Source organism: Anolis carolinensis, chromosome 1, assembly GCF_035594765.1.
Source record: "Anolis carolinensis isolate JA03-04 chromosome 1, rAnoCar3.1.pri, whole genome shotgun sequence".
Classification (NCBI taxonomy): domain Eukaryota; kingdom Metazoa; phylum Chordata; class Lepidosauria; order Squamata; family Dactyloidae; genus Anolis; species Anolis carolinensis.
This window is the reverse complement of record NC_085841.1, coordinates 11,460,866-11,605,044: the sequence shown is the minus strand read 5'-3', so window position 1 is coordinate 11,605,044 and position 144,179 is coordinate 11,460,866. Positions and strand designations below refer to the sequence as shown.

General features: G+C 39.6%; 2 protein-coding genes across 7 annotated transcripts; one reads left to right on the top strand and one right to left on the bottom strand.

Moving 5' to 3' along the window:
- Positions 1–26,880: 26,880 nt before the first annotated feature.
- Positions 26,881–101,730, top strand: vrk2 (VRK serine/threonine kinase 2). Of its 4 annotated transcripts, XM_062970261.1 has the most exons (14): positions 26,881–27,024; positions 30,726–30,866; positions 36,975–37,030; positions 38,100–38,169; positions 38,495–38,582; positions 39,225–39,333; positions 41,529–41,621; positions 50,191–50,323; positions 68,412–68,532; positions 81,171–81,229; positions 89,451–89,632; positions 99,723–99,878; positions 99,957–100,018; positions 101,326–101,730. In XM_062970261.1, exons 2-14 carry the CDS (start codon positions 30,731–30,733, stop codon positions 101,564–101,566), a joined length of 1,506 nt encoding a protein of 501 aa, XP_062826331.1. In that variant the 5' UTR covers positions 26,881–27,024; positions 30,726–30,730; the 3' UTR covers positions 101,567–101,730. The 4 variants fall into 4 exon arrangements, with proteins under 4 accessions (XP_062826331.1, XP_062826338.1, XP_062826334.1 ...); XM_062970268.1 differs by lacking the exon at positions 99,957–100,018; XM_062970264.1 differs by lacking the exon at positions 30,726–30,866 and having other exon boundaries at positions 26,919–27,024.
- Positions 94,916–138,191, bottom strand: fancl (FA complementation group L). 3 transcript variants are annotated; one of them, XM_062970280.1, is made up of 17 exons: positions 137,921–138,191; positions 130,837–130,895; positions 130,533–130,593; positions 129,291–129,347; positions 125,792–125,889; positions 123,459–123,555; positions 120,028–120,096; positions 110,158–110,308; positions 108,860–108,943; positions 107,687–107,732; positions 107,526–107,607; positions 104,721–104,837; positions 103,821–103,892; positions 103,063–103,127; positions 102,298–102,438; positions 101,412–101,654; positions 94,916–95,246 (listed from the first exon to the last, which is right to left on the bottom strand). In XM_062970280.1, the coding sequence occupies exons 1-15, from the start codon at positions 138,152–138,154 to the stop codon at positions 102,351–102,353; spliced, it is 1,380 nt and encodes a 459-aa protein (XP_062826350.1). In that variant the 5' UTR covers positions 138,155–138,191; the 3' UTR covers positions 94,916–95,246; positions 101,412–101,654; positions 102,298–102,350. The 3 variants fall into 3 exon arrangements, with proteins under 3 accessions (XP_062826350.1, XP_016846215.1, XP_003216192.2); XM_016990726.2 differs by lacking the exon at positions 94,916–95,246 and having other exon boundaries at positions 99,848–101,654; XM_003216144.4 differs by lacking the exons at positions 94,916–95,246; positions 102,298–102,438; positions 103,063–103,127 and having other exon boundaries at positions 99,848–101,654; positions 137,921–138,177.
- Positions 138,192–144,179: the final 5,988 nt, after the last annotated feature.

Sequence of the window (144,179 nt, the reverse complement as noted above, 5' to 3'; positions counted from 1 at the left end):
ATGAGTGGGGCTAAATTATTATTCCTAACATTCTGGAAGCGAAATAGGACTGCCAAAAGGTAGGGTTTAATCACCATCGTCTTCTTAACACACACACCCTTTCCTCCAAAATTGGGGCCGTAGGAGTTGGGAATTGTTGTTTAGTGAGTAAGTTAGAATTTTCTACCAAATTGCTCTAACACACTGTTTAATTGATGACCTCTAGAACAATAGATAGTATAATTAGAACAGGATGGACTCAACACTGGTATTTTCATTAAGACATCCTAGTCTATTTATTTGTAGAAATGCTCTGACTCACTGCCTGCATATTATAATTTATTAGGCTTTATTTTATTTAATAAAAGAACATTCCTAAAATAAAAAAGTGATACAACAGACTATAGGATTATTCTGCCTGAAATGCAGACATTTATATTCTACCATCTAAGGAAATATATTAAAAAGTATTCTTAATGTACTAAAAAGCAAAAATATACTATTCTAGGAGTAAGAACATGATTTATTACTAACCTTAATGAAATATAGACTTATCATAAATGCACGCTATATTATTCTTCTATATCTCTCTGTTAACCAAATGATGACATACTGCTTGGAAATCCTGACTATTAGTATTACTATTATTATTATTATTATTATTATTTTATTTTCCAACTGTCGTACTGGAACAATAATGATTGTTTAGTTTAACTATAACAGTTTTTGGCAGTTCTTTGTTAGAACATTACCAATGTCAGCTGCCTCTAACCTAGCAATTTTATTTGAAGTGTTTAATGCCAGTACTAATGCTTTTTGCTTTTGCTTTTTGGTGTGTTTCTTTGCCAAGTACTTTTGCATTTTTATATCGCCATTTGTTCAGATTTTATTTCTTTTTTTTATATAAATATGGACATTTTAGCTTTGTTTTTGGTTTTTGGGGGTTTTTTCTCTCTCTTTCCCTCTGGGTTTTCCTACTTTCTATACAATCAAATGTTCTCACTCTTTCGATGTTAATTTACTCTATCTTATAAGGTAAAACTTCAATAAAAATATATTTTTTTAAAAAAGAATTTTCTACCAAATTGCTCTAACACTATTTCAGTGTGATTCACTAAAAAGTCTAAGTACCATAGCAAAGAACAAATCCCAGAATTCCTTAGGCTGAGAACATGGTGTCCAACTGCTATAATGCTATACTATTCATGTTATCTAGACTTCAATGAAAGGTGAATGGCCAGGTAGATGAAGATATAGACTACTAGACACTATTACAAATGGTTGCTTCAATTTGTCTGGCAGAGCTGGGCCTTGTTTTGGTAAATTATATGGAGTAGGTTTCTAAAATTTGCAGAGAAGGGAACTGGGGGTTTTTAGTGTTGAGGGAGGCTGTATATCCAATAAGACTTTCCGTAAGGCAGAATATGTGTTAGCACTCATTGCATTTGCAAATATGTGTTTACAAGGCTCTGAAATGAGTGTGAATGCTGAGCACACAAACATAGCACCTTCTTCCTTCACCTTCCATGATGGAGAAGAAATTCTGATCTAAATGATGCTCTGTTTACAAGACAACCAAGCATAAGAATTGAATCAAAATTGTTTGCTGAACCAAGTAAAGAACTGTGTGTACCTTTATTGTGGGACAAAGCCTGGAAAAGTTACTTTTTTGACACTACAACTTCCAGAATACATATCTGCTCAACACAAAATCTTCCTTTGTCATGCAACCAGATTGCAACCTGTCAAAGGAAGTACCTGCTCAACGTGTTTGTAAACTAGCTAATGTATATGCAATATCCAACAAGAATGATCAGGCTTATTCTTGCCGGATGCTTTCTCAGGTAAATAGAAAGCAGTCATCCGACAGCTTATAGAAACAAGACCTCTGGATATTCAGAATCCCCTTTGTAGAGAAGATGGCCAATATCCAAATTCCAACACTCCACTGCTCATCTCCTTGCCAAGTATAAATAATGCATACGATAATACAATAATGCTGCCTTTCTTAAAAAAAGAGAAAAAGAGAGAGAGAGAAGACATCTGGGGACCCACCATCACAGCCTGCGAGTAATGTCCCGAAAAGTGGTTCCAACAGCTTTCCGAAGGCAAACTGCTAGCCCTCCATCAAATATAATACTCGTGTTTGGTACCGAGCTTTCTCCCTGTGCAATAAAAGGAGACTTACTGTAGAGATTTGTTCGAAAGGCTGAATAATTCCGCGCTGGGTACAGCTGTTTGTTTTACTGCACTATGCACTATATACACATTTAAGTACAGAACCGAGAACATATTGCTGGCATTTAAGGTATTATTATAGACACAGTGGTGTAATTATGAGCAGAGGAGCCAAAGGAAGAGAGAGCAGGAGGAGGTATTGCAAGAACTACCTCCCAATGCTGTGAATTAGAGAATACCAAAAGCCCTGCTGGCTTGAAGCAGCGAAATGCCCATTGCAGAGGCAATGAAATTCCACTCCATGAGTGTAACTATGTTCATATAGGCTTGAAAAAAAAAACAGTTTTGCTGCTGCTCTCAATTTTTTTTTTGCTACTTCTTTCTCCTCAGCCATTGTGAGTTGAACCTCTGATGCCAGGCAGATGGGCTTTTGAGTTCTTGTAAGTATTGTGAACACATCAGGAGCAAAGGTTGCTTTATAAGATTTTTTTTTCACATTAGCTTGGCAATTTGAAGTTGGGAAGAGTTACAAAGGAATATTTCTAAAGACTTGGTTGCTGTGAGTTTTCCAGGCTGTATGACCATATTCCAGAAGTAATCTCTCCTGACGTTTCACCCACATCTGTGGCAGGCTTCTTCAGAGATTGTGAGGTCTCACAACCTCTCAACCTCTGAGGATGCCTGCCATAGATGTGGGTGAAACATCAGGAGAGAATGCTTCTGGCACATGGCCATACAGCTCAGAAAACTCACAGCAACCCAGAGATTCTGGCTATGAAAGCCTCTGACAACATATTTCTAAAGAGTCTGGCCTTGCTACAATTCTGCATTTTTTTTCTTAATATCTTACTTCAAAAGGCTAAAATACAATGTTGGAAAAAGTAGCTTTATTACTAAAGCCAGCATCAGTATTACGCCTGGACAACAGTGAAAGACTCGTTCATTTAAGTTTGGCACACAGAACCCTTGTTGTTTCCTACAGCTCACATACCCACAATTGGATATGATTTAGCGCCCTGACCAAATGTTAACAGTTGCCAAGTAAAATGAAATAATCATTTTGTATTAGTGATTTTGGACTCGTCTATATTGTAGAATTAATGCAGTTTGACATCACTTGAATGCTATGGCTCAATGTTATGGAATTGTGTGAGCTGTAGTTTTAGCTTTCTCTGTAAAAGAATGCTAAGGCCTCACCAAACCGCAACTTCCATAGTTCAAGTGGTATCAAACTGAATTAATTCAAAATTGTAGGTGCAGGTTAAGTCTAGTGACTGACTATTCCTTTTCATTAGCTTGCAAGTTTTGGGGCTGGGAACAGACTGGGAGAGTGAATTTCCCTGTAACCAACTTGCTTGCACAGTTCTTGTATTTGTTGGGGTGAGGAGGGAGGGGACAAGATGGATTACATTTGATCATTTTGATTTTTCTCTGTTTGCTTCTGCATTGTATAATGCTTGGGAATCCATCTTCCATTGGCCTCAGCCTGGAGAGAGTGCATCCTACTCAAGGGCTCCCATAGGACCAGCAATGGAGAATTTGGGGCCGGGATAATTTAAATAATTTACAACACCATAAAAAAATCCAGCAGCATACGTGCCGGATGAGGAAGTACTCCATCCAAAAGGACTCGTTGTCACAGTGGATGATGAAGCAGCAACTCCTCCTGTGGCCAGAATCGAGCATGCCCTCACAAAGCCAGAAGCTGGAAATTAAATAGCCTCTGTGTCTGTCTGTGTGTTGTTTGTCTAATGGCACTGAACGTTTGCCATATATTGTACATTGTGATCTGCCCTGAGTCCCCTTCAGGGTGAGAAGGGTGGAATATAAACAATGTAAACAAACAAACAAACAAACAAACAAATTGAGCACCAGCAGGGATAGGCTAATGCACCTGATTTTCATACAAAGTATTGCAATAAAGCAGGCATGAAAATCGTATTTAATATTTGACCATTAGTGTTGTAATAAGAAAACAGTATTTCTCTTTGGATCGACAGGATTTTTGGATATACCCAAATTGAGATGTCTCTTTTTCCAATCTTCTTTAAAGTTATATGTGAAAAATGATGGGTTATAGTTAGGTTTATGACAAACAAACTATTTCTTTATTTTATATGTTGCTTTCCCCCTAGAGTGGAACTCAACATAGTTTCCAAAGAGTGGTTCCCCAAAAGAGGAAAAATATCTTTGTATAATAATAATAATATCATAATAATAATTTTATTTTTATACCCCGCCCCATCTCCCCGAAGGGACTCGGAGCAGCTTACATGGGGCCAAGCCCAGTCCACAATAAAAACAAAGCAATAAAAACAAATAATAACAATAGAAACCAGTCATAAAATCACATTTAAGAACAAAAGGTAAAATCGTGGATAAAATCTAGAAAAAACCTGGGCCAAAGTGCTAGTTTGTCAAAATAACAAACACTGGATATAACACTGGATTGATTGATTCCAACTTCCACTGCCCTAGTCTAGAGGAAGTGCAGAACCATAACAATGTAATTATATTATAGCTCAAAGGGTGGAATTTGATATTATCGGATTCCAACTCCCATGAGTTCTAATCGTAAGGCCAATGGTGTGGGAAACTGGAACTGCCAGTGCCTTGGTTTCAGAAAGAGAGAAGAAGAGGGAGACATGGTTCCACCACAGCTAGGTCTAGAAGCCAATGAAAGGTCCTCCCTCCATCCCAACTGCTACTGCCCTAGTCTCAGACAGAAAAAGGAAAGGCAGGCATAGTTCCATAATGCCTAGGTCTAGAAGCAGCTGACCCTTCCTCCACCCCAACTGCCACTGCCTTGATTTCAAAGAATCAGATGAAGAGGCAGAAACAGCTCCATCATGCCTTGGCCCAAAGGTAGATGAATTGCTCTCCAGTCATCCCAACATCCACTGCCCTAGTTTCAGAAGGGGAAAAGGGAGTCATGGTATTGTCATGCCTGAGTCCAGAAGTAGATTAAAGAAGAAGTTCCATCATGCCTAGGTCCACAATCATAGAATCATAGAATCATAGAATAGTAGAGTTGGAAGAGACCTCATGGGCCATCCAGTCCAACTCCCTGCCAAGTAGCAGGAAATCACCTTCAAAGCACCTCCCACAGGTGGCCATCCAGCCTCTGCCTAAAAGCCTCCAAAGAAGGAGCCTCCACCACAGTCCAGGGCAGAGAGTTCCACTGCTGAACAGTCCCCACAGTGAGGAAGTTCTTCCTAATGTTCAGGTGGAATCTCCTTTCCTGTAGTTTGAAGCCATTGTTCCGCGTCCTAGTCTGCAGGGCAGCAGAAAACAAACTTGCTCCCTCCTCTCTATGACTTCCCTTCACGTATTTGTACATGGCTATCATGTCTCATCTCAGCCTTCTCTTCTGCAGGCTAAACATGCCCAGTTCTTTAAGCCTCTCCTCATAGGGCTTGTTCTCCAGACCTTTGATCATTTTAGTCGCCCTCCTCTGGACGCCTTCCAGCTTGTCAACATCTCCATTCAATTGCGGTGCCCAGAATTGGACACAGTATTCCAGGTGTAGTCTGACCAAGGCAGAAGAGAGGGGTAGCATGACTTCCCTGGATCTAGATGCTATACCCCTATTGATGCAGGCCAGAATCCCATTGGCTTTTTTTGCAGCCGCATCAAATTGTAGGCTCATATTTAACTTGTTGTCCACGAGAATTCCAAGGTCTTTTTCACGTGTACTGCTGTCGATCCAGGCGTCCCCCATTCTGTATCTTTGATTTCCATTTTTCTGCCAAAGTGAAGTATCTTGCATTTGTCCCTGTTGAACTTCATTTTGTTAGTTTCGGCCCATCTCTCTAGTCTGTCAAGATCATTTTGAATTCTACTCCTGTCTTCTGGAGTGTTGGCTATCCCCCCCAATTTGGTGTCATCTGCAAACTTGATGATCGTGCCTTCTAACCCTTTGTCTAAGTCGTTAATAAAGATGTTGACAACTTAGACGAACTTCATCACAAGAAGTTCATCACAGCTCCATCCAGAAGCAGGCCCAGAAGATGAAAGGCCTTCCATCTGTTCCAACTTCCACCACCCTTACCTGAGAGGCAAAGAAAAAGGGGCAGTATCTGCTGGACTTAGTCCTCACCCATACTACCATCCCCTTTTCCTTTGGTGACATGTCTTAATTAGATGGTAGGTCTGAAGTCAAGGAACTCTTTACTTGTAAAGCACTATTTATAGTGAATGTGCAATAAGAATGAGAAGAACAGGTTCTGGAGGTCCATGGTTTCCTCCTCTCTGTTATATTTATTGTCTATTTCCTGAGAGCTGGAGAGAGAACAATGGAAAGGAAAGGAAATATGTGAGAAATCAACTTCTTAACAAGAGAAAACTTTTCCCACATTGATTTGTATGCCATGGAACTACAACATGTTGCAAAGCCTTCTGGGAGGATGAAAGCTCCCTTGAGCTTTCCAAAGCTCTCCCTGTATTTGTTAGGGCTTAGGACTCTTATAGCTGCAATAAGATTCCAAATTAAGTTGTAATGTTCCTTTTTAATAGGATTGTATAAATAACCCAACAAAATATTTAATGAGCGGAGAGGACCATCATAACCCATCATTAATTTAATTACATCTAGTATTTTTTCTTTCCCTTCAATATGCTTGCATTCTGTTCCTGATTTTCTAAAGCATCAACAATTGTCCTCATTACAAGTTTTATAACTGCCCTTTTCTCTTATGGTGAATATTTTGCAGTGATTTCATTTAAGGAGAGATTCTGTTTTTAAAAAGGAAATCCAATTGCAAATTTCTGCACATTTAATGAAAACTGTGTTAAATGGCATCAGCGTATGGTCATGATGGCATATTTAATAGCCATAAGTTAATTAATAATAAGGCGCACACAAGTAAGGAAATGCTGCAGCAATTTGATTTTGCCTGAACCTACTCAGAGGTGCAAGATTCTGACCTCTTTTTACTCTGTTAATTGAATCAAACTACTTTTTCACAGAATCCTACAGTTGGAAGGGCTATCTAATCCAACACCCTGCCATTCAAAAATACAAAATGAAAGTACTCCTCAGAAATGGCTATTGAGTGGGAATCCAGATAGCCCCTTAGAAGTGGGAGCTCCCACTTCTTTAAGAAGGGTGTCCAGATAACGTCCCACAGAAAAGCGAGTGCATTTGGCACAAAAGAGGAAAACACTTCTTTGTGCTGAGATTATTTGTTAGCGGGAAAGAAGCAAGTCTTCTCAAAAGACCCATGTCTTTCCAGCTGTGGGCGCTATGTAGATGGGACTGGACATTGTGCCAAATCAACTTCTGGTGCCCATCTACACATCTGTCTTGGGTTTCTTGGGCTGCTGGAGCCCAAGAAGCCCAATACAGCTCCCACCTCCTCCCAAAACTCCTTTTAAAAGCCTTAAGAACAATAATTCATGCGGAAGCTATTTCCCTTTCTCCGGAGCCCTTCTGACTAGTACCACTGATGCACCGGCAGAATGGCGTGGGGCCAAGAGTGATTTTCCTCCTCACCCCCTCTTGTTGGCACATCATTGGTACAATCTAGAAGAGCTCTGGAGAAGGGAAAATGGCTTTTGCATGAGTTATTTTCCTGTTTTTAAGGCTTTTAAAGGGGTGTTCTTTGGTGTCCTGCTAGAAAGCCTGGCAAGGCATCTGGGCACCTCCCCTCCACCCCCAGAAAAGCACATACTTTCTGGGGTGTGTGCGGACTTCAATGCATGTCCAATTGGGTTTTTAAAACCTGATTGGACTCTCATTAAAGTGCCGCCTCGAACCGCCCTCAGCTTCTGTTTAAAATCCTCCAGAGAAGGAGACCCAACTACATTATAAAGCAGCAGGACTTTCCACTGTCAAATAGCAATTGCCGCCAAGAAGTTTTTTCTAATGTTTAGGTAGAATCTCTTTTCCATTTCTCCGTATGTTAGTCCCTGAGAAAGCATGCTAAATACAAGGGTTATCCAGAAAGTTCATTACATTTTGGAATTTAAAATAAACAAAGTATAGGAGAAAATATTTATCATATTCAGTTGAAAGCCAGACCCAAATACCAGTTCTCACCATAATCTCCATTGAAATCTAGGCAGTTATCATAGCGATAAAAGTGTTTGGAAAGCCTCCCTCCCCCCAAACATTCCCACCTGGCTTGCGTCCTGAACCAGGCTGGCTTCCGTTCTCTCAGCTGCGCATGTGCTGCGCTCAGCTTTCCCCACGATCTTCCTGGATTGCTCTTCTGTTTTGCAAATGCTTGCAAGGAAGGTTTTTTGGGACAGGAAAGGTGTGCTTCTTGCAAAACCTTAGAAGAGCGCCTTCCTTGCAAGCATTTGCAAAACAAAAGAGTGATCCAGGAAGATCATGGGGAAAGCTGAGCGCAGCACATGCGCAGCTGAGGGAACGGAAGCCAGCCTGGTTCAGGACGCAAGCCAGGTGGGAATGTTGGGGGGGGGGGGGGGAAGGCTTTCCAAACACTTTTATTGCTATGATAACTGCCTAGATTTCAATGGGGACTATAGTGAGAACTGGTATTTGGGTCTAGCTTTCAACTGAATATGGTAAATGTTTTCTCCTATACTTTGTTTATTTTTAATTCCAAAATGTAATGAACTTTCTGGATAGCCCTCGTACAAGGTTGGTAAATGAGGAAAAGCATATGCTATAAAAAAACCAGATGTCTCTCACCACTAGAGGGAGCTTCTGTATGGAATACATGCCAAACATGGCCTCGAGTTTGACCCCTGCCATCTTGAAAGTGCTTGGCTAACAAGACTTTTTTGTAGTTCACTTTCTTCTGCTTTTATTTGAAAATGCATAAACGAAAAAGACACTCAGAGCTTTGAAGTCAAGGCACGTCACAGAACGTTAACAATTGTCCACTTGGGGCGAGCGGGAGGGGTGGAATAAGGAGGGAAAAGAAAGCTTTCATCTGTCACCATGTCGGCAAATTACAGCGGAGCACCATCCATATTGAGTACGCATTCTTCTAGACATACTACATTAACTGACTCATTAGCTATTTCCAACCATATGGACTTGGGTTTGGGTGGGTCACTTTGATAATATTCCGAGGTGAGGCTCCTTAATTATTATAATTACATGATCTCAATCATGAGGCCAGACACATGAAATGGTGCCAGAGCCTTCAAAATGGGAGTTGACACACCCCAGACATTGACGGAGATGAGAGGCATGCTCTTTGGATGCCCAAGGCCCCTTGGTACCTGGAGAAGTAATTGCCTGAAAAGTTTCTTTAGAAAAAAGATTCTGGGGGTTAACAACAGAGAAAAAAACACTAGCCAAAGAAACAGAATAGTCATTTTTGCTACATGGATATGATAAACCTTCTCTGCCACTTTTTTTGTGGTGAGGGGAATATAATTCATGTTTCTCTTATTGCATGCTGATGTGCTTTATACAAGGTTGTTATGTCCCCAGCGTAAATTTAGCGATGGTATTTTAAGCATTCGGGGGCTAAAGGGAAGAATGACGATAGGAAGTGCTGAAATGTCAGTGTTAAATACCACAAGGGTGTCACACACTAGGCAACAGTGTGAGAAGTTACAAGTCACTCGCAACCGCTGTTGCAAATGTAGGTGTGAAACGGCAAGGTTTCGGGATAATTGAACCGTTCAGTTTATCGCCAGCTCTAGTTTGAGCCAAGGAGCATATGTGGGTAATGTCTGTGTGCATTTAAAATAGAATAACACATAGAAACATAGTTAATCTAAGCTCTAATATATTCTCCTTGGATACAGTAAAATGAAAATGCCACATCAGGACAGTGTTATAACTCTGTGTATCTTCATTACTACACAGAGCTGGGTGACACACTATGTTGAGTGAAATGACAGTCTAGATCAGGGGTCCCCAATCTAAGGCCCGGGGGCCAGATGCGGCCCATCAAAGCTATTTATCCGGCCCCCATGGCACAAGGGCAGAAGGGGGTTGAACTAAATGACCCAAGGGGTCTCTTCTTCTCTCACAACCCTTATTATTATTATTATTGTTGTTATTATTATTATTATTATTATTATTATTATTATTATTATTATTATTATTATATTGTATGACACAGCAAACAAGATAGATATGCTGGATTCCGTATCACAAAATCACATTATTATTATTATTAACATTGAGGCTGGGTGGCCATCTGTCAGGGGTGCTTTGCTAGTGCTTTTGATGCACAAAGGCAGAAGGGGATTGGACTCAATGGCCCAAAGGGTCTCTTCCAACCATTATTATTATTATTATTATTATTATTATTATTATTATTATTATTATTATTAACATTGAGGCTGGGTGGCCATCTGTCAGGGGTGCTTTGCTTGTGCTTTTGGTGCACAAAGGCAAAAGGGGGTTGGACTTAATGGCCCAAGGGGTCTCTTCCAACCCTCTTTATTATTATTATTATTATTATTATTATTATTATTATTATTAACAATAATAATAATAATAAACATTGAGGCTGAGTGGCCATCTGTCAAGGGTGCTTTGCTTGTCCTTTCGTTGCACAAAGGCAGAAGGGGATCGGACTCAATGGCCCAAAGGGTCTCTTCCAACCCTCTTTTTTATTATTGTTGTTGTTGTTGTTGTTGTTGTTGTTGTGGTTGTGGTTGTTATTATTATTGCTCGGTGGCCAACTATAGTCCGGCCCTCCAACGGTCCGAAGGATCATGAACCGGCCCCCTGTTTAAAAAGTTTGGGGACCCCTGGTCTAGATCATACCTTTGCCATCACTTGAAGTTTCTGGAAAAAAAGAAGACTCCCAGAAGCTTTAGACCTAAAGGCAGGGATAGGGAAGATATGTTTCTCTAAATCTGCGGTGGGCAACTCTCAGAAGCTAAGCCCCCTCCCCAAATAGACTTCCCCCAAGGCCCCTTGAGGTGTGGGAAGCATTTCATGCCCTCTGACATCTCACATAACAAAATTTCAGAGGGCAACGCAAGAATGTGAACAAGCAACATAACAATGTGGTGAAGATGGCAAAAAATATGAAGGAGGTAGAAGGGACAAGCTAGCAGGAGAGACTGCAGTAGATTCCTTTTTCCTGAGCCTACTGGAAAGAGTATAGTTTAACATCTTCCTTTCCCCACACCAAGTGAATTTACTGAGAATGAACTATAGGCTGTCCTCTGTTTTGCAGGGGCCGGAGTTCACTGTCCTCACAAAAGTAGAAAACCTAGGAATATCTCTATCTAAAACCATATTTAACACATATATAGGCAAGTACTTATACTTGTAGGGTCATTGGACTGAGTTCTGTACCTATGTACTCACTCTCTTGCTTGGGTAGGGGTGAAGGAGATGGGATAGGGAAGCGGGAGGGGGAAAGGCAGGTGGGTTTCCAGGCTGAGCAGAGTGTTGCCACAATAACAGCCGCTGCTGCAGTCCCCTTACCCCCACTTACTTGCTCGAGCATACAATGAACTCACATATGCATCCCTCCTTACACGCCTCCATCCCATTCACTTCCCCTCCTAGATACCAGAGAGAATGTATGATACAATGCTGTCCTATTCTAGAAGGCAGTTCAAGGTTGTTCCTAAAATATCCTTTCCCTGAAAGTTCAAATTTCTAGCAAAACAAGACTTTCATGGCTGGGATCACAGGGTTGTTGTATGTCTTTCGGGCTGTGTGGCCATGTTCCAGAAGTATTCTCTCCTGACGTTTCGCCCACATCTATGGCAGGCATCCTCAGAGGTTGTGTGGTATGGATAAACTAAGTAAGGAAAGGAAAGAATATATATCTGTGTAGAGTCCAGGGTGTGGCAAGAGTCCTTTGTCACTGGGAAGCCAGCATTAATGTTTCAGTTAATCACCCTAATTAGCATTGGAAAGGTTTTGTCTCTTGCCTGGGTGCATCCTTTGTTCAGTCATTAGCTGTCCTCTGCCCTCAGAGTGTTGGTTCCCATCTACTGTTTTGATTTTAGAGTTTTTTAATACTGGTAGCCAGATTTTGTTCATTTTCATGGTTTCTTCCTTTCTGTTGAAGTTGTCCACATGCTTGTGGATTTCAATGGCTTCTCTGTGTAGTCTGACATGATAGTTGTTGGAATGGTCCAGCATTTCTGTGTTCTCAAATAATATCCTGTGTCCAGGCTGGTTCATCAAGTGCTCTGCTATGGCTGATTTCTCTGGTTGAATTAGTCTGTAGTGCCTTTCATGTTCTTTGACTCTTGTTTGGGCACTGCGTTTGGTGGTCCCTATGTATACTTGTCCACAGCTGCAGAGGAGAGAGGACAGAGTTAGAGCTTGGATGTAGTCAGTCAGTGAGTCTGAGGTCCTCCCAAGGAAGTCTGTCGGGGCAATCCAAGACAATAATGAAATCAAAACCAAGATCAGATCACACAGAGTACACTAGCCAGAGACACAAAGCAGAGTCTTGCAAGTCTCAGGTTCAATCACTGGGATTTCCAGCAGGCTCAGAAGCTAGCACATCCACCCACTCTACCTCCTTCCTCATACTCCACATCCCATCTTTTCTACCACCCAATGAGTAAATGTGAGACAAAACACATGCATGCACCCTCCCTTCTAGCATTACTCATTCCATTCCCTCCTTTCACTTGCTCTTCTGAAGAAGTGAGTGAGAAAGAAAGGGAATACACACCCAACTGGGCCCAGACACCCCACCCGTGTGAGTCACTCCCAGTGACTAAAGACTGACTAAGCCTGATTTCACTGCACACAGCTCAAGATGGACACTGGTGTTATTGAAGTCCCTATTTAAAATGGCAAATGGCCATAGTGCACTTGTAACTTGAAATACCCCTCAGAGCTCCAGAATTTCCCCAAATCTTTTCCTTTGGTCATATTCTGTCCAAAATGATGACAGAAAGCAATGCAATATCATGTGAAGTCCTGATTTTGTCTGGTATACTGCTGATGGAGATCTGGTTGAGTGCCATAAGGGACGCCATATGGGGACGACGGAGAGGAGAAAATCGGCCTTGAAACCCATCCCCATCACTCACATTATTTATTTATTTCATTGGTTACAGCCATCCTTCCATAAATTGAGAATGTGTCAAGAAACATCTAAGTTAAAGGTAGAGTTTCGTCCCCATGTAAGCCGCTCCGAGTCCCCTTGGGGAGATGGAGGAGGGGTACAAAAATAAAGTTATTATTATTATTATTTGAAACACAACAAGATGGGTCCACAGCAGACACTCTATTATTATTATTATTATTATTATTATTATTATTATTATTATTATTATTATTATTAATCATCATCATCATCATCATCATCATCATCATTATTATTTTATAATAATAATAATAATAATAATAGGTTTTCCCCTGACATTAAGTCTAGTCTTGTCTGACTCTGGTGGGTGGTGCTCATCTCCATTTCTAAGCCGAAGAGCCAGCGTTGTCCATAGACACCTCCAACCACCTCCACGTGGCTGGCATGACTGCATGGAGTGCTGTTACCTTCCCGCTGAAGTGGTACCTATTGATCTACTTGCATGTGCATGTTTTCGAACTGCTAGGTTGGCAGAAGCTGGGGCTAACAGCAGAAGCTCACCCCGCTCCCTGGATTGGAAGTGCCAAGCTTTCGGTCAACAAGTTCAGCCACTCAGCGGTTTAACCCACTGCACCATTGGGGGCTCCAAGAAACATCTAACAAAACAATATATTTTTGACCCCCTACTTAATAGATGGATAAAATAAAGGGTGGATTTAAGGTTGTGAGCCAGATGAAATAGAGCAATGGGGCTTATTTGACCCATATCTGGTTCAAAGACCACTGCACTGGTTCACCATCCTGGAATCTATATATTGTAGAAACTGAGGACACTTGACGCTTGTGGGTTTTTCCGTGAAAATATGAGAGTGGAGGCATAATGTTTTAGTCTGGTCTAAATCCTTTAAGGCAATTCAAATACTTAGATTCATGAATAACAACCAGATTCACCCCCCCCCCAAGCCCCCAGTCCTCTCTGTAGGGAGAGAACATAGCTTTGCTCATGCAGCGGCAGCTCTGCCATCCATTTCGCCGGGACCTTTGAGATCCGCAGCTGACATTAGTGATGACCCAAAAGCCACCATACTTCACTGATGACTACAGATTGTCATAAAGGCATAAGCTGTGCTGGAGGTCAAAACTATTCTTCAACAGCACGCACACACAAAAAGATCAGGCTCTTTAGAGAAGCAAAGAAAAAAGCCTAAGAGTACAAAAATAGCAGAGCTGCGTGCAGGAAGAACACAGACCACCGAGAGCGGGTGATTTTCTCTCTTTTCAGGTAAAAGATGTGTGTCTGGTTCTTCTTGATCTCTCTCTCTCTTTATATAATGAATGATAAAAATTCAGCTGGGCATTTTGTATTGCAGACAGAAAGGGACTTGTAAATGTCAACTTGGCTGGATCAGATCAGTCAGCAATTGGATAGATGCTAGCAAACTCATGGAGTGATACTGACCTAAGCCATTTTGCTGTCTGAGCCAAGAGACAAGATGGTACACACACATACACACACATACCACACATACACATACCCTCAAAAACGTTCATACCCAGATTTTTTTTTTCCATGTCAGGAGCAACCTGAGTTGCTTCTGGCGTGAGAGAATTGGCCATCTGCAAGGACGTTGCCCAGGGGAGGCCCGGATGTTTTTGATGTTTTTACCATCCTTGTGGGAGGCTTTTCTCATGTCCCCGCATGGAGCTGGAGCTGATAGAGGGAGCTCATCCGTGCTCTCCCTGGGTGGGATTCGAACCTGGCAGCCTTCAGGTCAGCCACCCAACCTTCGGTCACAAGGCTTTTATCCCCTAGGCCACCAGAGGCTCCTTTCATACCCAGATGGGAACTGTACTACCAGGTGAATTTCATCTTGAGTTTGGTGGTGGGGAAATAGTGTGGTGCAGTGGTTTGTTTGTTGGATTAAAATTCTGGCGATATGTATGTGTATCTATGCGCCTTCAAATCACCTATTGACTCATGGCAACCTCATGAATTTAATAGGGTAAAGAATACTCAGTGGTGGTTCTGCCAGTTCCTTCCTATGACTGTTATTTTTGGTAGTCTCCCGTCAAAGCACCAACAAGAACAGATGGGATCTGGTGCCATTTCCTAAAAATCCCTCTGACAGACCAGGGTTATCCTATGGAATATCAGTGTGTGACCTTGGGCAACTTATACTCTCAGAAGAAGACAAATCTGTTTAAGAAAACCGAGTCATAAGTTTAACTTATGGTTGCCATAAATCAGAAATGACAAACAGCAATAGCCACAAGACTGGAGAATATTCTCAAGGAAGGAAACTAGTTTCAGTAGTGTAGTAGGTCCCTCACTTACATGAAATTAGGGGCACAAGACTAATGCAAATATGGAAAATGCTTTTTTTTTAAGCTCAAAAGGACACCTCGCTAGGAATCTCTAGATCCTCCAGTGCAACTCTACTGTTAACTTCCACCAGAAGGTGATCAAGGAATTTGACTAGAGGACCTAGAGATCCCTAGAGAGAACATATTAATGAAATACATGAATATTCAGATCCATAAAAGTTAAACCTGCAATTGAAAAGGCTGGTTGTATGTTATGTGAAAGAGCCAGAGATGAGTGGTGGTGGTAGTGGTGGGGGAATCAGGAGAATGACAAGGGAGAGGGAATTGTTCCTGCTGTTGCTCCATTCAGTCCAATGGTAGGGCCAGTCTGATGATAGTTAACATTTAAACTGTGGGACTTCACCACCACATGAAGGAGTGATGGTGCCTAGCTACGTATAACTTCCTTCAATGCAAGGTCACTTGCATTAGATGCCACATCTTCGTATCTCAGTAACTACTGCCACTATGCCACTTCTTCATATCTCAGTGGTTAATCTGCATACTATTCGAATTATTTTAATTGTGCAAAATATAATAATTTACATTGTTAGAAGAATTTACATAATTTACATAATCAGAATTGGAATTATGCTGATCATGCATGATGTGAATCAGGAAAATTCAGCATGTTAATTGTTGCACTTTTTTTTTTTTAATCATGTTTCCACTTTCATGGCATGTTTTATAGAGGCAGCTAATCTCACCAAATCAGTCCAGGGCAATGTATAAAGTGCCGGTTTTGGAAGAGTGGGGCCCAAAGTGAAATCTCTGCTTGTTCATGGAATTTATCATGTGGCTTTGGACTATTGCTGCCTCTCAGCAATCCTGTCTTGGGAGACAAACCAGCAATGAAGGAGGACAGAGCTTTAATGACTCTCCCTATCACACTATGCAATGCATATCCCATTACTGGTCTTTTTCCTCCCCATGATCAACCTGTCTCTTAATACTGATGGGCAAAAACCGAAAATAGCTGCAAATAGATCCACACTTCCATCACCTACCTGATGTAATGGGAGTACAGTATTCCACTTCTGTGCCAGCATGATATCACTCAAGTGACAATAAGATTTTGTTATTCCTGGGGCAGCCATTCTTTAATTTTGAATATTATTTGCTTTTGTATTGTTCAGAATTGTAAATTTGCTTTATTTTTTAGTACAGCATAGCAGAAGTATGGGAGGGCAGGCTTACGAAGTTATATGGAAGTAGGAATGTGGGACCATGGATCAACCAATTGGTACAGTTGCACAAATGCAGAGACGTGTGATAGCAAAGGTGCTCACGCCAGTATGTTGTTGCTGCCAGTGATAGCACAACTGCCATAGATTAACAACTTAGTGTGATAATGTCCAGGAAGTCCTCTTTTCTCTTACATTCAGTCAGTTGGACTGTTTGCTCTATATACTAGAGCTTTCCAAACATTTCATGTTGGTGACAAACATTTTGGACATGCATCATTTTTCAACACAGTAAATCAGTTTTACTATCCAACCAGAGGTTAAACCAACCCTTATAAGGACACGTATATAAGTTGTGATAATGAAATGCATGGGGACACAACATATCTCATGAAAACCTTTCATTTACAGTAGAGTCTCACTTATCCAACATAAATGGGCCAGCAGAACATTGGATAAGTGAATATGTTGGATAATCAGGAGGGATTAAGGAAAAGCCTATTAAACATCAAATTACATTATGATTTTACAAATTAAGCATCAAAACATCGTGTTATACAACAAATTTGACAGGAAAAGTAGTTCAATACGTAGTAATGCTATGTAGTAATTACTGTATTTACGAATTTAGCACCAAGATATCACGATGTTTTGAAAACATTGACTACAAAAATGCATTGGATAATCCAGAATGTTGGATAAGTGAGACTCTACTGTATATATTTAAACATGTATGGTTTATTGCTTATTTCACATAGTCTCAGAGGTTTCTCATTAAGTTTGTGTGATACACCTACACACTGCAGCTGATACACTAACATACCATGACATACAGTTTGGAAAACTCTGCTCTGTACCCTCCTACTCTTTCCCTCACCTCACTTTGCACCCCAGTAATGCAACCCACCCATGCTTCTTGCATGCTAATCCATTCTACTTCCTTTCCTACCTCACATCTCACCTTTGCAATGTCTCTGTTCCTTGCTTCTTAGGATCATAGAATCATAATGTAAGTGACCACAAGGTCCATCTAGTCCAACCACCTTCCATACAGGAACACATAATCAAAGTATTCCCAACAGATAGCCATCCAGTCTTTGCTTGAAAACCTTCAGAGATGGAGAAGCCAACACACTCTCAGGCAGCATAATCCACTATCAAACCACTCTAACATCAACCTTGGGAAATATTCTGGAGAAGATCATTAAGGGGGGGGGGGGGGGCAGTCTGTAATCACTTAGAAAAGAATGCTGTGACAACTAAAAGTCAATATGGATTTCTCAAAGACAAGGCATGCCAGACTAATCTTATTTCTTTGTTTGATAAGAGTTACAAGATTGGTAGATGCAGGGAATGCTGTGGATGTAGCATATCTTGATATCAGTAAGGCCTTCAGTAAGGTTCACCATGACCTTCTTGCAAACAAACTAGTCAAATGTGGGTTAGGCAATGCTACTATTAAGCTTATGTTACTGTAATTGATTAAGTGACCGAACCCAAAGCATGCTCACCAATGGTTCCTCTTCATCCTGGAAAGTAGGGACTAATGGAGTGCAGAAGGGTTCGATCCTGGTCCCAGTTCTGTTCAACATCTTTATTACTGACTCGGATGAAGGTTTAGAAGGCATGTTTATCATGTTTGCAGATGACACCAAATTAGGAGGGATAGCTAATACTCCAGAGGACAGGATTAGAATTCAAAGTGACCATAACAGATTAGAGACCTGGGCCAAAACTCACAAAATGAATTTCAACAAGGACAAGTTTAAGCTACTACACTTAGGTAGGAAAAGCGAAATGCAAAGATACAGAATGGGTGATGGCTGGTTCAACAACAGTCCATGTGAGAAAGATCTTGGTGTCTTTGTGGAATAGTTTAACACGAGCGAACAGTGTGATGCAGCAGCTAAAAAAGCCAATGAGATTTTGGGCTACATCAAAAGGAGTATAGTGTCTAGATCAAGGGAATTCATGGTGCCTCTCTATTCTCCTTTGGTAGACCCCTTTATCTAGAATACCGTGACCAATTCTGGGCACCATGACTTCCCCCACTTGAGACATCATGCTCCTGTTGATGTAGCCTTATTTCTTATACTTTAACTATGTGTTAAATGGCACTGTAGATGGAGTCTCTGATATTGCTTGGCCACAAGTGAAATGATGGCAGACATGCCACTGGCAGATGTTAACATTTATATTCCTTATCAAAGATATCATCCTAAATCCAGTGTGCATGATACCTAGATGACTGAAAGAGTTAAGAGCTGGTGTTATTTGCAGAATGTAACAGGAAAAGAAAGAGAAAGCTGAGAAAGCCAATTTTTTTTGTTTGCTTTGTTGGCTATAAGCAAAACAGAGTTTTAAACCAAATGGGTATTTCCAAGTGAACTGTAGAGCTTGATTTGATAAAAGTTTCTATTTCCTAGTAATTTCTAACTGAGAATTAAGCTTCTTGGAATAAATGTGTGTACGAAGAACCATGCAGGAACAAAATAAAAGAAAAAACATTGGAGTTGTATTTGACACCACTTTGACTGGTATGGTTAGCGCCTATGCTGAGAATGTTTTTACTTGTTTTCCTCGCCCCAAACGCACCTTATAATATAATTCATTATTGCACTGTAGTTTATTTGCCCTCTCATGTTCTCCTTTCTCTAAATTGGTGGTCCTTTATCTCTTCATTACATGTTTTAAATTGGTTTTTATCATCATTGTATTGCATTTGTACTCATGTCTGATTTTACTGTGTTTTACTTATTTGAATATGTTTTTTATCTGTTTTACTATGTTCTATTGTTCTCCAGCCTCGCCCTGTGTTAGCCGCTCTAGTCCCTATGAGGAGATGGTTGTGGGATAGAAAAGTAAAGTTTATTATTATTATTATAATTTTATTATGACACAGCAAACAAGATAGATGTGCTGGATTTCGTATCACAAAATCAAAAGTCGAACACTTCCCAAGTGTCTAGGACTGTGTGATGTATTTTCGGATGATGCGTGCAGATCCCAGTAGGGTGGCCTTTTGCAGTTGGCAGATCGTAATTTTGTCAATGTCTATTGTTTCCAAATGCCAGCTGAGATCTTTTGGCACGGCACCCAATGTGCCCATCACCACCGGGACCACCTGCACTGGTTTCTGCCAGTCTTTGAAGTTCAATCTTGAGGTCCTGATAGTGGCTGAGTTTTTCCTGTTGTTTTTCGTCAATGCGACTGTCACCTGGGATGGCGACATCAATGATCCAAACCTTTTTCTTTTCCACAACTGTGATGTCTGGTGTGTTGTGTTCCAGAACTTTGTCAGTCTGGATTCAGAAGTCCCACAGTATCTTTGCGTGCTCATTTTCCAATACTTTTGCAGGTTTGTGATCCCACCAGTTCTTTGCTGCTGGCAGGTGGTACTTGAGGCATTATTATTATTATTATTATTATTATTATTATTATTATTATTATTTATGCACGCATCATCCAAAAATACATCAGACAGTCCTAAACGCTTGGGAAGTGTTCGACTTGTGATTTTGTGATATGAAATCCAGCATGTCTACCTTGTTTGCTATTATTATTATTATTATTATTATTATTATTATTATTATTATTATTATTGAGTTATCCTTTGATGAAGTATTAGCATTGTTTGACAGAGAAGGCTAAAGACCTAGTCATAGAATCAAAGAATCAGAGTTGGAAGAGACCTTGTGGGCATCCAGTCCAACCCCCTACCAAGAAGCAGGAACATCGCATTCAAAGCACCCCCAGTAGAAGGCCATCCAGCCTCTGCTTAAAAGCCTCCAAAGGAGGAGCCTCCACCACACTCCGGGGCAGAGAGTTCCACTACTGAACAGCTCTCACAGTGAGGAAGTTCTTCCTGATGTTCAGGTAGAATCTCCTTTCCTGTAGTTTGAAGCTATTGTTCTGCATCCTAGTCTCCAGGGCAGCAGAAAACAAGCTTGCTCCCTCCTCCCTATGACTTCCCCTCACATATTTATACATGGCTATCATGTCTCCTCTCAGCCTTCTCTTCTGCAGGCTAAACATGCCCAGCTCTTTAAGCTGCTCTTCATAGGGCTTCTTCTCCAGACCCTTGGCCCTTTTAATCATCTTCCTCTGGACACTTTCTAGCTTGTCAACATCCCCCTTAAACTGCGATGCCCAGAATTTGACACAGTATTCCATATGTGGTCTGACCAAGGCAGAATAGACGGGTAACATGACTTCCCTGGATCTAGACACTAGACTCCTATTATGCAGGTCATAACCCCATTGGCTTTTTTAGCTGCTGCATGACATTGTTGGCTCGTGTTTACCTTGTTGTACATGAGGACTCCAAGATCTTTTTCACATGTACTCTATCAAGCCTGTTCCTTTGTAGAACTACACATCCCAGCATTCCATAGCATTGAGCTGTGACAGTTAAGGTGGAGTGAAACTGCATTAATTACATTGTGTAGAATGTGATTGTGATGCATAATTTATTCTTTTTTCCATAATAATAATATAGTATGGTAGAAAGTAATTAGGAAATGTCTGAGAGATAAGAAAAAGGTGGCAGGAGACTTCCACGAACAAATTATAATGGTAAAAGAAGCAATAATAGAGGAAATATTTCAACTGTGCAGAATGGATATGGAAATCGAGAGGGGAGACATCCAAAGGAAAACAAGTACCGTAATATAGCAAAGGAAAAATATAATGTACTAAAAGAAGTAAGAAGGAAAATGCTACAAAAATGGTACAGGACTCCTGCAAAACTCTCACTTTTTTTTTTTAACCAGGGGTGTGTTTAATCACATGATATGGGAATGTGATAGAGTAGAGGCATACTGGAGAATGATTGGAGAAATTAATAGAATAGAATGTACCAGATATGACGTTTCACTCTGGATGTGGCTTTTAACTTTGGAAATGGCTTTTAACCTTGTTTTACTGTTTTAATGGGGTGCAGTGGGTTAATGGGGCACAGTGGCTCGGGCTGTGGCTCAGGCTGGTGAGCAGCCAGCTGCAACAAATCACTCTGACCAAGAGGTCATGAGTTCGAGGCCAGCTCGGAGCATGCGTTTGTCTCTGTCTTTGTTCTATGTTTGTCTTATATGTGTAATGTGATCCGCCCTGAGTCCCCTTCGGGGTGAGAAGGGCGGAATATAAATACTGTAAATAAATAAATAAATAAACCCTTGTGCTGCTGAACTGCTGACCTGAAGATTGGCAGTTTGAATTCACAGGACAGAGTGTGCTCCTGCTGTTAGCCCTAGCTTCTGCCAACCTAGCAGTTCGAAAATGTGAAAATGTAAGTAGATAAATAGGTACTGCTTCAGCGGGAAAAAGCAAAAACACGCTCCAAGCAGTCATGCCGACCACATGACCAGGAGATGACAGCGCAGGCTCCTTGGCTTGGAAATGGAGAATATTACCTCTCCAGATCCACAGATGAGCATGGCCTCCAGAAGCTGGATTTTAAACACGTTTTATGTTTTATATTTTACTAGCTGTGCCCGGCCACGCGTTGCTGTGGCGAAGTATGGTGGTCTGGGAAATAAAGTATTGAGGAATTGGTGGTAGTTAAGGTCAAGGGTAAAGGTTTTCCCCAGACATTAAGTCCAGTCGTGTCTTACTCTGGAGGTTGGTGCTCATCTCCATTTCTAAGCCGAAGAGCTGGCGTTGTCCGTAGACTCCTCCAAGGTCACGTGGGATGACTACATGGAGCGGCGTTACCTTCCCGCCGGAGCAGTACCTATTGATGCACTCACATTTGCATGTTTTTGAACTTCTGGGTTGGCAGAAGCTGGGGCTAACAGTGGGGGCTCTCTCCGCTCCCCCAATTCAAACCTGTGGCCTTTCGGTCCAGAAGTTCAGCAGCTCAGCGCTTTAACACGCTGCACCATCAGGGGATATTATTTCCTAAAGGTTGTGAATATACAATATTTCTGATTGGGTTTTTTTTGTTTGTTGGAGGCAAGTATGAATGCTGCAAATGATTAGGATGTAATGGCCTTGCAGCTTTAAAGCCTGGCTGTTTCCTCCCTGAGTGAATTTTTTGTTGGGAGGTGTTAGCTGGCCCTGATTGTTTCCTGTCTGGAATTCCCTTGTTTTCAGAGTGGTGTTGTTTGCAATATTTTATGTGCTTCTACTGTCTGTGGCCCTGAGAAAACAGAGGATTTGCCAGACTTTGATGATGGGAATACTTTGTTGGGAGGTGTTAGCTGGCCCTGATTGTTTCCTGTCTGGAATTCCCTTGTTTTCAGAGTGGTGTTGTTTGCGATATTTTATGTGCTTCTACTGTCTGTGGCCCTGAGAAAACAGAGGATTTGCCAGACTTTGATGATGGGAATACTTTGTTGGGAGGTGTTAGCTGGCCCTGATTGTTTCCTGTCTGGAATTCCCCTGTTTATTTACTGTCCTGGTTTTAGAGATTATATTGTTCTGCATTATTCTATCCCAGTAATTATTTCATATTAAAGAAGAATCTCACTTATCCAACATTCGCTTATACAATGTTCTGGATTATCCATCGCAGTCTGCCTTTTCATAATCAATGTTTTTGTAGTCAGTGTTTTAAATTCATTGTGATATTTTAGTGGTAAATTTGTAAATACAGTACAGTAGAGTCTCACTTATCCAACATAAACGGGCCGGCAGAACGTTGGATAAGCGAATATGTTGGATAATGAGGAATTAAGGATAACCCTATTAAACATCAAATTAAGTTATGATTTTACAAATTAAGCACCAAAACATCATGTTAGACAACAAATTTGTCAGAAAAAGTAGTTCAGTACACAGTAATGCTATATAGTAATTACTGTATTTATGAATTTAGCACCAAAATATCACGATATATTGAAAGCATTGACTACAAAAATGCGTTGGATAATCCAGAACGTTGGATAAGTGAGTGTTGGATAAGTGAGACTCTACTGTAAATACTACATAGCATTACTGCACATGGAACTACTTTTTCTGTCAAATGTGTTATATAATATAATGTTTTGGTGCTTAATTTGTATAACGATTACCTAATTTGATGTTTAATTGGCTTTTCCTGAATCCCTTCTTATTATCCAACATATTCACTTATCCTGCCGGCCTGTTTACGTTGGATAAGTGAGACTCTAATTAGGACTTTATTTTTCTTTTCTTTTTGTTGTATCAACCTTGAGGCGTGGATGATGGGTTGTGTTGTCAAATTTTGAGGTTGGGGGGCCTGTACTTTTGTTGTTTTGTGAATTGTCGTGATGCCATCACTCTTTTATATATATAGATACTGTATTTGATTGGTTGTATTTTTGTATGTTGTTGTTTTTGGTGATGTGTCGGCATCGAATTGTTGCCAATTGTACGCCGCCCTGAGTTCCTCCGGGTGAGAAGGGCGGGATAGAAATATTTGAAATAAATAAATAAATAAAAGAAAGGAGAAGCCTTTGCCTTTGTTTGTGTTGTGTGTCTCATTGAATGTAATTGTAGCAAGGCAATTAATGTTTGCCTGTGTCCGCTTTATATACTGTCATCAACTTTGAGTTCTTTCAGGGAGAAGGGTGGAACATAAATAAAGTATATTATGATTATGATGATTATTAATGTGGTTTGTGTAATTGTGTTTTATTGACTTTATGATTATTTAATTTATGATTGATTGTTTATATTTGCCCATTTGCTTTGTTTATTATTTCATGCTGTTTGCTGTCCTGAGTCCCCATGGGGAGAGGGGGCAGGATAGAAATAAAGTTTTGACTGATTGATTGACATGTAAGGATACCAGGGGTTTATAATGTGCAAAAGGAAAGGGTGTTTGGCAAATTAATAGCATGTGCTCAAATTGTTTTAGTGAGGAGTTGGAAAGATAAATAAAGCAGACTCTGACAAGTTGGTATAATTATATAGTCAATACATCAATTGTGGAAACAACAAATTGTAAAGTGAACAATGTTTTTGTTGCTTATTCATTCAGTCGCTTCCGACTCTTTGTGACCTTCTGGACAAGCCCACGCCAGAGTTCCCTGTCGGCCGTGGCCACTCCCAGCTCCTTCATAGTCAAGCCAGTCACTTCACGGATACCACCATCTATTTCTGTTTTATTGACTATTCTAAAGCCTTTGACTGTGGGGATCATAATAAACTGTGGCATGTGCTTGGTGGTATGAGGATACTAAGTCACCTTGTCTGTCTCCTGAGGAATCTGTATAACGACCAAGTAGCCACAGTAAGAACAGATCATGGAACAGACTGGTTCAAGATTGGGAAAGGAGTGCGGCAGGGCTGCATACTTTCACCCTTCCTATTCAACTTGTACGCAGAACACATCATGCGACGTGCGGGGCTTGAGGAATCCAAGGCCAGAGTTAAAATTGGTGGAAGGAACATTAACAACCTCAGATATGCAGATGATACCACTCTGATGGCTGAAAGCGAGGAGGAGCCTAGGGGAAAGAAAGAAGAAAATGCAAAAGCTGGGCTGCAGTTAAATGTCAAGAAAATCGAGATTATGGCAACCAGACTGATTGATAACTGGCAAATAGAGGGAGAAAACGTGGAGGCAGTGACAGACTTTATATTTATAGGCGCGAAGATCACTGCAGATGCAGACTGCAGCCAGGAAATCAGAAGAAGAGAGGAGAGCAATGGCCAACCTTGACAAAATAGTGAAGAGTAGAGACATCACACTGGCCATGAAGGTCCGCATAGTTAAAGCAATGGTATTCCTCATAGTAAGCTATGGATGCGAGAGCTGGACCATAAGGAAGGCTGAGCGAAGTAAGATAGACGCTTTTGAACTCTGGTGCTGGAGGAAAATCCTGAGAGTGCCTTGGACCTTGGCAAGAAGATCCAACCAGTCCATCCACCAGGAAATAATGCCCGGCTGCTCACTGGAGGGAAGGATAATGCATTAGTATTACAGTAGAGTCTCACTTATCCAAGCCTCTGGATTATCCAAGCCATTTTTGTAGTCAATGTTTTCAATATATCATGATATTTTGGTGCTAAATTTGCAAATACAGTAATCACAACATAGCATTACTGCGTATTGAACTACTTTTTCTGTCAAATTTGTTGTATAACATGATGTTTTGGTGCTTAATTTGTAAAATCATAATCTAATTTGATGTTTAATAGGCTTCTCCTTAATCCCTCCTTATTATCCAAGATATTTGCTTATCCAAGCTTCTGCCGGCCCGTTTAGCTTGGATAAGTGAGACTCTACTGTACTATTAGCATTATTACTTTGAGAACGCATTGAGATGAGGAGTGGGAAAATTGAGACTAGTGCCATGAAGCTGAATAAAATCCCACATTTTCTGCTTTCAACTGGAATATATGGCAGTGTGGACTCAGATAACCCAGTTTTATTTATTTATTAGACTTGTATACCGCTACTCCCAGTTTGGCTCGGAGCGGTTTATAATAATAATAATAATAATAATAATAATAATAATAATAATAATAACAACAACTTTATTTTTATACCCTGCCCCATCTCCCTGAAGGGACTCGGGGTGGCTTACATGGGGCGTTGCCCGATAAAACATTCAAATCAATACACAGCAATAAAACAATTATCCCAATAAAAACATCAATATCAGTAAAAACAATCGTTAAAATCGACATGAAGCATACAATATTAAAACAGGAGACTAATTCATAGAACCCAGGCAAAGTGCAGAATGTGCCAAAATGGGGAAGGTAATTTCACAGTTGAAATGGACAATAAAGTGCAATATAACATTGGCAACAGAAATAGATTAAACATTGGTTTACAGAAATAGATTAAAACAATACACTTAGCTTTAAAATAACAATAAAAACAGACATAGCCCCGAGTTTTTCACCCATCGAAAGTTCAAAAGCAGATATTGTGGGATTTTCTGCCTTGATATTCTGGGATATAGGGCTGTGTGGAAGGGCCCTAAGACTGATATTCCAAATGTAATTTTATGTTGTTTATTGTACAAAGAATATGTCCAAGCAGCAATAATAATCCTCGCCTGTATGCAATCACTGAAAAACAAGCAACGCTAAGTAAATAGCCTTTTCCCACTTACCCTCTTTTCCCGCCAAGAGTTTATCCGGCTTGTGTGTTGAATAAAGAGGCGGCTCGCTCTGATAGGCTGGCCTGGGAGGAGAGACGCCGCGCGCGGTGGATTGTCGACCAATCGCCTTTCTTTCTTTCTTTTTTCCCCCGCGTAGCCCCGCCCCGCGATTGTGACGTAGCGTTCCCTCCGCTGTCATTCATGCTTCCCACCCAGCCACGTGACGGAAGGATTCCCCTTCCTGTGAGACAAGAGGAATGGAAAGTGGGCGAAGAAGAAGGCAGCCCAGAGAAAGAGAGAGGGGAGTTTAACCCGGGAGAGAAAGAGAGGAAAAGACCCTCTTCTTGTGGGGTAGGTGCCTGGGATATTGGGTCTGAGGAGAAACAGTTCCTTTCTTTGGGGTGCATCTACACTGGAGGATTAACGCAGTTTGGTACCACTTTAACTGTTCAGACTCCGGAAAGGGCGGGAGTTACAGTTTGCTAAGGCACCAGCACTCCCCTTCCACACAGCTGAAGACAGTCCCACCTTATCTTCTTTGAACTGGAATATATGGCAGTGTGGACTCAGATAACCCGGTTCAAAGCAGATATTTAATGATATAATAATATATAATAATATATTGTATATACAGTAGAGTCTCACTTATCCAACACTCGCTTATCTAACGTTCTGGATTATCCAACGCATTTTTGTAGTCAATGTTTTCAATATACTGTGATATTTTGGTGCTTAATTCGTAAATACAGTAATTACTACATAGCATTACTGCATATTGAACTACTTTTTATGTCAAATTTGTTGTATAACATGATGTTTTGGTGCTTAATTTGTAAAATCACAACCTAATTTGTTGTTTAATAGGCTTTTCCTTAATCTCTCCTTATTATCCAACATATTCACTTATCCAACATTCTGCTGGCCCGTTTACGTTGGATAAGCGAGACTGTACTGTACATGTAATATTGATAATAATATTATGATGTAATACAATGTAATAATAATTATAATTCACTATTATTATTGTATATTTATATTACATGCAATATTACTAATAATATTGCAATATAGTCGGTGGCTCAGTGTGTTAAACCCAGGAGCGGAGTGAGCGCCTGCTGTTAGCTCCAGCTTCTGCCAACCTAGCCGTTTGAAAACATGCAAATGTGAGTAGATCAATAGGTACTGCTCAGGCAGGAAGGTAACGGCGCTCCATGCAGTCATGCTGGCCCCATGACCTTGGAGGTGTCTACGGACAACGCCGGCTCTTCGGCTTAGAAATGGAGATGAGCACCAATGCCCAGAGTCAGACATGACTGGACTTAACGTCAGGGAAATCCTTTATCTTTACCTATATACTTGTAAATCACCCTGAGTCCCATTCAAGGTGAGAAGAGCGGGATATAAATGTCGCAAATAAATAATATTCTGGGTTATATTTCTGTGTGGAAGGGCCCTGAGAAGGCTACCCTTAAGGACAGATAAGTCATTACCAAAGCAACTTGAAATCTGCAGGAAGGAAACACAGGGGAGATTTATTAGGCCGTAAAGTTTTAAGAGCCACACGTTGCATATCTATTGATTGGTCTCAGGCCGCATTCCACACAGCTGAATAAAACCCCACATTTTCTGCTTTGAACTAGGATATATTTATTTACTACATTTATATCCCACTCTTCTCACCCCGAAGGGGACTCAGAGTGGCTTACAAATCAAATGAACATGCAATATATTATTAGCATAGCACAATATAAGCATTAAATTACTATATTGTACTATATCATTATATGATAATATTATTAGTAATATTACATTTAATATATAATTATTATATTGTATTATTATTAGTATAGTATTGTATTACATTATAATATTATCAATATTATATGTATATACAATATTATATATTTATAAATTATTATAAATTATATGTATAAATATATGTGTGTGTGTGTGTATATATATATATATATATATAATTAGCATAGCATGTTGCTATGGCACAGGAGACAAGATGGAACTATCTTCCTGGCTCTCAGGTTGGTATATATGGTAGTGTGGACTCAGGGCCCTTCTACACAGCCCTATATCCGGGAATATCAAGGCAGAAAATCCCACAATACCTGCTTTGAACTGAGTCCACACTGCCATATATTCCAGTTCAAAGCAGAAATATGTGGGTTTTTATTCAGGCCTCAGATAACCCAGTTCAAAGCAGACATTGTGGGGTTTTCTGTCTTGATATTCTGGAATATAGGGCTGTGTGGAAGGGCCCCCAGAAGCACTCAATTATGTATGTAAGCTTTCAAAGCATCACTGTCGAAGGCATGTTGTCGAAGGTTTTCATGGCTAGAATCACTGGGTTGCTTTGAGTTTTCCCATGTTCCAGAAGCATTCTCTCCTGACGTTTCGCCCACATCTATGGCAGGCATCCTCAGAGGTTGTGATGTCTGTTGGAAATTAGGCAAGTGGAGTTTATATATCTGTGTAAGGTCCAGGGTGGGAGATATAACTCTTTGTCTGCTGGAGGCAAGTGTGAATGTTTCAAGTAATCACCTTGATTAGCATTGAAAGGCCTTGCAGCTGCAAAGGATTCCCTGAGGCAGGAATCAGTCAGGCTTTGCAGCTGCAAGGCCATTCAATGCCAGTGAAGCTTTGAAAGCTTGAAAGAGACAAGAGTTCTTTCCCCCACCCTGGACCTTCCACAGATAAATAAACCTCACTTGCTTAGTCTCCAACAGACCTCAACAACTTCTGAGGATGCCTGCCATAGATATGAGTGAAACGTCAGAAGAGAATGCTTCTGGAACATGACCATACGGCCTGGAAGACTCACAGCAATCCACCTTCACTGGTTTCTTTGTCAAGCAAAAAAGTTCAAATATACACAAGGGAATAAATGGGCAGCTGTATTGAGCCACGGGTTTAACATCCATAGCTTTAAAATATTTTAAAAACTCCAATAAACATGTTATGCGCACACACACATATATACACACATATACATACACACAATATAATTTACAATAATATGTAATAATATAATATATTGTATATACATATAATATTGATAATATTATATTGTAATATGATATAATACTAATTAATACAATATAATAATAATTATATATTATATATTACATGTAATATTACTAATAATATTATAATATATATATATAGTACAGTATAGCAATTTAATGCCAGTATTGTGCTATGCTAATAATATAATATTGTATGTAAATTTAATTTGTAAGCCGCTCTGAGTCCTCTTCGTGGTGAGAAGGGGCGGGATATAAATGTAGTAAATAAAAAAATAAGAAACTTGAACACATACATCTGTGCACGCTTCTGAAGCTTCACTGGCTTCTTTTGATGAATAAGTTTATCAAACTATGCCTTTATAGTAATATTTTTTTATATATATCCTGCCTCCATCTCCCCAGAGGGACTTGGGGTGGCTTACATGCAGGACCAAGCCCAGCAGAAACAGAGTTAACCAACTAAAAACACACTTTAAAACACAATAAACCTATAAATAATCTAATTAAACAATTAAAAACAATAAAATATAAAAAAATCATTAAAATGAATCAAAGCAAACCTCAATGATCAGAGGTTATGTGCCCCGCTCTGAGTCCCCTTTGGGGTGAGAAAGGCAGGATACAAATATATGGCAAATAAATAAGACTCACTGATTTTTATTTTAGCATGAGCTTTCATTGATATCAGTTCATATTCAGATATAAAATTGCATCTGGAGAAGTGAATGGACAGCCACAAAAACTCTTTCTAAAATAAGAATCTGTCTGAAAGGGGACTCTAGATTTCTTCCTCCCTATTTCCTTTTTGAGGAAAAAGTGGGGCCTGCAATTAAATATTGTAGTACATAGGTCACTGACGAACCAAACCCAGAATGATGATGTGAAGTTTGGGAAACCATTGGTCTCAAAGAGATGCCATGGGGAAAGGTTTGTTAAACGTATTTTGAAATGGATGGATATTGAAAAGCATGCAAATTTTCTTAACAATTGCCCGTTTTATTATCCCATAATAAGGTGAGATGCCTCCCAAAAGGAAAGGAAAAAGCAACCTCCCTGTTCCTCTCCTGGAAGGAGTTATCCTGAAAGATAATGAAAAGAAAGAATGGAGACTTGGTCCTATGATTGCCCAGGGAGGATTTGGGCTGATCTACTTAGGTAAAGTATCGCTATGATCTCTTCGATGGTATTCCCCACCCTCCAAAAAGAAATAATAATTTGGTGTAATGAAAGGAGTATTAATAAACATTATATTTACTCTAAAACTGTATTTTTGCCAGTAGTTGGTGAATGAAGGGAATTGTGAGGAAATGTGGATGAAGGAGGCAGAGAGATGACAATCCTTTGAAGTAATCCTGCATTAAATAGTAATTGTAATTAGAAAAATGCTGTGCTTTTATGGTTTGCCTTTTCTTTGTCTGGTGAAGAGTGAACTGCAGCATTTTGGCAGGCTGTCTTGATCCGAATGCCAAAGATGTGAAATGAAAAGTGAAACTTATGTGTACTGCATGACACCAACACTCTGATTAGCAAGCAACAGTATGTTAAGGAAAATAAGCAAGGATAATTAATAGCTTAGCTCACCAACCATATACAGTATATCTGGGATTTGAAATATTTTCTTGGAGAAGACAGGGGCTCCAAAGTTAACCACAAGCCCCTTAAACACGACCTAGGCCCCTTCCACAAAGCTGTATAAAATCCACATCAAACTGGATTATATGGCAGTGTGGACTCAGATCACCCAGCAGAAAACAGACATTGTGGATTAACTGCCTTGATATTCTCGATTATATGACTGTGTGGAAGGGCATCTAGTAACAGATTAGTGGCCTACCTATGAACACAGGAATCTGCCTATGCCAAATCTAACCAGTGGCCCACCATATCCCATTATTGTCAACACAGGTTGCATGTGTATTGTAGAATAAATGCAGTTTGCAGCCACTTAACTGCCATGGCTTGATGTTGCGGAATTCTGGTGTTTGGAGTTTGCGGATATATTTGCATTCTTTCATAAGCAAAAGCTAAAGTCCTTCAAAAACTGCAGGTCTCGTGATTCCATAGTATTGAGCCATGGCAATTGAAGTAGTGTCAAACTGCATTGATTCTACCGTATAGATGCACCCAAAGTATCAGTATCAGTTGGTGTCACTTGTTGAGGTTATGTTTTTAATGATGGTTTACATGTTTTTATGTGGTTATGCCTTGCAATGTAAATGTGTTTTATGATGTTGTATTTTAATTTTTGTTCCACTTACTTGGTCCCCATGTAAGCTGCCCTGAGTCCCTTTGGGGAGATGCGGTGGTATATAAGAATAAAGTTATTATTATAAAGTCTGGCGGCAATAGCTTCCCAGAATTTCAAACGCCTCCTCCCATAATCCTGCCCGGGCATGTCAGCAATTGAACCTGCACCTTCTCCATACCAAGCATTTGCTTTCCCTTGAACTCCCCAGGTATCTTCCATTTACATTGCATTGTTGTACAGGTCTGCCTCAGTTATCCAAGCGGATATTTCCCTCCTTTAATAGCAAATTTGGTACTAGAGGCATGGATAATATGGACTGAATAGTGATAGGTTCCTAACCACAAAGAAGATCAGTGCAACATGTTTCAGCAAACATTTTATGTGAACATAAACAATGTATGCATGTGACATGGAAGAATCCTGTTGAGTAAGTCTTGCGTAAGTTAAAAAAAAAAGGAACCTTGGAGGAGACCTTTTTTTTTACAAGCCTCTACTTTCCTTGTGATTTCAATTTTGATGGCCAAATATAGAGGTCTGAGGCCCTACATTGATCATTTATTGCAAGTTGAAACAAATTGTGGTGGCCGGGAAACAACTCTCATAAAGATGGCTAAGAAATTTAAGAGCATTTAGAGCACTGGTTCTCAACCTTCCTAATGCCACGATCCCTTAATATAGTTCCACATGTTGTTATGACTGCTAAGCATACTTTTTTTTGTTACTTCATAACTGTAATTTTGCTATTGTAATGAATTGTAATGTAAATATCAGATATGCAGGATGTATTTTCATTCACTGGACCAAATTTGGCACACATCGCCAATATGCTCAAATTTGAATACTGGTGAGGGGGCATTGATTTTGTCATTTGGGTGTTGTAGTTGCTGGGATTGATTGTTAACCTACAATCAAAGAGCATGTTCAACTCCCCCAACATTGACATTGAACCAAACTTGGTACACAGAACCTCCACGACCAACAGAAAATACTGGAAGGGTTTTGTGGGCATTGACCTTGCATTATGGAGTTGTAGTTCACCTATATCCAGCCTTCTCTGCCAAAGGGGTTCCTAAGACCATCAGAAATATGTATTTTCTGATGGTCTTTGGCGACACCCCCTCATGACTTCCCAGGGGTCCTGACCCTCAGGTAGAGAAACACTGATCCAGAGGGTGAAATGCATCAGGGACAAGAGCAGTTTTTATACCAAAATTAGTCCTGAAAACAGATGATAGATAAGTGATCAAGGGTGTTAAATGAAACCTCCCCATCCAGAGGCAAAGTTCTGCCATTTACTGGGGAGAAGACAGGTGGAAAGACTTTCGTCTTCATGTTTTCCTTCTGGATTTCTTAAGAGGCAGTGCTATAGCCATTGTTTGTGCAAGCAATAAAGACACATACATATACAATTACACAAAACAGTTAAAAAATCACCAAAATGTCATACAAAGCAGAGATAGACACATACACATACATGTCTATATCTTGCATGACATTTTGTGTTTCTTACTGTTTTGCATAATTTATTCTTGTTTTTCTAATCATGATGAGGGCTGTGCTTGGCACTGGAGCCAAGCCCCTGGACACTGTAAATCTTAGCCTGTCACACTTCATCTATTTCAGCAGGCATGCTTCATGCTCTTTCAAGATGGTTTAAAGCATTACAGTACATTAGAGATGTGGCCACATCTCACAGAGTTGCTTTGCTTGCTTAGTAGGGACGTCATATAAGATTACCATATTGGTATTTGATCCTATTTTGGTTTTTATATTGGTTGTTGCTGCTTATGGTTTTGTTGATAGTATGACTTGATGTATTCAGCATTAGGTTTATCAAACAAAAGTATGTACTTTAAACCACATATTAAAAACTGAAAGGCCTAAAAAACATTTATGGTTCGGACATTATGGATGTCATTGCACTGCAATTCCCAGCAGCCCTCACTAGGAAAGCCAGTGGTAAAGAATGCTGTGAATTGCAGTCTCAAGGGGCACATGTTTTCCTTCCTTATTTAAATTGAAACTGATTCTCACAATATCTGTGTTGTCTCTGTTCCAGTACACAATGTAACATCGTTAAACAGTCCAGTAAGATTTGTTTGATATCAGAGTGGACTGTCCTGGAGGCTGGTGGACTCTCCTTTAGTCAGTGGTTGGATGGGCATCTTTCAGTAGTGCATACATTTTGTATTTCTGTATGTCACAGAGTTAGAAAAGATTACTCTTGTGACTCCTTCCAACTCGGTTCCTTGATTCAGTGATTCCTAAGTATCTTACAAAGGTTGTGTGGAAATACTCTAATTTGTCCTCTATCTCTGAGAATCCTTGCAGCTGGTTAAGAAGAACAAGACCAAAGACTCATATTTCTGTGTCAGATGATGCCACAGAAGTTTTGTTCTTGGGGGTGTCACATAAGAAGTGTGCAAGTCAATTTGCCAAACTGCTGCAAGGTTGTGTATTCCTTTCTTCACCTGCCATCAGACTTGTGGCAGGAGCTGTGTTGTGGAAGATACTCCCGAACTTGTCTCATGATTGGCATCAGCGCCCTGTTGAAACTGGCATACCACCTTCTGAATGGGCACGGAGACAGGATAGCAGATGGTCAGGAGCTAAGCTATGCCAGGAGTCACCATGCATAGCGCCGCTAAGCTTTCCAAAGCCCAGAGGGGCATCCAAAAATGCCGAAGCGCATCACTTTTGCTCCTAAGGTTAAAGTCAGCTCTGAAAGTCAAAGAAGAGTTTCTGTAACTAGAAGTGGCAACTTTAGTCGTGATATTTAGGAGACTCATTTAAGCTCCAGAAAACCTGGGGATAGGTTCACCTTGGGGTTGCCATAAGTTGGAAACGTCTTGAATGCAACTGAAAACATAGAAATAAATTATCTTCAGCATTGTGCTGTCTAGCTTTAATAGAAATGTGCACACGTTATTGAATGGGAGTAGCATAAAGATGTGAATACGATGCTTAAGACAGTTTCATCCAAAATAGGATAGGAATCATGCCGCTTTCCAGATGCTGTGAGAAAGCAGCTTCCAGCAGTCCCATCAGTACAGGCAGGATGGGAGCTGTGTTCCAACAACTTCTGGAAGGCAGGCTGTCAATTATTTAAAATGAGAGAAATCACCATGCCATTAGGTATGTAGGTGCACATTATTAACGTGTGAAAATTGGACAGTGAAAACTTGGGAAGGAGAAAATCATTTCATTTTAAATATGTTGCTAGAGAAGGGTTCTTTGGATACTGTGGACAAGTAACAAAACAAATAAATGGATCTGAATTCTCCCTAGAAGCCAAGATGGCTAAGCTGAGACTATCATACTCTGGACATACCGTGAGAAATATGACTAATTAGAAAATACAGTATTGTTTGGTCAAGGTTGAAGGCAGTGGGAGAAGACTTTATTACAGATGGACAGACTTAATTAAGAAAGTCACAGCCCTGTGTTTCCAGGATTTAAACAGGGTAATTCCGGTCTCCCATTGGTAGGGGCACTATAAGTTGACATTGACTTGACATCAGTTAAACACTAGTCCCATTCAGAGTAGATCTTATATGGGTCTTGGCTTCCTGCTCATCAGTTGACTCATTGGGTCTACTCTTGATAGAAGGAGCAATTTGATTTAGGTTTGAATGGACAGCATGCTCTGTTGTAGGTGTTATGGATACCCTAAATTATTTTCTTCTAAATGTAGCTTGCAGCACTTGGTATTCCTTGGTGGTGTCTCACCCAAGTATTACCCAGGGCTGACTCTGCTTAACTTCCAAAAGTAGGAAGAATCTGGTGCTGAAGAGCAGAGCAGGTGAAAATGGCAATGGGAGGGGGAAACCATGACAGCAAATCAGAAGAAAAGCAATGGTTTTATACAAGAAGCCAAATACAAAAGAGGGAGAAAAAGAATTAACTTTTTCATGTTTTTCTTCTGATCTTGAAAAATGCTTACAAATCACAGGCACCACATAGATTGCGATGCTAAAGTGTAAGCTAACCTCAGAGGAAAATTGCTACTCTTCAAATTTTCATAACCACTGGATTTCTCTCTTTTTTTAAAACCCTCAACACTTGGCATGCTCGCATGCAAGCAGTCATACACGCAATTTCACTTTCTTGAGGCCATTGATGTTTGCAAAATGAGGATCAGTTGCCAAAACCTCCAGCAGCAGCAATGAGATCAGCTGCGGACAGGGGTTGGGAATGCTATTTAATTGCCAATAGCATGGTTTTCACTCTTCCCACTGTGTAAACTTTGCCTACAAAACCAGGTCCCTAAGATCTACTGCAGACGTTTCTACCATTATTCAAAGAGATGATTGCCATCAAAAACAGAAAGAAAATCTGCTGCAAGTGGAAAGTTGGCAGGATGCAACTGGCAAGCGAAAATGGCACATTACTTTGTCGGACCTCTGGGTGCCGTGGTGCTGGGCTGTAGGCAAATGGAGAGGAGAAGGCAATTTCCTCCAGAAGTGTGCTCCCGTGTTACTTTTGCTTATTAAAACTAATAAAAGCTGTAGGGGGGTGCCATAGCTCTGGAGTGGAGCACATGATTCCCATACAAAAATGTCCTAGATTCAGTTTCTAACTAGCAGAGTTAAGGTAAGACTAGTTGGCAAGAACAATACTTGGATTAAGATGAGCCAGTTATCCAACTCAATATCAGCTAGGTAGCCAAATTTATATAGGTTGAGCATCTCTTATATGGAATCTTAATACTCTGAAATTGTCCACATGGGTGGCTGAAATGGCAACATTTTTATTTCTGATGTACACAAGGGGTATATTTACGCTGTAGAATGAATGTAGAAAATGTCAGGATAAGTAAATATCTCTGAAGAATTTGCAATAATGTCCAGAAAACTTCTTATTAAAACATTAGAAGACAATTAAAACAAGACTATAGTATTGAGTGGCCCATGGCGCATTGTATCTTCTGCTTTTAGGTTAAATTCTGTTCAGTATTAAATAATGCTTCAGTAACATTAATTTGCCCAACCTTCTGCCCATCTTCTGTCTTGCAGCTTCCCCTCGTCTTGATATTCCGGTCAAAGATGATGCGATGCATGTCATCAAAGTGGTAATTCCCATAAATCTTAATCTTTAAAAAATTAACATGTTATGGTACAGGCTTTATATAACTTCATGAAAGCATTTTTAGATTATTATTAATGGCTATTGGTGTGTTGAGAGGCAAAAAATTAATGCCATGAATAAATAGCCCACTTAGCCTCTTGACAAGATGAAGAGACAAATAATTCCAAGAAAACCAAACTACCCTGTATCACCTGTATGTCAATAGGAAGTTAAATGGGGTAATTAACTTTTTGGTATGTGTGTATTTGTAAGAATTTCGAGATGGTGTCTTCTATTATATATACAGTATTTACTCTTACCTGCACAGTAATGATGTGGAGTAATAATAATAATAATAATAATAATAATAATAATAATAATAATAATTTTATTCTTATATCCCGCCCCATCTCCCCGGAGGGACTCGGGGCGGCTTACATGGGGCCATGCCCTGACACGACAGCACAAATCAGATAAAACATTAAACCGAGCAGTAAAACTTCAACATGATTAAAAACAGTCATAAAAGTCAATATACACAATAATATTAAAATCCCGATTTGGGTCAAAAGATCCAGGCCAAGGTGCAAAGCAATATCAAGTTATCAGGGAGGGATAATTATACAGCAGGTGTAATACTTAAAGTGCTGAATGAATCCTAAAAACAATCCAGAGGGTCTACTGCTTAATAGGAGTAGTCTAGCAATAGGCAACCTTTATGGTTTAAGAGGAAATTTAATCTAGGTTCGCCTACACTGCATAAGTGCGCTATAGATCAGTGGTTCCCAACCTATTGGGTCTCCAGGTGCTTCGGACTTCAGCTCCCAGAAATCCCAGCCAGCTTACCAGCTATTAGGAACTGTTGGAGCTGAAGCCCAAAACACCTGGGGACCCAATTGCTATAGACAGATATGTGTGTCTTTACTCTTTTTCTATAAAGCATGCTATATCCTTTCTTCAGGTCTTACCTGTTGTAGAGTTCTGTGTTGTTACGGCAACTTTTCCAAGTCTTTTCGCTTTATGGAAAAGACTTTCAGCTTGAGACATCAATTTGTTTTTCCTTTTAAATACAGGAATACCTCGAAAATGGACCTTTGTTTTCTGAACTGAAATTTTATCAGAGAGCTGCAAAACAAGAGCATAGTAAGTATATAATCACTTAATGTTTATATCAGGCATGGGCAAACTTGGGCCCTCTGGGTGTTTTGGACTTCAGCTCCCACAATTGTGGGAGTTGAAGTCCAAAACACCCAGAGGGCCCAAGTTTGCCCGTGCCTGGTTTATATTGTCTTAAAATATCATTTTTGTTTGTGTAAACACAGACCAGTCATTAATTTTTTGTGTCTATCTTCTGAAAAAGTTATGGCATACATTTTTATAATGTTTTCTGATGGCAGTTTGAAAACCCTTAAAGATAAAGCCATATATATTTAAAACATCTCTCTTTTTGGTTGTTTTCTTTTGACAGTCAAGAGGTGGATGAGGACAAAAGGCTTGGCCTTTTTAGGTATCCCGGTCTTCTGGGGATCAGGCCAGGCTGAACACAATGGCAAAAGGTAAGCAATTAGGTGGATGGACAGATGGAGAGATATGTTAAGACATTTGTCCATTGCGGTCCACCAAAAGGTCGCATATAAATACAAAACAACTTGGAATCATTGCTTTGTGTGAATAGCATCCAGTTTAGCTCAGTGGCAGAGTGCAAAGTTTGGGGAAAAACCTTTTTGGACTCCAGCTCCCAGAACCCCCAAGTCATACTTTGCATGAAGAAGGATGAGTTCAATTATTATTCTCCTTGACATTTTAGGTAAGCAATCTCATACAGCAAAGCTGTGCTTGGGAATCTGGAGAATTGGAGTTTGTCTCCCATATCTGTGGGATCCATGGTTTCATTTATCCACATCTCACAAAATACACAATCTCTAGGCATTTGCTAGGTCTTTTTGTATGGCTCTGTGATGTTCTTGGGTGATAGGTCTTTCATTTTGATAGAATTCACATTTATTGTGGTTTCACATATCCATTCAAAGCCCAGGAACGTATCCTCCATGGATATCCAGTTGTAGTTTATTACTAACTGCTCCTATTTATGATGGCTGGCTTTATTAAAAGTCAGTTTAATTAACTGATTAGTATTTAGGCTGTTGATGAAGTCATAAGGCAACAGGACCTGACAACTTTCCTTTCTGTCATAATAGTTACAGGTTTATGGTGATGGAGAGATTAGGAGAGGATCTGCAAACCATCTTTGAAAGGAGAGGCCGAAGGCTTAACAAGGAAACCGTTCTGCAGATTGGGGTACGAATGGTAGGTATCTGCTCTTATGGCAGTATAAAGCTGGGAGGAAATCACCAGACCATTGCATTTAAGCCATTGTCCTAGATACTTGTTATCTGAAATTCTGACAGATGTTTGTGCATTCTTGCTTGAAAAGAAGACCTCTAAGGAAGGGATTTTGCAACCTTTTCCAGCAGTCTATTCTGTTGCTCCCTTGAGCCTAGAGTTACATATTTATTTTATCATTTAAAAGGACGTCTAACTTATACTTTTATTTTGTGCTCACATTTTATTTTATGTATATCACACCTTTCTTCCGACAGGAGACCCAAGGCAGCTTACAATGAGATAAAGCTAAAAAAAGATGATAAATCTCCCAATTAAACAATTTGCCGCATTGAAGTGTAAAATTATTTTAAAATATAGTGGTCTTTCTGCTGTCACATCCAAACTGCTGACCAGATCCATAGACACTTATCTTTAGGGTTTTTTTTTATTTTGTGTCCAAAGCATTTCATAAATAGAGAAGTTTGAAACTGATGAATTAAAGGAACCACAAGCTGTTAAATAGTTTTAGACCAAAAACGGGCAACAATGACTGTTGCTTTAAAAAGTTCTTCCTCTGTGTATGAGGCAGAGCATTTTGGGCATGCATACAGATGCTGACTTGTTTGTTCTTCACAGTTGCACAAGGTGGAGGATACTTCTAGGTAGTGCCATTTTGACAGGCTGTCTTTTGATCTGCCAACTCCAGTTCTGAGTCTGTTCAGGGACTTCAAGTTGTCCATTCTTGGTTTGCCCCTGGAAGAAGACCCTTGTGGGGGGGGGGCATCCAGTTAGAATTGCCTGATTTTGCTGCCCACAGGGATATTCTTGCTGCTGCTAGAGATACATTAAGAGGAGTGGTGGTTCTCATGAAACTTTTCCTTGATTTAAGTCTACTGGGAGGAGGCTGATAGCCATGCAGTGGATGGCTTTCATAGTGTTCAACCTTATTTCTCTTGCAATTGGCAGCAACTTCCTGTCGCACATCAGGGAGGCAATGCCAACTAGCTTACAGAATCTATCAACAGGTGTAGGTTTAAGACATTCTGTGATTATTCTACATGTTTCATTCAGTGCTATATTCACCTGCTTTGCGTGGGCAGATTTATGCCAGATGGGCCAGGCAAACTCAGCAGTTGAGTAAGACGAGGTCAGGGCTGATGTTCTTATTAATTTTGGGTCTGCACCCCATGCCCTATTAGTAAATTTCCACAGGATGTTATTGTGTGCAGCTACTTTGTGCTTGGTGTTCACACAGTGTTTCCTAAATGTTGGCATTTGGTTTAAGATGATGCTGAGATATTTAGGATGGGAACAGTGTTTGAGCTCTTAGCCTTCCCAGGTAACCTTCAGTTTCCTGTTGGTTTCACGATTGTATAGATGGAAAGCACACACTTGTGTCTTGGCATGGTTAGGCTTCAGGTGGTTATCTTTGTAGTAGTGGGAGAGGTCTTTCAGGGCAGGTTCTCAACGTTTTCAAAGACTTTTGCTCATTTTGTTAGGCCAAGGTCATCAGCATATATAAAAGCTCTTTGTGAGTGGTGGCTGTGGCTGATCTTAGTAAAGATGTTAAACAAGGTTGGTGCAAGAACGCTGCCTTTTGCCTCCTCCATCTACATATCTTTAGTAAAGTAATAAGTCTCAGTTGTTCATTGGATGCTACAACTAATAGGTTCCTATATATGTAAATAAGAAACAACATACTGTATATACACTCATGTATATGTTGACCTGATGTATGTCCAAGGCAGGTTTTGGAGCCAAAATTATGGATTATGATATGACCTATGGGTAATCAAGCAGTTACATTGCATATAGAGTAAAGAGCTAGTGCTGCAAGCCACATTAGCCATGAATATGTTGTGGCTTAAATACATTCATACACATATATAAACAGAGAATTAGAGCAGGTTCTTATCTGGAAAACAAGATAACATCCCTGTTCTTAGAAATTGTTTAGAGTTCTCTGCTAGAGAGAAGTGTTCTTTTTGTTGTGTATTTAGTTAGCTCTTCAATTGTTCATCTTAAGAAAATGCTCTGTCATATTTTTCCTCTTCACCTTATCATGTAACAGCTAAAATTTGCTAAGCTGCTAGTCAAAGAAATATTTACAGAGATGATTATAACACAAATAAGGAATTCTGGTTTCTTTTGTAACTTTTTTTTGTCCTTCCTAACAGTTGGATGTCTTAGAATATATACATGAAAACGAATACGTTCATGGAGATATTAAAGCAGCAAATTTACTTTTGGGCTACAGAAATCCGCATGAGGTAAATAAATATTGAATTCCCTTTCTCCTAATGTTTTATTGTTCCATTTATTGTCATTGCATTAGTTCAGGCTTTCCCAACATGCTGTCCTTTGGATGTGTCATAATAACATGTCCATGCTGGCTGGGAGTGATGAGTGTTGTAGGAAGAAAAAAACCTTACTAAAATCACTTCATTTATTGCGGAGAGAAACAGTGCTTTGGCTCTGTGCTTCCCCATATTTGGATAATTTTATTATTCACAGTTTTGATTAAAAGTGTTACCTATAAGAAATCTGTAGAACTGTATTGGAACATGTGTTGTCGAAGGCTTTAATGGCCGGGATCACAGGGTTGTTGTATGTTTTCCGGGCTGTATGGCCATGTTCCAGAAGTATTTTCTCCTGAAGTTTCGTCCACATCTATGGCAGTCAGAGAATGCCTGCCATAGATGTGGGTGAAACTTCAGGAGAAAATACTTCTGGAACATGGCCAGACAGCCTGGAAAACATACAACAACCCTGTATTGGAAGACCTAAAATTCCCAGAGAGGCAATATTACAGGTTATATATTACTAATTCCTCCATTTGTATTTTTTTTTACTTTCATGAGGGTCCTGTTCCCTTAACCCCATTAACGTGGAGGGCCAACCATAGAGTTCAAATTGAAATGGCAACATCAGAGTATTGTTTTTTGAGGTGCAGTGACAAATGATCTCACTGTGTATTGTGTGTTGCCAAGACATGTGTGCAGAGTTATGCCATCCAAAAGGACAAGGATTTTGCCCATGCGCAGGGCAGCTTGATGAGACTTGCTGTTTTCCAGTGTCACTGAAGCCAATGCAAACCTCTTGGCCCCAGGGAGGAATGCCTTGGGAAGATCAGGCTTTACATTCTGCGCTACAGTTCATTGCTGCTTTATTGCTAATAACGCAGTCATTGAGTTCTGTGTCCTAATTAAGTTGGCCTGCTAATACTGTGGTGATCTGAATTTATTACTAAGCTAACAAAGCAATATATCTCATCGGGTTTTATATGGCAGCTCCATTGACTGAAAAACCAAATGGCGAGATATATCACTCATTTCGTAATGCTCTTTTCCCAGTATGGTTCTTGCTACTACTGTGCCAATATTTTGACATTAGCTTCCTTATTCTTGAAGCTGTAAACCTGCATATATGGGTGTGTGTGTGTGAAAATAACAAACCTCATTTTGCTATCCAGTCTTTGCTATTGCATAGTTTTGAACATTTTTCATAACTATTAATAATAATAATAAACTTTATTTGTATCCTGCCCTATCTCCCCTTGGGGACTCATTAAGACAAGTTGCTCAGAATACTTTGTTTTTGAATATAGCTCCTGTGGAAGGACAGCTAGGAAGGCAGAAATCTGAATCTAATATTTTGTGTGTTAATATCTGCAGAAGGGCCTCTATTTTTTAAATTAAGATCTAGAAAAGGGTGGTTTCACATTTATTCCCATTCTTTTAGGTTTGGAGGCAAACTGTGGCTTTCTACATGCAGCTGCAGCAGTGTTGAGACAGTCCCCAAGTTTCAAATACGATAGGTTATATAGGTTTAGGTTATATAGGTTTGTTCTTAAACTGCATTTGTATGTAAGTCGGAACAGGTATATATTTGCTACTCTCTGGTATTTGCCCACATACATGCAATTAAAACTTGTTGCTTATTTTAGAGGAGAATCGCTGCTTTTAAAAACCTTTTGAAATCCCCCAAGAACTATAATTTCTCTCCAATTAGTATTGTTCATCTTGGGAAATGAGAGTGATTCAGAGCTCTCAAAAAGAAGCTGGGCAAGATTATTTCTCACTCTTGAGCTTCACAAACCAGTGTATTTATCATGGCATTCAAAGCTGAGAAGCAGAGTTGAGATACTCTTTACAGGCCAGGATTTTAAACCAAGATGGATTTGTGGCTCATGGATTCTGGCTTGTTGCTCCCATATCATTCAAGCCAAGGGTGGGATGGCATGCTAAACAACCATCTTGTTGACCAGTTGTACCTTCTCATTCTACTGGAAGAAACCACTAGATCTTTCAGTAGCTAGTTTGTTCATAGCAAGTACAGATTCTCTCAAGATCCTGGGTTGCAACCAACATGTGTATACTTCTCATCTCATTTTCAGTATCATTCGACACTATGGTTTGTGTTTCTATATGTTTCCTGAAACATGTGACAGTCTAGAGTTACATTACTGTCTTTTCTAATGGTTGTCTATGCGTTGTTCAATGTAAGCCAACAATGCAGCCAAAACACACAACATAGACTGCTTTTCCTGTATGGCAGGGGGTCTCTTCCAAAGCTATGATTCTGTGATTTATTTAAAAACTCAAGTAATTTGTTTACTAGTACTGTAGTGGGAAGGACTTGAAAGCATTTTTTAATTGACCTCCTATATTGTGTGCAGGGGATTACAAGAGGATCAGAATTCAGTGACTTCTGAAATCTATGCATCCATTTGCTTATACAGGGAGGGACAAGGCCATTCACTGGCCTTTCATGACAAAAGAACTGTTTTCTCATCTCTAAGCCTCTTAAATGTGCAACCACCCTGAAGTTGGTTCTCTGTGTTAAAAGAAGGTGCTGATTGTTTTGCTTAGGTTGCATATTCAAAGCATTTTTCAAACTATTGTATATTGTCAGCTCTTTGTTGCTGCTAGGGATCTGACCTGATGCATGTTTTCTTGCTAGTGTCCCTTTGTCGAGTTGCCTTTACTTCAAAGTAAGTTTGCAGAGGATTGCAGAATTTGAAGGTATGGGTTGAAACCTCTTGGATTTGTGGGGCCAGAGAGGTAAACTTTAAAAGAGAATAGCAATGGGGAAAACTGTGTTTTCTTTCTATAAAAATGCCCGACCTTTTGGATCTAGTCTCAGGGAGAAGTATTGTAATTCTATTGTTGGCACGTAAAACTATGTTAATTTACAATTCTGATGAACTGATTTAAAACAGGATTGGTTTAAAATAATAATGTACCAAGAGGAAAGATTTATTTTTAAAAACATGGATTTAGGCAATCTCATGCTCTATAGATAAAGGTAAAATATTTGTAGCCATGTGTTTCTTGCATATCCTTCAGCTATCCCAGCTTGACCAGATTTGCTCAAAGTTGCTTGGCCATACATCTTCCAGCCTTCATCTCTGATGTTCTTCCAATGTAGAATTTTAAGATAGTTGGAACAGCTGATCCGAATTTCAAAATGTTACTTGAGGCGCTCAGTACACGTAAGAAAATAAATTAGAAGACTTTTGTCTCAAGACTTACCAGAATCAGCCAGTTTGATTTTTTTTTAACAAGAAATGCTGAGACAGGATGAAAAGGTTAAGGTTTTCCCCTGACATTAAGTCTAGTCGAGTCCGACTCTGGGGCTTGGTGTTCATCTCCATTTCTAAGCCAAAGAGCCAGCGTTGTCCGTAGACACCTCCGAGGTCATGTGGCCGGCGTGACCACATGGAGCGCTGTTACCTTCCTGCTGGAACGGTACCTATTGATCTAGTCACATTTGCATGTTTTCAAACTGCTAGGTTGGCAGAAACTGGGGATAACACAGAGCTCATCCCGCTCCCTGGATTTGAACCGCTGACCTTTTGATCAGCAAGTTCAGCTCAGCAGTTTTACCCACTGCGCCACCGGGAGCTCCTTAGACAGGATAATGTCACCATATTTTGAGCCCCATGATGGATTGGTTCAGTTGTACACAGAATCTCTGTTAATCTCGGGCCCAGGCTGTGGCGCAGGCTGGAGAGCAAGCCAGCTGCAACCAGCTGCAATGAATCACTCTGACCAGGAGGTCATGAGTTCGAGGCCCGCTCGGAGCCTATGTTTGTCTTGTCTTTGTTCTATGATAAAAGGCGTTGAATGTTTGCCTATATGTGTAATGTGATCCGCCCTGAGTCCCCTTCGGGGTGAGAAGGGCGGAATATAAATGCTGCAAATAAATAAATAAATAATGCAGCCATTAACCATCTCACAGTCAAAGTCAGTCGATAATCATACACAGCAAGCAGTCCCAACAAGGGCAAAGCATATAAATATCCCAGTGTTCTTTCCAGGGGTCAAGGCCAACCCATCTCACCAACTCAAGTTGTAGTCCAGTCATCAGAGTTCCATCCAAGAGTTGACCATCAGCTATTCAGGCTGAAGCAGTATCACAAACGTTGCTTCCAGCAAACTATTAGCTCCAGCCTCCAGCTATTTATCCTATTTTCCTAAGTGCTCTCACCTGTTGGCCCTCCTCTGAGCCAACCAATTAGATCTCCTCATTTGGATGGCATCAGTTCTTAATTGCAACCTAGCTGGATTGCTTAACTCCTGATCGGTTTTCTGGAGCTCCCGAATATTCCCTAACTCTGTGTCCCTACTTCCCTGAGGTTCCTGGTCCTGCTCGGCGAGGCAGCCCTTCATCTTCATCCTCATCACTAGCCCTGACAAGAACTGCTCTCAGGTCGGGAAGTTCATTCTAATGTTCAATCAGAATCTTTTTGTCTTACTTTTTAAAAAAGGAAATCTGATTTAAATTACTTTTGAAAAACATTGAACAAGCTTTTTGACTTTTAATAAAAGTCTAAATTGCATATTGGCTAACTGCTGTTTGTGGTTCTTTTGTTTTTGTTTTAAAAAGAAATAAGCAAACAACTTCTCTAGCTGGATTGATGCAATATCTGGGTCAGGAAACCCTTTTAAGTTGTTAAGCTCAACAATAAGGTGGCTTCAGTCAGTTCCACTAAGATGTTTCTTCCTTCAAATTGACTTGATGCATCATTTTCTTCTGGCTCAGCTAGGCTGGATACCCAGCAACACAAATCCACTAGAGGATGCAGGAGAAAATAGAGTCGGTCAACCTGACAAAGCTTTATGCCGTGTCCCAGATTTCCAAACACTGCCTCTAGTCTTTAATCTTTGTATCACAGTTTGTACAGGCCTGTCAGGTGAGAAATATAATCAGTATAATCTTTAAAAGCTGTTGCCCTGCAGGAAGAGAGCTGTAGGCCTGATGCCACGTTCCAGATTGGCGAAGGAGATGTTGGGGCAAGAAATGATGTGTCCTTAAAAGAGAGAGAAAGAGACATAGAGAGAGCACCATAGACCAGCCATCCCAAGACTGTAAATGTGCCTGGAGCACAAACAAGAATCAGTAATTTTAACAGAATCAGCCTGACTGCCTTTTAAAAGGGAGAGAGAGAGAGAGAGAAAAGGAAAGAGGCACATCAAGAGCAATATAATTAAATTAAGAGCAAGGTCACTCTGCTGCTGCTGCTCATATTTTTCAGGGCAGGAATTTGCCTCCCAGGAGAACACAAAACTAGTTTAAGAGTGACACAGAAAGTAGTTTCTCCAACTTATCGGCTGGCAAATTAAGACAGTTTTTTTTCTCTCCCCTTGGCTTAAGCTGGCTGGGAGTGGCCCTATAAACTTCAAGGACAGCTGTCTCAGCTGTGGCTAAATGGTCTCCTAATAATACATGCCCTTGACCACATGTATTGTGTATCTTCCTAATTGACTGGGATAGATGAATGGATGGATGCTGGGCTTGAAATCATGGCATGGTTTATCCTTTACAGTGATAGTCTACAAATGAGAGTTTCTGGTGATTTTCCAGCACAAATATGACACTAAAGCCACCAAGGCGCAATAGATCCCAATCCCCACGTCATATAGCTTGGAAAACACTGCTTTCCACCATGGAGATGTAGCATCTGGCAAACCTCCAGATGTTACCAGAATAGTCAATGGTGAGAGATTTTGGGGCTACAGCCCCAAAGCATTTGAGGGGCTACATTTTGCTGCTTCTAATGTAGAGAGGGACTTGACTGTATGACTGCAAAGCTGTCGTATTGGAGGGAGGCTGAGTGTTGCCTACAACGCTTTTTCTTAATTTAACAGAACCCAGCTTCTGCTCCTTTGCTTGTACAAATCTGTTCCTCCTTACCAGCCAATGACCTATAATTTCCATCGCTTTTCTTTTCCGCTATTATTTTAGGCCCCCGAGGGCTCAGTTCCAAATTCTGCAAGCATTTGCAATTGGAGCAGAGCGTATAAGGTTATGCACTCTTGCTTGCACTTTTTTTTTGTAAAGTCAAACAATTTTCTGGTCCGAGAAATAGATTCTATTGCAGCCGTTCTTCCTTGCTGCTCGGGAGATCAGATGCCAGTGGAAAAGCAATACATGCCAGCTTTTGCAGCATGTTTAATGTTATACCACTTTTCTCTTCTTACATTTGTGTATGCCCATCTTTGGCTGCTGTGTTCTTCAATAGAACAGAACCTGTCTTAGTGGGGATGATCTACTTTTGATGGGACCCTCTTAGGAAATTGTCCCAAGAGCCTTTTATGTTGGAACAACGAAGACCTATTTATTCTGCCAAGCTTTTAATGGGTGCTATTTTCCTTAAGCTCTCTGGTTGCTACATTATTCTGTAACCATAATTTTAATCTTATGGTGCCTTTAATGTTTGTTCTAGCATCGTAATGAAGTTTTCTTTATTTATTTCCCTTATATCATACCTTTCACCCAAGGTCAAGATTACTGGCAGCTTAATTAAACATAATTAATTTTGTATTTAACCATAATTTAATTTCAAAACAAAAAGGCTCCAATCAAAACACAGTAAAATTATGCATTGAAATGCAATTATACTATTAAAACACCAATTAAACTGGTTTAAAATTGCTACATTAACAATAAATAAAAGAGCTTGTCTAATAATTTCCCATTTTGGAAAGTCTTAGTGTTGAAACAAAAAGGTGGCTATGGTAGCTAAATGGCTGTTTCCAGCTTTGGGGATTGTTTGGTGTTTTAGATGATTTTATGCTCGGTTTGCTTCATGTATATGCTTTTCTTAGTATTTGATTTTTGTTAGTGCAATTATTTATGTCTGCCCGAAACTTGTCCTAAATACTCTAAAGCAGAGCTTTCTAAACAGGGTGTTGTGACACATTAGTGTGTCGACTGCAGTGTGTAGGTGTGTTACATGAACTTAACAAGAAACCTCTATGTGAAATAAGCAATAAATCATAATTTTTTGAAAATAAGGTTTTCATGAACTGTGTTGTATGTTCAACCCATTTTGTTATTACAATTTACGTACGTATACACATCTCTTATGAGAAGTTGGTTTAATCTCTGGTTTGATAATAAAGCCAAATTTCTGTGTCACGAAATGATGCATATCTAGTGTGTCAGCAACTTGAAATGGTTGGAAAGCTCTGTTTTAAAGACACCAGATGCTGTTTGATCTTGGATGCTAATCTGGGTCATCCCAAGTTATTGCTTGGATGGGGGACCATCAACAAATCCCAGGTGCTGTAGGCTATATTTCAAGGAAGGAACTGGCAGAACTACCTCTGAATATTCCTTGTATAAGAAAATCCTATGTAATTCATGGGCTTGCCATAACCCACTTAAGGGTTATAACCCACATGCACATGCCCTAAACTCACTAACTATCAACAGATGAAGAGATTGTCTGAATCATGTAAGAGATTGTCTGAATCATGTAAGTGCCACTAATTTGATGGATGTTCTCTAACGGGAACTAGTGATTGTGCTCTCTCTGAAGAAAAGCTATGAAAACTTGATTTTTTTTTAGATCAAAAGAGAATGATGTGATATCCCCAACACACAAGTCAAGCTGATTAATGATTGTGCAGTAAGAAAACTTGTTGAGAGTAGACCCTGGAAAAAAATACTTTTAGAGGAAGATAGCTCCCAGAATCCCCCCCTCAAAGCAGTACTTTTGTGAAAAATTAAAAACTTTCCATTTTAAATTTAAAGAGAGTTCTTTAACTTACAATAAAGTATTTTAAGTATGGCAGGGAAAAGTGGTCAGAAGAAGTAATGTTTCCAAACTCGGGTTGAGAGGAGAGCTGTGCTTGCTTCGCAAATCACTACCGCTATCTCAGACAGTGCAGAAATGACCATAGGAAATTTCTTTTCATGTTGATAAAAGGTTCCCTTTTTTCCCCGAGGGTGGGGAGGTTCTTTCAGGAAGCTTTCAAAAGCTCCTCCACTCAACCACAAAGAGATGCGCCCCCCTGAAGCCCTTCCTTTTGCCCCCGACATACACACACCGTAGTCTGAAATTAGTATGTTAGATACCCTCTGTTTGTGAAAGTTTTGCTCCCCTTCTTTCCCACCATTGTAGCTTTTATGAACTTGTTGAAGGTCTGGCTGTTGAAAGATGGGTTCTGTCATGTCTCTGTATGTGAGTGTGTTTAGTAAGGAGGAGAAGGGGTCCCATAAGCAGCATGAAGACAGATAAAAGACATATTGCACTTTATGATGTCTGGATGCCCACCTGGAGAGAAGAGAGCGGAGGAACAAAATAGACTAAAATCCTGTACTTCTCTGAAATAAGAGTGGGGGCATATCGGAGGGATGCAACTTGGAAAGGGGGGGTAGCTCTTAACAGCCCCCCGATGTACATATTTTATCTGCAGGTGCCATTTGGCTTAATAAAATTCAGATCTCAGAGTGTCCTTAAGCCACCATTTGCTTCCGGCTTAATTAGGAAGGTTATCCTTTTCAGAGGACGAAAGCATCATTCATTTCTCTCTTCGTGTCTTCCAGGTTTATCTTGCTGATTATGGACTCGCCTACAGATATTGTCCCAATGGGAACCACAAAGAGTATCAGGAAAATCCTAAAAAGGGCCATAATGGGACAATGGAGTTTACCAGCTTAGATGCCCACAAGGGAGTAGGTAAGGATCCCTCCTCCCTTCGTCTTCATTTCTCTTCCTCCCCTGCTGCCCCAAACACTTCAGAAGAAATCACTTAGCAGGATGTGTAACGCATGCTGAAGCAGCAGTAGATTTCAGCTCTGTCTGCTAGAATGGCTGTGCCAGGTGGAGGATTTTGGGAGACGGGGTCCAAAAAATGTAACTTTCTCCAAGATCTGATACCTTTATGCTGTGACAAAGAAGAGCTTGGTCCAAACCAGAGTATGGTTGTATGATTGGGCAGCTACGAGGAAAAGAATCCAAATACAGGCTTACCCCTCATTAAACTTCAAATTTCTGGCATTGCAGAGGGTGAGATGCTGAAAACTGTTCACAACTAGGTCTGATGTTTTCATGATCCCTTGGCAAATTTGCCACCCTTTTTCTTAGATGTCCAAATTGTATTTCCAAATGTTCAGCTGAAGTTTCAAGCTACAGTACAAACCCTTTATCTTTGCATTTGATATTCCCAGTTTCTCTTGCTTATGATATAAAAAATATCCCCCCCCCCCATAATTGTTCGTACGCTTCTTTAGGTTCTCTACTGTGATCTATGGTATGCTTTTAGCCCTTGTTTTGCTATTATCCATGGTTTTGAAGGGCTCTTGGAACGTATCCCCATATGGATACAGGGATTGTATTGCACTGCAATGGTAAAAATTGGGGAGTGGGAGAAATTATTTCATTACAGAAATCTTAGGAATTTTTTTTCATATCAGGGGCGACTTGAGAAACTGCAAGTTGCTTCTGGTGTGAGCGAAATTGACCATCTTCAAGGACGTTGCCCAGGGGATGCCCAGATGTTTTTGATGTTTGACCATCCTTGTGGGATGCTTCTCTCATGTCCTCCTGCATGGGGAGCTAGAGTTGACAGAGGGAACTCATCTGCACTCTCCCTGGATTTGAACCGGCAACCTTCAGATCAGCAACCCAACCTTCAGGTCAGCAGTCCTCCTGGCAGAAGAGTTTAACCCATTGCACCACCGGGGGCTACTATCTCAGAATAATAGCGTTGGAAGGGACCACAAAGCCACACAGTCCAACCCCCCGCCATGTAGGAACATCTAACCAAAGCAGTGCTCATTTCTTCCTAAAAGCAAGAATTCCCCTTTTTTCAAACATAGCCTGAAAGTACAGACCTTGGAGTCATAAATTGTAGTGCTTGAGCTCTGTGAGCTAGGCCGTCAGCTCCCTGCACTACATGGAAGAAGGAAGTGTAGGCTGTCTGGTTTAGAAATGATGAACCACAGTACTCGAGGCTTCATGTTCATTGACTCATAGACAGAGTGTCTTTTTTAATGGGAGGAGGCAGAGAAAGAGATAGTTGCACTTGATTTTAATTGTGGTTTTTAGCCATATTCATAGAAGTATCTTTGTAATACTGGGCACAAAGGCCACCTTAAAAGATACCCCTCACACTTACATGTAAGACATGCTTCTGCTAAGATGACAGGTGCCCCCCTGGCTGTTCTGACATGCATGTCCATAATCTAAACCAGGGATGGACAGGTTCTGGGAGTTCAGAATTTTTATTCACATGGGCCACTGCAAACTATGCTATCCCCGAAAGTGCAGAAGGGATAGGGGAGGACCAAAACTTCATGTCTAGGGGTCCTCTACCAATTCTCTACCAATTTCATGGTTAGTTGGAAGAAAGTTACTGTGGGAGTGTTTTCATGCAAAATTGAATCTCCTGAGAGTTTCCAGGATGGGAGATTTTTTTGCCAGATGTATTTTTCCAAGGGTGGCGGGAAGAGGCTGGGGGCTGCAAAATCTGTTTTGAGTGGCATTTTGTGCTAAACCCAAAACATGCTCTTTTTTGTATTTATATTATTTATTTATTTACTACATTTATATCCCGCCCTTCTCACCCTGAAAGGGACTCAGAGCAGCTTACAAATTAAATTTACATACAATATTATATTATTAGTATAGTACAATACTGGCAATAAATTACTATATTGTACTATATCAATATATTGTAATATTATTAGTAATATTACATATAAATGATAATATACTAGCTGTGCCCGGCCACGCGTTGCTGTGGCGTTGTCTGGTGGTGTTGGTGAGAAATTTGAGTTAGTGGTGGTATTGAATGTCTATTGTATGATTGTCTTTATGTTTAGTATGTACAGTAAAGTCAGGCCTCTCTGAGTATACAGCTATCCTTTTTCTATGTGAAAAAGATAAGCAAACACTCTAAAGGTTCCAAACATAAAAAGAGATGTGACATGTAAGGGCCACAGAAATAGTCAGGCCTCTCTTAGTATACAGCTATCTTCTTTCTATGTGAAAAAGATAAGCAAACACTCTAAAGGTTCCAAACATAAAAAGAGATGTGACATGTAAGGGCCACAGAAATAGTCAGGCCTCTCTTAGTATACAGCTATCTTCTTTCTATGTGAAAAAGATAAGCAAACACTCTAAAGGTTCCAAACATAAAAAGAGATGTGACATGTCAGGGCCACAGAAATAGTCAGGCCTCTCTTAGTATACAGCTATCTTCTTTCTATGTGAAAAAGAGAAGCAAACACTCTAAAGGTTCCAAACATAAAAAGAGATGTGACATGTCAGGGCCACAGAAATAGTCAGCCTCTGCAAACCTTAGGATTGTATGATGATGTTGTTGTTATTATTATTATTGAGAGGCTGGGTGGCCATCTGTTGGGAGTGCTTGGATTGTGTCCTGCATGGCAGATCGTGGGAGGTGTTCGCTGGCCCTGATTGTTTAGTGTTTGGCATTCCCGTGTTTTAAGAGTGTTGTTTTTTATTTGGTGTTGTGATTTTAAGCTTGTTAAAATATTAGGAGAGATATTGTGTTGATTGTCATGGTTCATAGCATATATTTAAAATATAGAGTATTAAAATGGGTTGGATATTGTAGAAGGTTGGAGTGGAGATAATGATTCGGATGATGAGCGGGCGCTAGGACCCAGGGGACAGCTTTTTCCCATTGCCTGCCTTCCCTGTTGCCGGCCGGCCATTATACTTTCTGTTTCCCTCCCGGGCATGGCTCCCGATGGTGCGTTGTGGGTTCTCTCCATGTGGAGGTGCGTGAAGTGATTTTGTGTTGTTTCAACCTTAAGGCGTGGATGATGGGTTGTGTTGTCCAATGTCGAGGTTGGGGGGCCCGTAGTTTAGTTGCTTTGCTCGGTGCCGCGATTCCATCACTCTTTTATATATATAGATAATTAATATTATTATATTGTATTATTAGTATTATATCGTATTACAATATAATATTATGAATATTATATGTATATACAATATGTTATATTATTATATATTATTGTAAATTATATTGTGTTATTGTATCGGATCTTTAAAAATTGAATGCCATTATAATTTAGTGGCTTGAACATTGGACTATGACTCAACCTCAGGATTCAAATCTTTGTTTGCCCATTGGGTGACCTTGGGCGAGTCACACTCTCAACCTCAGGGGGAGGCAAAGGCAAATCCCCTCTAAACAGATCCTGCCAAACCCATGATAGGTTTGGAAATGACTTGAAGTCACATAATTGGACTAGATGGCTGTGATAGTTTCTTACAACTGTACGATTCTAACAACAAGTACTGTATGTTGTTTTGATGGATTTCACAACTAAGATTTCTCATGTAGGAACACACGAGTCTTCTCGTTATTCCTACAGCAGATTGACAACAGGGGAACAGGGTTTTCACTTCTAGAACACACATGCTGCAAAAGCTTTGGCTGAAGGCTCTACATTGAGTAGGGTATTGTATTCAGTGGTCCTTGGGGTTCGTTCCAAGTCTATTATTATTCTCATAGTAGATGAAACATTGTTTTCTTTTTGTGAGTGTGGGTTTTTGTATTGTAGTATGCAGTGCAAAGCAAAGTCATGAGTAAGGATGTGGTTCTGAAAGTCAATGAGGTGAATTCTAAAGCTTCATGCAAATAGTATCCTCACAAATAATATCCGTACATTAATACTGAACACTTTAATAGGTAAATATACACTTCTGACCTTTTGCAGCAGCATGGAGGAAATTGCCCTGTCTGTCTGGTGAACTGTGCTGAATGTCATCACTAACCCTCAAGCATTATCGTGCAACGCAAGGTTTTTGCAAAAAAAAAAAAAAAAAACATTGGGGAAGCTTTATGAGGCTGGCTGGTCAGAGCAAGGAACTGAAATAGGTCAAGGATAGGGATCTGTTGAAACTTAGCTGGCCAAAGTATTTACTATAATGACATAAAAAAAGAATCAACTAGAAAACAAGTGATCAACTTCAAACATAAAGATGCTGGTTAGTTTGTAAGTCACACTGTTTTGTAAACAAATCAAAGCATGTGCATAAGTCAGAGTTTTGTTTTGTGTTGGAGAATATGCAACATTGTGCTAGATAGATTTTTCTGATGTGGATATTCAACAGGGTGCAATAACTGAAAAGGCCCTGCTGTGCTTATTTTGCTACCAACTTTGGGTTGAGATGCGAGACAGAGCAGAATCTTTAAGTATTGAGTAGAGCCTATGGTTAAGTGCATGTAAGCAAATCTGTGTATCTCAGATCTCACTAGAGTCCTGGGATTTGCAGTTTAGGGGAGGTGTAATTAGAGTTTTAGGTTGGAGAGCTTTAGTGCTTTTCCAAATGACAAAGTACCCAGAATTCCATAGGATGTTGCCGTAGGCAGTTAAAGTGGAATCATCACTGTCTGTGGTAACTTGAACCTCTTCTCAGCTCTTTTCTTCTTTGATCATAGATGACTTTACCCTGGTTTTATATGATATCATTTCAGCTTCTTGTCCTTTCTTATTCATTTGTAAAGTATAGAAAGAGTTAACTTCAAAAAGAAAAAGAAAAGAAAAAGAAACCTTGATATCCCCCCCCCCCCCCCAATAGCCTTTCATATATCTTACTTATTTAAACTCACTTTGACGGTATTGGAAACACATTTGCAGGTAAATTACATACATAGTCCTTTTATTGGATATTGATTGTACTGCCTTGCATTCCAAGGCAGACTTAATTCAACAATTCCCTAATTAGTTAAAGTCATAACCTGTGTCTTGTATTCATTTACCATTAATTAAACCTCAGCTGTTTATTACACTGCAGTCCAAATTCAATAGCCAACCCAAGGAGCCATGGAAAAGGAGGGAAGGTCAATATTGGAAATATATGGCATGGTGTGTATGCCCCTCCCTTCAGTGGCTGAACTGCTAGCCGTCAATAGTGGTCAATGTGACACAACTTTCTTAGTTGCTATGTCAGCAAGACACAAAGTCAATTCCCATGTTATGCCTGTGTGTGTGTTGTGTGTATCATTGCCAAACTTTGAATTTTGTATAACTTGAGACAATTTATTCATTTATGGACCTTTGGAGTGCTTGCTAAAATTCTTCGCTACCCTGTCTCCTTCCTCCATGATGTTCTTTCTCTTCCTTTTGAGGTCCCTCTCAAAATCCACCTTTTCTGTAAAGCCCTTAACTGAGTTCTTAAGACCAGTTCTAGTCAAAGTGATAGTCCATGACTGGTGCCGAACCCCCCCACCCCCCGATATGGTCCTGGTTACAGGTACCTTGGTAAAAATCGAGAAGGTATTGGATGTGTCTAGGGAAGGGTGACCAAGATGATCAAAGTTCTAGAAACCAATGCTTATGAAGAATGACTTAGGAAGCTGGCCATGTTTAGCTTGGAAAAGAAATGAATGAGAGTTGATGTGATCACATCTTTAAATATCTGAAGGGATGGCATGTAGAAGATCAAGCCAGCTTGTTTTCTGTTCCTTCAAAACATGAACCAGTGGATTCAAATGGTAGGAAAATCCAATTAGGAGAAACATCTTTACTGTAAAAGTTGTTGAAAAGACTGATTTGGAAGTGTTTAAAAAGCGGTTGGATAGGGATCTTGCAGGTATGCTTTTGTGTATATTCCTGGATGGACTAGATAGCTCTTGTGGTCCCTTTCAACTCTTAAGAGTGTAGGATTTTTCATGGGGAAAAAGACTGACTAGTCCCTTATATCTGATAGCTTGAGATGAATAGCCTTCCATCCATTGTTTATATCTCATCTTTTCTAAGCCATTGGGGTCATTAACACTATTGGCTAGGAATTTAAGGTCTGTATTCCAAGCTTTTCTTCTTCAAATGCTGCTTAAACTATCATGTTCACTGGTGAATATGTTAATATATGCAGTGCCTTAAAAGAAAGGTTTATTTGTTGTTCTGCATTAATCTTTCGGCCTGCCTCTTTCCTCCTCCTCAGCTCCTGCTACCCGCTTACAGCAGCGTCTGTGGCCTCTGCAAACATTTGTGATCGCTAATGGCTGCTTGAACTGTTATCTTAAACTAATACTTTTTAACGAGTTTTACTTGGCGCAAACAACTATATATTATTGCTTTTTCTATTAAAAGGACCATTGACCATGTAATGTAGAGGGCTTTGATAATTTGCCAGCACTGCTAAGACCTGCAGTCATTTAACGTTGGTCATTAGGAAAAAATGAAATGAGACTCTTGCGCCTCTCTGGCACTGAGACAATTGCACTGCTTGACCTGCCGGAAGCATTTTGGAGTAAAGGGGCCGTAATGGGGAAGCAGTTCCTGACCCGTACAATGGGATAAGGAGGATGGAAATCTGTTATGTCCACTGAGGCTGTAAGTTGTTTAGCTGCTGACTGGCAAGCTGTGCTCTGTGAAACGTACCTGCTAGATATTTTATGTAGAGATTTCTGGATGAAAAATGGGGAACCACAGCGACTACTTTGGTGGCATTTGAGGTCTTGGTGGTGTATTGTTGGTATTATAATAGGGCTAAATAACAAATTTTGGAATAAAACCGGATCGTACAGAGTGAGCACCTTTATACAATGTCCTTATGTTTTCTCCTGTGTGATCATTTTTGGCAAAGGAAATTGAGTTGGCAGAATATGTACTACTGTGTATTAATCTTGCTGTATGTCAAATAATAGAGGGTAAGCTCTGTATCAAAGTTATGGCTTCTAGATTTAATAATAATAATAATACCGTATATACTCGAGTATAAGCCAACCCGAATATAAGCCGAGGCACCTAATTTTACCACACACAAAAACTGGGAAAACGTTGACTCAAGTATAAGCCGAGAGTGGTAAATTTCAGAAATAAAAATGGATACCAATAAAATTACATTAATTGAGGCATCAGTAGGTTAAATGTTTTTGAATATTTACATAAAGCTCAAATTTAAGATAAGACTGTCCAACTCTGATTAAATCATTATTCTCATCTTCTTCAATGTAAATGTGCTTATGTATCATTTTAATAATAGAGTAAAATAATACCTGTAATAATAATAATAATAAATACAGGAAAGTAATACATGTAATAATAAATAGAGTAAAATAGTAAATGTAATAATAATAATAAGATCAGAGTGAAATAATAAATGTATCAATAATAATAAAAATAGAGTAAAATAAATGTAATAGTAGCAACAATAATAGAGAAAAATAATAAATGTAATAATACCGATAATAATACCGATAATAATAGGGGAAAATAATAAATGTACCATATATTCTCGAGTATAAGCTGACCCAAATATAAGCCAACCAGGATCCTCACCCTGGCTGAGGGGGGCTTTTTCAGCCTTTAAAAAAGGGCTGAAAAACTAGGCTTATACTCGAGTATATAGTACTTTATTTTTCTATCCCACCACCATCTCCCCGAAGGGACTTGGGGCGGCTAACATGAGGCCAAGCCCAAAGGAAACAGAACATAACAAGTTAAAACAAGCATTAATAATTAAAACAGTATCACCACTGCAGTCAAATAGAATAAACAATTAAATAACTCAATTACAAATTAAAACACAGGATATATTATAATACCATCATTACTAAATAAGAATGAGGTAATAAATCCAGCATCTCCACTGATGGGTCAACTCTTTTACTAAAGAGTTGTATGCTCCTTATGTCCTAAATGATGGTGTTTTAATATAATAAATAAATTCCTGCACTGCAATTTCCTTCTTTTCTGTACACAAAGCTTCTTTTTCTTGGAATAACACATTGGAAAACCAAAGACTTTGTGACCACCTTTGTTCATTTGTTTGAGATAGTTTGACCCCTTAAGAGGAGTTTCTTTATATAATGGGACAGTGTCTAGATCCAGGAAACACTGCTGTAATGGATGAGGGTCTAATCCTCATGATTTGAAGTTCTTTTTCAGTCCAGTTGTTCTTATGCAATTATAAATGAACCTGGAAATTCATTATAAATGTAGTTGCAATTTAGTGAGGTTTTTAACTTCAATCTTCAAGAGGATGCTGTTGATTTTCTGGCCTCTTCCAAATGTCTTTTCTCCAGGGAGTAGTTTTGCTTTTTAACTTCCGTTGACTTTGACTTATGGCAACAATACAAATGAGAAACTACAAAGTCATCCTGTGATCGACATCCTTGCTCAAGTTGTGCAAACACAGGGCCATTATGGATTCAACTTTTCCATAAAACATTGCAAATCCATAATTTTGGCCCCAAAAACCAGCCCTTAACTTATGCATGAGGTCACCCTATACATGAGCAAAAATTGTAGTATTCTGCTTTTCCTCCTCCTTTTCCTCCTCCTCCTCTTCCTGTTGTTGTTGTTGTTGTTTTGTTCCTTCAAAACATTGCTGGTATATGGTGACCCTCATGAGGTTTTCTGGGGGTGAGAGTGTGTGACTTGCCCTCATAATATCAAAACAGAACGCTAAAAGCTTTACTTAGAACAAAGTTGGGCAACTACATTGCAGTATGAATTTGAAGTGATTTCACAGCACTTCTCATTGCAGTTTTTAGCAAAAAAAATATGGAAAAAAGCTTCAATGTGCACAAGTTTTCACCAGTTTCAGCTGGAAAATTGTGCAAGGACTTTAAAAGAAGCTGGGAGGACTTGAGGGCTTTCCATGATTACCAAAGGATTGGGGAAATGAAAAATGTGGGTTTCAGGGGCCACAAATGTCCTGCAACCATGCACTTTATAGGCTCCATGTTGCCCAGCCAGTACAAATAATGTTGGGATGCATGGATCATTAGATCAGCTCGTCATAATTCTTTGCTACCCTCTATTCCTAAAACAGGAAAGGAAATCTCTCTGCCTCACATATATAATTGAGTTTCTACGGTCTTTAAACGGAATTACGACTTGCCTTGTGACAAACGTGATAAAATAGCTGTAAAGCTATAAAAATGTTGTATGAGTAATAAACATTTAGCATGTATGGCTCTGATTCCTCCAAATTAAATTCCTTGTGCTGAAGACCAATGGTGCTGTTGGCTTGTTTTTATCCTGGAATCCAACCAAGTTCTTATTGGACATTTATTCATTTTCAAAAAGATGCATCGTATAAATAGTGTTGCTTTTCCTGCTTGTTCCTTGATAATTAAAGAGAATTATACCTGCATTGGGCATACATCTTAAAAATTTGTTACATTGTTAGTAGTGTTAAAAAGTAATATTTGGATCAATGCAGGGTATGGATTTTTGTAGATTTTCTACTCACTGAGGCATGCAGTCAATACCTAATTTCTCTGGAGATATACTGCGCTTAACATATCGAGCTTCTTTTAAATACTCTGGGCCTTGCGCACCGAGTGCATAAGACCAGTTTTAATTTGCCATCATTGATGAACATAAGAGGAATATGAACTGTGTGAATTAAATTTGTTCCAATATGTGTATACCAGGATGGGTTTGGGGGAGGCAAGGAGAGTTCAGCCGCTGTCTTCTCTCCCGTTCCTTCTAACAAGTAAATTACATAGCTGATGCTAACAGATTTGCTCCTTTTCTAAGAGAGCTGGAAACCAACATCTCAGTATGCTTTATTAATTTGAAAAACCCATGCTGGAGCACATTCATTCAATGACTTAGCAGGGGTAAGAGGGCATTTCCAAACACAGGGTTTAAGAATGTATAGGAGAAACTATTGTGATGTAGTGAATAGTAGGCAGACTTGCATGCAAATGGACACAGGGCTATGGAAGCCGATGGCATTTGGCTGCTCTTGTGGTGAATATGTTTGCCCATTCCTTCCTTCCCTCCTCACCTTTTTCTAAATACCCAGACTCAAGGTAGCATACCAAAATTAAAACAGAAACAAACCTATATAAAGTAAAAGAATGTAAACAAAAAGTTATTGTTGAAATATAACTACATCACCCATACAGTTAAGCTCTGTTGAAAAACCTTTGCATTAAAAAGCAAGACAGAGAGAAAATTGTATTGATGATTTGACTGACTTTCCAAAATGATGATACTAAATAAAATGCAAACCCACACATAAGTTGCCGAAAGAAAGCAAAGAATATAAAACAGTAGCAGATTAGACCAAAACAGCTGGCTAACAAACCCAAAACTGCCAACTTGGCTATATGCAATCTATAAGGAAAAGCATACTGAACAATATTTATTTATCAGGGTGCTGTTTTGAAAGATGCAGATCTGAACTGTTTACACAATAAAAATACAATTTAAAAACAACAACAACTACAAAATCAAGATATTAGCATATGTTTCGACAGTACAAAAGATCTGCATAAGACAATATGGCGAAATGATGTTCTTAATCAAAGTTTTGGACTTATATTTCGATTCTTTATTAGAGAGAGGCAATTGACTTCAAGTCTGATAGGCCTTGATCACAGGCTTGCCTTTCCCAGGATGTTTCTTAAGAATGATTGTATCACCAGCAATGTGGACATTTGGTGAACCTCTTACATACATTCTTGCTGATCTTCTCTGAACCTGGGGAGTGGAGATTAGAGCTCCTTTAGTCTGATCTGGAGTCTAAGCAACTATGGATTCTTCATGAGCTACAGTTGAAATGTTGGGGTCCAGTTGTTATGCATGAAAGTGGAGCTCCTCACGGGCACTAGCATTGCTTGGGTTCCCTTGAAAAGAAGAACCCTTCTCTTCCTTGCAAGATGTCTAGTTCTGTCCCATAGTATGGATGGACCTTTGCAGATTGCAGCCCTCGTGCCGGCAGGACTGATGACTTGAAGGTTGGGTTGCTGGTTTGAATCCAACCCAGGGAGAGCACGGATGAGTTCCCTCTATCAGCTCCAGCGGGGACATGAGAGAAGCCTCCCGCAAGGATGGTAAAAACATCAAAACATCTGGGTGCCCCTGGGCAATGTCCTTGCAGATAGCCAATTATCTCACACCAGGAGCGACTTGCAGTTTCTCAAGTTGCTCCTCACACACAAAAGCAGATTGGCTGTGCTTGACCACAGTTTTGTTGCGATATGTTACGGCTGTCCCTGGAAGCCTGTTTGTAACACCAGAAGCCATTTCCAGCCTCCTCTCTGTGTCATCATCTCTTGTTCTCCTTTGCATGACTGAAAAAATGCTATTCAAAGCCAATCTTAATATACTGTACTCTAGGAAGGGAGTGAAAACATTTGCATGAAGTTTCTTTCCTTGTGTCTCCTTGCTTTTTCTTTGCAAGAAAAATCAATAAACACCCACAAAAGGTGGTGCTAGACATGCTACAATTTTAGGCTAGTGGCGCTATTTTGTACACATTGCTCCAGTTTTGTTCTCACGTTAGAAAATGTAGTTTTTCTTACAATAGTGCAGGTGTAATCTGAGTAAACCCAAAGAAGAAATAATTAGCATCTTTATTTTTATTTTTTTGGTGGCATCAGAAACATTGTGTACTGATATCTGTTTAAGAATGTTGTTACCTAAATACTTTTAATGAGGAGGAGTTTTTAATTCCCACTCTCCACCTACCCCTTAGTGTAGTGGTTCTCAACCTGTGGGTCCCAAGGTGTTTTGGCCTTAACTCCCAGAATTCCCAGCCATTTTATCAGCTGTTAGGGTTTCTGAGGGTTGAAAGTTAAAACATCTAGGGACCCACAGGTTGAGAACCACTGCCCTTGTGCAAAAGAGCTCAGTCATTTTTATATTTGGAGTATAACTGTAAAGATGTGTGGCGATTTAATTAACGATGCCCCAAAATAGGGGTGAGGAACCCATGAACTTCCAAATGTTGCAGTCCTGTCTCATTCAAGATTGCATTGTTGGATTACCAAAAGAAAGTACCAAAATCAGTGTGTTCAAAGTATAAGAAAAGAGGTGCCAACGAGGCTGTAGGAAGAACTTCTTGATGGTAGAAACTGTTTCAGACTCATCTTCATTAGGGGTTTTAGTTGACCACCTCTCGGGAGTACTTTAGTGGAGAATATTTGCACAGGCAGAAGGTTGGTTTAGACGGCTTTTGTGGGAACCTACAACTGTGGTTCTATGATACATAAGCAGGCTGCTGCAGCATCTCACTGAAAACAGATTGCGCAATTTGTGGTCCATGCTTGGCAGAGAGAAACCAAATCCAAAGGTGTAACTCAAACAGTTGAAATTACACAGAACAGCAGTGGCGCAATGGGTTAAACACTTGTGCTGGCTGAACTGCTGACCTGAAGGTCGCTGGTTCGAATCTGCGAGACAGAGTGAGTTACCATCTGTCAGCTCTTGATTCCCATCTGGGGATATGAGAAAAGGCTTCCCACAGGATGGTAACACATCTGGGTATCCCCTGGGCAACGTCTTTGTAGATGACCGATTCTCTCACACCAGAAGCGGCGTGCAATATGTTCCCAAGTCACTTCTAACACGATATAAAAAGAAACACAGATAAAGTCTTAGAAGAAGAGTATTCAAACCAAAGTAAATGTAAGTGTATGGCATTTTGGAAATTTACCAGTTCCCCCCCCCTTTTTTCAGTCATAATACTTCCAATCCTACGAAATGTTCGTTGAGATCTCCCAAGGTTATTTGATCACCCTGAAGTTTTTTATTTGTTGCTCTTCTTGTTAACAGCTTTAGGAAATGAGAGTTTAAAACTTATTATTTATTCTTTTGATAAGTATCTTTACATGTGCAAAATGAAAAGAGTGTACAATCTTCCCATAAACTCCAATTTTTTCAGCCACTGTGCCTTTGCATCTTCATCTCCCATTCTATTGCCTAGTGTATGGATTGCAAATCCCAGAATCTCCAAGTCAGCATGTCTGGGGACTTCTGGGAATGATAGTCCCAAAAGTAACTTTCCCCGAACTCTACAGTCTGGGCTCTTACGCAGCCGACATGAACAGGCTATGACTGTAATAAAGGTTTATTGTATGTAGTTGTGCTTCTGCAAAGCTAGATAGTAATACCTTGATGTGATAAGGATAGACGGCAGCTATAAATTGTGCAACTTTAAAATATATATAGAAATGTACTTAGCATGTACTTTATCCTGCCAGATTGCTCCCACCACACAAAATTATTTATTTTGATTTAAATGTTGATGGAAGAATGAGCAAATCCCTCCTTTCCATGGCTCTATTTGGGAACATTTTGTCAACGGAGAAATTGAGCATAACGGGATTTTAAGTAAGAGTTGGCCTTCTTGTTGGTAAAAATATAGGACTGTAAAAGTGACAGATTATAGAAGGGAAACACTGGACTTTTCAGACATGAAATTATCAGAATTCTCACTTTGTTTATGGCATCTTAAAAATGAAGCAACATGTTCCTTTCCCCCTTCTCTCAAACACAGCACTCAAATTTATCTCCTTTGGAATTGATGAGAAATTTCAGTAATGCCGTTTCTACACTTTTATCCGCCCCGTATTCACATCAACATTACTATTTGTCAGTATTTCTGTTAAAATAATATAAAAATGTTATGTCCTCATAGTGAGAAGAAATGCAGGGAAAAATGTAATGGAATCACCTGTCAGAAAACTATGGGATCCTGACAGAAACACGTCTATAGAAACATAACTTTCTTTTTGCTTATTTTTTTTAATGAATGCTAGGCAGATTTTATTCAAAATAGCAAATTGGAATAAAAGAAGGGCTGATAATAACACACACTTCATATTTGTGCTTGGTATTTAAATAGCTTAGTTATCTAAAGATATTCTTAATCATTCCTTTGCCTCTCTGAATCCACTTTAACTTTTTGGTACCTTGAATACTTTTTTGTGTGACTTCCATAATATATAGAAGGACAATAGTGAATCAAGGGAGCAATAAACATTTTCCTTAACTAGTATGGTATAGTGCAACCATGGGGAAAATTTGGCAGTCCAGATGTTTTGGACTTCAATTCCCACAATTCCAAATGCTATAGACTCACTTCTTTGGCTCAGTAGAGGACCTTCTTATAGCAACACTAGAGGCATTCCAAGTGGCCAGTTACTGGTCAAATGACATTTAATATAATGCCAAGGTTTTAAATACATTACAACTTATTTGGCTGCAGTACTGTGATTTAAAAATATTTAGAATGATGAACATTTTGGATGAGATGCAAAGGCCATGTTTTAACTTGGCATCTAAATGTGTTGGTACCAATCAGGTCTCCAAAGGTAACTTCTTTCCATTAGGAGTTCTAGTTAGATGTAACTAACTTAAAAAATACAACGTTTTTTCTCACTGCTAGAGCATGAAGAATGCAGAAAATGACCTCCCAACTTCCAAAATATCTTGAATATGTGAGTTTACATTTAGAACCACAAAGAAAAATGGGTTCTGTGGGCCTGGAATTTAGGAGAATTTTAATTGTTGGATTTAAGTTACTAATAAAATGAAATTTGGGAGATTAGAAAAAACAACTTTACAAAAGTTACAGAAGTGGAGAAGATTAGTCTCTTTGCAATCTCCCTTCTTTCTTCTGAAATTCTGTTTACAGTACATCAGCTTGAGAAATCTGAATGACTTATGTGCATTTTTCTTGGTATCACATTGCATACTCTGTGTATGAGAAAGGAATGGGCCATTATCATTCTGACAACTTTTCTCAAGGGGCTAGTTGTAGCTCTTCTCTGTTGCACCAAATGGGTTATTTCATCTAACTTTTTTTTTTTAATGTGTGTGTGTGAGTGTGAGTGGGGGGTACTAGGAGGACAACCATAATTGGTCCTCGAGATGGAGGAAACAAGCATGAGAAGGAAACATTTTTTCATTTTTTTCACCGTTGTAATCATGACTCAAGAAACTGAAGCAGAATGACAACTATTTTAAAAGACTATGGTTTCACTTGCTTTTATGGAAGGAACTGAGCTTTTGGATGTAGGACACAGTGGAAGCCAGCGTGAGGATACAAACGACACCCAAGGGGATAAGACGGCATCCTGCTAGATAGAAAGCCCTTTCATAATCCAGTAGCAGTTAATAGAGAGAGAACATGTAAGAACGTCTGCTCTTTCATCATACCAGAGCAAAGTGTGGGGTCTGCTCATGTATGGGGAGAAAGGGATTGAGAGGAACAGACTTTTGAGAAGTTGAGTCTGCCCTTGAAGACTCAACATCTCAATTGCATCAGCTTGACTGTTGACTGGAAGACCTTACACTGTACATACTCCTATACAGGTTGACCTCATGTATAAGTTGATAGTATGCTGGGGGCCAAAATTATGTATTTTGATATGACCTATGGATAAGTCAAGGATCATTTCACAAAGACAGGAGATTGCCAATGCTGACTTGGGTTCAGATGCCTCTGGCAGCTACCACCATTTCCCCATCCAGACATTGAAAGAGGCCATGGAGAAGAAAGTAGAGAGGGTTGGTGCTTTCTTGGGGTTCTTCTGGGACAGACTAATCTCTAACCTTTTGCCCGTCTACTCAGAGAATGTATTACTTATTTATTTACCTTATTTCTACCCCACCTTTCTCTACCCCGAAGGGGACTCAAGGCAGCTCACTTATGGCAAGAGAAGGTGATGTTTCCTATTTGATAAGCATTAGGATACAATACACCCACTGACCCATGGATAAATGGACCTAGTTTTTAGGGAATCCACTTTCTAGATTTATAAATGAGTATGTAGGGCAAGTAGCCTATGGTACCAGTTTCTAAGAAATTGTATTGGCTACCATTATGCTTCTGTTGTGATTGCATTTAAAGCCCTAAATAGTTTGGGACTGCAATATTTGAGGAAGTGTCTCAACTATTGATGATTAAGGTCTGCTGGTGAGGGAGATCCCAAGTGGCCCCATCTTCACAGTCATATACTGCAGTTTGAAACTGCATTATATGGTATAGACTCATATAATGTAACTGAACTTCATGATATGAGTCTACACTGCATCATATAACAGTGTAGATGGGGCCTGTGTCTTACCATTGATGACAATGCACTGTGTTGGGAGACAGGAGAGGGCCTTCTCAGCTGTGTAACTGGATTGCCCTGCATCTTGGAGGCCTGCTTGGTGCCTTTGCTCCTTTAGGCACCAAGTTAAAACCTGGATGTTCTTCAAGATAGAGAATTTCTATTTTGGTCTGTCTGAATATTTTTAAATGCTGTTTTAACTTGGCTTCTTTAACTTGCATTTTAAATCAGAGCTTAGTTTAATTGTATTTCTAATTTTTGTATTGAGCTATTTTTAAGTGTACAGTGTTTTTTAAAAGATGGACCTTGTGCTGGGGGAAAAGGTGAGATAAATCAAATACATTTCTTTCAGTCTCGTTATTTAAAGTTTGCAAAACTTTAAAAATTTTAAATTTATATTTCGGTCATTATGGTTTAACTTGCTTAAATATTTTACAGATAAAGACAATATAACAAGAAAAATAAGAATTGCCTTTTGTGTGTCTGTGCCAGAGATCTTTTGATAAAATTTCATAATACAATGCCAGTTGGGTTAGCAAACCTAGGGTCCTTTTACATTCTTAGAAATAATTCATTTTGACTGTTTTAATTACCATTGCTCAATGCTATGTCGTCCTGGGACTTATAGTTTGTTGAAGCACCATCACTCTTTGGCAAAGAAGGCTAAAACCTTGTAAAACTACAATTCCAAACCACTGAGCCCTGGCAGTTATAGTGATGTCAAACTGCATTATTTCCACAGAGTAGCTTCACTCCTGGTCCTCTACCATACGCTTCACTGAATACACCCTCTCATGCTTGTAGTATGAGAGTGACGGAAATGTCATATTATCAAACAGAGGATTTCTACCCTCTAGATGTGTTGGCTTAAAGTCCCATCATTCCCAGCCAGCATGGGCATGGTCCATGGGAGTTGTAGTCCAACACAGCAGAAGGGCATCAGGCTGCGGAAGACTGTTGTAATCAATCAATATATCTTATTAATAGTTTTGTTGGTGCATTTTTGTCTGGATTGATTCCTTGCTAACGAGAGACAGCAGTGCAGAATTGTGCCCCTGTTTTCATGGAGAGAAACCTCCCCAGAGTTTAAAAGTACAATTGATGATGGGAAATCCCAGATTGCTTCTCTGCCATGCAACTATTGTTCATGGGAATAACCATACTGTGTGTGCTTTTCCTGTTATTTGTCTGTAAAACAAGGAGGGAATTTCTGTTGCTTAAAACTGAGAGAGAAATGAATATGTTTACCTCAACTTTGTAATATTTTAGAGTAATCTGTACCGACTGCTTTAACATATTAGGATTTTTAAAAGGTATACATTGAAAAAACTGAGGGTTTTTTTCATGGTCAAAAAGCCAAGTGTGTTTAAAAATGTGAGCTAAGTGAGAGAAGGCTTGTTGTGTCTTGCCGAGAAGGTGCCGTTGAAGACCTCATGCCCACTAGAGGGTACTGTTGCCCTGCCTTCCGTCGCCAAATGGCTCTTGTTTAGCGGAGCAGGAAAGACCATCATTGTTTAGTCTGTTCTCCAAGGGTCTCCTTTTGACCAATGTGGACCCCATGGACTTCCTGGAACATGTGTTAGCAATTTAGCCGCAGACATTTATTTCTTTGTTTTACTGCCTGGCTCTTGGAGAAAGTGTTGGTGCCGGGTTATGGGCTGTCTGGATCATGTCAGAGGCCGTGGGGATCAAGTTCATGCGACAGGGCCAAGCCGAGGGAAGGATGAAGGCTGAGGAAGACCGACCTTCCCTCTCAACAGCTACAAATCCTCCCCTGTCTGTGGACTCCAGCCAAACTCAAAGGTTTTGGGACAGCTGAACAAACACAACACAGTTTTGTCCGGTCCGCCCCCCCCCCCCTTCCAAATTCCTACAGTGTGTTTCTCTAAAAGGAAAAAGAAGGAAAGTGGGAATAAAACTATGCTTCTCTCTCTTTCTTCCTCTTTTCCTTTTCTGTTTGCTTACTTCATTTAGCACCATCCAGACGAGGAGACCTGGAAATCCTTGGCTACTGTATGCTGCAGTGGATATGTGGGAATCTACCCTGGGAGCAGAGTCTGAGGATCCCTGAAGCTGTTCAGGCTGCAAAAACAAAGTAAAAAACCCCCACACAAAATGATTTATTTAATCAATACTTCTGTAGGTGTTTTGCATTATAAAGTTCAGGGCAGGTTACAGTGGTAATATGAATATGTAAAGTACAAGCTGAACATCTCTTATCCAGAAATTTCAAAATGTGAAATACTAAAAAAATAATAATTAAAAAGTCCACATGAATGACGAATTCCTGATGGTTTAATGCACACAAACTTTGTTTCAGGCACAAAATTTAAAATATTGGATAAAATTACTTCCAGGCTATGTGTAGGTAAAGGTAAAGGTTTTCCCCTGGCATTTAGTCTAGTCGTGTCCGACTCTGGTGGTTGGTGCTCATCTCCATTTCTAAGCCGAAAAGTCGGCATTGTCTCTAGACACCTCCAAGGTTATGTGGCCAGCATGACTGCATGGAGCACCGTTATCTTCCTGTCATTATCTTCCCGCTGGAGTGGTACCTATTGATCTACTCACATTTGATGTATTCGAACTGCTAGGTTGTCAGAAGCTGGGGCTAACAGCGGGAGCTCATCATTTGGCTATGTGTATAATGTATAAAGAAAATCAATGAATTTCATGTTTCAACTTGAGCCCCACCTCCCAAGTTATCTCATTACGTGCACCTGTTCAGATGTAGGTATTCGAAAAACTGAAAAATATCAAAATCCAAAAGGCTTATGGTCCCAAGCATTTTGGATAAGGGATGCTCAATCAGTACATGAATAAGAGGGAACAAAATGGGACAGTGGCAATGTTTTCAAGAAACAGTTCTTACTTGTCATAACTTCCATGAACGGTACCCTAAAAGCTAAAAAATCAAAAGAACAGTGATGGTACGGAAACAAATGCTGTTGTTATTGCTGTTGTTGTATACTTTATAGCAAGGGTCCTCAAACTTTTTAAGTGGAGGGCCGGTTCATGGTCCCTTAGATTGTTGAGGGGCCGAATTATCATTTGAAAAAAAAAATGAACAAATTTTACACTGCACATGTCTTATTTGTAGTGCAAACACTCCCCAACAATTATTTATTTGTTTGCTTACTACATCGATACCCCACCCTCTCTCACCCCGAAGGGGACTCAGAGCGGCTTACAAGTTGTATGTACATACAATATATTATGTTATTAGCATAGCACAATATTAGCATTATATATTACTATATTGTCCTATACCACACCACTATACTGTAATATTATTGGTAATATTACATGTAATATATAATATATAATTAATATTATTATATTTTACAATATTATTATATTGTCGTTTTATTATTATCAGCCGCCCTAAGTCCCCTATTGGGTGAGAAGGGCGGGGGTAGAAATACTGTAATAAATAAATAAGTATTATATTGTATTACATTATAATATTACAGTAGAGTCTCACTTATCCAAGATCAGGGGTCCCCAAACTAAGGCCTGGGGGCCGGATGCGGCCCTCCAAGGTCATTTACCTGGCCCCCGCCCTCAGTTTTATAATATAATATTTTATATCAGTTTTAATAATATATTGTATATACATATAATATTGATAATAATATTATCATTTTATACAATATAATACTAATAGTAATACCATATAATAATATTAATTATATGATATATATTACATATAATATTACAGTATAGTGGTATAGTTCAATATGGTAATATATAATGCTAATATTGTGCTATGCTAATAATATAATATATTGTATGTGCATACGGCTGCTCTGAGTTCCCTTCGGGGTGAGAAGGGTGGGATATAAATGTAGTAAATAAATGTAGTAAATGAATAAATAAATAATTTTAGACTTAGGCTCGCCCAAAGTCTGAAATGACTTGAAGGCACACAACGACAACAATCCTAATTCACTTGACTATCTCATTGGCCAGAAGCAGGCCCACACTTCCCATTGAAATCCTGATAGGCTTATGTTGGTTACAATTGTTTTCATTTTTAAATATTGTATTGTACTTTCATTGTTGTTGTTGTTTTGCACTACAAATAAGACATGTGCAATGTGCATAGGAATTTGTCCGGGTTTTTTTTCCCAAATGATAATTCGGCCCCTCCACAGTCTGAAGGATTGTGGACTGGCCCTCTGCTTTAAAAGTTTGAGGACCCCTGTCCAAGATAAACGGGCCGGCAGAACCTTGGAGAAGCGAAAATCTTGGATAATGAGGGATTAAGAAAAAGGCCTATTAAACATAAAATTACATTATGATTTTACAAATTAAGCATCAAAACATCATGTTTTACAAGAAATTGACAGAAAAAGCAGTTCAGCACACAGTAATGTTATGTAGTAATTACTGTATTTACAAATTTAGCACCAAAACATGGCAACATTTACTACAAAAACAATGACTACTAAAAGGCAGACTGCCTTGGATAATACAGAACCTTGGATAAGTGAGCTTGGATAAGTGAGACTCTACTGTATTATCAATATTATATGTATACACAATATATTATATTATTACCATAGCACAATATTAGTAAATGAAAGAACAATACAATATTTAAAAATAAAAACAATTTTAACCAACATACTATAAACCTATCAGGATTTCAATTGGAAGTGTGGGCCTGCTTCTGGCCAATGAGATAGTCAAGTTAAGTAGAACTGTTGTTGTTGTGTGCCTTCAAGTCATTTCAGACTTTGGGCGAGCCTAAGTCTAAAACTGAGGGCGGGGGCCAGGTAAATAACCTTGGAGGGCCGCATCCGGCCCCCGGGCCTTAGTTTGGGGACCCCTGCTTTATAGCCTTTTCTAAATCATGGTGACCCTAAGACGACTGTATCATGGGTTTTTCGGAGGGCTGAGAGGTCACACAGTGGTTTTCTTTGCTGATTGAAAAATTTAACCTTGGTACAAATAATGCAGATTGCATTTTTAGGGTTGCATTTTACCCTTTGAACAGCATATTAGATTTCTGAAAAAGAAATAAATTACACGATCAGTTTCAACCGTAGCATTTTGAACATATTTTCTCTGGTTTTGATCGGCTTCCTTCAGTTTGGTAGTTTGAAGATAGGTTGGACTATACATATCAATCAACCAGACTGGGGAAGGGTGATTTTCATTGGAAGTCAGAAAAGTTACCTTTTTGGACTAGCTCCCATTGGTGATTCTGCCTCAAAAGGGAACGCCCTCAAGATCTGCTGTGTCTTAGTAGGAGTGTGTAGACTCTGCATATATAATAATACAGGTTAAATTCCCAGCAGCCCTTGTTAAAAGAATTCAGAGTAAGGATGACTTCTGAGAAACCTTGAACTGCCACTGATAAAAGTAAGCCGTTCTAGTTTAAGGCGCTAATAGGGCTCATATGTTCACCCAAAATTGGATCCTACTGTACTACAGCAGGAATTCTGCGTAGTTTAGTTTCACAAAATCCTTGTAAGTTAATGGAGGTGTGTCCCACTTAAAGGCTAGATTTGAAGGGTCCTCCAGTTCAAATACTGTGTGTCTCCTACTTGATTTGAATAGGTTAGTGCAGGTTGTCAGTTTGGTTTTGTTGGCATAGCATTTTTGCCATGCGAGTATATGTGCCTTCAAGTCACCTGTCAACCTATGGTGATTCCATGCATTTCATAGTTTCTTAGGACAATACTTAAAAGGTGGTTTGTCATTGCCTTCTTCTAAAATAAAACCTATAGCACCCAGTACTTCTTGGCAGACTCTCATCCAAATACTAACTAGGTCTGATCCTACTTAGCTTCCAAAAACAGACTGGATCTTGTGTCTTCTGAATATTTAGACTGGTATTATTTTAGTCCCCGGTGGCACAGTGGTTTAAATTGCTGAGCTGCAGAACAGTCGGCAGTTTAAATCTGGGAAGCGGGATGAGCTCCCGCTGTTATCAACAGCTTCTGCCAACCTAGAAGTTCGAAAACATGCAAATGTGAGTAGATCAATAGGTGCTGCTCCAGTGAGAAGGTAACGGCGCTCCATGCAGTCATGCCAGCCACATGACCTTGGAGGCGTCTACGGACAATGCCGGCTCTTCAGCTTAAAAATGGAGATGAGCCCCAACTCCCAGAGTCAGACACGACTAGACTTACCTTTTATTATTTTAGTGCCCTTTTTCCTAAATGTGGGATTTCTTAACATTTGACTTTTCAGGTTATAGAATGGCTCAAATTTGTTCAATTTAAAAATGTGTACGTTTCTTATCTTCTTCATTGTTATGTGCTATTGCTTAATATATTAGATTTCAGTCCATGTGTGTAAGCAGCCTTAAAAACTTTAAGAGAATGAGTCAGGGTTTTTTTAAAAAAAAAATCTAGAAGTGATGCTTTGCCTTTTCTGCTCCTTTGTTAAAGTAAAGACATTGGGGTGAGGGATACTTGGACCCAGTTGATCTTAAAATAGTTGAAGTTAAGTTCCACTAAAAGTGAGTTTACTAGTTGTGAGTAATGTGTTCCTTTGGTTTTATGAGTATGGAGTCATAACAATACTTTGCTGGGTTGGAACAAGTGTTTTATGACACATGATAGTAATTGTGTAACTGGATAACTTAGTTGATTAAAAAAATTAGATTCCATCCTTCCCCCTCCCCTCCCCGTTTGGGATATTTACACAAAAGGTGATTGATATATGCGGAGGGAAAATTACAATACCCTGCTCCCCACCCCACATGAATACAGTAATTATCCCAGGCTAAGCATACTGCCCGTTGTTGCCCCTTTGCTTTTACTAGTGGGACTTAAGTCAGCTAATTGCTCATGGCCCCACAAAGCCAATTCCTCGGTGTGCCAAACACCGGCCTTGCCGCAGTGAAATGTTACAAGTGGCAAAGGCAGCAAACTTTTAAGTAGGGCAAGTCACAACAGAGGTACACAATAGGGATAGCTGATCTGCAGAAATCAATCTGCACATTCGGTTTGGCAGTGGCTCTCTGCAGAGAAGGAGGGAGGGAGGGAGGTTGGCCTGCAGGCTGCGGATAATACAGATTGCATCTGTAAATGTTGACTTCGTCAGGTATTGTTTAAAAAAATTTCCCCTTTAGAACTTCGGATCATTAGAGTTCCCCACAAACCATCTCCTTGTGCAATTCAGCCTTCAATCAATGTAATTCATCAAGCTTTGTTATTAATTCCACAGCCAAGAATTAACCCTGTGGAGAATGAGATTTCCTGTTTGCCCCCATCCCAACACTGAAGCAGTCATTCACTAAATCAGATATGCAAAGTGATGTATGTACATGTGCCTTCAAGTTGCCTGTCAGCTTATGGCAACCCTGTGACTTTCATAAGGTTTTCTTAGGGAACACTCAGAGGGGGTTTGCCATTTTTGGTGATCTCCCTTCCAAATACTAAGCAGTTTTGATTAAGCTAGCTTCCCAAATCAGACTGTATTTAGTGTCTTCAAGGCATTTAGGTTTCAGACCATTCATTTATTTGTTTTGTCATGTGCATTTGTCATTGGAAGTGGACCTTTGAATGGTGGTCATTGCTGTGGAATACACAGATTATGCTTTGCATGCATGAAGTTTCGGGTTCAGTCCAGTTAAAGTGCATCTTGTAATTGAACTGTGCCAAACTTATGTCTAGGACAATGTTGTCCAAAGTTGTGGCCCACAAGCTACCAGTTGCCAGCTGCTCCACAAGCCACCAGTTGCCATTGCCTGTCAAGTCTCCAAGAAAGAAAGAAAGAAAGAAAGAAAGAAAGAAAGAAAGAAAGAAAGAAAGAAAGAAAGAAAGAAAGAAAGACTAGTACCCAATGGGTACAAATATATTACTGGTCCCTGGCTTATTGGACAGGTAGGAATTGCTACTCCACCACATCAGATAGATTGAGATATGCTTGTCTAAAGCATGGTGAATCAGAGCTTGTCTCTCCATAGGGCTGAATGAATGGAGCATTGATCAGTCCCAGTATGAGCCAAGATTGCCTATATTGATTATTTTCATCTGTGAAATATATTGTGTAAATAGGTGTTTTTCTTGATTGTTCGTAGCTCTTTAGAAGAATAGTTTCTAATCCCTTTTGGGTCATGGACCTCTTAGAGAATACCATAGACCAGCGATGGTGAAACTTTTAGAGATGAAGTGTCCAAACCAAGGGGGGGGGGGGATGGCGAGTGAGGGGAGAGTGGTGGTGGTGGTGGGGGAGAGATGGCAAGCGAAAGGCAGGTGAATGGTGGGCAAGTGGGTGGATGAGTGAGTGAGCAAGGGGGCGAGCAAATGAGTGAGCAAGCGGGTGGGCGAGTGAGGGCTGGATGGTGAGCAGAGAAGCGAGTGAGAGGAAGATGAGTCAGCAAGGGGGTGAGCAAATTGGAGTGGGGGGCCGGCAGGTGAGCAGACAAGTGGTGGTATGGTGAGCAGGGGATAGATGAGTGGCGGGCAAGCGTGCAAGGGGCGGACAAACGGGCAAGCAAGCAGTGCCGGGATGGTGAGCAGGGGTGGTGATGACATGCGTGCCAGGAGAGAGGATGCCATGTGTCCCTTCTGTCATGCATGCCATAGGTTCACCACTGTAGTTCCCCTCCTTTGGAAAAAAATATGTGAAGACAATTGTTTTGGTTCAAGGTCTTCTGAACCCACAGCTTAAGAAGATTTACTTTAAATATTTGCTTATATTTCTATTTTATTAAAGGAGGTAAATTTTGAGTAGAGTAAGCGAGGACCTGTACTCCTGCTTCTAACACATCCTGGATGGGGTCAGAGTATAGACAACTGGCTTTGATATGTTGACAACTTCCACAGGAGAATTTCACTAAGGTTTTTCAAGGTATTGTTTCCAGTATCCAGATTTGATCCTTGATAGGTCCAGTTAATTCAGATCTTGCACAGAAGGGATGGGAAGAAAGTGGCAGATGAGAGTGCGGCCTAAGAACTCCCAAGTGCTTCATTGCAGTCACCCAGCTTATTTAATCATTGAATGCCCCACCTTTCTCTCAATATGGGATTGAAAGTGTCTCACTACACAGATAACAAAATGCAGTTTAAATTTAATTGTAATAGAACAGTAAAAAAGAGAGAAAAATAATTGAATAAACAATTCTATCAAAAACAATATTTATGTAGAACGTTTTAAATACATTGAAAACATAACAATGATAAACACATTGCACCTACCATCAAAATACTATTGTGCAATAAGCAATGGAATGAGAAAATCTTGTCTACATGAAAGGGGTTTTGCATGCCCAAGGGAGAGCACAGAGTGGGCCAGCCTATTCTGTGAAAGCAGCCACTGAGAAGGCTTTTTAAGGTGTCCTCCCAAATGTACTGCAGCAGATGTGGGACCAAGAGAAAAAACTAATGTTTATGATTCACAAAACTATTTTGTACCTTTGAGCTATAGCCAAGTCAAAGAAGGCCTCCATTTCTGCAAATAAACCAATCTCGGGGTGGATGGGAGGTGAGAGACTGAACAAATGAGGTGTGGTGTGGTGTGGTGTGGGTTTTGTTTTTTGTTTCAGGTTCGTTTCCTGTAGTTTTAGTAACCTGCGGCTGTTGCTCCCAAAATGTTTTTGAGCATCCTCCAACAGAACTTTATGGTATACTTGAGTTGGAAGTTGACCTCCCACCTTGAGGCATCTGTATAAGTATCTGAGGAAGCAAAGAGAGTAAAGTTAGGAGCAGATTGGTAGCAGATGAGCAAAGTGGGGAGAGGTAGTGACTCCATCCAACCATGGAAAGCATTATTTCCAAGTCATCTTTAACTCTGTACTGAACCCTCATACTTTCAGACAGATGTTGACTGCTTAGTGGGTTAAGTTTAAGTTCTGCTCCAAGTTGTTGCTTGGTGCTATCCATATTTCCAAGTATACATGCGAGGGCAGGGTGGTCTTGGCACATGTGATAAAGAGGTCTTACTGTAAAACAGATTGCATACATTTTTGGGGTTTAGGAGATAGAAAGGGTTGGTCTAGATACCAGCTGATGATAAATTCCAGTGGGTTAAGACCTTGTCAAAGCTACCCTGTGGAATTGATCCTTCTAGAGAAAAGGGTGAAAAAGAAGAAAAAAGGATGGGGAAAGAGTCAGGCATTTCCCCTTTACTAGCTGCTTTCCCCCAGTTATTAGCTGGAATCCTATTAATGGCATGAACAAGCATAACTTAGCAGTATGTTTGTGTCTATGTTAATCACTGCAGGGACCAGTTCTCCAGCCTACCTGCCAGTAAAGCCCTTCACCCACCTATGGTCAGTTGTGCCAGCAGGAGATTGAAGAAGCATCTGACCATGTCCTGTAGCCAGACATAAGTTTATTACTTCAGCTGCTGAGACCTATGGAGAATCCCAATGGACCTCAGCAGATGACGAAATCACTTCATATTTATCTGGGGTGCATAGCCAGCTACTTTGTCAGTCCCTTTTACTTTTCTAGCCGTTGGGAGGGGAGTTATTTAATCTTAGAAATGGTAAATGGCTCAGCAAAACTTAGTTTCTTATGTAAAACTCCTGTTCCATACTGAGCCAAAGCACTTTTGTTTGTACAATGTAAAGAACCAGAACTTTTCTTACCTTATTTGTATGCCTTTGCTCCATGTTGTTCCTGGTGGTTGAGGAGTTTACCCTGGAAGAGTTTGCTATAGGACATAGAGGGTAATAGTAAGAAGAGATTTCAAGCAAAATTGAATACCTTGTCTCATGCAAAATGAAATGTTTCCCTTTAGCTCAAAGGCATCCAAGATCTCAGCTAGCATGAGTTCCTTTATCTGATCTAAAGTTTGCAAATCATTCACTTTCTGATATTAGAAGTACAATGTGTTGGGCACTGATGGAACTGCAGGTTCCTTCAAACTTTTGCCAACCATTGCTCACTGTTGAGTGTTGTTTCTCCCTTGAAGCACTTCTTCAGAAGAGAAGTTGCTTTTCTTGTGGTTTGCAAATGGATGCTCCTCAAAACTTTGCAAAGACACATGACAGGATGGTATAGAAATCACTTCTCTAATCAGAGCCTCCAATTTGCAGCAAAGCCCTGGGATTTTAAAACAATAGTAATAAAAGCATCATTAACAACCAGGAAAGTTGTCAGTTGACAGCCCCGTGAGAGAGATTTAGGCAGAGAGATCTCAACAAAAGTAACTTGGGAAGCTGCCCATGATCCATTAGCAAAAAAGAGAGAGGGGAGGGTGACTTGGGTTCAAGGGCAGGGTTACTTTGGGTTGCTTGTGCTATTACTTTAAGGCATCTCACTGTAGAAGCAATTGTCACTAGGCACAGGTCTTACCATGAGTATGCAAGCCCTCAAGACCCATTTTATTTATATGGTAAATATGAAACTTATATAGTCTCTTTCTCTGCAGCATCTGCAATCATGCATCTGTATCCTCATACATTTAATTTCCTGTGACCTTTGTACTGAAGCAGTCTATACTTAGACTATACATAAATATAGACTAGATCGTTGTATGTTTTCCAGGCTGTATGGCCATGTTCTAGAAGTATTCTCTCCTGACGTTTTGCCCACATCTATGGCATGCATTCTCAGAGGTTGTGATGTGGGCGAAACGTCAGGAGAGAATACTTCTGGAACATGGCCATACAGCCCAGAAAACATACAGCAACCCTGTGATCCTGGCCATGAAAGCCTTCAACAACACATTAAGTATAGACTGTTTCATCTCTACCTATTCCCTTCACCAAACAGAGCAGGACCCAGATAAGGAATGGTCATAGGAAAATATGAAGACCCACTTTCTCTCCTCCTTCCTCTGCGAATCTAATCATTTGGCCCTAAATAGCATTGGTAATCCTAATGTGAGGAGACCATTGAGTCAGTGGAAAGTGACATCCTCCCTGTTTTCTCATCTTCTCTTTGTGTCATCAGGGCTCCTTAAAGAAAAACTCAGTGGGCACTGGACGTGTGACTATTCCCCTTTCCCCAAGGGGTAAGTGGGTTGCTTGTGGAAAAAAAGAGTTTGGGGTTTTTAAATATTTCAGATTTTGGATTTCCGGGTAATGGAGACTCAGTCTGTACTGACTGGCACTGACAACATTTGGATTTCATCAGCATTGGAAGAGATACAACTTTCTCATTCTCTTTTATTGGGGAAAGTTGATTTCTTGAAGTCCCAAGAAACTCAGTGAGGAAAGATGATTTGCTAAGGATATCATATTGGGCCACATCCTTTGCTATGGAAGATTGGGCCAGGAGGTTCAGCACAGTTGGCTAAACATCTAAAATTGTTCTCTCCGGAAGCTGTTTCACAGCCAGGACACACTATTTTGTTTGGAAGCTTTGGGTGCATCCTTATGCAACATCATAGAAAGCACTTGAAATGCATTACCAGGAAGCCAACTTGGTCCCCTGGTTTAAGTGTTGGTTATGGCTCTGGAGATCAGGATGTATATCCCCACTTGGCCCTGGAAATCCACTGGGTGACCTTGGCTCTCTAGGTCTCAGAGAAAATCAGTGGCAACCCCTTTGCGAACAAATCATACTAAGAAAAACCCATGACAAATTTGCATTATGGTTACCATAATTAGAAAATTACTGCGAGGCACACAACAACAGCAATGCATTACCAAAAAAATTCTGGCCTTTGTGATTTGACATAAATGTTTTTAAATAAAATGCATAGTAAGCATTTTTATAAGAGAAAGGAACTGCAGTGTTGAAAAGCAACTATAGTGCAATCTTATACAAACTTATGTGGAAGTAATTGTGTAATTCAACAGTTCTGAATTCAACCGTGCTTCCTTTTAGGTACATGTGTATAGGATGGCAGCTTGTATTTTTTTTAACATCACATTATCTTAATATAAACACTGGTATATATTTAGTCAGCCTTTTTAAAAAGAGTGACTTCTTTTTTTTTTCCCAGTCTGCTTTCAATGTCTTGCAAAAGCTTGTTTGGGGTCTTTAATCCATTTCCCGCGGCAGCCTTTATGGCAAGCAGACCCACACTCTGGGCTCCCACCTCTTGTTTCTGTTGCCACCTCTGTCCTCTGAGCAGGTGTTCTGGTCTGTGTCCAGGTTATATGTTGGAAATTGAAAGCCAGGACAGGAATGCGTTGCAAGAACCATGATCATGTGCCAGAATTTCCTCTCCCCCCTTTTGCTCTTCAACTGACTGGTAAGGTCAGTAAACAACTGAAGGTGATCTAGTCCAGGGATTCTGAAATTCCAGCCATAAGGAACCATATGTGGGGCTTGCTCTGAGCGTCAGGGAGCGCAACAATGGGCTGATTGATTCAATTTTTGAAAACATGATGAGGTGTTGGCACCGCAGTGAATTGCCTTTTCTGTAAACTTGTACAGGCAATCAGCAGACACGTTGGAAAGCAAATTTTAGGAGACCTGACTTCTGGGAAGTGTAGATTGTGAGTCCTTAAAATAATTAGGACATGTGTTACAGAATGTCATGCCAAAAGGTGAAGGCACTTGAGACTTACTACAGAAAAAGTGAAGAAAAAGAAATACTTCCTGAAAGAAAACAAAAGAGTGCTTCTACTCGTGCTTCCCATTGTCTTTAAAATGTTTTTAATTTGTTTGTTTTTTTTAAAAAAAAAACTGAAAAGATAGCTAAGTGTCTCTTACACCACCTTATAATGAAACAGGGTGAACAAAGGGTAGGGAAGAAAAGTAAGAAAAGGGACTTTTCTATATAATGTTTCAAAGGGCTTGAAAGCAAACAGTAAACACATAAAGTGGTTCTCTTTTATTTCATTCTTGGTGTCTAGAGTTGAGTGTTCAGCATAGATGGAAAAAAATCCTAGTTTTTGACTATAGTTTCCAGAATTTCCCACCAAACATAGCCAGTAGCTATGCTGGCTAGGGAATCTGGTTGTAGTAATCCAAAAAGAGTAAAATCGCCAACTTCTGGTCCTGTGATACATTTGAAGTCTTGAAAAATGGCACATTTTGTGAGTGAATTATGGGCACCATTTTGGTTGCAGTTCTCTCTGCCTTTTATACCCACAGTACAATCTCCTTATCCACATATTTGATCCCCAGTTTTACTATGCACACTCCAAAAATAATCCCTCCGGAGTGGTGTTTGTGGGTGTTTCTACGTTCTCCAGTGCCATTCTATAGTATGACTCTAGCCTAGGTATAGTCAAAATATAAGATTTACTGTTATCCACAATTTCAGGTATCCATGCGGTGGGCTTGGGGCATATTCTTCGCAGAGACTGAGGTTATATTGCACAGGAAAGAATACAGCTTGTTTTATTTGGTAAAGCCTGAGAACTGTTATTTACCTTGCAGAACAGTACACACTTACCTGAGTGTGTGTCCTACCAGTATTTCTGAGTAGATGTTGGCTTGGGCTGTAATTTATCTATTGGGTATCATTTGTGTATAGATTCTCCTTGTGAGCAACATGAACAAACTGTGCTGAACTGTGTTGAACTTCCAAAAAGGCAGTCATTAATCTTTGGACTGAGAGCAAAGGAGGCAAATTCATCCCGGGTGGGATTTCTTCCTCCCATAAAATTACAACACGTTTGGCAAGAAAGCTTGAGAGCAAAGACATTTCCTTGGCCATTATTCTGCTCAGGCTATTGCTAATAGTTGCACTCTCCAAAGGGTCAGCTGGTGCTGGGAGAGAGTGAGCGAGATGGAGTGATTACCTGCTCAGGCAGTCTCTTCCGTTCCCAAAGGGGAGCGTCATCCGAGAGTCTTCCGCTTGCAATAAGTGGTCTGCCTGATGTGTCTTGCTGCCTCACTCTTGGTTGCATTCCCATGCTTTCAGGCTCATCGATGAACTTCCAGATTCGGTGACAAGGTGTGCTCCTACAGGTACTGACTGTGGTAAGTGCAAACACATGTCAAGAGTTTTAAATAGAACTTGTGTGGCATTTTGATCCAGTTCTCCAAAATTGCTACTTAGTGCACATGTTGATTAATTGCTATTTTAAATGCCCAGGAGCAAACAGTTTCTGGGGACTGGGGAGAAAGGAGCAGCCAATTTTATGCCTGGCTATTATTTTCCTATAGAAAACAATTCTATGGAATCCTTTAGAAAATAACAGAAGATCCTACAAAGATTTTCTTCCTTTACCACAACCCTCATTCAAGCATACTTTAAATGGAAGCCCCTGCTATACCTTTCTCATAAAAGGATGCACCTAGTCCTCTGAGATCTGAGCTACTATTGCCATCGATGGATTGTCACCTTGATGTGGTGAGGGGGCAACCACTGGAGTCACACACTCCCAGGAGTGACCACAGGAGAGGATCCAGACCAAGAACAATCTGAAGACCCAAAAACCTCAACGGCGGAGCAGGCGGAGGATAACATGGTACACATTACAACGGCTGTGAAGGCGAAAGAAGGCTGCAACAGACTCAGAAGCCACTCTCGTTGTGTTAACCACACCACTGCTGGGACCTGAATTTGTGAAGACTGTGTGTTGACCGGCCGTGCACCAACCTCCACACATTAAAAAAAAAATCACACACAGGCATCTTCCAAGAAATGGAGGACTATCATCCTCAACCTACGAGGGATCGCCTAACAATGCAGTAAGAACCAGGTTGCTGTGTGATATTGTGCAAGGATGAGGAAAATCCAGCCTTCTAGATAATGACAGCAACTTCCATCAGTGTTGACTGTACTGGTTGGGGTCAGTAGGAACTGAGCAAGCTAAAGAGCTGCTCTTCACCCCTGTTAAGGTGCTTTCTTGACTTAGAAATGAGGGTGGTGAGTCCTATAGATTTCCTCCCACAAATTCAGGTTGATGAGGTGTATTAGCAGAAAAGAATGTATTGTCTCTGTGGATTTATAGAAACGTCTTCAATTTACCAATTGTTGGGTTGCCCTTTTGCTACTTTGTGTTGGACAGATCAGTATCTGATAGGGCTTAGTCTCTAATCTCCCCTTCCTAGAGTGAGTGGTAGCAACAGAATTCCATGTTTTTTGGATGAAAGGGATTACCTGCCCCCATTCCACGCTGGGTTCAGACCTGGTTATAGGACAGGAACAGCCTTAGTTGCCAAGGTGGATGACCTACACCTGGAGTTGAACAGGGGGAATGACTACCTGTTGGTCCTCCAGGATCTTTCAGTTGCATTTGAGAGACCACTGACCAGCTATCTTTCTTGATAATTTGACTGATATGGAACTTGGAAGGTATTGCTTTGCCATAAGACTGGTCTTTCTTTACAGATTGTTTCCAGATGATGCTAGGGAAGTGTTTTTCAACATTTTGGCCATTAGCCTGTGGGATTCTACGGGGTCAATAATGTCTCCTATGCTTTTTCTTCGTGTACTCTGTGAATGCACACTAATGGAGAACGCTGCGCCTGCGCAGGCTCCAACGGATACTCTTCCAAGCTAAAGTTTGAAATTTGGCGGTAACCCCGCCCCTCTCCCCAGAGGGTATAAAGGGCGCCCTCCGCGCCCGCTCTCCAGTTCCTTTTTTTCCGCCGCAAAGCTCACTTCGGACTCTTTGTTCTTATGTCGACCACGCGTTTTAAGCGGTGCACTCAGTGTGCCGCTAAGATTCCAGATTCCGACGGTCACGCTAAGTGCCTTTTCTGTCTCGGCGAAAGCCACGTCGTCGGTACCTGCCGCTTTTGCCTGGCCTTTACAGCTCAGGCCCGAAGAAATAGAGCTGCGAGACTCCGCGCAGCTCTTTACGAAAAAACTCTTGCTCCTGAGGCTTCTACTTCCACCTCGGCCTCGATGGCGTCCAGGCCTGCTCCGTCGGTATCATCCAAAACCTCGAAAACTTCGAGACCAAAACCGGCCAAACCGCCCTGCACGGTGACCACCACTACGGTTTCCACCTGGTCGGGCAAAATGGGCCCTTCATCGACTTCGAGTTCGGTGGCTTCGGCCATTTCCACTCGATCCCGCCTGGCTTCGCCGCCATCTTCTTCCGCCATGAAGATTGCCTTCAAGAGGGCTCAGGAGGAATCCAGACGGGCCCAATCTTACTCGGCAGCTGTGTGCCCGATCCCCCCGACGCCGGGAAAATCGCTGAGGGTCGCGTCGAAGCAACCTCCAGCAAAGAAACGAATGATCCAGAGGTCTTCCTCCTCAGCGTCTTCGAAGAAGGACGTTCCCTCCTCTGTGGCTTCCTCTAGGAGATCCTCTCCTATCCAACCAGCACAACGCCTCCGCTCCTCTTCCTCTCCTCATGGTCAGTCCTCGGATGCGGACGCTCAAGCCTCCCCCGACCGGTCGGTCAGGACAGTTATTAAGGCTCCCCAGCCGGCACCATCTCGTCTTCCGGCTCTACAAGAACTTTTTCCCCCGGCTCAAACACCCGAGAGGGGTAGACAGATGACGCGTTTAGCCCGTGCCGCCCAGGCTTCCGCGTCCAAGGGCGTTCGTCCACAGCCGGCTCCTGCTGCTCCTGAGGTGATACCTCATCAGGACTCTGTGCTTGTTTCTCCTCCCCGGTCCCCTCAAGGGCCCGAGGAGGATGACCCCGATATCGAACACCCCGAGTCGATCCTCTCCGCCTCCGTTGTCTCTCTCGGTCTCGACCTTTCCCCGCCTCACAACGCCTACGAGGTTGACCCACCTTCCCCAACGGATAATATCCGGGCTTTCTCCGACCAGATGGTCAGAATGGCAGACGCTCTGGGGATGGAAATTAAGCAAACCTCAAAGGCTGTTACCGACCTCGTTTTCAAGAGGGTCCAAGCCCAAGCCCCGCCAGCCACCTTGCTGCCTTTTCTTCCATACCTCCTGGACGTAAGCCAGGCATCTTGGAAGACTCCATCTTCGATACCTCCAACCTCTAAGAAAATAGAGGCCTGGTACCGAACCGATGACGAAGCCTTGGAATGGCTCAAGCATCACCCTGACCCAAACTCCATGGTGGTAAAGGCCTCCCAATCGTCGGGTCGACAGTCCAACTCCCCTGCCGACAGGGAAGGTAAACGATTCGATGCGGTAGGCCGCAAGCTGTACTCCGGCGCTCTCCTCCTTTGCCGTATGGCGAACTACGGGGCCTGCATGGGCGCTTATCAACAGATCCTCTGGGAAAAAGCCCAACCTTTCTTCGCCAAACTTTCTGCCGAAGACCGGTCAGTCCTTTCGACCCTCCAACAGGAGGCGGACTCCCTCGCACACCACCAAATTCAAATGGCTAAACATACCGGTGATACCGCCGGAAAAATGATTGCCCACGCAGTCGCGATCAGACGGCATGCATGGCTTCGGTCCTCTGGACTCTCTTCTTCCTCTCGACAAGTGATCGAAGACCTTCCTTTCGACACCCAGGGCCTTTTCAATTCTGGTACTGATGACAAACTGAAGTCCAATCACGACTTCAAGATTCTCACAACAAAGTGCGGGACCGATCAACCTCAGACTCAGCGGACCCGATGGTTCCCGCAACGGTACCATCGCTACCCTCAGCCTTTTCGTCACCAGCCGTTTCGACGCTCATCGAGCTCGAGTCACCACAGTCATCAGCAACAACCTCGCCGCCAGCACCAGGTCCCGAAAGGTCGGGGCAAGGGTGCTGCAGCTATGCCACAACCCCAACGACGGGCCTGACGCCCACTCTCTCTGAGACTTTTCTACCTTCACTACTACTGCCACTGCCATGCCGTTCCTAGGCCCCGACCAGATCCTTCCTCTCTGCTCTTTCCTCGATCACCTAGCTCCTTTCTACCGCGAATGGGAGTCTATAACCTCAGATGCCTGGGTTCTTCGCATTGTCAGAGACGGCTATGCCTTGGAATTCGAAACTTTGCCCCCCACGGGTCACATCCTCCACACCGACCCTTCACCGGAAATATGCTCCGAGGTCGACTCCCTTCTGGCGAAGGGCGCAATCCAGCCTTCTCCTTCCGAGCAGGACACTCGACGTTTCTTCTCGAGATACTTTACGGTTCCCAAACGGGGCGGAGGTCTTCGGCCTATCCTCGACCTGCGAGCCCTAAACCTCTTCATTCTGCCTTCAAAATTTCGAATGGTCTCGGTGGCCTCCATTCTCCCGATGCTCCGACACGGAGACTACTTTGCCTCTATAGACTTACGCGATGCGTATTTCCACGTCTCGGTGCGTCGATCCCACAGACGCTTCCTTTCCTTCAAGCTCCTGGGACAGTCTTACCAGTTCACAGTTCTCCCTTTCGGCCTCGTCACGGCCCCAAGGGTCTTTACGAAGGTGGTCGCCGTGGTGGCAGCGCACCTCAGAAAACAGGGCATAATGGTCTTTCCTTATCTGGATGATTGTCGCGTCCAACCCCTCATCCCTTCAAAACCACGTTTCTCAAGCTCTTTCTCTTCTACAACGGCTGGGCCTTCAGTTGAATGTCTCAAAGTCCCTACTCCTCCCGGCCACAGAGATCCGCTTCATCGGAGCTCTCTTCAACTCCATCGTGGAAACCGCCTCCCTACCGAAGGACAGGTTCCTAGCCCTTCAACAACACCTTTCTCTCCTCCTCCGCAACCGCAGGATCCGAGCCCACTCTGTCCAAGTTCTTCTGGGTCACATGGCCTCCATGGTCATGGTTACTCCTTTCGCCAGACTACGTCTCAGACCTCTCCAAAGATGGTTTATAGACTCTTTCAAACCCCATCGGCATCCGAGCTCAATGTTTCTCACGGTACCGAACCAGGTTCGCCTCTCCCTTCGTTGGTGGCAGGACCCAGCGAACGTTTGTGTGGGACTTCCCTTCCATCCCTCCCTCCCGTCAGTCACCATCACGACCGACGCCTCCAATTTTGCGTGGGGAGCCCACATGTCAAACCTCACCGTCAGGGACCTTTGGTCCATCCAAGAGAAGTCTCACCACATAAACTTTCTAGAACTGTTATCAATCTTCAAAGCCCTCCGGGCGTTTGCTCGCTTTCTTCCCCACAAGACTGTTCTGATACAAACGGACAACGTAGTAGCTATGTACTACATCAACAAACAAGGGGGTACGGGCTCGAGAAAACTGATGACTCTCTCGATGGACATTTGGCTATGGTGCATAGCGAGACACATAACCCTGTCGGCGGTTCACCTTCCGGGGGCTCAAAACACGCTAGCAGACTCTAAGCAAAATAACAACCTCCCCCCACGAGTGGCGTCTCGATCCCGAAATCCTGAAATCCATCTTCGACTATTGGGGCTGGCCAGCTCTGGACCTTTTTGCCTCCCCCTCGAACACTCAACTTCCTCGCTTCGGAGCGAGACTACCTCCAAACTCGACTCCGGGCTGTCTCGGAGACGCGTTTCTCCTGGACTGGACCCTCGAGCCCGTCTATCTTTTTCCTCCCTTCCCTCTCATCTCGAGGTTAATAGAGAGACTCTATCTAACGCCAACATCGGCCATCCTGATCGCCCCTGCATGGCCACGCCAGCCGTGGTACTCAACTCTACTCCGGATGTGTGCGGATCCTCCCCGCACTCTCCCAACTCTCCCTCATCTACTATCTTCACAGAAGGGACAGGTCCTCCACCCCGACGTCCCGTCCCTACACCTGACAGCCTGGAGGATACTTCCTTAAATTCTCTCCACCCAGACCTGCAGGCGACCCTTCGTGCCGCCCATAAGCCGGCCACGCCAAGGGCCTATGCTTACAAGCTTGCAAAATTCCAAACTTTCCTTCGGGACCGACACGTCGATCCCGCCTCTACTTCGATCCCGCTGGTCCTGGACTTCCTACTTTCTCTTGCGGATCGTCAACTCTCTCTGGCCTCGATAAAATCCTATCTCGCTGCTCACTCCTGGCATTTCCAACGTCAGGGACAACCCTCTCTCTTTTCTAACAACCTCATTAAGACCTTTCTTCGAGGTTACAACAACCTGCACCCTCCAGTTCAACCTCCGACTCCCAGATGGAGCCTCGAACTCGTCCTTTCTCAACTAGCTTCAGCTCCCTTTGAACCTATGGCCTCTGCAGACCTTCACCTTCTCTCTTGGAAGACTGCCTTCCTAATTGCTATCACCTCTGCGCGCAGGCCTTCGGAACTGGCTGCTCTTCGGGTGGACGAACCCTACCTTCGTTTCCACCATGACAGGGCTGTTCTTCGCCCGGACATCACCTTCCTACCTAAGGTGGTCTCTGCTTTTCACCTTAACCAGGACATAATACTTCCTGCTTTCTTTCCTAATCCTTCTTCTTTGGAGCGGAGACTTCATCTCCTGGATGTCAGGAGAGCCCTCTTTTCTACAAAGACAGGACTAAGGACATACATAAGTCACCTAGACTGTTTGTGGCTTACGCTACCCATAAGCTGGGCGAACCACTTTCTTCTCAAAGACTCTCACACTGGATTGCTCAGACTATCGAACTCGCTTACCAGCTGGCTAAACGCCAACCCCCCTCTTCGATCCGCCCTAGATCAACGAGGGGCCTTTCCACCTCTACTGCCTTCCTGAGGGGCGTCCCTCTCGACTCCATCTGTCGAGCGGCTATCTGGTCCACTCCATCCACCTTTGTTTCACACTACAGGATGGACTCAAAGAACCTCAAGGACTCGGCCTTTGCCAGGTCTATCCTTTCCTCCTGCCTTGCCTAACGTTGTTGCCTTACTCAAAACCAGTTTTTTTTTTTAGTTATCCTTCTTACAAGCTGACCGCTGTCATTCAGCCTTTATGTACACGATATGTTCATGGGTTCATTAACGTAGTGCTTGTGTACTATACTTACCCACTGCACTGAAATGTATTTCATGAATACCTCTACCTCTGTTTTCAGGAAATGGGTCTATACTTACCTCTGTATTTTCTTACAGACTATCGCTCACATACAATGTTGTGATTGTGTTCTGGGTCCTAATAACAAGGATCGGTTTTTTTGTACTATATGCTGTTGCATCGTTTTCTTTGACTGTTGCACTTGCTTGTTTTTGCACCTTGTGCTCAATAAATGTGTTGTTTGGACACTAGACTGGTTATCGGGTTTGCTATCCCACCTACCTACACCTCAGCTTGCTAGTCTCCATTAGTGTGCATTCACAGAGTACACGAAGAAAAAGGACAGGTTGCTTACCTGTAACCGTGTTTCTTCGAGTGTACTCTGTGAATTCACACAATCCCACCCTTCCTTCCCCACATGCAAACCTCTCCCTTTCTCGCTGCCTTTGCGGCGTAGGAACTGGAGAGCGGGCGCGGAGGGCGCCCTTTATACCCTCTGGGGAGAGGGGCGGGGTTACCGCCAAATTTCAAACTTTAGCTTGGAAGAGTATCCATTGGAGCCTGCGCAGGCGCAGCGTTCTCCATTAGTGTGAATTCACAGAGTACACTCGAAGAAACACGGTTACAGGTAAGCAACCTGTCCTTTTCAACATCTGCATGAAGCCACTATGAAGCCACCAGAATTTGGTATTGGGTGCCATCCATATGCTGATGATACTCAGCACTGTCTCTCCTTTACACCTGATTCCAAAGAGGGTGTGGTAGTCTTGAATCGTCACAGTAAATGACTGAGGCAAAATGTGAATGCTGCTGGTTAGTAGAGAAACCAAAATCGGATTGAGATCACAGCCTTATCTGGATGGAGTTGTTCTCTGTCTGTACAATCCAGTTAGTAGCTTGGAGTTGGTCTTGACTCCAACACTGTTCTTGGAAAGCCTGAATGTTGAAATAGCCTGGAATGCCTTTGCCCAGCTTTGAATTACTGTTTTAACTTGTTTCAAGCCTGAATTATAGGGTTATTTTTAGACTGCTTTTATGAGTTTTTAAAGATTTTACTATATTGTTTAAAGATTTTTTATCTTTGCATTGTTTTACATTGTTTTTATTTGTTCATCATCTCAAGAGCCCTTGTGAGCTTGGAGGCAATATATAAATGCTTTAAATGAATAAGAAAACTGTATAAAATTCATTGGCAGTGTAATTGCCACAACATATGCCTACTTGATCTATAGCAGGTGCCTACTTGATCTGCTAAAACGTGTTCCTACATCATTCAAGAAAAGAGTCTTTGCTTCTTGGAGACATCTGGTTGACCACCATGAAAAGGAGCCTATTAGAACTGATGGACCTTTGTTCTGATTGATCACAGCTGACCTTCTGTTCTTAACATTGGATGTTTCTGATCTCAAATCTATTGAAATGTTGTATTTTACAGGTGAGATAGCCATGCTTTTGGAAAACGTGTCTAATTTAGCATACCATGAAAAACCTGACTATGAAGTATTGAAGAAAATCCTCTTGAGTGGCTTGGAGCATAAAGGGATATCCTATAATGGCATGCTAGATTTTACCACCGATCAAGGTACTCCAAATAAAAGAGCTGCTAATCACAGGAAAGTAAGTAATTAAACATGAGAGGTCAAGACTGCATAAAAACATAAAATAACGCTGTGAACATTTTGGGGGAGGAAATGACATTGAGATGGGATGCATGACATGCATTGGGTTTATTTTAATAAAAACGACTAAGATGCTAATTACCAAAAAAAAGAGGGGGGATTAACAGCACCTTTAAGGCAGGACCAAGTCCTTCCTTCCTTTTTTTAAAAGTAATTGCATTGATTTTCCTCAGCTCAATATTTGAGATGTTTGATCTCTCTCACTTTTGACATAAGTACCTGGTGATCTAAAATGTTACCTACAGTTCTGTCTTCATGCCTCTTTCCTTGTTTTTTATTGTTGCGATTGTATTTCAATAGTGTGTAACAGCAGTGAAGGGAGGGAGGAACCAAAGACTTATTTTGACCCCAAAAAATGTGCGAGTTACACCAATAGATTTTGGCAGATTTATTTCCCTGTTGAGTGGAAAGGTCTGATCAAATAATATCACAGTGAACAGGCTTATTTATTTCTATTTCTCACATCCACTTTTTCTTTCTTCTCTGTATTTTTCCTTGTTCCCCAAAGCTGCTTTTCTCAAAAAATTCTTCAGAGACATGAACTTAAGTTTTAACTTTTGGTGGTTATTTCTTTTGTGGTTTTTGTAAAATCACACAATGGATTTTGGCATCTCCATGAGCACCAAAATCCATTATGTGAATTTGTAGATGACCATTTGAAGAACCAGTTACAAGCAAGCAACCTGGGTTTTTTTTGTGATCATCTCTGAAATTACAGTGTGTTTGGGTGCCTGCATGAGCAACAAACCCCATTGTTTGAATTTAGAGATGACCACTTGATGAGCCATATTTACAACCTTTTCTTCTTCGTGGTCATCTGTGAAATCACATAATGAGTTCTGAAGCCTGCGTGGACACCAAAACCAACTGTGTGAATTCATAGATGACTACTCAAAATAGCAGTTACAGGTGAGCATCTGTTCTTACAACACTCCTCTCTGTCCATCTTCCAAGTCTGCTGGCATACAATATTTATTTTAAACCCTCAAGCATTCTTTTAATAAACTTAGACTGGTATGATTAGCAGCATTTACTGGATCGTCTTTGAAACATCAGTTGTTGTCTCCTGCCATATAGATGAGCCCGACGTATTTGCTGATGCGTGTTCAATAAGGCAGGGTCAAGGTGCCATTCATTTTTAATATTCTGCGTGAACTTTAGACCCCCGCAATCCTACATGAGCCAAAAAATGTGGGATGCAAACTAATGTGACTGATCGGCTGCGAGATGAATGGCGATTCAAATCTCTGTGCACAGATGGTTCTGATTTGCCGAGTTTTGTAGCTGCAGCAACTGAAGACATAAAATAGCCGCCTAGTCATAAATTAGCTCTTTGGAAGCCAAACCTTGGCACCAGAGCTTTACAACCTTCAATTAGTAGCGAAAGAAGTATTTGAATGACTCCAGTATTGACATCTGTAGGTCTGCATAGTAATCATTCCTAATAGAAGAGAATCTCTGTTTGAGGGGCTTTTGCATGGCTAATTAACTACCAGTGAGAATATGTAATTTTTTCATGATCTCCCGATTGTCACCTTTCTCTCATGATACAATTACATTTTATTGTAGCGAGTGCCTTTGCAAACCCAATTGTCAGCACTATTTACGTTGTGCAGAAAAGCAGAACAAAAGTTCATGTTTAATAAAAAGCCACTGGATTTTGATCTTGGTAATTACCAAGACTTTTTTTTCCCAGAGTTTTATAGACTTTGGTATTTTTTTAATCACTTTTACAACAAAGCAAAAAAGCCATTTATTTTGACAGTAGCTTGCTTGCTGTTGTGGTCACCATTTAATCTATGCTAATTTGAGCAGTTTCTTTCTGTTTTTGTCATTTGTAGAGTTTTCTAAAGTTAATTGAAATATCTTAAGTTTTTTTTAAAAGCAACAAGCACCTGCTTTTTCCGTTTCTCATTTTATCCATTTTTATTTCTCTTACTAGAAAATTCAGATTAAGAACTAGTCATTGATGTCTATTAAAGCCAGAGCAATTGCCTTCATGAAAGTTTCATGAGTTGGTTATATGCATTTTTTTCAAAGTGAGAATGTGTGCTGTGCCTCTTCCTCTGTTTTAGACAGTCACTTAATGACTATTTACAAAAAACATCAATAAGAGCTGTGATTCAAGAGTTACCTCGTGTCCCAGAATCTTGGACTAACCCCCAAATATTTTGTCATCACATACTGAACTAAAAAAAAAACATGCCATACTTGTACAAGTGGTTTGCCACATAACAATAGTAAGTGGCTGTTGAATAGGCAGAACTGAAATACCCTGAGTTCACAGAAGTAAAATCTCTTCCTGCTTGCTTTCCCACCCAACACTCTGATCATTCATGGAATTATTTCATAGATTTGGAAGAGACCCAAGTGCTATCCAGTCCAACCCCATTTTGCCATGCAGGAATATAATCGGATTACTCTTGGCAAATGGCCATTCCATCTTTGTTTAAAAGCTTTCAAAGGAGATTCCACCAACTCCAAGGCATCATATTTCACAGCTCTGACCATCAGAAAGTTTTTCCTAATGTTTGGGTGGAATCTCTTTTTCTGTAGTTTGAATCTGATGCTCTGTGTTTTAGTCTCCGGAGCAGCAGAAAACAGGCTTGCTCAATTTTCAAAGTGATATCCCTTCAAATCAATACATCAATATTGGGTTTTGTGCCATCCCTGAACCTTCTCTTCTCCAACTCCCTAAGCTACTCCTCATAGGACAGTTTCCAGATCTTTGACCATTTGGTCATCCTCCTTGAAAACGTTTCAGTTAGATTCTGTTTTGCTAAGTATACTTGTTTGGTGCTTGATTTCCTGTCAGTAAAAGCCATAATTTGCTGATGGACAGCCAGTCTGTATCATCTGCATGGCATTTGGACTGTGATCTTGCCTTTAAAGTCTTGTTGCCATGTTGGTTCTTCTATATAACCCTTTCCTGATTCATTTTTTTCACACTGGTGAAAAGCAGGGATTGAGGTACTATTCAGTTCATCTCACGCATACATGCTCACATGACATTTTTGGCCATGGCAAAAGCAATAGTCCTTGTGTTTGTAACAGACTGAAAGAAAGGCAGAAATTCCCCATTTCTCCTTTTTTTCTCTGGACAGGCCGCTGGCTGTGACAATAAATGAGAAGATAGTACCTTAATCCCTGCTTTATGACAAATACTGTTGGGGGGAAAAAAAACAAGGAATGAGGACAGGGTCATATAAAAGAACAAACATGGCAACAAGATTTTAAAGGCCACAGACCACAGTCCTGAAGCCTGCATAAATTAGTTTTCTGGAACAAGAATGGATCAAGGATTGTTTCCTCTGACAATTTACTGTTGTTATTGGCCAAAGCCAAATTCCTTTCCTTTTCTGTTCCATTTCAAAGTGCAAAATCTATTACACTTTTCACTGAGCTTTAAACTTATCCTGGATATTGTCATCAAGCAGGATGCTGTTGAACTTTGATTGTTAAGAAAATGGAGATTGGCCACAGTATTTGCTATTTGCAAGTGCATAACCCCATTTAAAGTCCATGAGCGAGGAGCGTCAATTATCACAGCTTCTGTTCCTTAGACACAGGCGGAAGTATTTTTAATGGCCAATATCAAGGTCAGAAAGAACTGTGCTGTTTGCAGACGACTTGATCCTAGTCCCCATCATCCAGAGTTTTCATAGGGATTTCAAATGCTCTCTTTCATTAGCATGAAATGCATACTTACATCATCTCCAAATGTGAGCTGGTTTTGACACAAGGGCATTTTAAAAAGATAACATGTGAATGGCTGGCAAATGAAGAATAAAGAGGAACGAAGCCATTTTTTTTAAAGTGAAAAGCTTCCAACTGCTTTCAAGTTTGAACAATATTGTACTTCATCCCCAATACTGTTACAATTTCTGTGAAAATAGCCTACCTGTACAGAATATAAAGAATGGAATAATCAGCACTAGGGCAGGAGTAGGACAAAAGTATTCTGTATTTTACCTTGTGATTATATAGCCTGCAAACTATGCAGATTTTTTTTTGGAAAAAAAACCAGATGTTTGGTTCTGAGTCCTGGAAGGTCAAAATCACATCTACAAGCCCAGAAGTCTTAACGTATTGGGCAAATAGAGACACAACATATTTGATTGCAAGCTGAGTATAATCTCTACTCTGTTACATAGGAGATGGTAAATGTTTCACATTTCCAGTGTAGAGACTGATGGGTGAGATTATGCTAAAGAAAATTGTTGCTGAAAGTTATTTTGTCTATTAGAATTTCCAGTGAGATTTTACTATTGCACCATTAGTAGGCTGGTATACAAATGTGGATCCAGAATTTAAAACGCCCAACTTTAGAATGGCCTTTCAGTGTAAAATCATCAGGTCTATATTCTTTGGGTTACCAAATCAAGCCATGGAATTTTCAGAATTTTGAAATGTAAATTTAGTTGTCTTACGTGTGCTGTTCCCCGCTGGTCTTACAGGGCTTTAGCCTGTAAATACAACATTCTTGTTTTGGTTTGCTTGAATGATTGTACGAGTACTGACCCAAGATATCTTTGGACACTGACTGGCATGGGACTTTGAAGGGGGGAACTATAATCTATTAGTCAGATTGCCATAGAAAATATGGTTTTTAAAATGCTTTCTTGATGTCCTTGTTGGGTTCCTACTCATTGGAGTTGTTCTGGCAGAAATAAGAACCTGGAAAGGAACACTTGGTCTGTTCCAGAGCAATTGGAATTCTGATCACAACTCTATATTTTTTCATTTTATATCCATAGAAATGCAATGCATACTTGTGTATAGGTCAACCTCATGTATGAATTGAAGAGAAAATTGTGGGCCAAAAGTATGGATATTGTTATGACCTATAGATAAGCCACGAGTTATTTTAAAGCAGTGGTTCCAAACCTTTGGGGCTCCAGGTGTTTTGCACTTCAACTCCCAGAAATCCCAGCCAGCTTACCAGCTGTTAAGAACCATGGGAGCTGAAGTCCAAAACACCTGGAGGACCAAAGGTTGGGAACCAGTTTTACAGAAAGGAAAGCATAATCACCACCACCACTTTCCCACCCAGACATTCAAAAAGGCCAGAAAGAGTGCCATGGTTGACAGAATGGAGGGGTTTGTACTTCTTTTAAGTTTTCCCATGACAGGCTAAGCTCTCATCTTTTTGTTCCTCAAAGAGAATATAGTTCCTTTTTAAAATAAAAGTTAAGGTAAAGTACTTACATTGATCCATGGATAAGTAGACCCAGGTTTTGGGCGGTCCATTTTTTATTACATTTCTAGTGTTATACATGAGTCTATTGTACAGTGTTATACAGTACGCCATAGAAATACAAGAGACAGAACTCCAGTTAAAATAGAACGTAGTGCAATAGTGGCCATACTTAAGCTTCACTGGATCAATTCCGTTTGGTTTTTTCAATGCTAAATCAGACCTTCGATTTTCCAGCCTTTGGCAATGGCTCTGCAGAGCTGCAAGCATGATTCTTTCCTAGCTGTACTCAGGGACGCTAAGGATTAAATCTGAGATCTTTTGCATGCAAATCGTGTGTTCTTCCACTGAACTACTGTGGGGAGAAAGGACAGAGTTAATTACCTATTGCACTTCAGGAGCCCCTACACTGGGGTGATTTGAATATACAAGTCAAAATCTACATTTGAATTACTACTACAAGTTGAGGATTGTACCAGCCTAATTTAAGGGGGAAGTCCTTTTTGGCACTGATGTTACATAATTGGGAGTCAGAAGCTCTGGCTCATTTACTGAAATCATACAAAAATCTAACATTGGCTCCCAATCTAACTTGTGCTTGCCCCTTGGTAGAGAAATGAAATGTTAGATGTGGACTCGTAAAGCTCTGCATTTAGATATTTTAAAAATTCAAAGAAATGAGACTTAAGGTAACCTGATTTGGTAACGGCATGTGTAGAAAAAGATGTAAGGGCCTCAGCCCACTGTGCTACAGTTGTTTAAAGAGCTATTTCAAATTAGGTCTACACAACATAATCCTAATGCCCATTTACCCGGGGGGGGGGGGTGTTAGATTGTGATTGTTTCATTTTTCAGAAATTGACATTACTGTAATTAGACTCATTGTAACAGTTCAGGGGACATACACACTGTCTTGCACAAAAGGGACCCTGTCAATCCTCAAAGGAAACAGGTCTTGGTAGTAGGTGACTCCCTCCTTAGAGGAACGGAAGCCATCATTTCCAGACCGGATGGGATGGCTCGAGAAACATGCTGCCTCCCGGGGGCAAAAATACACCATATCACTCAGAGGCTCAGCAGGCTCCTAAAGCCCCATCACCCTCCCCACCTTATGTTGATTCATGTAGGTACCAATGACACCGCTAGGCATACTTTTCAAAAGATCACAAATGATTTTCGAGCTCTGGGAACAAAGCTAAAACTGTATAATGTACATGTGATCTTTTCATCCCTCCTCCCTGTTGTAGGACACGGCTCTACAAGGGCCGGAAAAATAGTACAGGTCAATAACTGGCTCAGAAAATGGTGTCAAGAGGAGCATTTTGGCTTCCTTGACCATGGTCTACTCTTCCAAGAGGATGGACTACTGGCAAGCGATGGGGTGCATCTCACACAAGTAGGAAAACATCTTTTTGCACACAGACTCACAAACCTCATCAGGCGCACTTTAAACTAGATCCACTGGGGGAGGGGAACAACAGCCTGGAGAACACTATATTACCCACGACCACAGGGAACCGCCGAAAGGCTAAACGGAGGGCTGCACAAACACAGCAAGGACCAAGTACAGAGAGCACAATAATCCCAAATAAACAGTTCGAGGGGAGGTCACAGGGGCTTACATGTCTTTACACTAATGCTCAGAGCATGGGAAATAAGCAAGACGAACTCCAACTCCTAGCACAGCACCACACATACGATGTCATAGGCATCACTGAAACCTGGTGGGATGACTCCCATCACTGGAATTTAACCATTGAGGGCTATAACCTCTTTCACAGAAATAGAACAAAGGGGAGAGGAGGGGGAGTAGCTTTATATGTCAAAAACAGTTACGTTGCAGAAGAAATGCAAGACTGTAATCCGGGAAACCAGCTTGAAAGCATCTGGATAAGAATCAAGGGAACCGGGACTCAAAAAGATCTTGTCGTGGGTGTCTACTACAGACCTCCGAGTCAGGATGAAGGACTTGATGAAGCCTTCTGTCAACAGCTGACCAAACAGGCACAAAGAAGAGATATAGTAGTCATGGGCGATTTCAATTATCCCGATATCTGCTGGAAAACAAACTCAGCCAAGAGTACAAAGTCCAACAAATTCCTCACTTGCCTTGCAGATAATTTTATGGTCCAGAAGGTAGAAGAGGCAACAAGGGGATCAGCAACTCTTGATCTAATCTTAACAAATGTGGAAGACCTGATCAATACAGTTGAAGTGGTTGGATCCTTAGGGGCAAGTGACCATGTGCTCCTGCAGTTTGCAATACAAAGGAATCCTGAAACTAAGACAAGTCAAACACGCATTCTGGACTTTAAGAGAGCTGACTTCCAAAAAATGAAGGAATTACTGAGCGGCATTCCATGGACGCCGATATTAAAAAACAAGGGAGTTAAGGATGGATGGGAGTTTTTCAAAAGTGAAATACTCAAGGCGCAAATGCAAACAGTGCCAACAAAGAAGAAAAATAAGACAAGTGCAAAGAAGCCAGAATGGATGTCCAAAGAACTTCTAACTGAGCTAAAGCTCAAAAGTGACATGCACAAGAAGTGGAAAAGGGGAGAAATCACCAAAGAAGAATTCAAACGTATAGCCAACACCTGTAGGGAAAAGGTTTGCAAGGCTAAAGCGCAAAATGAGCTCAGGCTTGCCAGGGACATAAAAAACAACAAAAAAGGCTTTTTTGCTTACGTTGGTAGAAAAAGGAAGAAAAAGGAGGCGATAGGGCCATTGCAAGGAGAAGATGGGGTGATGGCGACAGGGGACAGGGAAAAGGCAGAACTACTTAATGCCTTCTTTGCCTCGGTCTTCTCAGAAAAAGAAAGCCATCTTCAACCTCAGCAACACGGAATGGACAAAGGATTGGGGGAAATCCAACCCCAAATAGGGAAACAAGTTGTCCAGGAACACTTGGCCTCTCTAAACGAATTCAAGTCCCCAGGGCCAGATCAGCTACACCCAAGAGTACTGAAGGAACTAGCGGAAGTTATTTCAGAACCACTGGCAATTATCTTCGAGAGTTCTTAGAGAACGGGAGAAGTCCCAGCAGATTGGAGGAGGGCGAATGTGGTCCCTATCTTCAAGAAGGGAAAAAAGAACGACCCAAACAATTACCGTCCGGTCAGCCTCACATCAATACCAGGCAAAATTCTGGAAAAGATAATTAAGGAAGTGGTCTGCGGACACTTAGAAACAAATGCGGTCATTGCTAATAGTCAACACGGATTTACCAAAAACAAGTCATGCCAGACTAATCTGATCTCTTTTTTCGATAGAGTTACGAGTTGGGTCGATACAGGGAATGCTGTGGATGTAGCGTACCTGGATTTCAGTAAGGCCTTCGACAAAGTCCCCCACGACCTTCTGGCAAACAAACTAGTAAAATGTGGGCTAGACAAAACTACGGTTAGGTGGATCTGTAATTGGCTAAGCGAACGAACCCAAAGGGTGCTCACCAATGCGTCGTCTTCATCATGGAAAGAAGTGACAAGTGGAGTGCCGCAGGGCTCCGTCCTGGGCCCGGTTCTGTTCAACATCTTTATTAACGACTTAGACGAAGGGTTAGAAGGCACGATCATCAAGTTTGCAGACGACACAAAACTGGGAGGGATAGCTAACACTCCAGAAGACAGGAGCAGAATTCAAAACGATCTTGACAGACTAGAGAGATGGGCCAAAACTAACAAAATGAAGTTCAACAGGGACAAATGCAAGATACTTCACTTCGGCAGAAAAAATGGAAATCAAAGATACAGAATGGGGGACGCCTGGCTTGACAGCAGTGTGTGCGAAAAAGACCTTGGAGTCCTCGTGGACAACAAGTTAAACATGAGCCAACAATGTGATGCGGCTGCTAAAAAAGCCAATGGGATTCTGGCCTGCATCAATAGGGGAATAGCGTCTAGATCCAGGGAAGTTATGCTCCCCCTCTATTCTGCCTTGGTCAGACCACACCTGGAATACTGTGTCCAATTTTGGGCACCACAGTTGAAGGGAGATGTTGACAAGCTAGAAAGTGTCCAGAGGAGGGCGACTAAAATGATTAAGGGTCTGGAGAACAAGCCCTATGAGGAGCGGCTTAAAGAGCTGGGCATGTTTAGCCTGCAGAAGAGAAGGCTGAGAGGAGACATGATAGCCATGTACAAATATGTGAAGGGAAGTCATAGGGAAGAGGGAGCAAGCTTGTTTTCTGCTGCCCTGCAGACTAGGACACAGAACAATGGCTTCAAACTACAGGAAAGGAGATTCCACCTGAACATCAGGAAGAACTTCCTCACTGTGAGAGCTGTTCGACAGTGGAACTCTCTCCCCGGGGCCGTGGTGGAGGCTCCTTCTTTGGAGGCTTTTAAGCAGAGGCTGGATGGCCATCTGTCGGGGGTGCTTTGAATGCGATTTCCTGCTTCTTAGCAGGTGGTTGGACTAGATGGCCCATGTGGTCTCTTCCAACTCTACTATTCTATGATTCTATGTTTGAAACAAAAACATATTCCAGTACAGGTAATGAGAGTTTAGTTGATAGAGATGTAATAGTTTCATGTTCTATAAGGGTTCATAGCAACCACTTAGAATGATTAGACTGCTTGAAACATTTTTAGGAAGTACTGTTGGCTTGAAGACACCACAATTGCAGTATGCTTGCCCAAAGCTTAAAACAGCATGTAGTGCTGTCTTAGTGATGCTATTTGCTAGAAGTGGTACACTACTGTTACACAACTGCCATTTGTTTCAAAAATACCTGTTTAAGGGTCTTATTCAATGGAATGGGGGCCATGTGGCAGGAGGAACTCTGCTTGAGGGGCTGAGCTCACGGTCACTTCATTTGTACATTTTACAGGCGGATTTACCAAAGCAAGTTAGAGACGTGAAGGAAAACATCTTGGAAAACAAGGAACTCTCCTGTCATAGAAAAGCCACTGCAGTAATGAAAAGCAGCCAAGTACACAACAAACGGATGCTGGCTGGACTGAACAAGCCTCTTCAAACTGAAGAGGTGAGTTTATTACTGTTGCATTACATTGTACATTGCATCTTGAAACTGTTGCTTTTCAAACTCTGCCCTCCCCTTTAGGAAAAGTTAAGCACAACGAAGAAGAGAAAAACAAGCAATGGCTACTATACTTCGTCTGAAATGTAAGTTTTCAATGAAAAAGGATTTTTAATGCATGTGACAACCACCTCCCCTCCCCCAGCATTTTAAACTGGTCCAAGCCATTTCAGATTTAGCATGCTTGTGAAGTATGTGCTTCTGTTTCTGTATATCCCTTGGCATGGTACTTCTGAGAGTAACTGTGTTTAACACACTAGGATTTACTAATTTAGAAAGTATTGGTTGCTCTTAGCTATTTCCACTCCCAGACTGCGTTAACTGGATGTGATTTGCTATTGTCCATGCCTGACATTACACTCCTTATCAATGTAAACATTCCACATATACCTGGTCAAATTTAAACGTGTTGCATACAAATACTCAGCAGAGAGAGTGGAATGTTTACTGTGTAAACCGCTGGGTCAGGCCTGGACCCTGCATTAATCTAGCATTGAGCTTCCATTCTTTTCTTGCCAACACTTCTAATATTCAGAGGTCACTTCAGTTTTATAAAGCAGCTACTAATAATCCATATGAAAAAATGGGAAAAACAGTCAATACATAGATTTGTTTATGCACTGAGGCTTGGGAAGACTTCTACACCCTCAGCCGCTAATAAGAAACAAACAGAATTGTATTTTTATGCACACCAATGGGGGATATTAATAGAGAGCCCAAAGCATTTTGCACACATACAGATGCGTGTGTATTCCACCGTAATTTACTGTTTGTAGTCCACTGCCATGTTGGTAGTTATCAATATAATATTAATTGCCTTTGTGTAGTCTATTTGCTAATTGCAAAAATAGAATGGATTTTTTCATAGAAAAAATACTTGGAAAAGTATGAAAAACATGTTCAGATCCGAAGGCTACATACACAAATTACTCTCTGTGTCTAAGACAAAGGACTTAACCTAGTGCCTTATCATATGGATGATACAATAGATGAGTGCTTTCTCAATCTTTGTCCTCCAGGTGTTTTGGACTTCAGTTTTCACAATTCCTAATAGCTGGTAAGCTGGCTGGGAATTCTGGAAATTCAAGTCCAAAAATACATGGAGGACCAAAGGTTGAGAACCCCTGCATTTGAAAAGACTGTTTGAATGGACTGTTGTTTTAGGACAAGGGAAATACATAGAAGATATTACTGGAATACACAATTATTTGTGTTTTTTTAAAGGATAGATGCCAGTGTTTCCTGTGGGAACAGGGAAAAAAATGAAATAGGTGTCCCTCTACCATGTTTCCTGAGATCTTTGACACAAACCCTAAGGGCAAAAAACCAGGAGCAAATGTTTGTTTTTTCAACCATTCCTTAAAGGATGTATATACTGGTTTCTTTTTCTCAGGATAGTAGAGAACAGCCATGCAGCACATATGTCTGCAGGTCCTTCAAGAAAAATTGAGGAAAACTCCATAGAAAATGAAGGCATACATGCAGCAGTCTATCAACCAGAAGATTTTCAGCCGTTGACCAGCTCCCCGGCATGCAGAATGGCACAGCCAGAACGACGTGATGGACTATATCGATATGTTATATCAATTCCCGTTCTCTTGTTGTTAATTTTCCTTTCTCTTTATTTTCTCTGATATTTCCATTAACATTTATTTCTTGAGCAGTGGATTTTGTTGAAATCTCATTTCAGATTTTCTTTGTAGACATTTTCAGTGTGATTTGCTGAAATTATAGTTTGAAAGAAAAAATGTACAAAGTTTGAAAATTAAAGGCAATAAACTTCTAATTTTGTTTGTGATATTCTCTAGCTTTTTATTATTAAAAACCAGAATACAATTATTTTTTTAAAAAAGTTAATTAACCCTCCACCCAAATTGGGGCACCTCATACTATATTAAATATTTAAGCTCATACTATAAGAGTATTTAATGAAATCTTCCAGAGAAAGAAGGCAGATTTTTAATTTCAATTCAATTGGGAAACAGCTATAACAACATATCAACATCTTCTAATACTAAGACTTTAAAAAAGGCTAACATGTATTACAGATTTCATAACCTAGACATACAGATCCGTACCTGCTCCGTGTTCACTAACATTTGTCACCACAATGGTAAACACTCTCAAGCCTATTTTTCCATTGGCTGAAGGTGGTCTGTTCTGCTGGTGCTTGGGATGTTTCCTCCTGTCCTGCTAATGAACAAGGCTGTGACAATCAGAAGGAGGACCCTTCTTGCAGCCTCCCTCGCTGGTAGAGGCTGGGTAGAAGCGTCGTGCTCCTGCACCCAAATGGCCAGCAGAACAGAATCTTTCTTGTTGCAGTCTTGTAAAGTAGGCAAAGTAGAACACTATATTAGATACTAACTGAAAGAGCATTCTGAGTTGTTGAGAGGAGCAATCCACAGAGGGGATGTCAACCTATCGGCACCCAGAGCAAGCAGGGAAGAAGATGGCATCATCAAACCAAGAGTTTTCAGGCCATTGTCTCCTTGGCTCTTCAGCTCTCCTAACAAAGCAACAAAACACACAGGGCAGAGCCAAACAGAAACATCCCTCTTTCCACAAAAAAACGTATCTAACAACGAAAAACAGCCCCCTAAGTAGCCATGAAGAAGAAATCCACATTAATGGGACATACTCAAGCTCCTCTTCCAACTGGTGGTTTCTGATACTGCTAAATTACCCTGGAGCACCTATCTCCCAAAGGCAGCATCAGTTGCTCTAGATTTAACTTTGGCTTTCCTGGACTAATGATGACACTCCTATCTTTAGGGGAAAAGGGGGCAAGAGGCCTCCTGAAAGCAATAAGAAGCTGATAGGGATGCAGAAATATCTGCCGGGGTGTTACATGAAAACAGAACGATGGAACTGCCGTATCTTGAAGAGATTGACCAGATAAATCCACACAATCCTTCTGGATCTTTCCAGGAGAACCCCAACCCTCTCACTTTTGGGAAACACCATCCACTATTTGGTGTTGAACACTACCCCCAGATGTGTAAGGATCTGAGATGGGTCCAAGTGGGTTTTCTCAAAGTTTATTAAGAAACAATGCCCCTGGGCGCATGTTCAGGTTGCGTAGCATCTGCAGAGAAATATATCATCTAAATAAGAATGCAGGTGTACTTACTGCAAGTTTAGATTAGTGACCAACACCATCATCAGCTTTGTGAAAATAGCCCAAAGAGCATTGCACTGCAACAGATAGTGACAGTTCTCAGAGGCAAACCACAGATATAAAAGAAATTGGCTTAAAGAGATACTTGTTTTTCATTGATGAAAAATAAATGCATAAAGTACAAATAATGAAAAACCAAGGTGAAAAAAATAGAAGTAAGATCATGGGAGAAAACCTAACACATAAATGACAGCAAAGAAGGAGATGAGATATGAAGAATTCTGCTCTGGGCAGGGAAAGAAATGAGAAGCAACTGCCTAAAAACATTTGGTTTGATGATGTCATCTTCCCTGCCTATTCTGGGCAGTGATGGACTGATTCCTGTGGATTCTTCCTCTCACCAATCCAGAGAAAATAAGTCCTATATTTAAAGCCATGTAGCCCTTCCATCAAAGGAAGATATAAGGTGCTAGGAAGTGGAGTATTTAGTGATGTCACATCACACCTTGCTACTGGGAGAAACTGGATATGTTCTCACCACTCTTGTTTTGCAACAGTTTGGAAAATTATATTGATGTGGGGTGCTACATGGCTTAAAAGGTAGGGTTTTAAGGGTACTTTCAGTTATTGCAATCGTGCAACATTGCAAAAATTAAGTAGTCTAACAATGTCTTAAATTAAGACTATGACATCATAACTACTGGACAGGATCTCTGCTGGGAACATTAACAGACCTAATCCTATTATTGTGTAGTGACATTGTTCCTCACCTTGTTACAATAGGGACATTCACCAAAGATGACATTAAAACTTTGCCGACTAGATGGGAGCCCACGTAGCCACTGCAGAGAAAGACATGGTTTTATTTTTAGATACATCTGAAAATCAGTCATGGGAATGCAACTGATGTTTAGTATTCAGGAATATTTCAGATTTTTATTATGTAGACTACTTTGTGAAATCCTTCTTAGAAGTAAGAATATAACAGTACTGTGAATTAAATGAGATAAGCACCACATTGTAGTTCCTTGGGATAATGCAAGGATATTATTATTTATTTCTATCCCACCTGTCTCCCAAATTTGGGAGTCAAGGTGCAGTTTTTTTTTAAAAAAAAGGTTGAGCTAAACATATACAAAAAAGTGAACATTAAATTGAGATTAACCATTGACAATATTAAAATGATTTAGAACTACACTTAAGTAGATAAAGTACCATTAAAAGATAAAAAAGCAATTAAAACATTTCAGTCTAAGGCTATCCATCACTATCAATTACTTCTGGTCTTGTAATTGGGACACAAAGCAATTGGCTATTATAATCACACCCAGCATCATTTCCCTCCATCAATGAGGATTAAGTGAATAAATAAGTCAAACACTTTAAACCAAAATCAGATTTTACAAAACATAGCTATTTTAGAAGATGATTAAAACATAATATCATTTGAGTAAAACTAAGAATGGTGAAGTGATAGCTTGAGGAGCAAGCAATAATATGCAGTATTAGGATTTTCTAGTAATGTGTATATATTTTTTAAAAAAAATCTTTACTCAACTATGTACTTTTTAAATGTTTGGGTCATTTTTTAGTTACATAATCCATGTAGATGCAAGCATATATAAACACTGGGATGTATATGGAACTGGACATTGGACAGATAGGTTTACCTCATATAAACAAGCTTGATGGAAAGACTGGCCACAGCGGGAATCATTGCAGACTTGGTCTGGAATAGCTCCATCAAGACGATAAGCATAGCAGATCCCACAGTCCATGGAAAATTCCTTAAAAAATACAGAATGCAGCTCTATCAGAAGCAACGTATTTATCGCTCATGTGCCTTAACATGTCCCACACTTTCGGTTTTAAAAACTGAGCGTATGGTTATTTCATTGCTAATAAATGAACCCTTTTATAACAGCCTATCTAAGTTTAAACCAAACCAATCTGTGACTGAAGCCACCCTAATTAATTGTACAACTTTTAATACAGGTACTTACAAGATCTACATAATGCTTCGGATTTCCCATTTACACAGAAGGGAGTGTCTCTTCTCAGATGGCATGTGTCATTTATATCTGTACACACCATCTAAAAACAAGGGAAGCATGCTTTCCCTCTATTAAAACTATTGTTTTACTTGTGTACAAACTGAACTGATTAGTACTCTTAATTGATAAAATGTCTTTAATGAAGTGACAGAACTAAGTAGGCAATTTATCATTCCTGGACAAATCTAACAATATTCCTTTAGCAGGACAAATGGACAAACATATTTTCTTAATTATATCAGTTCAGAAATATTGAAAACATCTGTGTGGAATGAATTTTTACACTCTCAATTTTAAAATGCTTCCTTAGCAAGGCTATTTTGTCTCAGTTTTAGTAAAATATATCTTGATCTCTTTCCTGATATATCAGAGCTGTGAACAGTAAAATCAATATAATAAATTTAAATCGAGTGTAAATAATAAAAAATTGATAAGCTAAAACATATTACAGTGTTCCCTCACTACTTCGCGGTTCACTTTTCGCTCCCTCGCTGTTTCATGGGTTTTCAATAAATATTAATGTAACAATTTATCACAGTATTTTCACTGTTTTGTGGGTTTTTGCGCTGTGCAAAGGGTTTTGGAAGGAGGAAAGGGAGAAATAAAGGGTGGGTGGAGGGTAGAGAAGGATTGGAAATAAAAAAGGGTTATTTAGCTTCCATTCTTCTTTGCTGGTGTACTGTATATTGTAACTAATAAAATAAAGTACAGACTGCATTGTAGTAAGTGGTCTGTAGTTTGTTCTCCTCCACACATAGAATAAATATAGTGTCCCTACTTTGCGGATTTTCACTTATTGCAGGTGGTCCTGGAACATAACCTCCGCAATAAGTGTGGGAACACTGTAAACAAGTTAACAAACTAAAATGAAATTACAACAGGTAACAATTTAAAACAAAAAAAAATTATGCACATGTAAAAGCTGCAAAAAACTAATTAGGACTCTAAAACTTGACCATTTAACCATATTTTCACATGGTACCAGAATGATGATAATACAGGGACCAAACAGTTCTCAAAGAGAAGGGTGTTCCATAACTGCAATGCCATCAGAGAAGGCCTTTTCCTGTGTCCTCCCACAATGTATTGCTCTGACTGGTGAGGCACAGAGGAAGGCCCCTCTAAGAGACCTTAAGCCTCAGAAAAGTGCATATAGAGAGAGGCACCCCTTCAAGGACTGGGGTCCCCAGCTGTTTCGGGCTTTAAATTGCACCACCTGCACCTTGAATTCAGCCTGAAAGCATATTAGCAGCCAGCGCAATTGCTTTTGAAACAGATAATATATAATTTTTGCATGATGTTCCACCCAGAAGTGTATCTGCTACATCCTGTCCTAGCTTTCTGCATTCTTCAGCTTCTGAATCGTCTTCATGGACAATCTCACACAGACTGCATTGTAGTAGTCTAACTGGGAATTTACCAGTGAATGCACTCTTGCGGCTAAGTTATCTCTGACAGAGAAAGGGCCTTAGCTGACAAGACAGGCCAAAGTCAGCTTCAAGTACTCCCAAGTCACAGAGTCCATCTATGTCTCCGATGACAAAAAAGATCTAGGATTATTATTGAGCTATAATCCAGGATGATTAATAGTGTCTTTTTTTTACCTTGTCCTCAGCAATAGTGCACTGGTTAGAAGCCATACTGAAATCAGTACAAATTATCTCTTTTCTCCAAGAAGTCCTAAACTTAGCAGGTACCACATGCTCAAGCACCATGCTCCAAAAGGGGGTTATTAGCAACAGGGCAGTAGTTCTCTTTGAATATATGGAGATCTTCAGAATTGTGCATATCACTATTTTATTCAAGATTGTGAGCAGCTCCCCGCGATGTGATGAGGCATCTGGACAACCCAAGCAACTCTATCAGCAAAGATGGGTAAGATTCAAGCTTACATGGGCCGGGGCAAACTGACTGAAATGTTTTGTTCGCACCATCATGTTTGAATAACTGGAAGTGATCATAGGAAAAATGACCAGATGGAGCCCTGGACGCATCTCCAGACTCTGCAGGTTCTAAGTTTTAATAAGAATGACTTTCTCCACAAAGTGGTTGATATGGATTGCAATTATAATGAAGTACCACTAAATTGTCCGTAGGTGAAATAGTTTGGACATTCCTGGATCCTTTATTAATAACCAGACAGATAACAAATTTAAATTGTATTAGCATCCAAAATTTATCCTTTGTGTTGTGTAAAATGCTCTTAGTAATCTCCATGTTTCAAATTACTCTTATTCATACCAAGTAAATGCCACATTTCAAACCTTTTTAAAATAATTAACGTTTTCCCAAAAATCCTTTGTATATGTTTAATCCATATCCACCTCCATCCTTTTAAAGAGAAAAATAGCAAGTGCTAACTTTTCCCAACAAATGATATTTAAAATGTAATGAAGATAATATAACCATAGAGCAACTTACAGATTTTTCTAGAGCTTCCCGAGATGGAAAATCAATTTCTAAAATCTCTTTCAAATTTTGTAATAAACTGACTTCTGGATCCCTAGAGGAAAAGGGAAAATAATAGTGTTGAGCCTTAATCAAGGTATCAACCAAAAATCTATAAACAAAATTTCCCTTACCATAAGTGTATGTTGCTGTTCAGCTTGATTTTCAAGGGGTTTACCACTGAAAACAAACAAATGTATGCATGAATTTCACCATAAACATTATTTTGCTAAGGAGAATTTGTGGACATCAGAGTTCGCCAATGAAGGATTGCTGCTAAATCCTAAAGGTTTATATAAAATCCTTTGCTCGATCACTGGGTGAGTTACACTCTCAGCCCTAGAAAAATCGTATGACAGTTCGCCTTATCGTTGCTTTGGCAAGATATAAACTTGATAAGTCACAATACAATGAGGTTCAACCATGTTGGCACTACTGAGTTTTAAGAAAAGACAGCAATGGAAGAAACTGTGTATGCATCAAGTAGCAAATACGTAGTTAGCTACCACATTCCCAAATTCAATCTGAAATCAAAGTGCTTCACCATAAGTGCCTATCACATCTTCAGTCATTCTGAAAGTATGTTACAGTGACCATTGTCCACACCCGATGTTTCCACATATTGGTTTGCCATGGTTTCCAGAGCATGCAATTGCTGACAATGCTGACACTCTATGGAATCCCATGAACTGCAACTTAGGAAGAGATATTTAGAATTATCAACCAAAGAATTCTAGAACTTCAGGGGCCCCAGATTCCACAGGAAGCAGCCATAACTGTAAAAGAGCAAGGCATTTTGAGATGCATAAAAGGTGTTACTGCCATTGGGGATACCATCAGGCCAAAACATATCGACACAGCTTATGCAGATGTAATCTTTAAACACATTGCTTTATAAGATCAAGAAAAATGTGTTGAGGATGATGCCAAAAGAGAAAAGTTTTGTCCGGAATATATGGGTTTACCATATAAGAAAAAGATGAAGTTTTCTGTCACTCACAGTACGATCCAGATTGGGAAAAGTTGCGGTTTTGGGCTACTGCATTTAAATGTATCTTTTAGATCAGAATGTCAATATGTTAAAACAATACAAAATTGATCAGAAGCATATCAAACCCTCAATGACTTTCTGAAATGAATGCAAACACTTTTCTAAAAATTTAATTCATTGATATATTTTTAGCCTGGTTTGTCTGAACCAAGCATACCTGACTTACATTACTCTTAAGTAGGCATTACATGATATGCTGCTACAAAACAGGTATTATGTTGAACAAAATAACAGTTTCAAATAAAAATCATCCTACCATGGTCTGGTCCAAGAAAATAACACTCAGGAAGCATGGTTGGATGTCTGGGATCTACCTCAATATTAATTGAAACATTATTTCCTGAAACGCACATATAGAACAATAGATTAGAAAATAAATATGGCTTCATTCTTACTCATCTAAACTTCAGGCACTGAATAGGAACATAATATGCAAGAGCTAATGTAGTTCAAGTCTTATGTCCAAAACACTGTTCCTGTAAATTCAGTAAGACCCAAGGTTTTCTTTATTTTTTACTTCCGTAGAAAATAAAAAAAACTTCCAAGTTTTCTAGTCCTTTTACCTCCACCTTACTTTCAACTTATCAATATGATTACATATTTTAAGCACATTATTAATTCAGCTTGCCATGCTTAGCTGATTCGTTGCTGAGATTAATCAAACTAATAAAATAAAAACCCACGTTTTATCTATTAATAAAATATCCCTAATCAATCAAATATCCGCTCTTGTTCCTTTTTAAAACAAATGGTCACAGAAATTGTGGTTGAAGGGTTCCATCTTAGACAAGGCATTCATTCTTGAGCAAGAGGAGTAAACCAAGAAAAACCAACGTTTCGAATCTAAGAGAAACAATGGTCCTAATGAAAACACGATGACTTTACTATTACATGGCTCAGGAATTTCAGGGACACAAAGGTCAGACTAATTCTTCAGACTACAAATGCACAATCCCTGATAATATATGGGGAATAGGGCTACTTGCATTAGCCTAATCCCCAGTGTCTTTGTCCCTGCTGAACAATTTTCTAAAAACATGGGAATTCCATACAATCGTTTCTAATTATGAAAACTCTTAAGTACATTCAAATGCATGTGTAAAGGTTCTTCCTTTTTATCTTATAAGTTGTTGAAAAAGAAATAAGGGACTCTTCCCTTCAGAGATTCTAAGCATATGTAGAAGTAAATACCTGATCAGAGCTTTCCTGAGGACCTAAACCACGAGATGTTCCTTTCATAACTATTGTTTTATTAATATGCAAATTTAATACACTGAATAAGAGCCCTGTTACTGAAAACCACGTACATAGTAGTTTACAGAATAATGTACACAAAGGTGGGAAAGAAACTTGAAATCTGCATTTTGAAATGGTAATATTTGATCCTACATTGATAAACCATATCAGATTTAATAGCCAATATTAATCAGCGTGCTCTATTTGCAAGCACAGTTTATATGAAAACAAATAATTTCTAACCCTTTCCTTTTCTGTGTTTATTTAGGCGCAATAATGTGAATGGAGCAGACACAAGGTTGTGCCTTTTGTGCTTACCGATCGCAATCCTTCGCATTGTGGCACTCCGTGTGGGTTTCTCTGGCTCAAGCACCCAGGTCTTCTCATCAATTTCATCTAGAGCATTCCAAAACTCCTTCAGCAATTCTAACGCTGCCAAGAACTGACTGTGAATGCTTAATAAGGAACTCTAAGAGAGAAGGAAATTGTAACAAATTTTATAGATGGCATTTCACCAACAGCAATAGAAAATCGCAAAATAGCCTGTTGCAATGTTTTAAAGGACCAACACAAATCTATCTGTAAAATATGTGGCAGAAAGAAACTGATTTTTCCCCTCCTGAAACACTTTTTTGAGTTTTGACTGGACCACATATTGGCTGGGATGTATTCTTTGGCTGTATTATGACTCATTTTTCAAACCCATTTAAAAAAATTAATTCCGCCACAAAATGTTATGCTAGAAGCATGAAATGAATGATAAATGTCTCTTAGTGCTATTTTTACGTCAGAAGTAAAAAAATACACAGCTTATTACATAATTTAATGTTCTAGTGTGCAATGTATATGCCCCCCCCCCCCAAAAAAAACCCTTCCTTTGATAATTATTAAGAGAGGAATCCTTAGTTTCTGCAAAGCAAGATCTCGGTAATTCCGTCACAGTAAAGTACCATTATAATTTGGAATAACAAGGTCTAAAAATATGCCACACTGATAGTAATGTGGGCTTTCCCCCCTAACTAGAATAAGAACAGGATCCAACTTCACATTTCAGGGAGATATGTATGGTTACTCACTTGTTAATTTTAACAAACATTCAAAATTGATTCTCAAAAACACTGGAATTTTTTGGGAGCAGACTTGTATTTTGGAGAACGCATGTATCACAAAACTTTACAATGTCAGGTCTTTAAATGTATTTTAGGAAAGGTATTTTCTTTAATAAAAAGATGAATCATTTTCATTTCTAAAGTACTAACTTTCTAAGAGTAATGCATTATTCTCAATAGTTTTGAAAGACGCTGATAAAGTTTTGGATAGTTTAAAATTGCTTAGATGGTTTTTGGTGTGGCTTTATGTATGTAAAAATATTGAAGAAGAGAGAGCTATAGCTTGTGAAAGAAAATGCAGGATTTTTTCTTCTACTACTGTTATTAAATTATATTAAAGTGAGAAAGCACTTAAGCAGAAAAGTGTGAATACTGCCAATCTCAAAATGTAACGCTTATTATCTTTAAAAGCATTTTGTTACTTTTATAATACCTGAAGTGATATAATAGTGTCAGTCACTTAACCAGATCTTAGAGCATAATATCTTCATCTTAAGTACTATTATTTCCAGTATTTTAATAATTTTCACACTGTCTAGGAATGTGATCTTTTGTGCTCTGATGACACTTAAATTAATAGCATAATTTTCTGGTACTTGCAACAGTTGCTTTCCATTTTGATTTTTCACATTTCCCTACATCACATACAGATAAATCCTCTAATAATCATTTTTATCTTTATCTTTAGGGAATTCAAAGGATTTTCAGTAGAAATAAAGGAACATCAAGGGATTAGAATCCACAGATACATTTTGAAATCCAATTAATTTTAATACTAATTGCAATTTTTCAATGATATTCCTTAAAAGGTGGCCAAATCTTTTCTTAAAGTGAACTGCTCATCTGATCTTATTTGCATGGTTCATTGATGTTGCCAACTAACTTTCCATATGCGTATCTGAATCTCTATCTTAAAATCAGCCACATTACTTTGTCATGCAAATCATAAAGAATTTATCACCCATTTTACACTTCCACCAGTTTATTTCTGAACACTTCTCCTTTAAGCAATTTGGATGATTTTCATTTTTATATGTGACAAGATATTTAGTGTCAAATATACTGCTTAATGATTTTAGGTAGAGGTTTTATTTATTTGTCAAATATTTGGACTTTCCCTCAGCTCAAGGAATATTCAGAGTAATATATAGACTCTAGTATATCCATATGCACATGTACGTATGTGTGGATTTACACAAAGACATGCATGATAGCCATCTTTATGGAATTACATCTGAATTTTATGTATAATATTTTTCCAGACATATGTATCTGGAAAAAAAATTGGAGGAAAAAACTCACTCACTACATACAAATACCTATTACATTCACAGTGGAGAACTATTAGTGGCATCTTATACCTCATGTCAAGTAGCCCTTATCTGAAATGCTTGGAACAGGAAGTGTTTTCATTATTAGGGATTTTGGAAGATCTGTATTTGCATATTTGTATCTAATGAGACATGATAGAGATGGGACTAGACAGTCTAAACACAACATTCTTTCTTCACATAGCTTGAAGATAACTTTATGCAATATTTTCTCTGTTTGTTTTGCATTAAATAAAGTTTGTGTGCACTGACACATCAGAAAACAAAGGTAACACTTCTCAACCACGCTTGTGGACGATTTCTGCGAATTTAGGAATTCTTTTAAGGGGAACGCTCAATCTGTACCTCAAAAGATTTTAGAAAGACAATTTCACAATATATATTCTAATCAGCAAGTTAGCATGTCACTAGGACACATGTGGTCATGGCCAGGAATGATGCTCCAGTCAATGCATAGGGAATGGGATAATGAATTATTCCTAATGTTGTTCTATGTAACATCAGACCTGCCTAAACTAAAATATTGTATACGTAGGATAGGAAGGAGAGACATACCCTATATGACTTCTAAACATTCTTTATCTAAACTCTTTGTTATGGACTCAACCAATGAATTGACACCAACTGACTACAGATGACAGAAAGAAGATAAAGATATATCGGTGAACATGACATGCAGTAGATTTCAAAGGATTTTTTATTCACAATTGTTTAGCAAAAATGTCAACCAACTGGCTCCTCATAAGGCTTAAGCTACTTTCAGTTTAAGATGCTACAAAATCCTTGAAGTCCAAAACACTTGGTGGGCCCAAGTTTGCCCATGCCTGGTCTAGACTAACAGAGCTATGCCTTTGAATTCGATATTCAGTTAGAAAATCAACAAATGTCTTCAGAAGTAGTTGTTTGTATATAGTGAATGAGAGCTCAGTTTTTTCCTCCAAAAATACTGGGTACTTTTCTAAAGGTAGGTTTCTTCACCTAATTGACAGGTCTTAGGGCGTGTAGCAAAAAAAAAAAAGTCAGATTCCATAGCTCTGATGTCTATCTACTACTGCTTCAGACCCCCGCCCTTTATATTATAAGAAATTCGTTTAAACTTCCCCCTAAATACCTGACAAGAACCTGTGAGCTGACAGAATATAGCTGACAAATGCATCTATAAAGTCTGCCATCAGCATTCTATAAAGCCATTGATTCTCATGTAGTTTGAAGATTTGTTGGGTTTAAAAAAAAAATCATCCTAGATATGCAGAAACTATTTCCCTATGCTCATGTGGACCCATCTCACTTTTAAACTGACAGACAAATGACAACTTGAGTTCATTATAAAAGAGAATGATATATTAGATTACCTAAAGTCTTTCCACATTTGTTTTACTTGTTTAGGCCTTTTGGAAAATGCTAGGGGGTAGACTTGCTAATCTCAGCAACATGCATTAGAAATGTTAAGCAGCACAGTCTTCCAGACAGACCGCTTCTACCACTTGCAACTGAAAGGCATTTTGCAGCTGTTTGTTTTTTCCATTAATGAATTTTCTCTAGTTAAAAAAGGAAGATAAAAATAACAATGGGGAGAAATCCAACTTGAACAGGTTGCAAATTGAAAAAAGTATTTGAACTTTCTGTAAACATCCTTACATAAGACAGTACAATTGCAATGTAAAAGCCTTCTCTAGAAGCAACCAGCATCTGTGAGACACAAAGTGAGTAGCTGCAGATGCCTACATGATTCCTAATACCAATTCTGGATAGGAAACCACCAACTTAAAAGCAACAGACCACAGCTAAAACTTAAGAGGAAATTAAAATTCCCTTCAACTAAAAAAAAATGGAGAAAAGACTGTGTTAGCTAGGCAATATCCACTGCATTGATTGAAGGATTAAGACAAAAACATGAGGAAAATGCAGTGCAATGAACAGGTTCTGACACAGCAGGGGTATGGATTGGATGACCCGCCAGGTCTCTTCTCTTAGTAATTTATGATTCTTTCAGATTTGCCTGGAAAATGGTTTCCATTTGTCATTTACTCAAGCTGAACCTGCTTTTGAGCACCCCTCCCAATCCCCATATCTACCAGAAAAGAAAAAGAAAAGAAAAAAGTGTTGGATTTGAAATCTTTTTTTTTAATTCTCCCCTATTCTATGTTATTGCCTTTGTGTGTTATTGATTCAATATTCCACAATTCCAATGGAGGCTTAGCAACAGAAGCTAGAAATGCAGCAGGCTTATTTTGAAGATCCAGCACTGCATATTTTACCGAAAATTTTTTAACTAAGATTTCAAACGAAATGACAAGGCTTTAATATGAGGTTCTGTGAAAATATGCAGGCATTATATTCCCCCTCCCTAAAATGGAGTAGACCCAAAATTTATTTGGCTAATTAGGAAAAAATGATGTATGAAACTGAAGTAAGGAGACGTACTAGCACTTGTCATTGGGAAGCTCTCTGTTTATTTGGCATGTGGAACAATGGCAGCAGCCTTGCCCTTGGTGCTGATTTCTGACTATTCGGAAATGTCTCCTCTGAGCCAGAATGCACTGGCTGCTACTGCTCATGCTGTGAGACACCTGCACTGGCTACTAGGCTTGTCATGACGCACAAAACCCTACCATCTTCAGCTTGACATTGTGCACGTTATAATTATTCATCCAAATGAATATGTCAGAGCAGCAGCAGCAGACCTCTCATCAGAGCACAAGAAAAATACATCAAAACATTATCAACCCAGCAGGAAGACAGGGACCATAAGGAAAATTACCCATTTTTAATACAGATGCCATAAAGCCATGTCTATTATTATTCAGAATGGGGTGGGGGGGGGATGGAGGGAGAACCGCCATCAAGCTTAAAGTCCAAAAGTATAAGAAGAACATGAAAAAGGAAACAGCTGTTTAGGAAAGAAATCAGTTATGGTACCTGAAATGTATTCATATTCTCTTTAACAAGAGTGTGCTGGTATTCTAACACTGACATTTGCACTGTTTGTGTTAAGGTTCTTGTCAACGTTTTCATTAAGGTGACCTCCTAATGTAAAAATTAAATACCTTTCAAAATTTAAACATCATGTTGTATACACAAAGTATCTAGAGCAGAGCAAAACACATGTATATATTGCCTTTGACAATACATGTATCTATTGTTGTTTGAACATATATGTTTTCATATATGTATTGTTTTTTAAAAGTCTACCTATTTTTTAATTAGGTACACATATACACAAATGCCCAATGAAGTGTCAAAGCTAAGTAAGAATGAGAAAACCCTGGTACATGTCTCTTAAATCATAAACTTCAGCATAATAAACTGATTCTTTTCTTAGTTTTCTATGCATACAACCTTTAAACATGATGGGATGCATTTTTCATTTTTTCTTTTGGGCATGTTTGTCTACATAGGAATACCAGTAATTAGGTAAAAATTAGCCCTTCGTCAATTACAGGTTGCGTATAGTTTTGAAAGCCTATTGACTTTCACAATCCTCACCCTCAATTTATAGCACTATGTTCAATGAAAGGTATAATGGTAAAGCTGCATGAGCATAACTTTGCAACGTGTGACCTTACATACTGTAGATGCCAACAATATATGGAAGTGGTCCTTATGATTATATACTGCAATATCAAATTAGTGAAATTACAGCTCACATATATATTTTTAGAAGGTTGTAATCTGGATGAGAATACTGACCACGACCTTGTACCTTGTCAAACACATTTCAAATGTGACTAGAAACAAATCTATGATAGGACAGTGTAACTCCTGACCAGATGCTCAGTTGTTGCTCTTTCACAACTTTCCATGCCTACATGAATTTACCATCAGTCAAACTGAACTTGACAGACACTACATAGTCTCTGTTGGTTTTGAAATCCTTTTCTCTTTTTAAAAAAATTATTTCCTTGTTCTAGGGAGTTGAAGGCCAAAACATCTGGGGACCCACAGGTTGAGCACTACTGCCTTAGAACAGCAGAAAATGAACTTGCCCCTTCTTCAATCTGACATCCTTTCAAGTATTTAAACATGGCTCCCATTTCTAGTCACAGCCTTCCTTTCTACAAACTAAACATACCCAGTTGACCAAGTCATTCCTCATAGGGATTCATGGCTTTCAAACCTTTGATCATTTTGGCCCCCCTTCTCTGGAATGTTCCAGCTAATCCATATCCTCCTTGAATTGTGCTGCCAGAATCCAAAACAGTGTTATTATTCCAGGGTGAGGTCTGACCAAAGCAGAATAAAGTGGGACTATGACTTCCTTTGATCCAGACTCTATACCCCCTATTGATGCAGCCTAGAATCACAATGGCTTTTTTAGCTGCCACATTACACTGTTGACTCATGTTCAGCTTGTGGTCTACCAAGACCCCTAAATCGCTTTTACATATACTGATTTCAAGCCAGGTGTCACCTATATTTGCACATTTCATTTTTATTGCCTATTCCATCGTCATTGTTAAAGATGTTGAATAGCACTGGGCCTAATATCTTTATCAATTACTTGGATGAGTTTTATTTTCTTAATGTTCAAATTTGCACTTTTCTTCTGATTTTCTTCAGTAATTGTTCCACGTCTTTACTATTTTCTGCTAGTAGTGAGATGTCATCTTCATATCTTAAATTGTTGATATTTCTTCCATTTTCACACCACTTTCCTAACTCCAGACCAAACTTTCAAACCACATAGCACGCCTGAGCCTTACATGAACATTATCATGTATGCACAGAATAAGGTAGGAAGCAGATCAGGATGACAAGAGTATGTATTGTTTTGCTTGTGCTATGTTATAAAGGCACCATATTATCTCACAGCACTAGACATACAATAAATAAAATGATTTTAATATAAGAAATTCTTGGAAAATTAGGTATTTTTACATTCTTGCCAGAGGGGGGCATCCCATGAACAGCACAAACCAATAATTCTGTACAAATAATTTATAGAAGTCAAGTAGCTACATTTAACAGTAATGACAACATTTCTAACAAGGAAGTTTTTTACTAGGTAAGTGTGAGAAATCTGTTAGTTTTGTAAATACTAGTTTCTCATGTAATTTCTTTTTCCACGTGAACATATTTAATTAAACTGGAAATCAGAGATTCTAAGCCACTATTATTGATTTCACAAAGTATCTGTGGATTTGTCTTAGCTCTTTGTTTGGGATTTTGGTGTAACACCTTATCATCAGTCAATTATGCTAGGTTTACTTTCAGTAAATTAGAATTTTCACTCCAGCTAGCTTTGTGTTGCTCCTCCTTGCTGTGTTAAGCAGAGCTACAGTGATTAAAGTTGAAGGTATCCTACCTGTAGGAAAGAGTCCCTATTGAACTGGAGTCAATAGCCAAGATCATGTTGCTTTCCTCTCTCTTATTCTTTTTTTGAAATGGGAAAAAAATCAAGAGTGAAAAGTATTGAATGTAGGGAAACCCTTACCTAGTCACCCATGGGCTTGAATTAGCTTCATGATTCTTTAGAGCCTACACTAATAATATTAAGTTCAAAATCAAATTTATTGATAGCATTTGGATTAAATGTAATTCCGGTCACTTACTGTAAATTTTTGTTCTTGTCACACTTGAGGAAAACATTCAGGAATAAGTTGAAGAATTGATGAAGGTGCTCAGCCTTGGCTGGCATCCTTTGGTCTCAAAACTTTTACTTTTAGGGTTGACCCTTTATTTCCCTCACTTCTTATAGCAAAACAGAGACAATTTGAGGAATACCGGATGCAGAAAAATAAGAAACATGACAAAGGTACTAATACTCAAGAATGCGGCAATAGTGTTGAACACTAAACTACTGAAAACAAGGAAGACATGCCATCCGCTGCCTGAGTGGGATCTATATGTCTACTGTGAACAATGAATGTTCACAGTAATATTCTTCTTCAGTGGGGAAGGATCCCACAAAAAATGGGATTCACCCATATGAAATCTCAATTATTGGGGTGAGGGGAGAGATGGCTGAAATCTATGGATCTGCAAAATCAACATTCTCTCAAAAATAACTGCAGCAAAAGCATATTGCCTACCGTGTTTCCCCGAAAATAAGACAGTGTCTTATATTAATTTTTGCTCCCAAAGATGCGCTAGGTCTTATTTTCAGGTGATGTCTTATTTTTCCATGAAGAATTCACATTTATTGTTGAACAAAAAAATGAACATTTATTATATACTGTACAGTAGTTGTCATCACAAACCAGCATAACCAAACAAACTGTGAATCTTATCAAGAATTTCTTGTTACTACCATTATTTCCATGTACACCAAACTATGGTACGTACATTTACCGATCCTGCAAGCTCTGGTGTTCTGTTTGGCGGGAATGCTTCCAAACAAAAACTTTGCTAGGTCTTACTTTAGGGGAAGGCCTTATATTTAGCAAATCAGCAAAACCTCTACTAGGTCTTATTTTCTGGGGATGTCTTATTTTCGGGGAAACAGGGTATTTTAGTGCATTTTGTAGTTAATACATTAATTCAAGTAGCAGCTAAAAAAATAAACAAAGTAGCTAAGATGTGTCTTTTCAAACTTTGGGCCCACATTTCACTAGAATCTTTGCAAGCGTATCATGAGGGACCTTACTGAAATCAAGATATACTACATCCACAGTATTCCCTTCATTTAACTTGCTTGCAATCTGAATTAAAATATGAGACAGAACCAGAATGGTTGGAAATTCCTGAAATCGCTAACCTACGAAACCATCCTTGAAAGGCAAAAATTAGAATATTAGCTGTCTGTCTGTTTTTTTTTCCCTCTGGGAAAAGATGAAAAGGTGCCTGTCCCCCATCCCCCCAGTAGTCTTTTGTTTCCATATATGAGTATATACAAAAGGAGATCTCATTTAACATCTTTCATTTAAATTGAACTGTGGCCAGATTTTTTCATCAATGTTAGCAGCACTACCTGTAGTGGCTGGCTATAGACCTAGCTGTGAATGCCACATAGCCTAAAGAAACATCAGCAAAGAAGGCATAAGACAGATATCTGAACTCTTGGTTAGGTTCTCCTTGCCAAGGCTGTACTATTAAGTGAACATTTAATCCATACAAAGAAAAACTTGGAACATTACAGAAGCAGTAAAAGAGGCTCTGTCTAGGGTGCTGCCACACAAACTTTTTGCCAGGGCAATATCTGAAAGCTTTTTAAATATATCTTTCAAAACGTATCATCTTCCCTATGATGAAAATGCCCAAAACTGTAAAATTATAGCCAGATAATCAATTAAACTTTAAATTCCTCCACAAAATACAATAAAAAAGGAAATATAAGCAGAGATATAGGGAGACTGCTGGGGGTGGGGAGATTATTAGGTAGTTTGACCACAGTTTGGAAGATGGGCTATAAAGCAGTGGTTCTCAACCTGTGGGTCCCCAGATGTTTTGGCCTTCAACTCCCAGAAATCCTAACAGCTGGTAAACTGTCTGGTATTTCTGGAAGTTTTAGGCTAAAAACATCTGGGAGGCCCAGGTTGAGAACCACTGGGCTAAAGCAAAGAGATCTTATCCTGCCCATCACTGAGTGCAAAAAGCTGGGGTCTATGTTACAAGGAAAAGTTTACAAGCATGTGATTCTGGCTATCCAGAGCAGCTGTGCTTGTGAACTTATTTCTTGATGACTCCTTCCTCCAACAATAAACAATGAGAAATAGGACAAACTCAGATGTCATGCTACACAACGTGCTAGCAGCCTATTGAGTAGGTAAGTTGGGTACAACTGGAGATAACAAAGGTAAACCGCTTACCTGAGGAATCCAGGAGACACAGAATTGGACTGGTAAATCCACAAGACAATCTGGTGGTTCTATGGGGTACTGAAAAGAAATTAAGTTATTAAAAATCTAAAATTGAAAGAGAATAAATACAAGTTGAAACTATGATGTTTTTTTTAAAATAAATTTTTATTAGAATTTCAGATAAAATTAACAGCTGAATAGTGAAACCAGAAAGGGGAGGTAAGAGGGGGGGGGGGGGGTGCCTGGATAAATAGAAAGAGAAAAAAAAAAGAAAAAAAAAAAGAAGAGAGTCCAACCAGCAGAGCCCGCGCAAAACAACCGACCAAAAAAAGAAATAATAAAAAAAAACTATGGAAACTATGATGTTTATTGCAGTTTTATAAATGGTAAAGGTAGACCATTCAAGGGAAGGCACAATGAGCTGGCTGTAAAAACAACTTCTTTTTTGGATTTCATAGCATTGCTCTATATACAGGGTCATGTTGAAACAGTCATGTTCAACAACCTTGATATCACTTTACACTGAAGGTCCTTGCGATTTGTCAGGAAATCTGGATTCTATCTCGAATTCTGTTCTCTTGTTCTAGCCATCTGAGTGCCCAATTCACGATGGTGGCTAAAACCAGACAGGCAAAGTTAACAGTCTAATTAACTATTCTTAAATATTGGAATCTTAGGATATTTATATGGAATAATTAGCAAGTTTTTTGTAAGAGTTTATTATCAGTCACATCTGCTCACATTTCAGAATGTTGTCAGAAGTGTCAATGTTTTCATATCTTACCTTATTCATATTGTAGTAGTGTGTGCCTTGACTTCAGCTTTTAATAAACCTAGCTTTCTAACACCCTTCATGCTACACCCTATATGCTATATCCTATATATTACATTATATAACACTCTGTTGGCATCCAAATAGGCTTGGCATGCAACAACAGGTTTCTACCTGAAGCAGGACATTTTTTGTCAAAGGGAGATTTTTTTCCATGGATTCTAATCATGCAATTCAATTTTACAATATCTATTAACAATACTATTTCTCCTACTATTACCACTACACACATTTTATACTTTATAGAGAAGGAAGACTGTTCAGCTTTCCACTCATCATAATTAGAATACTTCAGGCCTATGGAACAAACAAGCAAAAGGCAGACACTGTACTCACTCTATGAATACATAAATGTCATAAATGGGACTTGTGCATATACTTAATCATAAGACAGAAACCTAAGTTTGGCTGATCATAAAATAGGAACACTGATGAAAAGACCACTACCTTTCCCCTAATCCACCCTAATAAAACTCATGATTACAAGGCAAAAGACTGACATTCGAGACGTTAAGAAGAAGTGAGGTTAAATACAAATACAATTTAAACCTTCCCAAATGAATCCACCCAACATTAATCCTGGATATTTGCCACTGACTAATTTGAATGTATTATCCTTCTACTTTGTTTTCTAATGCTATGGTCCCTGCTAAACTTAATTCAGTAGTAGACCACATCCAATTGGCTTTTATGGTAATGAAGTTTAGCTTCTCTATAACTTTATATCCGCTTCTGGTAATCTCTCACTGATTCTCATACCTGTTCCTCACCTATGATACACTAAAATTTATTTTTATTTCTCTGGCTACTTGGTATTCAAATTTACACTTATATTTTATTATGTCTACCATGGTTTATGTTCCCTGCTGTACTTTTCATTTTTAAAGGAAACTTTTATTGCTTGCAAAAGCTCTTATGCTTTCTCTTTTTATCATCTTCATTTCAGTCTTCATACCAATAACTTTTGAATAAGTTACACAATGAAAGGAGCAGAAGTGGTTAAATAAAATCCGCTAAAACACAGAATGGATCATGTTTCTCTTCTACATATCATATTTTGAAAATTAACCTTTTTATTCAATCATCCCAGTTTCTGCAACCTTTTTGTCCTGTAGAGAACAATGTCTGGATTGACATCCTTTTAGCTTTTAATACATTAGAATAGAATTAACAGAATATAGGATTGATGCATAGGATTAATAGAACTCTTCAAAAACAAAATAACCATCTTATTTTGAATAATGCAACACAGGATTCAGCCAAAGTTAAGCACTTTTTAAAGTCCTGTAAGTCATACTGATTTTATATATCTCCCATGGAAATCAATGTGAGTCAAGTGTATTTAACCTTTGCTGGATCATGCACATAAACCTATGGGTTTGACTTCTTTAAATTAACTATAACGTATGAATGAGCATTTCAGTTCAGTGTATTTATTACATATATTACTATAAATCAAATCCCCATGTCAGTAAGCACACGTTTTATATATTAATTTTCTCCCATGGCAAGTTTAAATGCCAGACACATTTTTAAAAAGGACAAACACAATTGATCCTTTCATCACTATAATCTTGTGAAACAGATTTGATTGATGACCACTAGTTACTACTAGAAACTTGGAAAAGATGGTCACTGAACAATAAAAGTAAAATAGTTACTTCTGTATCCAGAAGCATACTCACTTTAGCTAAAACAATATTATATATTCAAAAAAGAATAGCAGCAAAATTTGCAAAAGCTTGGTTCCTGAAAGTATTTGTATTAATGGAAACACTATGTGTAATGCGTTTTGTAATACATGGGAAAGCAAATTCAAAAGCCTAGGGGGAAACACCTCTCAAAATCAGCTCTAGAAGCTGTAGGCGGTATTTTTGCCATGCTTTTAGGGGCCCCTGGCTATTTCAGTCCCAGGAGAAACATTTTAAATGCAGGAATTGGCTAGAAGTTACCAAAAAATATTGACCAATATGTCAGTATGTCCTGAGGGATACACTTTGCCCAAAACAGCCTTAACATATAGAATCAAAGCTTTAGAATCTAACTCTTAGTAAATTCTAAGTTTAAATTCTAAGACCGTATATATGAACAGATACAGAAACAAAGCCCCTAGGCTTTTGTGAAAGACTTCTTTAGAACCTGCTCCTCACTGAAAATTTGAAGAATCAGGACTGTGTACAAATTAATTAACCCATTTCTAGGATTTTTCTTCTTGTTCAACGACAGGCCATTTCTGGGAAAGGGGGGATAAAATCCAACTGGGAAGCCATCTAATCTAGAGCATGACTGATTCCACAGATAAAAGAGTTCAAAACTGACTAATCATTAATTGAAATGAAGAAACTTAATCCCCACACCAAGCCAGAAGCCTCTAGGATAATGAACACTTGCTAGTTGGGTTTTTCCCCGTGAAGGATTTCTAGAAGTTTAAACAATCCTGCATACATTTAAGAAAGAAAAAACAACAGGTCTTTATAAAATTAAATTTGTTTTACATATACAAACCTTATTATTCAGCGGTTCTATGTCTAGGAAAATCATACCTGAGATATAAAAGTCATGAAAATGGATGTTTATTTCCTTTCCCCATCATCCTAAAAACATTCACCTTTGGATTTAATTTCAAGGTGATTAGATGATCCCGACCACACGAATCTTCGGCTTTTAACTTTAAGGTATTAAAACCAGGATCCACAAACACAACTCTGGAAGATGAAAAGAAACGGCTATTGTTGTAATTCCATTTATAACTTACTCATATTAATCTGTTACAAATATATTAATCAGAAATCATGTGTATGACAGCCATTTCTGCTGCTGCAGATTTACCGCTGTTAATACACCAGCCAGCTGCTTAATGCAGTCATATATCTCTGGGTTATTTACATTATGTGTCAGGGCTCACGCTGTGGTCAGTGAGCACTATGTTTCAGTTTTCCATCACTGGAACCTTTGGCACACACAGCATGTTCTTGTCAGATTCTACTTATGTAGACATTAAACTTCCTGCCAACAATTTGATCCATTTCTTCAGTTTCTTAAAGTGAAAAAAATTCTGCTCAGTTCCTCAACAAACTTTTCGCTATAAATATAGACATTGAAGAAAATGTAGTATGTGTCTGTAAACTGTAGAAAACTGAGCACATGACTGTATACTAAAAGCAATCTTTGTAAAACCACTGTTATGAACTGCAGAAGCAGATCTCCAGAAATAGTGAGATTTAAATATCCATTCAGATTTAGCCACCCAACAGAATATGCATAAAACAGTTCCACCAAAAATGAGTGAGATAATGGAGAAAGAATGAGGTGTAAGCAGAAGTCGATTTAAATTACTGGTACATTTACAAAGCTACTGTTAATGTTCCACTCCACAATTATTTTAACGGCTATATATGTGTATATTGTTCATCTTTAAGCTTCTCTACAGGTCTGGGTACCTATGACCAGTATAAACATTATTAAACATATTCTGCACTCTTTGCAGCCTAGACAGATTAGCAAGTCTTCTACAGAATTCCTTCTCTATTCAGGAGAGATAATTGGGTGCTATTATCATCATCACTGGCTATCACTCGTGGACAAGTATGATCATCCAGAGAAAACCATGTGGATCCATCTTGGCAGTGGGTCCATAAGAAAAGAGACCTATTCTGGATCCGCATGGTCTTTCACAGTGAGGACATAATGATTTCCAGATGAAAGGCTGTTGCAACAAGGGTTTGCTTGATGCGCCTTCCTCTTGGTACGTTTCTCCCTTTTGTCCTCTATTCATGCCTCTTCAAAATCCATAGCACTGTTGGTAACAGCTGACTTTCAGTTACAACGCTCAAGGGTCAGGGATTACCAGTTATCTGTGTTTATTCCATATTTCTTTAAGTTAACTTTAAGACCATATTTACATCTATTTTGTGGTTCACCAACATTCTGTTTTCCATTCCTATGCTGAAAGTAAAGTAAACGCTTCAGAAGATGGTGATCAGATGTCCGGTCAACGTGGCAAGTGAAAAGAGACAAGTGAAAATATACAGTCTTACAGTCCCATCAGAGCATAACTCACTGAGTGCTTTTGAATTTGCAAGGCATTGTTCTATTTTGGCTGATCTCCTTTCTACCCAATAGCAATAACAATCAGGTAAGAGAATGGGCAAAAAGAATCAAGTTCTTATCCTCTTTTAATGGTGCTATTAGCAGGATTGTGAGGCAGTGGGGAGGAATGGAGTCAAGGACAAACCCAACTTTGCTAGGAGCCTATGCTTAATGAGGCATCAATTCACATAAAATCATGAACCCAAGATGGCTGGTATTTCCCACATTCCAAATAATCTGAATTCTAAATGTGCATACCATGTAGAAAAACAATGTTTGCAGTAACAAATTTTACTCTTGGGTATGATTTTTATGTGCTAAGAAGTTTGATTAAGAACAATTATAAAACAAACGTATCTACTCATACACAAGTCCACCTCATGTATATGGCGAGAGCAGGTTTGTGGCCAAAATTATGGATTTTGATGTGACCTGTCAATAAGATGAGGGTCATTCCTCAAAGAGAGGAAAGCACTAATGCAGCCTCAGAGGGCAAGACACCACTAGCCTCCACCGCCCGAGCATTCAAAAAGGCCAGAAGTCACACTGTGGCAGAGAGCGTAGAGAAGATCAGTGCTTTTTTAAAGGTTCTTGCAGAATAGATTTTTCAGCACTGTCCTCTGAGTATGGGGTCATTCTTTTTCTGATAAGAGTTGAGATACAATGTTCATATTGACCAATTGATAAGTCAAACCAGTTTTTTTGGGTCATTTTTTACATATACATAAGTATTTACAGAACTTAAAATGTAAAAACCTTTTATCAAAATGACCAGGAAACAGAAAATTCAAGTAATTAAGAAAAAGGCATGTTGAATCTGACAAATGTCATCTACTAATAAACATGACATACTTATCCCATCCTAATGTTTCTATGTCTCCAATAAGAGCCGAATAATACTGTGGAGGTGGCGTTGTATGCAGTCCCTGAGTATTCTTCAAAGCCAATTCCTGTTAAAAACACATATTATCTTATATATTTGTTAGCATTAAGCAGCTAAACTAACTAGAACAATACATTAGATTCATAAGGGCCCCGATCCACCTACTGCTATTTATAATATCTATTCATACATACTTGTTTATTTTTCCAATTGAACTTCTGTATAAGCATATCTCGCAGTACATACTTATGCTTATACAGAAGTTCAATTGGAAAAATAAACCAGTCATGATCAGAGGCTAGAAAATAATTATTTTATCAGATTAACTCAATAATGTCTTTCCAATGTGACTGAATGCCACAGATTGCCTAATTAATGCTGCACTTAGAATCATAGAATCATAGAATAGTAGAGTTGGAAGAGACCACATGGGCCATCCAGTCCAACCCCCTGCTAAGAAGCAGGAAATCGCATTCAAAGCACCCCCGACAGATGGCCATCCAGCCTCTGCTTAAAAGCCTCCAAAGAAGGAGCCTCCACCACGGGCCCGGGGAGAGAGTTCCACTGTCGAACAGCTCTCACAGTGAGGAAGTTCTTCCTGATGTTCAGGTGGAATCTCCTTTCCTGTAGTTTGAAGCCATTGTTCCGTGTCCTAGTCTGCAGGGCAGCAGAAAACAAGCTTGCTCCCTCCTCCCTATGACTTCCCCTCACATATTTATACATAGCTATCATGTCTCCTCTCAGCCTTCTCTTCTGCAGGCTAAACATGCCCAGCTCTTTAAGCCGCTCCTCATAGGGCTTGTTCTCCAGACCTTTGATCATTTTAGTTGCCCTCCTCTGGACGTTTTCCAGCTTGTCAACATCTCCCTTCAACTGTGGTGCCCAAAATTGGACACAGTATTCCAGGTGTGGTCTGACCAAGGCAGAATAGAGGGGGAGCATAACTTCCCTGGATCTAGACGCTATTCCCCTATTGATGCAGGCCAGAATCCCATTGGCTTTTTTAGCAGCCGCATCACATTGTTGGCTCATGTTTAACTTGTTGTCCACAAGGACTCCAAGGTCTTTTTCGCACACACTGCTGTCAAGCCAGGCGTCCCCCATTCTGTATCTTTGATTTCCATTTTTTCTGCCGAAGTGAAGTATCTTGCACTTATTCCTACTCTGATCCTGGAGAACCTTTGATAAATGTTGAGGTCTCGGGAATCACTTGCATAAAATTAATTGTATCTACAGCTTTTAAAAAGTCATTGTTTCCAACATGATCCTTGTAGAACACCTACTGAACTTTAGTGGAACCCTACAGTTCCTAGAAGCATTGAGAAAAGCTATCACGTGCTACTCTCTGCCACATACAGTAAGGCTGAGAGAGACAGGCAACAGATTAGGGTTTGGCTAACTGCTTTACACTGTTCTTTGCTAGCTGCTTTGTGGTTCGGCTTGCTACCTCCTGTAGTTTAGAAGCAGGAGAACAAAAAAAGGGCAAAATGGTGAGCCCTTGCTTTCAGTGATAAGTTGGGAGCAAAAGTGATCTGTTTCTTCAGGAGGAAGCTCTCAGTCAGAATGCCAGGCAATTTAGGGCTGAAGGCTGGCACCTACCTCCCTTTATTGACTTATCGGGGAGTTTTTGGGAATGCATCAATAACCATGTATTTACCAACCCCTTGGTTACCTTAAATTCCTTCCCGAACCTTTAATTCAAAAAGCCAGACAAGAAAATGAATGATTTCAAACATCATCTCATTTTATTACCCTTACAATGCAGGTTAAAGAGACTTAAACAAGTATTAAGGAAAAGTTGGTAGAGAGAAGAGTGGACATGTTAGACACCATATCTTTTTAACTAGAGATTCTATGGACAGAAATTGTTCCTGATTGTATGACATGTAGCCCTTGTGTCGATTTCAGTTTAATTAATTTTCAAGCCTAACTTCAGATCATGATTAATTTGAGGTCAAATGATTTCACTGGAGAAGTATTAGCTTTAAATGATAAGCCAGAATTCTACAATATTGTGCCTTGTTGAGAATGAGACAGTGTAATGGCCTCGTTCCTCCATAATCAAGAACATAAAAGCCAGATTGCCAGGCTTAGATATCATAGCAAATAAAATACATACACTCCTTGTGTGTAAAAACAGTCCAGAACTTACAATACAACTTCATACATGTTAATTAAGAAGCAGTTTCAATGTGTTTAATGTATTTGTATTTCAAAGAATTCAAATTTGAGAGAAGCAGCTAAGAGTTGTGTTAAATTGCAAATTAACTGCAAAAGCGAGGAACTATTCTCTTGTACTGAAAGAAAGCCTGGCCATTATGTGGACACTGAAGAAGTCGCAAGGGCCTGCTGTTCTGATGAATCACAGAGCACTAATTGGTTGATGAAGAGAAAGAAGAGCAACACCAAGCTGTAGAAATGTAAGTGGTATCTGCAGGAACACCAGAAACTCCAAACAGATTAAGTAGAAGAGGAAAAACAGCAACAGCAAACTGTAGGGATAGAAGTGCAATCGACAGGACTGCCAGAGACTCTCAACAGATCAAGAGGAAGAGGAAGAAGTACAACACTAAGCTGCAGAGAAGCAAGTAGAATCTATAAGAGTTTCAGAGAGACTCCAAACAGATCAAGAAAATGTGGAAGTTTTTAAAATAAAAATACCAAAGCACTCTGATTAAAAACACACTTTTAAGACAATTTTAAACAAATGGCCTTAACAGGAAGACATAATTAGAAATTTCACAACCATTGGCACAGTTCCTCCTTTAAATGTTTCCTCCTCATATACTGTTCAAGAAGAGTTTGTCAGTGACTGTCTTCAGGAAATGAAAAAAATGTGAAATATTCTTTAAAATTAAGGGTAATATGATAAAAATGCTATGACAGGATCCAACTTTATTTTCAAATTCAGCTTCTAAGTGTTCACTGGGTGATAAAATCAGGCATTCACCCCATCACTATTCTTTATGCTACACTGTACTGCAAGCAGAACCTCATCCCACACAGATTGTACTGAAATCAATAGCCAGATGGCTTGCTGCAGAGGGCAGGAATGGGAGGGCATATCCTTAAACAGTAATTAAAATGAAGAAAGGGTCAGGCAAATGAGATTTTGAAATCCTTCCTGGCAGCTTTCATTTTCTTTGTTGAGGGCCATATACATACCACACACTTACGAGGAGCAATAAAATAATGCAGATATGAACAGAACGACACCACATCTCAGAAGCAGGAGCATACACCAGCTCTGCAAAGTGCCTTCAAGCACCAATAGCTTGAATCATTTGCAAAGGGAGAAGTACTAAAAAAAGATATTTTTTCTCAGCAACATAATGTTGTTACTGAAGTAACAAGAAAAAAAGCCATAATTTTAACTGTACATTTCTAGATAAGATTTTTTTAGTAGCATCAACATTGGAGGATGGTGCAAAAAAAAAAAAAAAACTGGAGATACACAAAAGTACTCACCAAAACAGTCTTCAACTCCACCATGAAGCTGACAAGATCCAAGGCGTGCTGCAATCTCTGAAAAACATAAATTATTCAATGTAGTTTTCTTGTGATTTATTGTGATTGAACACTGTATTGTGCCAAACATGTTAAATCATTTTTAGTCACACAGTAGATGAAAGCTGCCCTTACAACTATAGTAAGCCCCCTACTTTTACAGAATTTAGAAGTAGAAGACCCCTGCAAAAATGGAAACACCGCAAATCATTTTTTAAATATAAAAACAATATTTTACCTGCAAGAATACCCCTCTAGGTCCTCTAAGGCAATTCTATAATCAGTTTCCATCAGAAATTGACCACAGAGTTGCCCTGGAGGATCCAGAGATTCCTAGAAAGAACATATTAATGAAATCCACAAACAATTAAACTGACAAATTAAAATACCATATAGATGGTCCTTGAGGACCCATACATGACTACATGAACCATGTGTTGTAGCAAGGATCAAAGGAAAGCAGATAACTAATGCCCATAAATTCATGTCACAGCTACCATTACCCTCTGAAAGAAGGAAACAGATACATGCTATATTTAACAAAGCCTCTGACAAAGAAACACCTTTTTACAAAGTCTTTTCATGCCTGCTCAGTTCCCTTGTTTTCTCTGGCCCCTTCTACACTGCCCTACAATTCAGATTATCAATGCAGATAATCAGATTATCTGCTTTGAACTGAATTATATGAGTCTACACTGCCATATCATCCAGTTCAAAGCAGATAATCTGGATTTTATATGGCAATGTAGAAAGGGCCTGAGACCGTGTGACATGCCTATAGTCACCCAGTGAACTTCCATGGCCAAGTGGGGATCCAAACCCTGGACTCCAGAGTAATAATCCAATGCTCACTACACTGTCTTGGATCCCACACCAATATTACTTCTTTCAATCTTTCCCATTTTTCTTACTCAGCTATAAATCATAGGGCAAGTGATCTCGGCCCTTGGTCTGTTTTTTTGCTCCTCCCACATAAATATTTACAGTCTGATTGCCCTCTCACAAGGTAAGACAGACTTCATAATCCATTTATTTTGGAGTATTCCTAGATAAAAATAATCAGAACTCTTCAAAATCAACATAACTCTTCTAGATAAAATTCATAAATTACTATGAGGGAGACTGTTGATCCTAGTCCCCAAAATTGTAACAATTTAAGTTGTTCTCATTCAAAAATTCCAATTCAACATTTAATTAGCATACCTGCTTTAGAATTTGTTGATATCCATTTAACAATTTCTTCAAATGCCAGCTACACTGGATCCTAGAATAAATGTCAAATAAACTGGTCAACTAAACATTCCAATAAAATGATAAAACTTTTCAGAAGAGAAAAATATAGTGAGCACATAGATGTAGTGTTATTGCCATAAGAAGTTTAAATTTCCTGCATGTTAACTTTTATTCACTGTATACTTTACAAAAATTATTTACTGATTATACGCCTTTTAAAAAAAAAACAGTTACACAGAAATGTAGGAAAAATACAGAAAACAATTCAACTCACTTGGCATTTTTCAGTTCAAGATCCAATGGTAACAGTATCCTTATGTGAAAGTCTCTGCCCTGAAAAAATAACACATTAGGCAGAATATTCATTATTGTTTTCTTTTTGAGATGCATGCAGCCTAGAATCCTGTTGGTTCACTAAACTAGCTTAAGTTCATCCACATAGGCAAGTGGCTATGGCTATAAGTGAAAAGACAGTAGCTATGGTATGGTAGAAACCAGCTGGCTGAAAAAAAAACCAGACTGACTTCCTCAACTATCACTACCGCAGTTTGTACAATAAATAGTAGTCATAAATCATCAGGATTTAAGAATGAAGTCAAAAAGGAATTCTGCCTTGTGAACAGTTGAAAGGTTAACAAACTCTTCCTAATATGGGTTGCTGTGAGTTTTCCGGGCTGTAAGGTCATGTTCCAGAAGCATTCTCTCCTAACGTTTTGTCCACATCTATGGCTGATATCCTCAGAGGTTGTGAGGTCTGTTAGAAACTAGGCAAGTGGGGTTTATATATCTGTGGAATATTCATGGTAGTTTATATACCTTTATGAACGCATTTCCTTTTATGAACCAGTTAGAGCATTAAGATCGGCCGGGGAGATCCTGCTCTCTGTCCCACTGCCTTCACAGGCGCGATTGATTGGGATGAGAGACAGGGCCTTCTCGGTCATGGCCCATTGGCTGTGGAACTCTCTCCCCAGCAAGACTAGATCAGCCCCCTCCCTCCTGACGTTCAGAGAACAGCTTAAAACTTGGCTGTGCAAGTAGGCATTCAATGAATGATTGCAATATGTAAGCAGCTTTAGGAAATCATGGGATCAATGCAATGTTTTAAATGTCTTAATGTTAAATGTTTTAATGTTTTTGGTATGTCTGACGATTTATAGTTTTTAATTAGCTTATTTATGATTACATGTATTGATTTTAGACTTGTAATGTTTTCTTTTTTAATGATTTTTATTGAAGAGTTTTACAATTGGAATAAAAAATAAACAGGCAAAAACAAAAAACAAAAGAAAAAACTTTGAAATGGGTAAGAAAGTGAGGAATGGGGATGGTAAGAGGGGGAAGAGGGTTGGATAAGTGGACTACGGGGAGGGAGGGTCATAGGAAAAAAGGGGATATGGGGAAGGAGCGGAGGGAGAGGGAGGTTCATTTTACTTTCATTCTTCCTTCAGTTTTCCATTTGCTTCGTTCTGTTGCTTCAATTGCCTTTTTTGGGGGGAGGGGATAACTCTTTCCTTCTATTTCTAGGTGTCTTCCTTGAGTTCATTTTTTAAATATTCTTCAAAGCATGTCCAATCTAACATAGGTCTGCCTGCATTTCTTTTCTGTGTGTTGTGTTTTCTTTTATATGATTGTGAGGCGTTGAATCTTTGCCATTTGCTATGTTGTTAAACCACTTTGAGTCCCCCTAGGGGTGAGAGAGGCAGTATATAAATGAAATAAATAAATAAATAAACTTCCCAATATGTTCCTCTGTACCTGCTTGACTACATAAAATTCTATCTCAGCTTAATTCTTATGTGGTAAAGTTCAACACATTAACCAGAAAAATCAACAATGTAATAACTTATCAGTCAGGAGATTCGTTTGCACTCAGTCAATTTGCACTCAATTTTATCAGGTTAGTAGGACATCAGAGATCATTTATTGTATAGAATCCTGTGAGATAATTATACTGTATGCAACCAGGAGTTGCACTAAATATTTTCTCCTGTCCTTGCATAAGGAGGCATTCAGTAACTTCTCATGCAAATATATTCTTTGGCAGTGCAACAATTGCCATTAGGCATGCAATTCTAGATGTACTGGGAAAATTCTCTCCTGAAGTCATCAGGATCTTCCCTTTTCATGCCATTTAAGCACACTGGCAGACATTTGTGGAGTTTTTCCCCAAAAGGTTTCAAAATCAATACAATTGAAAAATAAGTTATAGGTGGCAGCAGTACATTGTTAGCTAGGAGCAGAATACTAGGATCAAAACTATCAAAAGGTATCAAAACATTGGTACAGAGCTTAGAAAATTGCATTTTAGAGCAAAAGAATGCATACTGTCTGCACTTTTTTCAATTCCTGAAATATTTGTTCAGATGGATTTGGTGCCTTTTGGAAACAAGGACCACATTTCTGCTCTGCCTCCTTTATACAGGATTGCTGCCATTGTATTTTATCTATCAATCACAAATACTTTCTTTATATCTCATCTTTTTTCCAAGAGTTGGAGTCAATACGGTTAAAGAAGTACAAAATGCAAGAAAGAATCTTTTTTCTAATAAAGATCAGTGTCTAATCAGCTTCATGCTAGTATTTTATGAAGTGGGTAATCACTTACAAAAGCACATGCTTTTTCAGTGCAAAAATTTCTATTATGACCTATTACCTGTCTACCCAGAAGCAAGCTCCACTGAGTTGAACAAGGATGATTTCCAGGTAACTATGCACAAGTTAGGAGACTTCAGTTCATCTTTAAAATGTAGCTCTACCTTTCCAGCAAGTTTTCTAAACAAGGGTTGCTGCTGCTCAAATTTGGAAAATAAATAAAGGTTCTAGATCTCCTAGGTCTGACAAACTTGGCCTTTTTATTTAGACTTTGTTTAGAAAAAGTAATCAGCTAACCAATCATTATTTTCGGCATTCATACAAAGGAATGGACATTTCACAAAAGTGTCATAACACAGTCTGAAAAATAAGAAGAAAGCAATTAATGTACCCTATAACCTTTACCTTCATAGTATATTGTAGCTCTCACATCTATTACATTTAAATGGCCTTTTTTATAAAATAAAAAGCAGATGTAATTCTGACCTTTTGTAAAGGTCAAATATGATTCAGTGTTTCATTAAAGTACCAAAATATGCTTTTTTAAAAAAACACCTTAAATGACACACTGAAAAATGTGGTGCCATATGTAAATGTTGTACCTTCTAGACATAAAATAGCTTTGATAGGCTCTGTTAATGGAGAGTGGAATTTTCTTGTATAAGTGATGACATTTTGTATATAAACAGTTACTTCTGTTAGCCCCTTTGTTTTATGGAGAGAGAGAACATTACAAAGGAAAGAAATCTAAAGAAGATTCACAGATACTAAATGTACAAGCTTAAGCCTTTCAGAACCAGTTTTAACACAGCCTCATACTGAAATGGGTGGGGAGGTGCCCTCCCAACTCTGTCCACAAGCTTCCTTATACAAATAGCTTCAAGGTAATTTCACACAATATTTTTTAATAATTTGGTGTGCACATTTGAACTATCAGAAAGCAAAGGTGCCTCTATCTCAACAATCCATGGGGGCAATTTTAGATTTGGGGGTATTACAGATTTCAAAATTCCAGATAAGTAATGCTCAACCTGTACAGGCACTTGCTACCCCTTTTTTATTTCTATTTCTATCCCCTCTCCCAAAATTTAGACTCAAGGCAGCTTAAGGAGACCAGTGCAGCTAAAAAGAACATCAATGTGAAATTCAAATTTTAGATTAGCTTACTAAGAGAAAATGCTTACAGTGGCAGTGGGCACTCCATATTCCCCATTTCCAACAACTGCAGATCATAGAATTATAGCATGGAAGAAACCTTGTGGGCCATCCAGTCCAACCCCCTGCCAAGAAGTAGGAAAATCGCATTCACACCCCAGATTAGTAAATGGCAGTGATGTGACCGCAAACACAAACACATGTACTTTGCTGCCATTTAATAATATGAAACATGACCATCCATGATTGGTTTTTTTTACATTTCTAACAGGTCCCAGAAGCAAGCCTCTGCAGGTATAGCAGGCCTGCTGTATTTTATCCATTTGGTCCACTACAAAATGATTGATGGGTGCTGCACAACCTCAGGATGAAGGCTTCTTGGTGGCTGCTCTCATACCCCAGAATTCATGGAAGGTAGCTTGTTTGGCTCTTTTCCTGTATGAAATATTTTTAATTAAAACCATAGAGTTGGAAGAGACCCCTATGACCATCCAGTGTCATCTAGGAACACACAATCCCAATAGATGGTCATCCCACCCCTGCTGAAAAACCTCCAGAGAAGGTGACTCCACTAGGCTCCCAGGCACTGTTCTTCCTAATGGATTTTTGGTGCATTCCCCCCCCCCCCCCCGCAATTTGAATCCATTGCTCTGTGTCCTAGTCTTTGGAGTAGCAGAGAACAAGCTCGCCCCCTCTGAAATGTGACATAATTTCCAATATTTAAACATGTCCCCCTTAGTCTTCTTTTCTCCAAGCTAACCCAGCTCCCTAAAGCAGCTCTTCCTAGAGAAAGTTAGAAGTCTTCCCTATGACCTCCTTTTGCCTAATCTTTCTGCTTTTTGAAATGTTTGCCAGTATAATAGTGGAATATCAGTGAGAACTGTGGAAGCAATACTTTCTTGCACCACAATTTGGGAAGTAAGGTCCCACAAAGTAACTTTTTCAAGCTGTGACATCATCATCATCATTATTATTCACAGAATCATAGAATAATAAAATTGGAAGAGATCACATGGGCCATATAGTCCACCCCTCTGCCGTGCAGTAAAAGTACAATCAAATTATTATTATTATTATTATTATTATTATTATTATTATTATTATTATGTTTATTTATATCCTGCTTTTTTTCTCCACACAAAGACTCAAAGCGGCTCACAACTAAAAAGTATTTCAATACAACTTAAAATATACAAGTATACAAATATTAAAACAGTATTACACAAAATTTATTTAATATGTATGTGTGTGTGGCTGGCATGTCCACTTACACAGACAAGCTTCTGCTTTCACAAACAGATATAGCTCCCACTACTCAGGAGACACCAATGGCCATCCCTCCAATGACATTGCAGGTTATAGTGAGTGACATGAACGAGCCCTGGCAGTGTCCTCCACAAACACCATACTGCCCACCACCCAAGTGAACACTTTCATACAGGTACAATTTCATCCTAGATTATGTTTTTCCTCCACCAGACACCCCAGTGTTCCTTACACTCACCATTGGTGTGAAATTTGCATGACCCCACCCACTACCTCTCCCTTAACCCTTTCCAATTCTTTTCTATGGCACACAGCAAACAGAGGAATTGATCAACTGAACATACCAGAGGTATGGGGAGAATTTACCACGATTTATAGAAGTTGTAGGTATTGGGATGTACCTACAACTCCTGCAATCTAAGAGCATTCTGAACTCCACCAATGATGGACCTGGAACTAACTTTGGACACAGAGCCTCAATGACCAACAAAAAATTGCTAGCGGTCTTTGGAGGGATTTACAGAAGTTGTAGTTCATCTACATCCAGAGCCCACTATGAACCCAAACAATAATGGATCCGGACCAAACTTGGCATGTACACCCAATATGCCCAAATTTGAATACCGGTGGGGTTTGAGGAGAAATGGCCTGGACATTTTGGAGTTGTGGGTACTAGGATTTATAGTTCATATGCAATCAATGAGCACTCAGAACTCCACCAAAGATGGAATTGGACCGAACTTGGAACACATAGACCGAAACCAGCAAAAAATAATGGAAGTCTCTGGGGGAATTTCACCTTGATTTGGGGGAGTTGTAGTTCACCTACATTCAGAGAGCACTGTGAATCCAAACACCGATAGATCTGGGCCAAACTTGGCATACATAGCTGATATGCCGAATTTTTACTGCTGAAGGGGTTTTGGGGTAACTGACCTTCCTTTCCGGGAGTTGTAGTTCACCCACAACCAGAGAAACTGTGATTTCCTTCTATGATGGATCTGGACCAAACTTGGCACACAAAACCCTGATGACTAACTCAACCTACTGGAAGGGATTTGGGGGGACTGACTCACCATAATGGGAGTTGTAGTTTACTCTACAGCCAGAGAGCACAGTGAACCCCACCGATGATGCATCTAGAGCAAACTTGCCCAACATAACAAACTTTAAGTACTGATGGGAGTTTCTCAGGGTTAACCTGGCATGATGTCAATTGTAGTTAATCCACAACCTTATGCATTCTGTACAGTTAAGGACCAAGAGCAATGCCTCCGCAGATGATCTTAATCTCCGAGATTGTTCAAAGGGAGAGATACATTTGGACAGGTAAGCTGGTAAGTTTTATAAGTAAAATAATAATTATAATTATAATGCCTCCTACTATTAGTATATTATTATACCGCCTCTTACTATTAGCATATTATTGTTATTACACTGATTCTTAAAGGTAAAGGTTTTCCCCTGACATTAAGTCCAGTCGTGTCTGACTCTGGGAGTTGGTGCTCATCTCCATTTCTAAGCCGAAGAGCCGGCATTGTCCGTAGACACCTCCAAGGTCATGTGGCCGGAATGACTTCATGGAGCACCGTTACCTTCCCGCCGGAGCGGTACCTATTGATCTACTCACATGTGCATGGTTTTTAACTGCTAGGCTGGCAGAAGCTGGGGCTAACAGCGGGAGCTCACTCCGCTCCCTGGATTCAAACCAGCTACCTTTCGGTCAGCAAGTTCAGCATCTCAGCAGTTTAACCCACTGTGCCATTGGGGGCTTACTATTACTGACTCTTACTATTAGCATATTATTATTATACTGACTCTTACTATTAGTATATTATTATGCTGCCTTACTATTAGTATGCTATTATTATACTACCTCTTAATATTAGTATATTATTATACCGCCTCTATTGGCATATTGTTATTATACTGACTCTTACTATTAGTATATTATTATACTGCCCCTATGTTACGTCTAGTTGTGTCCGACTCTGGGGGTTGGTGTTCATCTCCATTTCTAATCTGAAGAGCCAGCGTTGTCCGCAGACATCTCCAAGGTCATGTGGCCGGCATGACTGCATGGAGCGCCTTACTAGTAGTATATTATATTGCCTACTATTAGTATATTATTATACTGGCTCTTACTAATAGTATATTATAGTTGTTATACTGGATCTTACTATTAGTATATTATTATTAATATTATTATAAAAGATAACTCCTTGCTGGTGAGAAGGTCCTGGCCTACCTCAGAGGGTTGTTGTGAAGGGAAATCGATGACATGACAGCTCTGAACTATCCTATAATCCCTATATTTCCCATACAAACGCTTAACTATGTACCTGGGCGGTGACGAAGCCCTCATAGACAGTTCCTTCCCGGTTTTGAGGCAAAAGAAGCGGACATTCGCGGAGTAACGTCGACCTCAAGCCAGCCGCAGCCATTTTCCCGCCCGCCCCTTTCACTTCTTCCAGGAGATGAAACGAAAAACTTTTTTCTGCCTTCTCAAAGCGCGAGTGCGCATGCGCCACTATCATCTGGATGGGGGGAGAAGCAATCAATTGACGCATGCGCATTCATCTCCTTCATACGAAGTAGGGAATATGAGTCGGGGCGGGCGGGCGCGCGAAACACACACACAAACAAAAAAAGTTGTGCGCGGCTTTGTTTTGACAAGGGGAAGGTTGCATAGACTTTTGAATTCCATCGCCTCGCGCCCCTGCCTGTGATTGGCTGAAGTACGTTTCAGCGCGCGCGAGGGAAGGAGTCTCCGCCAATGAAAAGCCAGGACAGCTCAAGTGATGCAGATTGGTGCAGTTCCAAAAGACTACAGCTGGCCATCAAAACACAGTTTCAAACTGCATTATCTGGTAATGTAGATGCAGCCTCAGGCGTTTCATGATTCGTTGAAAAGATTATAATGCACAGTAAAGTTTAAGGCAGAAGGGGGAAAAAGAAGGCACATTAGCATTGGATTACTGCATGAACTCAGCTGTCCTGAGTTTGCAAGACCTTAGCAAAAGAGTTTATAATGGAATATCTATGGCCCTTTCCACATAGCTGAAAAAAATCCTACATTTTCTGCTTTGACCTGGAATATATGGCAGAGTTGATTCAGAGCCCTTCCACACAGCCATATAACCCAGAATATCAAGGCAGAAAATCCCACAATATCTGAATATTTGAACTGAGTTATCTGAGTCCACACTGCCATTTAATCCAGTTCAGTGTGGATTTTATATAGCTGTATGGAAGGGGCCTCAGATAAACCAGTTCAAAGCAGATATTCTGGGATTTTCTGCCTTGATATTCTGGGTTATATTTATTTATTTATTTATTGAAAACATTTATATCCCGCCCTTCTCACTCCCAAGGGGACTCAGAGCGGCTTACAAATTAAAGTTACATACAATATTATATTATTAGCATAGCACAATACTGGCAATAAATTACTATATTGTACTATATCAATATATTGCAATATTATTAATATAACATGTAATATATAATATATAATTAACATTATTATATTGTATTAGTATTCTATTGTACAGTAGAGTCTCACTTTTTTGTAGTCAATGCATTTTTGTAGTCAATGTTTTCAATACATTGTGATATTTTGGTGCTAAATTCGTAAATACAGTAATTACTACATAGCATTACTGCGTATTGAACTACTTTTTCTTTCAAATTTGTTGTATAACATGATGTTTTGGTGCTTAATTTGTTAAATCATAACCTAATTTGATGTTTAATAGGCTTTTCCTTAAGCCCTCCTTATTATCCAACATATTCGCTTATCCAATGTTCTGTTGGCCCGTTTATGTTGGATAAGTGAGACTCTACTGTATTACAAAATAATATTATATGCATATACAATATATTATAATATTATATATTATATGGCTGTGTAGAAGGGCCCTTTCTTGCATAAATATGCTTAAAACTCCATAGGAAGCAGGAATACTAGCAAAATGCATCTCCAAATATAATGGTATCTTTTCCATTTTCTTAGGGCCCTTCCATGCAGCCATATAGCCCAGAATAGTAAGGTGGATCATCTACAATATCTGCTTTGAACTGGGCTATCTGAGGCCCCTTCCACGCAGCTGAATAAAAATCCCACATTATCTGTTTTGAATTGGAATATATGGCAGTATAGACTCAAAGCAAATATGGGATTTCCTGCCTTGATATTTTGGGTTTTATGGCTGTGTGGAAGGGCCTTGAGTCCACATTGCCATATAACTCAGTTCAAAGCTGATAATGTGGAATTTTATTCAGCTGCGAGGAAGGGGCTTCAGTTTCTCCACTGATAGGTTGGATCTGCTTTATTTGGACATTTGCCAGCATTAAATACAAGTCTCCCCAACTGGAAAGCCTTTTGATTAGCCTGAGTATTGCAAAGGGGTTTAACAGCAGGGTATAGTTTTAGCTCATTGATTGTATTCATCCCTTTCAATTTTTACATTAATATTTTACCAAACTTCCATGCTGATCTTAGTGCACAACTCTGGAACCATATCCAAAACGAAAATATTTTTTTGACTGGAGTTACACTTAAGAAATGTACCTGTTACGACTTGCAAACAAATTCAGTATAAAAACAAACCAAGGCCCCTTCCACACAGTTGAATAAATCCCATATCTGCTTTGAACTGGACTATATGGCAGTGTGGACTCAGATAACCCAGTTCAAAGCAGATATTGAGGAGTATATGGCTGTGTGGAAGGGCCCCTACTTGTTGTATAGTGTGTGTGTGTGGGTGGGTGGGTGTGTGTGTGTATATAACTTGGGGAGGGGTCATATTATTGTAATACAATACTAATAATAATACAATATAATAATATAATAATTATGTATTTATATTACATGTAATATTACTAATAATATTGCAGTATAGTGGTGTAGTACAATATAGTAATATATGATACTAATATTGTGCTATTCTAATAATTTATTATATTGTATGTACATATAGCTTGTAAACCACTCTGAGAGTCCCCTTCAGGGTGAGAAGGGCAGCATATAAATGTTGCAAATAAATAAATTATATATACATATATATACACACACAGCCTCTGTCTAAAGAATGTGTCTCATTCCCTGTATAGCTATATAGGTTATAAATAGCACCCTGAATTGGGCTACATGTGCTTTCATCTGACATTTAACTAAATCTCCTGACATTTGGCTAATTACATAAAATAATTATACCATTTGAGGCTGGAGCTGGATAGATCTTGCTGGATGGAGACAGTCCTATTGTACTGAGAGTTACTTCTGATTAGACACATACACAGCTATAAGCCGCATCAAGAGAGCCATATAACCCAGAATATTAAGGCAGATAATCCACAACATCTGCTTTGAACTGTATTATGTGAGTCCATACCGTCATATAATCCAGTTCTATTTGGATTTTATACAACTGTGTGGAAGGGGCCTAAGTATCCAGGTCATGAGAAGTACACCACTCTGCTTTTTGCTGATCTTTCCTGGTGTACTCTTTCCAGTTTGAGTCACCACAAATCATAGCAGGAATTTCAAATTATGAATTAGGGATTGAAGATTTGACAACTTAGAATGCATCCTTGGTAGAAAAAAATGGTATGACATTGGGAAGGTGGAGAATTTGAATATATTTAGTTTGAAGTAGAGAAGGTTAAGATATGAGTTGTGGCCATCATCAAATATCTGGAAGGTATGGAAGATGCAACACAAGCAAATTTGTTTTGCTCTTAATGGTGAGATGCAAGTTAGTATGTCTAAATGATAAGAATAAGGATTTTAGCTAAACCTTGCACCTTATCATATGCTTGCTTTCAGTAGTAATTTGTAAATAGATACTGAAAGTCCGCTCTCAGAACTGCTGTAGTAGTAGATTTCCTTCATATGAAAGGCATTGGGACTGGATCTTTAAGATTCTTCCCAACACGGTTCTAACCGTTGTGTCATAAGCCAATTTGCATAATTTTAAATTTGCTTGTTTCCTGCATTTAAGTTGGGCTCGTTGAATGGCAAGGAAATGGGAGGGCATGTCTCACCAATGGGAAATCTAAGCCCCCTGCTACACTGTCATATAATCCGCATTATCAAAGTAGATAATCCATATTATCTGCTTTGAACTGCATTATATGAATCTACACTACCATATAATCCAGTTCAAATCAGATAATCTGGATTTTATATGTCATTGTAGAAGCAGCTTAGGGCCGCTTCGGCCGCTTCTACACTGCCATATAATCCAAATTATCAAAGCAGACAATCCACATTATTTTCTTTGAGCTGGATTATATGAGTATAGAATGACAAATTATCCAGTTCAAATAAGATAATCTGGATTTTATGTGTCAGTGCAGAAAGATCTTAGGGCCTCCTCTACATTGACATATATTCCAGATTATCAAATCAGATAATCCACGTTATCTGCTTTGAACTGGATTATATAAGTCTACACTTCCGTTGTGTCTTGAGTTAGTCCTACCATGTGATCATGTTTGGTGACCTATTTCAAGCAGCAAATATTTGAGGAGCCAATGGATGGCCGGAAATTCACAACGGGAATAATATATTTAAGTACATAAATATCACTGCTCGTGATATTTAATTAACTATAATACTAATTAAACTCTTTATTTCCCAGTTTCTAATATTCCATCAGAGATGGAGTGCAACCCTTTGCACTGATCTTCATAGTTATTGGGGCTAGAAATGTTCTCCATTTAAATAAAAGTGATAAAGATCCCTAATTTTGTGTTCAGTACCATTTTCTATAGTAACCCATAATCATAGAGAACATACTGGTCTGTGTGCATTGTAGCTATTTCAACACAATGCTTGGATGTCTATTGCATCTTGGTTCTTTGCACCTGTCTCTCAAAAAGGGAACACCAAGCAGCCTTGAGTTTTATCGTTGCATATATGCAAAACACGATCTTGGCTCCCTAGAATTATTCCTTCTTGGCAGTTGTCCAGCAGCAGCCATATAAATCAGCTGCCTTCAACACATAAAGTACATAGGCTCTCTAATGCCTCATTTACATCTCCTTGAATTATAAAAAAAATATTCCCTTTGCAGGCATTGTCAGTATTGGAAGACCAGACCAATCCATATGCTGTACTGATTTTGAAGGCCCAGAAGGATGCTGTTCATCTCTCGCAAACCTTGAAAGTATTTGGAGGTTTTCCACACTGTCCGCTGAAGGTTTTTCCTTCATAAATGTTGAGTTTGGATTCTGAGATAATTTTCTTAGGATATAAAGTAGACTCTCAGTTGACTGGAACTCAAGCAACCGGAACTGTTTTACATTGAGTTATATTTGTCTTTATTTCTCTTAATTTTCTTTTAATTACATTGTTTCAATATTAATATCAAGAGAATACAGTGTTTATAGTGTGAGGTTTGGTATTAGACCTATTAATAATAACTCTCAAGCACCCAGAAACTATATGTATCCACCTGCTAATCCCCTCGGGCGCTAGTTTACAGAGTGTCTGTCACAATATTACACATAACAATTATTATTATTATTATTATTATTATTATTATTATTTATACCTTATTTGTATCTCTTCTGAAGGAGCTGTTTGTTTCTGAATTATATCAGTACTGGCTATAGATTTATGTGAAGGTTACATTTGTGGATGAAGGCATCAGAAGTCTATATATTCCATGATGAGACCCCAAAATGGGCTCCCTCTCCACATGCCACATCTGCTGGGATATCTGCACTGTTCTCAGCAGAGGAAGGAGACAAAGGACCTCATCACACTAGCATTTTAAAGAGCATGGTGCCCACTTTCAATCCTGTGGTTGCCTTCTGCATAATTCTGGGGTTTAGTGAGGTCCAGCACCTCTCTAGCTGAGCATTTTAAAGGGCCCACCATAAACTACAAAGCCCAGGATTCTGCAAGAGGCAGCCAAAAGATTGAAAGTGGGTGCACATACTTTACCTACTCTTTAAAACAGGGGTCCCCAAACTTTTTAAACAGGGGGCCAGTTCATGATCCCTCAGACCGCTGGAGGGCCGGACTATACTTGGCCACCAAGCAATAATAATAATAATAATAATAATAATAATAATAATAATAAGAGTTCTGCCTTTGTGCACCAAAAGCACAAGCAAGGCACCTCTGATAGATTACCACCCAGCCTCAATGTTAATAATAATAATAATAATAATAATAATAATAATAATAATAATAATAATAATAATAATAATAAAAAAACTCAGCCGCTATCAAGACCTCAAGATTGAACTTCAAAGACTCTGGCAGAAACCAGTACAGGTGGTCCCTGTGGTGATCGGCACATTGAGTGCCAAAAGATCTCAGCTGGCATTTGGAAACAATAGACATTGACAAAATTACGATCTGCCAACTGCAAAAGGCCATCCTACTGGGATCTGTGCGCATCATCCGAAAATACATCACACAGTCCTAGACACTTGGGAAGTGTTTGACTTGTGATTTTGTGATACGAAATCCAGCATATCTATCTTGTTTGCTGTGTAATACAATGTTGTGTCAATAATAATAATAATAATAATAATAATAATAATAATAAAGAGGGTTGGAAGAGACCCTTCTGCCTTTGT

Coding starts and splice junctions, on each gene's coding strand:
- vrk2 (XM_062970261.1), top strand. CDS start 30,731: ATGCCTCCCAAAAGGAAAGGAAAAAGCAACCTCCCTGTTCCTCTCCTG. Junction 50,324..68,411: donor AGATGCCCACAAGGGAGTAG/GTAAGGATCCCT, acceptor TACTTCATTTAG/CACCATCCAGACGAGGAGAC. Junction 89,633..99,722: donor GAGCTGCTAATCACAGGAAA/GTAAGTAATTAA, acceptor TACATTTTACAG/GCGGATTTACCAAAGCAAGT.
- fancl (XM_062970280.1), bottom strand. CDS start 138,154: ATGCGCATGCGTCAATTGATTGCTTCTCCCCCCATCCAGATGATAGTG. Junction 130,896..137,920: donor AGGGCTTCGTCACCGCCCAG/GTACATAGTTAA, acceptor TTATTTTTTCAG/GGCAGAGACTTTCACATAAG. Junction 130,594..130,836: donor CTTGAACTGAAAAATGCCAA/GTGAGTTGAATT, acceptor CATTTATTCTAG/GATCCAGTGTAGCTGGCATT.